The 121,529-nt window shown below is 38.3% G+C and overlaps 17 protein-coding genes across 20 annotated transcripts; 7 read left to right on the forward strand and 10 right to left on the reverse strand.

The window, feature by feature from the left end:
- The first annotated feature begins 8,915 nt into the window (after positions 1 to 8,915).
- Positions 8,916 to 13,777, forward strand: PIF3 (phytochrome interacting factor 3). 2 transcript variants are annotated; one of them, XR_002528759.2, is made up of 9 exons: positions 8,916 to 9,934; positions 10,080 to 11,319; positions 11,408 to 11,509; positions 11,628 to 11,693; positions 12,048 to 12,113; positions 12,216 to 12,734; positions 13,155 to 13,284; positions 13,398 to 13,488; positions 13,567 to 13,777. XR_002528759.2 is itself a non-coding variant. In XM_021974755.2 (8 exons), the coding sequence occupies exons 1-8, from the start codon at positions 9,876 to 9,878 to the stop codon at positions 13,400 to 13,402; spliced, it is 2,187 nt and encodes a 728-aa protein (XP_021830447.2). In that variant the 5' UTR covers positions 8,916 to 9,875; the 3' UTR covers positions 13,403 to 13,777. The 2 variants fall into 2 exon arrangements, 1 of the variants encoding a protein (XP_021830447.2); XM_021974755.2 differs by having other exon boundaries at positions 13,398 to 13,777.
- Positions 13,778 to 14,023: 246 nt separating this feature from the next.
- Positions 14,024 to 18,270, reverse strand: LOC110770587 (uncharacterized). The gene is made up of 2 exons (XM_021974753.2): positions 17,955 to 18,270; positions 14,024 to 17,024 (listed from the first exon to the last, which is right to left on the reverse strand). The coding sequence occupies exons 1-2, from the start codon at positions 18,003 to 18,005 to the stop codon at positions 14,373 to 14,375; spliced, it is 2,703 nt and encodes a 900-aa protein (XP_021830445.2). The 5' UTR covers positions 18,006 to 18,270; the 3' UTR covers positions 14,024 to 14,372.
- Positions 18,271 to 25,465: 7,195 nt separating this feature from the next.
- On the forward strand, positions 25,466 to 27,558 carry LOC110770604 (transcription factor MYB61). Its single transcript, XM_021974778.2, has 3 exons — positions 25,466 to 25,831; positions 25,922 to 26,051; positions 26,140 to 27,558. The coding sequence occupies exons 1-3, from the start codon at positions 25,699 to 25,701 to the stop codon at positions 27,269 to 27,271; spliced, it is 1,395 nt and encodes a 464-aa protein (XP_021830470.1). The 5' UTR covers positions 25,466 to 25,698; the 3' UTR covers positions 27,272 to 27,558.
- A 4,764-nt stretch (positions 27,559 to 32,322) lies between these two features.
- On the reverse strand, positions 32,323 to 35,313 carry LOC110770556 (pectin acetylesterase 12-like). Its single transcript, XM_021974707.2, has 12 exons — positions 34,970 to 35,313; positions 34,750 to 34,832; positions 34,428 to 34,557; positions 34,260 to 34,333; positions 33,847 to 33,933; positions 33,648 to 33,772; positions 33,474 to 33,534; positions 33,294 to 33,347; positions 33,090 to 33,167; positions 32,880 to 32,985; positions 32,624 to 32,766; positions 32,323 to 32,531 (listed from the first exon to the last, which is right to left on the reverse strand). The coding sequence occupies exons 1-12, from the start codon at positions 35,205 to 35,207 to the stop codon at positions 32,433 to 32,435; spliced, it is 1,278 nt and encodes a 425-aa protein (XP_021830399.1). The 5' UTR covers positions 35,208 to 35,313; the 3' UTR covers positions 32,323 to 32,432.
- Positions 35,314 to 35,881: 568 nt separating this feature from the next.
- Positions 35,882 to 39,910, reverse strand: LOC110770596 (pectin acetylesterase 12). The gene is made up of 12 exons (XM_021974769.2): positions 39,370 to 39,910; positions 38,834 to 38,916; positions 38,476 to 38,605; positions 38,300 to 38,373; positions 37,815 to 37,901; positions 37,609 to 37,733; positions 37,440 to 37,500; positions 37,209 to 37,262; positions 36,976 to 37,053; positions 36,750 to 36,855; positions 36,493 to 36,638; positions 35,882 to 36,381 (listed from the first exon to the last, which is right to left on the reverse strand). Exons 1-12 carry the CDS (start codon positions 39,554 to 39,556, stop codon positions 36,265 to 36,267), a joined length of 1,248 nt encoding a protein of 415 aa, XP_021830461.1. The 5' UTR covers positions 39,557 to 39,910; the 3' UTR covers positions 35,882 to 36,264.
- A 3,702-nt stretch (positions 39,911 to 43,612) lies between these two features.
- LOC110770558 (protein NRT1/ PTR FAMILY 4.5-like) lies at positions 43,613 to 46,855 on the reverse strand. The gene is made up of 6 exons (XM_021974708.2): positions 46,617 to 46,855; positions 46,436 to 46,523; positions 46,117 to 46,334; positions 45,615 to 46,031; positions 45,378 to 45,502; positions 43,613 to 44,931 (listed from the first exon to the last, which is right to left on the reverse strand). The coding sequence occupies exons 1-6, from the start codon at positions 46,617 to 46,619 to the stop codon at positions 44,046 to 44,048; spliced, it is 1,737 nt and encodes a 578-aa protein (XP_021830400.2). The 5' UTR covers positions 46,620 to 46,855; the 3' UTR covers positions 43,613 to 44,045.
- Positions 46,856 to 49,135: 2,280 nt separating this feature from the next.
- LOC110770551 (5'-3' exonuclease family protein) lies at positions 49,136 to 53,481 on the forward strand. 3 transcript variants are annotated; one of them, XM_088253990.1, is made up of 18 exons: positions 49,136 to 49,331; positions 49,418 to 49,534; positions 49,615 to 49,722; positions 49,847 to 49,906; positions 50,023 to 50,076; positions 50,166 to 50,214; positions 50,312 to 50,359; positions 50,477 to 50,542; positions 50,642 to 50,692; positions 50,935 to 51,054; positions 51,128 to 51,212; positions 51,327 to 51,408; positions 51,518 to 51,632; positions 51,732 to 51,788; positions 51,880 to 51,926; positions 52,014 to 52,068; positions 52,638 to 52,825; positions 53,180 to 53,481. In XM_088253990.1, exons 4-17 carry the CDS (start codon positions 49,860 to 49,862, stop codon positions 52,809 to 52,811), a joined length of 1,050 nt encoding a protein of 349 aa, XP_088110116.1. In that variant the 5' UTR covers positions 49,136 to 49,331; positions 49,418 to 49,534; positions 49,615 to 49,722; positions 49,847 to 49,859; the 3' UTR covers positions 52,812 to 52,825; positions 53,180 to 53,481. The 3 variants fall into 3 exon arrangements, with proteins under 3 accessions (XP_088110116.1, XP_088110114.1, XP_088110115.1); XM_088253988.1 differs by having other exon boundaries at positions 49,150 to 49,331; positions 49,615 to 49,673; XM_088253989.1 differs by lacking the exon at positions 52,638 to 52,825 and having other exon boundaries at positions 49,170 to 49,331; positions 49,615 to 49,673.
- Positions 53,482 to 54,656: 1,175 nt separating this feature from the next.
- LOC110770560 (Pentatricopeptide repeat (PPR) superfamily protein) lies at positions 54,657 to 57,083 on the forward strand. Its single transcript, XM_021974709.2, has one exon. The coding sequence runs from the start codon at positions 55,190 to 55,192 to the stop codon at positions 56,993 to 56,995; it is 1,806 nt and encodes a 601-aa protein (XP_021830401.2). The 5' UTR covers positions 54,657 to 55,189; the 3' UTR covers positions 56,996 to 57,083.
- A 2,045-nt stretch (positions 57,084 to 59,128) lies between these two features.
- On the forward strand, positions 59,129 to 60,599 carry LOC110770552 (germin-like protein subfamily 2 member 1). Its single transcript, XM_021974700.2, has 2 exons — positions 59,129 to 59,326; positions 59,838 to 60,599. The coding sequence occupies exons 1-2, from the start codon at positions 59,218 to 59,220 to the stop codon at positions 60,380 to 60,382; spliced, it is 654 nt and encodes a 217-aa protein (XP_021830392.1). The 5' UTR covers positions 59,129 to 59,217; the 3' UTR covers positions 60,383 to 60,599.
- An 881-nt stretch (positions 60,600 to 61,480) lies between these two features.
- LOC110770581 (Glutamyl/glutaminyl-tRNA synthetase, class Ic) lies at positions 61,481 to 66,386 on the reverse strand. The gene is made up of 5 exons (XM_021974745.2): positions 66,066 to 66,386; positions 65,726 to 65,967; positions 62,883 to 64,003; positions 62,219 to 62,683; positions 61,481 to 61,923 (listed from the first exon to the last, which is right to left on the reverse strand). Exons 1-5 carry the CDS (start codon positions 66,203 to 66,205, stop codon positions 61,705 to 61,707), a joined length of 2,187 nt encoding a protein of 728 aa, XP_021830437.2. The 5' UTR covers positions 66,206 to 66,386; the 3' UTR covers positions 61,481 to 61,704.
- Positions 66,387 to 67,233: 847 nt separating this feature from the next.
- Positions 67,234 to 72,613, reverse strand: PHYA (phytochrome A). Its single transcript, XM_021974732.2, has 5 exons — positions 71,870 to 72,613; positions 69,191 to 71,281; positions 68,219 to 69,035; positions 67,805 to 68,095; positions 67,234 to 67,630 (listed from the first exon to the last, which is right to left on the reverse strand). Exons 2-5 carry the CDS (start codon positions 71,244 to 71,246, stop codon positions 67,420 to 67,422), a joined length of 3,375 nt encoding a protein of 1,124 aa, XP_021830424.2. The 5' UTR covers positions 71,247 to 71,281; positions 71,870 to 72,613; the 3' UTR covers positions 67,234 to 67,419.
- Positions 72,614 to 79,885: 7,272 nt separating this feature from the next.
- LOC110770555 (ubiquitin carboxyl-terminal hydrolase-like protein) lies at positions 79,886 to 80,881 on the reverse strand. The gene has a single exon (XM_021974706.2). The coding sequence runs from the start codon at positions 80,570 to 80,572 to the stop codon at positions 80,042 to 80,044; it is 531 nt and encodes a 176-aa protein (XP_021830398.1). The 5' UTR covers positions 80,573 to 80,881; the 3' UTR covers positions 79,886 to 80,041.
- Positions 80,882 to 87,226: 6,345 nt separating this feature from the next.
- LOC110770594 (uncharacterized) lies at positions 87,227 to 88,118 on the reverse strand. Its single transcript, XM_021974767.2, has one exon. It carries the CDS (start codon positions 87,774 to 87,776, stop codon positions 87,378 to 87,380), a length of 399 nt encoding a protein of 132 aa, XP_021830459.1. The 5' UTR covers positions 87,777 to 88,118; the 3' UTR covers positions 87,227 to 87,377.
- Positions 88,119 to 89,475: 1,357 nt separating this feature from the next.
- Positions 89,476 to 93,446, reverse strand: LOC110770595 (uncharacterized). The gene is made up of 7 exons (XM_021974768.2): positions 93,044 to 93,446; positions 92,536 to 92,880; positions 91,904 to 91,977; positions 91,410 to 91,559; positions 90,766 to 91,051; positions 90,320 to 90,553; positions 89,476 to 90,216 (listed from the first exon to the last, which is right to left on the reverse strand). Exons 2-7 carry the CDS (start codon positions 92,689 to 92,691, stop codon positions 89,851 to 89,853), a joined length of 1,266 nt encoding a protein of 421 aa, XP_021830460.1. The 5' UTR covers positions 92,692 to 92,880; positions 93,044 to 93,446; the 3' UTR covers positions 89,476 to 89,850.
- Positions 93,447 to 94,112: 666 nt separating this feature from the next.
- LOC110767622 (uncharacterized) lies at positions 94,113 to 95,400 on the forward strand. Its single transcript, XM_088254029.1, has 2 exons — positions 94,113 to 94,472; positions 94,792 to 95,400. Exons 1-2 carry the CDS (start codon positions 94,185 to 94,187, stop codon positions 95,353 to 95,355), a joined length of 852 nt encoding a protein of 283 aa, XP_088110155.1. The 5' UTR covers positions 94,113 to 94,184; the 3' UTR covers positions 95,356 to 95,400.
- A 2,801-nt stretch (positions 95,401 to 98,201) lies between these two features.
- On the forward strand, positions 98,202 to 103,417 carry EMB1138 (DEAD box RNA helicase (RH3)). The gene is made up of 10 exons (XM_021974720.2): positions 98,202 to 98,921; positions 99,326 to 99,462; positions 99,550 to 99,964; positions 100,184 to 100,282; positions 100,712 to 100,936; positions 101,111 to 101,488; positions 101,640 to 101,783; positions 101,871 to 101,966; positions 102,066 to 102,367; positions 102,907 to 103,417. The coding sequence occupies exons 1-10, from the start codon at positions 98,496 to 98,498 to the stop codon at positions 102,989 to 102,991; spliced, it is 2,307 nt and encodes a 768-aa protein (XP_021830412.1). The 5' UTR covers positions 98,202 to 98,495; the 3' UTR covers positions 102,992 to 103,417.
- On the reverse strand, positions 103,396 to 104,546 carry LOC110770569 (uncharacterized). Its single transcript, XM_021974723.2, has one exon. It carries the CDS (start codon positions 104,459 to 104,461, stop codon positions 103,487 to 103,489), a length of 975 nt encoding a protein of 324 aa, XP_021830415.2. The 5' UTR covers positions 104,462 to 104,546; the 3' UTR covers positions 103,396 to 103,486.
- Positions 104,547 to 121,529: the final 16,983 nt, after the last annotated feature.

Raw genomic sequence — 121,529 nt, forward strand, 5'->3', positions numbered from 1 at the left:
TGTCCCCGCCAGTACAACATCCCATTGTGAGCAACACCAGCATCAGCAGACAAACCATTCAAACAAAAACTTTGTGGGCTTAATGCAACTGCCTCTGTCCATTTACCACTCTCAGAACAGAACATTTGCAAGTTGAACTGAAAGGAAAAAGGCATTGCATAATTAACCATAGGAATTATTATTTGCACAATCTTGTACCTGTACCTGTAGGATTCTTGTTTTCGATCTCCAATATCAATGTCATCATCATCATTTTGGTGCTTAGGATTGCATATGAATCCGGCTCGTACTACCTCGTGACATTGAGGGGTAGGAGGAAGAGCAACCCACTGCTTAGTGTAGGGATTACAGATGTAGTAGTCACGTTGATTGGACCAAGTTGCGCAGCAACAAACTAGATCCTTATAGGTCCCAACCACAAGTGGTTCTCTTGCTGTGGCTCCATAGCAAGGGAGGAAACTGAAAGAGAACTTCCGTCTGTGTTTGCTGTGTAGTCCCAACTGCTCCTCTATTGAAAAAAAATCCGTCTTCCGATCTGTATTATCCGAGAAGATGAGGGTATGTTTAATGGGGTTTTGCCGTTCATGTTGAATACATAGAAAACGACGAAAGAAATAAGGATCAGAGATGAGAAGATACCAATTTTTGGATACGCACTTGTATTGAGAAGTGGATTTCTGTGGGAGTCGGCAAAGAATTTCAACCAATATGTGGTCAGGCAGGTCATCAATACTCGTGAATTTTGATGAGGATATTGGCAATTTTTTGGATCTTTTAAAGTCAGACTGATGATCATGATCATGACAGGAGGACGAGGGTAGGTATTGTGATATTCTTGCTCTATAGCTTCTTTTTGTACACATGGACCTGGTGCCGCCACCTCTCATACACATGGTGCCAGAAACTTAAGAAGAACGCCAAAGAAACCAATGGAGATTTGCGATTGCAGGTGACGTACCTTATAAGTAGAAGCGTACGTAGAAGGCTAAGCTGTACAAAAACTAGGTCACTTTACTTTCTATATATAGAGAGAGAGAGAGGTGTTTGTTTCAATATGCATATGTGCGATAGGATAGGAAATAAATACAAGAAAAATAAGGATTAAGAAATCAACAATTAATAATCAACTTTTATTTAAATTATTCTATTGGACCGATAGTGTTATAAGTAAATTATTCAATTGGGTTGCCCTCAAAAGACTGTTTCCATGGTGTGTGACTCTCTTGAAGAAGCTATCGGAGCTGCATCTCCTCTCGCTTGAAAAATCATTATAAGTGCTTGAAATTACCCCTTTGCTCAAAGGGTGTACAGATTACCTTATTTCCATTTTCAATATTTAAGTAAATGTCTTTGTCAACAAGGGGATTCGAACCCCTCTCTTTGCCAACAAAGGGATTCGAACCCCTCTCTTTCCCATACATTCATTGGGCCTTACCAAACACGCTGAGACTGAGTTTGTTAATAAAGCTACGAAGTGTAATATTTATATGGTCTTTAAAATTTATGCAAGCTAATATTATTAAGGATAAATTTCCATTAAAAAAAAAATCCCTAATGATAAATTTAGGCATATGTTTAAAGTTATTTATTATTTTATTATGGAGTTGTATTTTTTTTTTTTTTTTTGGTTATATATTATGGAGTTGTATTATTATTCACTATTGAGTTTTAATATTGTTCATTAATGTGATACTAAGTTTTAACTTTAATAGGAATTCTTTCTATGTGGTACTAAGTTACTCTTTTTTTTTTTTTTTGGTCAAACTCATATATCTTATCATATGTAATATATTGTAGTAAATTATTATAACTAAAAAATTATGGTGTGTTTAATTTTCTTTCACTAATTACTACATATTTTCTAAAGATACAATGTTTGTCAGGTCGTTACATAATCAACTTAAATCACTCAAACCCACCATGCCATGCATTTTATTCCAATTTTTTGTGATAAAATAATAGATAATTGACTAAATAAACATCCTCTAAAGTTTCAATAAAAATTTCCAAGTTTTTCTCATAATTTCCGTGAATTTTATTCAATTTTTATCGATATCGATATTTCCTCGATATTTCCATCGAAATATTCATGTTTTTGAACCACCGATATTTCCGAAACTCTTGATATTTTAGACCTTGGGTATCACAAATGTGAAAAAACGTTTTCCAGGACAAACAATAGCTATGGTATTTGGTTCGACACCTGGATTTAGAGTTTTGGAGGCTAAAATCCATTCTTAGAATACTAAAATAATTTTCTAGGATATTTAAATAATTGAAACTATTTTTAAAATAATTTTAAATTTCACAAAATTATTTAAGATAATTAAATATAATTAATTTATTAAATTAATTAAAATATTTAAATATTAATTCTTCTCTAAATAAATAATAATTAAAATATGATATATTTACAGCGTATAGCCGAGCGGCTATACCTTTTTAATATTCGAATATATTCACAGAGTACAGCCGCGCTGCTATACCTTCTAAATATTCTAATATATTTGGAGTATAGCCGCGCAGCTATACGGTTCAAATATTCAAATATATTTACAGCGTATAGCCGCCCGGCTATACCGTTTAAATATTCGAATATATTAACAGAGTATAGCCATGCGGCTATACGGTTTAAATATTCTAGTATAGCCGCCCGGCTATACGTTTTAAATATTTCTTAAATACGCTTGAGAATGGAAAGGTCTAAAACCTAAAACGGTTCTTACCCTTCTTTTCCTGATGCTCTGTAATTTTGAAATCCTTTGTATCCTTCTTTTATCTAATTTTTGTTCTCTGCAAATAGTATATTACTTTTTATGTTTTTGACAAAAGGATATTTCAAACTATGGCAGGGGGATTCGAACTTAGGTGCAAGAAGGTGGACACACTTCCGTCCAACTGCTAAATTATCAAGTTTTTTTCAACTGCTAAATTATCAAGTTTTTTTCAACTGCCAAATTATCAAGTTTGTTATCCTCCTTTTTCTCTAATTTTTTTTCCCTCTGTAATTACTTCTTGAGTTTTATTTATGTAATAAAAAAATGGAGCAAAAAAATGGGGCATAAGTCTTCCAGTTGTTCCTCATAGAAAGGCAAAGATGTTCTTATTTTCTTTCTCACCATAGAGTTGGGTTAAGTGACGGTAACATTCCAATATATATAACTTTTCTGTTCTAAATGCTTAAAAGCTATATATATGTACATGCATGGAGCTAGTATACTTTTCTCCATTTTGCATAATTTTCTTCTCCTCTAGTGGATGTTCTCCAGCTAATTTCTGCAGCACTATTTTGCAATGTAATAATCTGATTGATGGCAAGCCAACTGTCAATGTATATATATATATATATATATATATAGAGAGAGAGAGAGAGAGAGAGAGAGAGAGAGAGAGAGAGAGAGAGAGGAATTGCAATGCAGTATGGGCACTATCACTATTATATAATAAGTTGTCATTGGAATTTGATTCTTGGTAAATGCATCTTTTGAGAAGGAAGTCAATAACTACTACTGCCGAATATTTTTTTTGGACAACTCTGCTGCTGAATTTGATTACCAAAATACATACAAGAAAGGCTGCTTAGACTGATACTAGTTCAAGAAAAAGCACTGATAATCTGTAAAAGGATTCCTTCCTTTTAATAATTCATGTTAAAATACTCCATTAGTCTGACCAAAAAAAAATGCAGTGCAATCAAATCTTTTAAACATGCAGTCTGATATCACTATAAATCTCTTATTAAGCTCATTATGACTCAAATTAGGACCTAATTACTTTTTCTGTCTTCTACAAATAGTAGTGCACGTCTATTTCAGAGGTTTTCTGCAATGTCCTGTGCTGATTGTAATGGAATCTTCTTCACAATGCTGCCTCACTAAATTCCATTTTGTCCTTCACATCATTCCTTCTGGATATGGGGCCATTGGTGCCAGATTGCTAAAGAATCACTCTGCTTCAAGGACCCATTGTCTTTTGTTGAAGACAAGATGCACAAATTAGGAGGTAAACTTAGTATCTGATGTTAACAATTGCTAGGCTACTGAGACTTGTGAAGATGAATTACACATTGTAAACTTTTCTTCTTCTTTTTTTCACTATTTTTCTGTTTTGTCCACCTAGCTTAGTCTCCGTCACATCACAATTACTTTAATACCCTACTTAGTAATAAGTATAATTTACAAGGATCGGCTTTCTTTTTTAAATTCTTAAGCATGTATATGCATTCTGCATGTCTTGCTCAATTAATCTATTCAATCATGAAAAAAAATATGGTGAAAGCAGCAAGTTGCATAGGCAAATGTGGAGCAGTTTGAGATTTGATGCTCAATTGATCTGCTTTGGATCTGCCATTGCATCATCTGATCAAGTTGCATTGCAAGAACAATATTTTAGCATATCTGCTAAGATTTTAACCCTATCTCATCTACTCTATCATCCTTGTCTCATGCTATGTCATAAAGCAGTAAACAAATTGGTCTTTTCACCCCAATACAATTCTACCACAAACACCTTCATTAGTCTTTTACTGAGACAACAATGGGTGGAAGTTCCAAACTTGCAATCATATAAAACTTGAAGAGTTGGAAAAGCAATGTCCCTACCAAACCCAAAGAGATCAATGGATCATAATTTCTCATCACTTGGTTTCTGCAAATGACTCAAGTTGTCATTTATCTTCTGCTTCAATATTGTCCTCTGACTTTGTTCCTCCCACACACTTGTTGGTATTTTACAGTTGTCCCCCCTACCCCTAGCTAGGATATCTGATTTCTGTTTATTTTACTTTTATCCTGAACATCACAATAAACGTGGGCGGAGGAGAAATATGGGCTGATCAGCTAATATATTAGAAAAAGATATATGGGGCCCTACACAAACCTGAAAAATGATTGCTCTCATCACATTATTATAAAAAAGGAAAACAAAAAGGCTGCCCTCTTCCTTGTTCTCTACTTAAAGTGGTTTGGAATACATATGCCATGTTTGTACACACTCCAAATTCTTTGTTTTTTTACCAAATATTTGAGTATTATTTATCTTTATTGTAGTTAATAGATAATAAATTTTTTGGACTAACATGTTTACAGGTCGAAGAACCAAATAATGCTACTAACCAAGCTGTCATTAGGAGCTTAGATATACAGAGAACAAGGTATGCATAGTAGTCTCAGAGTTATATTCTTTCATAATATTAGTAAGTGATTGTACATGTCTTCTTATTAAAGGGAATTGTAGGATAAAAGTATTCTTATTAAAGGGAATTGTAGAATAAAGGTAGAATAGGAAAGAGAAAGAAAAAAAAGAACAAACTTAATTTAAAAAATATTAAAAAATAAAAAAGAGTGCAAATGAAAAAAAAAAATTGGAAAAATCACCTCTCGCTTGATTATTTTATCAGCACAGTGAACAACATAATTGGAACCATGCTTTTAAAAATATTATTTTAGCTCTGCACATGCTATGTAAAGGCCCTTTTTTGATAAGACTATCAGAAGCAATTTGCATGAATCTCAGATAACGGTGAAACCAGAAAACAAGAGAAAAAATAAAAGCAGGCAGCTGGTTGTTGTTTTCAACAGCACCCTGCAGGCACTGAGCTTCTGCATTTCCTTAAATTCATTCATTCATAGCAATCAAATATTTCAGTCACAATAAAAATAAAACACACACACACACACACACATATATATTTATATATTTATATCTCTGCAGATTATATAGATGGGTCTGGTGGTCATGTGCAGATTGCAGGGGAGGCACAGACAATGGCCAGCAGAAACTGCTAGTGTTGATAAAGCATGATCCATGTTTTGGGTCCATCTAAAATCTTGGCTCCACAGCCAAGAAGGCATGCATTTTAATTTATTTAGAGGTCAGTGGTTTCTTCCATAATCCCATGAAGCCTCATCATTTTCATTTTCTTATATTATCCTCTGGTTTCCCGCATCTTTGCACCCTGTACCACGCTGTATATATTTTCTTTACAATCTTAGTACCATCTGTGTCTCTTTCTCTCATAATTTTCTTACTTGGGATCTTCATGCATGCCATTTCCAACATGTTTAGGCAAACCCAATTTGTCAATTTCTTCCCAAGAATCTCTGTCCACATATCTAAGTACTGTTTTAATTTTTGTAACCATGTGCTTTAAATTAAAGAAGATAATTAGATGTAAATTAAACTAACTTAAATCCATGCTCATAAAATGGATATGTGGCTCCCATTACTGCAATATCAATCATGGGTTCCATTCCTTATAAGAAATACTTCTCTATTTCCGCTTCATTGTCCCGCTCTTTATTTGCTCTCATTCTTTGATAAGTCACAGGAGGAGAAATAGAAAAAATAGGACAATGAAAGGGTCCACGGAGGTAGGGAAGTTGAGAAATAATTTGTGGGTTTTGTCACCTTGGTTGGCTGAACACGTGGAAGAAAACCAGAGACCCTATCATGCAATGTCATGCAAATTACAGACCCAGTGGGCTCATGTTACCATTGACATGGAAACAGTGTCACGTGAAGGTCATACATGCACGTGAATTTCCACACCCTCCAAATCTCTTTCCTGCTCTCCAAGTCAATTTCCACCTTCAAAACCTCCAGCGTCCAGCCAACTCTCTCTGATCAGTCAATTTTAGGACCTCAAATCTTTTAATCTCTGGAAAGTTAATAGAAAAAAAAAACCATATCACAATCTCATTTCTGATTAATAATGGTGCTTGCACCGATAAGGGGATGAGAGAAAAGATGCTCCACAAAATTGGGTCCACCATGGAAGGTGCCAAATCCAATTGTTGGGTCAGGAAAGGGTCCACGTGGACAAAACCCAGTAAGGTTCCGCGGACATTGCCCATATCACCCATGCTTGGGGCCCAGTGTGGTGGTCCACATGGAATCACAAACCCTAATTTTGTGAATTTCTCAAATTTCTATTTCTATTGTAAATGTAAATGTAATGGTAGCAAGCAAGCACATGTTGGATGAACATTTTCTTGTCATATGAAGCAAAAGCAAAAATTAAAGCACAAATCGTATTCTTCATTGAAGACATCTAAACCCATCCAATCAATTGGCTCACTTTTTTTAAGAAATTCAACGATTGCATTCATAATTCAGCTAAAAAAACCATTAGGTACAAGGGACCAACACAAACTACATATTTTATTACTTTATTTTCTTTATCTTTCGCGTAAAACATCATATCTTATCACTTTTTTCCTTTTTCTTTTTTATTGAACATTTTAAAGGATACAGTCCATTTCAAAATTTGGCTTAGATTCAGTTTTTAATAGATTTTACTAACTTTATTTCCAGATTGTCTTATCACTTTGTTGAACTTGTATTATATGTTTTTTACTTTACAATTTGGTGGGGATCCTGCCTATAATCAAAGAGTATAAAGTTTGGGATTTTGGTGTCCCCTAATTGCTGGCTTTATGATACATCCTACATCAATTGGAAAAGGCAATCATGTCCTTGATATAAATTTTTATGCTTTGGTGGATTAAGGGGCAAGTGTGGCATTTTGTTTACCTTAATCAAGGGATTGCACAATAAGACTCAATTATTCAATGAGACTGGATCATGATTTTCAAAAGCAATTGCGACTAATTGTTTTGGATAAGATGATGTTATAAAGCTCAATCCTTCTTTTATCTTAACCTTTTTATTAATTTTTTTAAATATTTATTTGGAACAATGATTTACATGTTTTGTTTGACCTAAACACAGACACTCACGTGACGATTATGAACCGTAGATTTTTGAGGTCCTTCAATATGGTGTCGACTTCATAAACAAGTATTATTCTAGTTAATTCATATTAGGAGGACTAAAACAAAAAAAAAATCTAAAATATTCTGTTCAAGTAAACTTCAATTAATCATCTAAAACTTTAGATCATTACAGCACCACCGCGAATGCCACATCCCAGCACTAAATATATACCAAAAAAAAAAAAAAAGTCTCTCCCAAAATGAAGGGGAGGCAGATTTTAAAAACCCATTGTGGGCAAGTCAAAGACTTATTTATTAAGCCTTAAACCATAGTTATTAATGTAATTTTATATGTTGAAACTTGAAAAGGAAAAGTAGGGTCACCAGCCAAACAAAATTTATAACTATGGATGTATCATGTACGTATGATAACGATGTTGTTGTTGTATTAAAAGTCCACAACTACAAATCCAATTTCGATAAGATAACATATAGAAATACCAAAAGGATAATATGCTCCCTATTCTATTCGAGTACAGAGAACAAAGACACCAAATGCACCTATCTTGCTACAGAAACAAACCTACCAGCTGTGGGCCTTTCTTCCATGACCAAATCACATCAGGAAATCAATTCAGAGGATAGGGAAGAAGGGCTCACCACACCAAGTACATACAAATAATTCAAGTGTAATCTACAACAGAGTCAAAATAACTTGATTTTATCTCTTGTTCCCCCATTTTAGTTTTATTATAAATGTGTCTATCTTTAAGTTAACAAAAGAGGGTTTGTAAAATTATGATCATCAGTCATGGCAGCACCATGTTTTAGGTAGCAAGTAGCAAAGATTGTGATCAGATTTGGTAATGACAGGTTGACAAGACTATGGCTTAGTGGTGGCAGTTATCATCACCTATATCTACTATGACCAAAAAAGGAAGAAACTTGAGGTTAGAATTTGAGTTTCGTTTGGATGGGTGTATTGAGTAATATGATTTTCTCAAACCTAATTAGTAATATGTAATGAGTTTGTAGTTGAAGTAATTTAGAGTGTTTATCGTTTAACAAGAGGTTTGATTTTTACATTCCTCAATATAATATTACTTGTATATATATATAATTTTTCAAAGATTAGTACCGGAAACAAAATTCAAAGGTAAATAGGTTATAACATGATAGGAAGTTTGACCATGGTTAACATCACAAATGGCGTCAGCTAAACTTTGGTAGTTGAAAGTTGAAACTTTGTACCTCTCTCCCCCACTCTATCTCTCTCTCAATCTCTCTCTCTCTCTGCATTGGTCCCCCTGCAAGTCTGCAAGCCTTTCGCCGTCTTCTACGTCCACCGTCCACTTGGATTCTCTCTCTCTCTCTCTCTCTCTCTGTGAAATCATGGGTTCTCTTTGTTCGAGCTCAGTTTTACTAACTCTTAAGAGCTTTTTCTGATTTACCATGTGGATTGGTGTAATTTGACTAGTTCGAGGAACTCTGATTTCCCCAAAATCAAGTTTCTTGTATCCCTTTTGTTAATGCCCTGTGTGTATATGATTATATTTCTAGCTGGGTATTATTGGGTATTATTGGGTTGTGCAGATTTTCGGGTGTTCTTCAAGTTTAGATTGTTGGGTAGTTGGGGTTTTGCTTAAGATTGTTGATTAATTTAAGGAGATGTAATCTCTTTTCTGGGTTTTTCGTTTAATTACTAAAAAAAGTGAAAAGAACTAATTTTTAACTCAAAGGAGCTCAAATTAGAGGTTTTTTAGGGATCTTTGGCAGCCATTAAAGAATTAATTTGACTGCTCACTTTTATGTTTATAAAACTAAGTTGTATATTTTATTTTACTTACTGATAGAGACTTTAGTATTTAAAGAAAGATTTTATTCTGTAAATTATAACTGCAAGGAATATAATTTCTTTTCTTTTTTTCCACTATAAGTTGAACTGGGACTGTCTTATAGTGGGGTTTTGGTTGGGAGTTTACGTCTTCAAACACTCTTGCCTCTTGGCATTCTATATATATATACATACTATATACTTATTTATGGTGCTTTGAACTCGACACCTAGATCAAGCCTACTGTGTAGAAGCTACCAATAATGGCTATGTTCTTGAAGCTTTGTGGAAATTCAGAATAACACAGTGCTTTACAGCTCTTCACCATGCCTTTGTCCGAGCTTTATCGGATGGCCGGGAGGGTTGATTCAAGTCAAGATTTTGAGTAAGTTCTGTTCCACATTTTTACCATCTTTGCACTCTTACATCTTTTTATTTGTGTCATTGAGTTGTGTTCTGTTTTCCCATTTAACATTTGCGGAAAATTTTCTTCTTTTCCCCACTTTTCCACCTTGTGGGATTTAATGCAGACCTGTAAATGACTTTGTTGAGCTAGTATGGGAAAATGGTCAAATTATGATGCAAGGCCAGTCTAGTAGAACTAGAAAGAGTCCAACTTGTAATAATAGCTTACCTTCTTACAACCCCAAGAATCGAGATAAAGATGTAGGAAATGGCAACATTGCGAAGACAGGGAAGTTTGGATCGGTGGAGTCTGTATTGGATGAAATTCCGTTGTCGGTGCCATCTTCCGAAATGGGTTTGAGTGAAGATGATGAAATGTTGCCTTGGTTGAATTATTCCATTGATGAACCTTTACATCATGAATACTGTCATGAATTTTTGCCTGAATTATCCACTGTCACTGCAAATGAGATTTCCAGCAATAGCAATCTTGCCTCAATGGATAAAAGGAGTAGTTCTAGTCAGGTATATAGGGACTCCAATACCAACTCTGCACATGAAGGTGCTTATTTGGAGCAAAGGAATGCGCCAAAGGTTACTTCAATAGATGGTGCTGATGTTAGCAGACCTAGAACTGGTACCAGTCAATTGTACCCATTATCATCACAGCAATCCCAATCATTATTTCCATCTTTCAGATCAAGGGTTTCGGATATTGTTGGTGATAATACGGGTAGTGCCACCCATCCTACTGTTTGCAAGAATTCAACTCAGGTTTCATCCGCAGGTGTTTTTCCTGGCATAAAAATGCAGAGGCAAGATCCAGTAATGCCTAGTAATAATAATTCATCCGTAGTGAACTTTTCCCATTTCTCACGACCAGCTGCTCTTGTGAAATCTAATCTTCAGAGCATTGGTGCGGTGGCTGGCTCGGGTTTATCAAGCATGGAAAGGATTGGAACTAAGGGCAAGGTTTCAGCTGCAACTAGTAACAATCCTCCTGAGACAACTCTAATCGATTCAAGCAGCGGTTTACCAAAGGAGTCAAATTCACAATGCCAACATATTACAGGGACATCCAATGTTGAATTGAAACCAACAGAAGCTAAGCCTCTTGAGGAATCATGTGCTGCTAAACAGTCTGAGGCGGCATGCCAAGAGGATACCTCTAAGAATGACACAAACACCAATCATATTCCTTGTGAAAGTGCAAATAGGGTACTTCGGGATGGTGAAAAAACTTTGGAGCCTGTCGTTGCTTCTTCTGTTTGCTCAGGCAATAGTGTGGAGAGAGCTTCAGATGACCCAACACATGCTTTGAAGAGAAAATCTCGTGATACTGACGAGTCTGAATGCCATAGTGACGTAAGTTGAAAGTTGGTAGTCAATATTTCTTGGAGTTCCTTACTGTTTCCTTTCCCTCCATAAACCAAGAAAACCTCCTCATGTGCAGGATGTGGAGGAAGAATCTGTGGGGGTGAAAAAAATAGCTCATGCTCGGGGCATGGGTTCGAAGAGAAGCAGAGCAGCAGAAGTGCATAATTTATCAGAAAGGGTGAGCAAAACCAATCATCAATAGCATTCATGACAGAGAACATGTTAGCTCTTTCCATTGTGCTGTTTGTAAACTCTAAGATTATTTAATTGTACTCGTTCTGGATTTCTGTGAACAGAGGCGAAGGGATAGAATCAATGAGAAGATGCGTGCTCTACAAGAACTCATACCCAATTGCAATAAGGTTGGATTTTTTTCCCTTAAGTTTTGTTTTTTAGTCTTGCCAGACATTTGCTTGTGATGTTTGATGGACTTTAGAAGTTTACAGTTTTGGTGTTAATCAATGACCTAATTTGAACACTTTTGGAAGTGAAAACGATTTTTAAAATAGTATCCATGTCTAGGGAAGTCTATCAATTAAAATCTGAAATGTACGTCCAGAGTCTTTCAAACTTTTTTTTCTTTCTTTCTGAAACGTTGTTAGTTGTTTGTTATAATGAATGTTACTGATAGTCATGGAAGTTTAAGCATAACCTGTTTTTTGTTAATATCTTCTTCTGTAATTTGGTTATGCTGACATTTCTTTATGGAAAATAAGGTGGACAAAGCTTCAATGCTTGACGAGGCTATTGAATATTTGAAGACACTTCAGCTCCAAGTACAGGTAAACTTATTCTCTCACTCCTTAGTTTATTCATCTTCCATGTTAATGTCTAAGAAATTGGATATTCAAGTATAACATGGTATTATTTCAATCTCGTTGCAGATTATGTCAATGGGAGCTGGTTTGTATATGCCACCAATGATGTTTCCAGCAGGAATGCAACACATGCATGCACCCCGTATGGCTCATTTCTCGCCCATGGGTCTTGGAATGGGAATGGGGATGGGATTAGGCATGGGTTTTGGGATGGGTATGCCCGACATGAATGGTGGATCTTCTGGTTACCCTATGCTTCAGGTGCCCCCCATGCAAGGAGCACATTTCCCTAATTCACCTATGGCAGGGCATGCCTTCAATGGGATGATAGGATCTAACCTTCAGATGTTTGGGCTTCCTGGTCAAGGAGTTCCCATGCCGATGCAACGGCCGCCCTTAGTTCCTTCATCAGGAGGTCCCTTTATGAAGTCATCTGTAGGACTAAATGCATGTGGTGCAGGAGGCCCTATGGAAAATGCGGAATCAGCTCCAGTTTCTGGTTCAAAGGATTCAGTTCAGAACATGAACTCTCAAGTCGTGCAAAACACCAATGCCAATAGCTCTATGAATCAGACATCTAGTCAGGTTTGTGCATTTACTATGAACTAAACTTTTTTTTGTAAAAATATATGATAATGACTGAGAGTTTGGTTGTTTAATTGATGCTGCATGTTTATTGGGGGGATTCTTTGCACTTACACAGGAGCATCCAATCCAAATAAATTAACAATGGGTGAAAAGACCCCAAGATTTTTTATACTGAGATGCAGGTTTTGAAATTCCTAATGTTGGATTCTATATTCTCAACATGCCCCTCTTGACATATGACCATATTGAGCCAAACAATCTCCTGCTTTGACACAATGTTAAAGTTGGAGCATCTAATCCAAAAACAATTGGTAATAGGTGGACAAGTCCCTAGGATTTATATAATTGTCTAGACCTTTGGAGTTTGTGTTCTTTCCATGCCTAAATCAAGTTTTTATTGTTCTTTGTTGTTGCCAGTGCCAAGCAACTAATGAGGGCTTTGTACAGCCTGCTTTGGTGCGTAATAATGTTCAAGCGGCCGATGTTGATAACAACAGAGCTAACAGATCTTCTAACGGAAATGACGTTGTGCTTAGTAGAACAGCTAGTGAGTGTACAAGGGCATTCTCGTATACACAAATTTTTATATTCGCATACACAACACAGTAATACTTCATTTTCTTGGACGAAATATGAACTTATCTCCACTTGTACATTCAGGTTAAGCAGTTCTACTTCTATCTGTGGTTGGAGGAGAGAAATCGATGATGCAGCATCTTGAGATTGGATCTTTTGCTTGTTTCAGATCCGGGTAGATACAATTTAAAGTACAAAGCACCTCTGAGTCGATCTTGAACCTTTGCAATAACCATCTGAATTATAATTTCAGGAGAGCACAATTACATGTTGCACAGATTTTGGTACCTTGAGAAGACTTGAAGTCCCTTCTAGCGTTTGTACATTCACTTTGTAGCCGGTGAGGTAATGCAGCAAAGTATAAGAGTTGAATATACCGGAAATATATGTATCAAATGTGTGTTTTTGGACATATTATAACAATTCTTTGAATTAATGACAATGAGAGTAATGTCTTAATAATACATATGTTGTACTCTCTCTTTCTCTGAAGCCATTTAGGTGAAATATGGTACAATCTTTAACAAGGATGTTGGCTATTCAGATGGTTCCATGTTCATTTTGCTTGTTCCTAGTTGTTGCTAGCAAACGTCGTGTTTCCCAAGTTCGACCAATTCTTCATAGATCTTGACTGGGCTTGCAATCTTATTTTCTTTTCAACTGAAATGCACAACTAATGGCTAAAGTAAATGGTATTTTGATTAAAATGATGATTGAAACTTGAACATAAATCCACATTCCATTTTTCACAATATTAAACTTCTTTCTTGGCGATAACTAACAACAATCAAGCACCAAAACACAGACAGTAATTACAATCTACAACTCAAATCAACAGTGTCAAGAGGGGAAGATACTAACAATATACACACCACTTTACGCTACTGAGTCTGGCAGGAGCCTATATGTTCTATATGCACGCATCCTTTTACCATCAAAACACAAGCCATGATCTGAGAGTGAGCAGCAACACCAAGGGGGGGAACCACAATCATATAAACATCACAAGAATGAGGGAAGATACAATATGTGATATATGCAAACTAATATTCCATCTCATTATTTGACTTTAATATCATCCTTGGTTCCAGAGGCAGGGTTTTTTGAGCTTGGAGATTTCCCAATGATTGCCTTCTTTGCCTTCACCAGTGACTGCTTTACCTTCGACAAAATGGTATTTGACTGTTTCTGAGAGGGCTTAGCTGGAGCTTCCTTTGGCAGGTCCTGGGAGGGTTTTGTTTGATCACCATCCTTGGTGGGAGGAGGCTCTATATTCTGTTTAGATTTTGCTACATCGTCATCGACTTTCTCCAATTTACCAGCATCTGTTTCATCCTGTTTTTCCTCCAGTTTATCCTCTCCTTTTACTTCTGACTCAGATTGCTTGGAATCTTTAAGTGGTTCATCAGCTCTAGTAACTTCATCTTGCTTTTCCTCCACACTCTCATCTTTCTTGGTTTCAACTTTAGCTGGAGTCTCATCTTTTATCTGTTCTGCTCTTTCATTTTCCACTGCAGGTTCAACATATTTCTCAGCTCCCTCAAATGATTTTTCTGTAACTTCAGCGGGAGAAATAGAGCTGTTGACCTCCTCTTCAAGTGGTTGTGTTGAAACCTCATTAATCACATTTCTGTTTTCGTTTTCTTCAAGTTTCACATTCTTTGTTTCATTCTCTTCTCCAGACTTTTCTATTTCCACCACTGCCTCTTCTGCTAGCTTCTCAACCACATCAACCCCACTTAATTCTTTCTTTAGGTCCTCTTGAATTGGTTGAGTTGAATCCTCAGTTATCACATTTATCTTTTCATTCTCTTCAATTCCATCATTCTTTTCCACCTTCTCTTCCCCTACATTTTCCAACTTCACTGCTGCCACTTCTGCTAGCTTCTCAACCACACCAAACCCACCTACTTCTTTCTTTTGTTCCTCTTCAATTGGTTGACTTGAATCCTCACTTATAACATTCTCTACATTTTCCAACTTCACTGCTGCCACTGCTGCTAGCTTCTCAACCACACCAACCCCACCTACTTCTTTCTTTTGTTCCTCTTCAATTGGTTGACTTGAATCCTCACTTATAACATTCTCTACATTTTCCAACTTCACTGCTGCCACTTCTGCTAGCTTCTCAACCACACCAACCCCACCTACTTCTTTCTTTTGCTCCTCTTCAATTGGTTGACTTGAATCCTCACTTATAACATTCTCTACATTTTCCAACTTCACTGCTGCCACTTCTGCTAGCTTCTCAACCACATCAACCCCACCAACTTCTTTCTTTTGCTTCTCTTCAATCGGTTTAGCTGAATCCTCACTTATAACATTCCTCTTTTCATTATCTTCAGTTTCAACATTCTTTGCCACATTCTCTTCTTCAACTTTTTCGAACTTCACCTCTGCCTCTTCTGTTTGCTTGTCAATTACATCAGCCCCATTTAATTCTTTCTTTTCATCCTCTATAGTTTCCTTTACATCCTCTTCAGTCTCCACCTCCTTTTCTCCAACCGTGTCCAGTTCCACTGCCTTTTCCGCTAGCTTCTCAACCACATCAAACCCACTTATTTCCTTCTTTCTGTCTTCTTTAATTGGTTGAGTTGTATCTTCAGTTTCCACATTCTCCCTTTCAACGTTTCCAGTCTCCACATTCTCTTCTCCAAACTTTTCAGTCTCCACTGCTGCCTCTTCTGCTAGCTTCTCAACCACATCAACCCCACTTGATTCTTTCTTTTGGTCCTCAGTAGTGATCTTTTCTGTGACTTCAGGTAGAGAAGAATCCCCTTCATCTTGTAGCTTGATTTGAGCTTCCCGACTAAGTGAAGCCTCTTCTGGAGTTTCGATTAGACTAGGCTTGTCGTCTCTATCAGTTTTCCCTTCTTCCAGGAATGTGGGCTCCTCAACCTTACCAAATGAAGATCCGTCATCTTTTACTCCTCCATCCTCCACACTTTTCTCAGGCTCAACTTCATCATATTTCTTCTCTTCTGCTGTAAGTTTAGGTTGTTCTGGTTCTTCCTCCACTGCTAGACTAGGTGTATCGACTGTTTCAATTTTCCCTTGCTCCAAGAATGTGATATGCTCAACCTTGTCAGCTACAGACCCTTCATCTTTCACCGTTTCATCCTGCAGGCGCTCTTCAGGCTCCTCATCGTGTTTTTTCTCTACTCGAGAAAATTCAGATTGGTCTTTTGGTTTTTCCTCCACTTTTGCAATAGCAAGCTCTGGCTCTGAGTCTTTAATCTCTTTTAGGACTGTTGCTACTGACTCCTTTGGTTTCTCAATGGCTTCAACTGATGATTGAGGAGCATCAACTATCTTTGGTTGCTCCACTTGGCCTATTTCAATGATACCTATTGATGGTTCTTTTGGTGCTTCTCCTACTACAGACTCGATGTTTGTCTTAACCTCTATTGGGCTCTCAGCAGCATCAGCCACTTGCTTTGGAATAGCGGGTGTTTGTGAATCAGCAATGGATTCATTTTCCACCTTCGTTTCGACTCCCACTGGAACATCTGGCACAGGAGCACCATTAGTCTTCTCAGCCTCGACTACAGGAGGCTCAATGTTCTTATGATCAACACCTTCAGACTCAGCTGGTGTTGCTAAACTTGTTGCATCCTCAGTTTTGGTTATTTCTTCTCCACTTCCTTGGGGTAAAGAAACACTTTCTTTTTCAGAAGCCTTTTCTTCTTCACTCACCTTCTTTTCAACTTGCTGCAGTGATTAAAAGATGATCAGCAGTAAAATAAATAAATCCATTGAGGAAGAGGGCTTCGCATAGAAATAAACAACCTAGCCAAGTATTGCTAGCTGCATAGGTATTAATCAAACATACACAAAAGAGATAAAGTAAAGAAACTGGCAACAAGAGCACTACAAGCATTGCTTTTAATCTCTTTGGGCATCTATAATTTCATCCAAAAATAAATTTGATAAGAACTAGTTACTGAGATCTCTGTGTCCACTTCAAATAAGAAAGCCAACCACATATGTGTAGAACTTGAAAACAACCAATATCAAGCCTATCTGCATCTGGCCAAGGGAAACTTTATTGTTTAATAAAAAGCTCTGCATCATATGAAGAAGACATCTGTGGCATCCTCTGCTAAACAGAAGATGGTGCCCTTTATGTGTTATTCATATCTCTACTTGTTTTGAATTATTTTCATGGTAAAATATTCAAAATATCACTTGTTGAAAATATAAAACACATATCATCTATCTTCTTCATCAGGATGTTCATGATATGGATAGATTTTAAAACCCCTACTTTGAAAGTTGCAAACCTATATATTCTTTTATATATATATATATATATATATATATATATATACATATATATCCAATATGGATATAAGTAAAAAGCAGGACACCTCCAAATCACAAACCATGAAAAAGACAAGGTTACTTGCATGATGCTTCAAGTTGGTGTTGAGGGAAAAAATACATAATCATTCATGAAAAATATCAATTAATACCCAATAACATGAAAAATATAACAAATTAAAGCATAATCTTAACTGGGTTTTGATAGATTATAGTTCACAAAACATAAGACAATACAACACATAAAATCAACTCTGGATCATATGAACTTTGAAATCCCTGAAAGGAGGATCATACTTGATCACTGAATGAACTAACCTCATCATCAGTGGTAGGAACATGATGTGATGCAGCAGTTTCTGTAGCCATGAGAGGATCAAGAGCAAGCTTAACACTTGTACCAAGCAGCAGGAATTAAGATGTTCAAGTGAAAAGCAGAGGCAATAAAAAAAGAAGAGAAAAGGGAGAGGAAAGGAGGAACAAGACTGTTGGCAACGAACAACCCGAAAAAAGCCAAGTGAAGTTATGGGAAGTAGAAGAAGATGAAGAGCTACCACACACAAATGAAAAACAGGTTGTCAATTGGCAGGCCACATCACATGGTCCTGGCAACACTGGCAATGATTAGGCTTAAAGAACTAATTACTTTTTGTTTATCAACAGAAATAAAAAAAAAAAAATATATATATATATATATATATATATATATATATATATATAAATGGAGCGAGTGACAGCTACAGTTGGGCGTGGACGGCACCAGAGCCTCCTGCGTTTTAACGGTCTGAAAATTATTTTTGGGTCAAGAACAAGTTTTGCGTCCATGTTGGGCCATGGCGGCCATGCACAGCACCAATCAATCCCTTGAAGCTGGGATCCACTACGTGTAATTTATGCGTATTTTTTAGTCTACGGAGAACTAGTTGAAGAAATACAGATTTTTTATTATTATCAGAAATGTAGTTTTCAAATATTGGTAGCGAGGACTAGGAAGACTTATAAACTCGATCGCAGGTATTTTTCACATATTTTTATTGAAGTTTTGACTTGAGGATCTCTTGATTGCGATTATGAAAATGCATTTAGACGAAATTTTTGCTTCTTATGTATCTTGTGATTTAATCTCTATCTATACGTTGTTTTTCTAATTTGAATTTTCTTTTATGTTATGGTCGAATCTAAAGAAAATTATAAGCACCAATCACATGTTATTAGACTTTGTTGGTAAACTTTTTATTAACCTTTCATATGCAAAAGAATAAAAGAGAGAGAAAAAGAAGAAAAAAGGAAAAAAGTGAAGCATGTGGCTAACAACTGAGCCCACCAAATTTAAAAAGAAAAAGAACTGTGGGCCTCAGATGCAAAAGCTTCTTGTTGATGAGCCTTTGCCTTTTGATTTCAAAAGAAGTATGAGCCTCGTAGACCAAAAGCCCAAAAGTTGTTTGATGGCATGGCAAGCTTCATAGCCATGAGGCTTTTCTTCCTTCTGCAAGTCTAAGATTGTTAGGAATTTGGGTTTGGGCCTTTTTGTTTTCATCTGGATTTTTGCGTTTGAGAGACTTTATATCCATAATGTTTTTTTTTCTTCTCTTTTTCTTTTTCTTTTTGTGTAAACCAAGATGCAGACCAAGACTCCAAGAAGAGAACCGATTGATATCACCATGGAGTAATTTTTAGGTGTTCCGGATACACCATTAGGGTAGAATTCTATAGTGAGGGCCTTAGATGAGGTCCTCACCACCATTAGATGGTTTGTTTCAAAGTTCAAACAGTCCATTGATTCCATTATCTTTGAACTTAGAAAACCTTTCAAAATGGAATTTCATAACCTATATAGAGACTAAAATTGCATGCTGGATAACAAGATTCAAACGCTAGCCCTGAATCTGCTTAACAATGGGTTTTCTACTGACACCAAGTGTAACTTTAAGCATAGTTGCAAAAATGCTGGTGCTTCTTCTAGAGTGTAAACCAAAGCCAAAAAAGTGAGGAAGCCCTAACCAAGTGTCAGTTTCTAAGTAGGCTGTGCTAATGAAAGGGTCATGCCATGTTGGGCAAATGGTACATGTGAAGGGTGGTCAAGGGAAAATAATCATATTGAGGCACTCATGCGTGTGTGTGAATGATTGTCAACCGTTCATATGCATTTATAGTAGAATTCATGTATACTAACGGCTAGCCGCCACCCACTATAGCTATCAAATGTTTGCCAATGAGATATAGGAAGGGATGGATTTACCAATTAGGTCCTAGTACTGTGATGGATTAGATTTTGAACAATCTGTCATGGACCTCCTGTTTCTCCTTTATTTTTTTTTATCATAATAAATTTGATTAGACACCTTTAATCAAAATCTGTTAAGGAAAGCACCAATGAGAGTATGCCATCAGTTCTCAAAAGCACACTGATTGAGAAGGCTCAATTTCTCATAGCATTCCCATTAGAATCTCAAACAGTTCATTAAGGGCAGAGGCTCTCCCCCAAAATTAGAAGTAATGATGTAACTGAGGCAAGAAAGTTGACTATCATTTCCCACTATAAAGCAAAAGCAAAGATGTAATTATTCAAGGATGGGGTACAAAGGGGAGCATTTCAACCAGACAAAGCTTTTTGATAATTGATGGGATTAATTAAATGGCTTTCAAACACACTTCTTATAATGTTGCCTTCTTGTTAAAGTCAATTGCCCAATGTACTCTGTAATTTAACTTGACACAAATCAAGGGCTACATCCCTTTTCTGCATGATTAAGTGTTGCTAATAAGCTATTTAAAAAAACTAATACACGGGGATTAATTTGAAAGAACAGTGGTTTTACTTAATCATGATTGTTTTTGAGATCTTAAGCTTCCCTATATGGCAATCAAGAAAACGTCATGGCTCATGATGCTGATGCTCATGTTTCTATCATCATCATCACACTCTCTGACAAGATAATTAAGTTTAGTTGTGATTTAACTAAATCTCATGAGATAGCCATGTGCTTATGTTTCCAACTGGCGCTAATGGGCCAATTGAGTAGATACATTAAGGTCATCTCAAATGTAACCTTTCAAGGCTCTATTAGATCCATTTGCCCAGCAACACAATGTGGAGTGTTTCCCCACATTTTCTTTTTCCCTTCTCACCTGTGTTTTCCATGTTGTACCAATTTCTAGCCATAAAATTTGAGCAATGGCTAAAAAGATATGTCCTCACTCACAATCTTAACGCACAAACATGCATAATCACAAAAATCCCAAGAATCCTCACATTTTTCGGCTGCTGTCCTGGTTTTGCCAACTTTAGGAGAGAAAATGTGGGCAGAAGATTGGCTGCTGCCTGCCTTAATTTGAGTGGATGGAAATAAACATCTGTTGTTTAAAAGAATTCATTTAGCAATATAAGGTGTCATTCTGTGGTATATGGAGCAAGGGTTGCTCTTCTTGACTGTCAATTGTTGTCTGTTTTTGAATTAAGCTTATGAAAAGATGGCTTTCGAGATAATGCAAAAGAGGGCATCTCCATCTTTCAAGGGCGTATGGATTGTGTCTCCCTCCATTTCAATGACTTTCTTTTCTAATTATGATCTTCCAAATCTTTCTTTCCATGAATTTCATTTACAAATTTCCCATCAACCAGGCCTTTTGCATCAGTGCCTTTTCTTTACTTAATTAGATGGTATAATTTACACTTGCTTAAATGATGAATTTGTTAAAGTAGTACTAATAGTTATCAAAACCTGCCCACTTGATGACTCACACTTTGTCTAAGATACAGAGAACTAAATTTGATAAGACTAGCCAATCTTCTTTCCACAGAATATATGTGCCTCAAGTAGTCTGAATTCTGGAAAACCCTTGAGTGGAAGATTTCTGTAAAGTGAGCTCACACGAATCAACTGGTGCAAAAGGGCTTCTTCATCTTTTACAGAATGAAGAAAATAATGAGAGTAGATAAACCAACTACATATATGTTAAGTTGTTAACGTTTTTACATATCACTTTTCTGTCTAGCTAGATCACAAAAACTAGTTGCGTGACTCCGCATAACGGATTTAGGCCTCCTCTGATACCGTTTGTCACAAGCCGGGGGCTTGTCATTCGACCCGAAAGACTAGCATGTTAGGTGATGCTTCCGGCCTACACCATCATTACCACAAGATCAAACTCATTCTTACCTGATGTGAAACTTAACTTGTGACACAATGCTGATGTACCAAAAACTGTTCACTGATCTTTTTCACTTGGTCGAAATTATGACTCAATGCTAATGACTTCAAATCAACAGAGAAACCATGACACACTTATAGAGGGTAATTTCATTAATACAGATTTAGAAACATGCAAAAAGATGAGAAAACAAAGAAAAAAGAAAGAGAAAAATGCATTGAGTTGAAGGGAAAGCTCTCAGCACAATGATGGTGTTGTGATGACTGTTGAATAAACGAATTCACTGTCTCCCCCTATAAAAAAAAAAATTATAAATTATAAATAATAAATTATTGATTTTACATCACATCACCACACAACTCTCTCTGCTGCAAAAGGCTTGCAGATTAGGCCTTCTTCTACTCAACGGTTCTCTTTCTCTCCTTTATGGCATAGTACACTGTGGACCAATATAATAAGCTAAGATTAATTAAAGGGTAGAAATATTGATTAGCAAAGCCCCACAAAAACCCTTTTTCTTAATGCAAGTTCAATTTTGATGTGTTCTTCCTTGCAACTGCTAAACTTGGGGGACCAATGTTTTCCCTTCATATGGTTAAGTTCTCGAGTATATTCATTCAATTCAACCTTCTCTAGCCAAAATCCAGCTCAGCAACTTGTAATTTACAAATGCACATTAATTTCTCGAAGCGATTTCAGATTAGATCTGTCCCAAGCTTTGTCTGGCCATGATTACTTAAAGTGCTTAAGAGACACCCCTTAATATGCACCTCTTGTTCTTGGTGACGACTGCACAGTAATGTAAACACTATCTTCACCAATATCAACTTGAATAAGTCTGTTCACCTGATTTTGCGGTGTTATAGTTTCATCGAAAAATTACTCCGTTAACAGACCGCTGTTTTCATCAATGTCAACATGAATAAACTTGTTTACAAGATTTTGTGGTGTTACGGTCACATTGAAAAATTACTCCCTTAACGGACCAAGGTAAACGAACACTAGTTACCCCTACAGTTGCCTCATTAATTTAACCAAGATGAAAGAAGTTACATGTACAGGGGGCTATGAAATTTTTAAAACCTGCCAATCATTTGAGGACAGAAGACAGAGATTTTCATTCCCTAGAATGGAGGGTCAAAAAGATAAAAATTATTATACGTTAGGAAGTAAACACACAGATAAAACCAGTTTCAATATGCAGATAATTAATTGATTAAATAAAAGTGAAAGCATAGAAATGACAGCAAAGCCGACAGATTAATAAACATATGATATATCAAGCAAAAAGAACAAGGGAATAAACATGTAACAATAGTTGACTTCATAAGAACAGCTCATATGGTTCATGATGAGGCATGGAGATTACAAGCATCTTCTCATTGGGTCTGTGAACCATTTTTAATAAACAATTCACAGCAGGATGTTCTGAATTCAGACATTGCTAAGGTCAAGGGAAGCTTCATAATACAAGAACAACTTGACAGGCTATCACAGAAAAGAAAAAAGTTATTATTATTATTATTATTATTATTATTATTAGATTAAACCTCTTTCTAAAAATTTGGAATGTGTTTAAGGAAATTGTTAATTTATTTGGGAAAATTATTTATTATTCACCAGTTTGGATGTTTGTATGCCATGCATACTCTGCACATAGAATATTCTGTCATCCAGAACTATAAAAGGAGATAAATTCATACTTTAGTCGTCACCTTATTTTGGCTTTTGCTTTTTTCTCTTTCTGGTTTTTACATTAATTTAGCTTATCTGTACTATTATAAAGAAGATTAATTTAATTTAATTTAATTTGATCATATACCATTTTAAGGTCCTAGCATACAACATTTGCCACTGTATATTTTGCTTCAACATTTGCCACTGTATATTTTGCTTCACTTCAATAATGCAACTGTATGCTAGTGGGATAACTCAGTTGGTTGAGCTCTTTCACCTCCATCCATGTGGGCAGAGGTTCGAAACCCAGAGGCACCCCTCGGCCAATCGCTTATACGAAAGAAAAATAATGCAACTGTATCATTCATAATATCAGTATTGTCCAATAGAAGCCTCTGCCAACAAAAGTTTAGGTCTTTTTCTTATGTTTTTGCCCATATAGACAAACTCATACAGAATGGTAAAAACAAATTGTCTTAAATGAACTGATATATTGTTGTGAGAGCTCATCTGATGCAAATAATTTTAATAATTCAACCAATTTGTCTTCATTCAGATTTCAAAATACTTAATCAACCAAAAAAAGGACAGCTATGCCTTTGTCATTATTTATTGTCATTTTCAATATAAAAAGAATGTGCCCGTAATTAGTAGTTACTTCTTTCATACTTGGATACCCTTAATTGGCATTACACATAGTAATACAAGTTGCTAAAGAGGTCAGAAGACTGAATGAAATGCAAAGAAAATTCTGAGGTAAATTGGAAAACAAGTGATGCATGACAGAGGAGTTGGCAGGATTTGAGTGATTTTCTAGGAAAGCATAAATAGACCCCAATTTCTTTGCTATATCTTGGAAATATTTCATTCTTTTGCAATCAATTATGAAACTTTTCAAAGTAATCATGATTTGGGGAAATTACCCAAAAAGCCAATAGAAAAAAAAAGGAGGTCAATAAAATACGAGAAGTATCTCACAGAAAAGTTAGTCAATAAAGGGGTGTGTAGCAATGGAGTATTCTACTTTTAATAATACATATAATTAAAAAAATATTTATCATACAAATCTTATGATAAATAAGGATTAAATCATGCGCAAAAAATTTATTTCATCAACCGTTCAGATTAACAATCTAACAACATAACATGTGAAACGGTTTACAAGCGTAGAAAACGTTTCTAAATAACGGATACATTGAGCCTTAGTTATCAATGATTTATTACACTAGCCTATATTAGCAAAGGATACTAGTCATGGAGATTTCTTTTCAAGAGAAATTTTCCCTTTTCCAATTCACGTGTCTGTTTTTGTGTCAAGAATCTTTGGATAGAGTTTTGATGAAGTAGGGTATTGCTTAAAATTCAATACGAACTAAAGAGTTGTCATTTTCCATTTTTACCAAATATGTTTTGTAGACCGGTTCATTTTCATCACCTAAAACCTTAAATAACACGCGCTTCTAGGACTTTTTTTTTAGCTAGTCCAAGCTTTTCCATGGATGGATTATATATCTTTCAACAAATGCTCAAGAAGTGAAGCCAAATTCTGAAATTCTAAAACCTTGACGAGACTAATCAAAGTCAAATAATTGGAGCTCCATCTCACTCTTATGATCCTATCCATCAACTAGGCACTTTCAGTTGCAATCTGGACCGTCGGATAGCGGTGGAGCCCACCATGTGTAGGTCAAGAAGCTGACTTGGACCCTGCAGTAGAAAGTAGAGGAACCCAACTCGAGAAAAATGAAATGTTAATTCAAAGGGGTTTGTGCTAAAATAGCCCTTTTATTACAACTTTTATTCTATAATAGCCTTGCCACATACCGTGCCTCTTTGTCGTCCCTATAGTGCCTCTTTAATGCAAGGGAGGCTATTTTAGAATAGAAATTGTGAAGAAAAAAAAAAGAAGAGAGAGGCTATTTTAGCCAATTTCACTAATTTTCAAACTACAATCTCCAATCACCCTCATGAATGTGACTTCTCTCTTTGAGGCTCCTCCTATTAAATTGATTCCCTACCAGGCTGCCATTTCATTTTCTTAACTCCTTATCATCTCTTTCTCTCTCTGTCCTCTCTCTCTCTGTTCTCAAATTCCACCACTTCACTTCCTAGAAAGCATACATATCAAAGCCCCCTCTCCTGTTGCTGACAAATTCACATCAGGGTCTCTATAAAAAAAACTTAGCCACTTTTATAAAGTTTCTGCCAGCATTGCAGGTGTCTTGGACTCCACATGGGGAGGCACTCTTGTTGCTACAAGCAGAAGCTAAGGAAAGGCCTCTGGTCTCCTGAGGAGGATGATAAGCTTCTCAATTACATCACCAAGCATGGTCATGGCTGCTGGAGCTCAGTGCCTAAGCTAGCAGGTACTCTAATTTGTCTTTTAATTTGCAAATTAAGGGAACAAAATTACAGGTCTTTCTCTTTATGTGACATGTGGTATGATATATTGGCAGGTCTACAAAGGTGTGGGAAGAGTTGCAGGTTAAGGTGGATAAATTACCTGAGGCCTGATTTGAAGAGAGGGCCATTCTCACAGCAAGAAGAGAATTTGATAATAGAACTTCATGCAGTTCTTGGAAACAGGTAATTTATGTTAACTTGGTTTTTCTTTTTCCTTCTTCAATTCATCTTCTGGGCAATTAATAAAATCAATTCTGCTGCTACATGTCAGATGGTCTCAGATTGCTGCTCAGTTACCTGGAAGGACAGATAATGAGATAAAGAATTTATGGAATTCCTGCATTAAGAAGAAGCTGAGACAAAGAGGCATTGATCCCAACACTCACAAACCACTCTCAGAGGTACTTGATCAAGATGACAAAGAGATTAGCAAGCTCTCCCCAACCTACAAAAGCAATGAGAAAGCCTCTGTGGGATCAAATGAACTCAATCTTGCTGAGGCAGTGAATTCAAAGCCACCTGCAGTCCCTGAAAACCGGTACCCGGTTGAGGTTTCTTCCAGCTCCAAGGTCCTCAACAACAACAGTAACAATGGAAGCAGCAGCAGCAGCAAGAATTTGACTGCTGTTAATCCATCCACCCAAGAGTTCTTCCTGGACAGAGCTTGTACTACCTCACATGAAGGCTCCACCAGCAGTTGCAGGCCCTATGATTTGGTGGGGTATTTCTCTTTTCATCAAAACCAATCCAATTATGGATCAGATATGGGGCTAGCAGTAAATCCAAATACCACTTTCAGCTTCCTCAATCAAAATCCAAGGTCTTCTGAGATGCTACCGGTAGACTTCAGTTCTAGCATGACACCAAGTCTTCTTCCAACCATGTCATCAAGCTCATCAATCTTCACAACTCCCCCCACACGTGTGAAGCCTTCCATCAGCCTCCCCTCTGATAATTCGTCCACTTGGGATTCAAACACCTTCAGCAACAATGGCAACAGAAGCAGCAGCAGCAACATGGAACTCCAAAGCAACAACAACAACAACAACAACAGCAGCAACAGCTTCTTTGACAGCAGCGCTGCAGCTTTTTCTTGGGGCCTGCCAGAGCCTGTAAAATCTGACGATGCAGAAGAGATAAAATGGTCTGAATATCTCCACAGTCCATTTCTGATGGGAACAACAGCAACCGCTATACAAAACCATCATCAAGCCTTTCAACATAATAATACATACACTCATGATCAGGTCAAACCAGAAACGTCACAGTTTTTGTCAAACAGTTCAAGTGCAACAACTACAACTTCAACTTGGCACCATCAGAACCAACAAGCTTTTCAAGCTTCAGAGATGTGTACAAAGGATCTTCAGAGACTTGCTGTAGCTTTTGGACAGACCCTTTAGTTTGTATTATCATTCAAAATCATCAGGTGCAGGACAACCTACTCTATCTAGCTAACTTTGAGAACAAAAAATTTCAACATCATCATCAGAAGTTGTCAGTTTGAGAGAGAGAGAGAGAGAGTGAGAGAGAGGGCTTGGAAGTAAGACTTCTTCTGGTTTTACAATTTACAGGTGTGTGCTTATAGAATTTTCTTTTTATTTTTTTTGTAAATGTGTCCAATACCAAATTTATCAGCCTTTATATTTTCATTGTTAATCACCATATATATTGTGATATCTTCATCTGAGGCTTATGTTCATCCAAATCCTTAGGTTTGTGCATGAAATAAATATTTCATGTTCTTCATCCAATTATTGCAGATTTAATTGAAAACATCAAAAAACATTTATTGGGGTTCAATGTGTGGTGGATGAAAATTGAATAGTGGTTGTATATGCTTTTTTTCTCGAAGAAATATTCTACTGACGTGGAATGTCATGTGATTCTTGTCACACCAGCATAGGTCATACAGTACAAGAATTATGTAAGTAATAAAATTAAGTTTTTCCAAATATACTCAGTTTCAACCACAACCAGTATCATTACTTTCACTTTCGCCTTCACCTTTTCAAATCTGAAGTCCAGAGGTGATTGTGACTCCATCTGCAAGATAACCAAATATATTTGGTTTCCTGGGATCCATTTTATTTATTTATATTTAGACGTTATATATATTATTTATATATACACATCACTTTCTTTCCTGATCCTTTTCACATTGAAATAATATAGATAGAGAAAATTATATTTTCCAGTGCAGAAATTCAAGCGGGCATTTTTCTTAAATGGATGTCTATCAATGTCTCCTAGAGATGGAGATGTTTTTCACTTTTCATGTTTTTAACAGTCTTTAAGTCACTTCCTCTCCCTCCAAGACTCAATGGCTGATGAAGACACGAAATAATGGTTGTCTTCCTTTTACTACAAGCTGATAAAGTTCATGGTGTGCCAAGCATAAATAAATGAAAATAATATGGGAGGCAAGGCAAGATTCCCACATCATATATTTATAGAAATCCACCTGCTATAGTACTGGTGAAGGAAAAAATATATATGAGAAATGACTTGCAATGCAACAACGGCCATAAATTCTTGTCTGATTGTTTTTCTTGGGTGGCAAATAGACTAGAGATTATTATCTTCAAGACATGAGAGCTGAAGAAATTTTCCAATTAAGTACAAAAGAAAATTGAGGAGGATATTTAAGTGTACAGTGGCATGGAGGTGGAGGAGGAGGGAGGTGACATATTATGACAAAGCTAGCTATAATTTTTCGTACTATAATATATCACAAGACAAGAGCATACCGTGTGCGGTGTCCCTAGGGTGGGCCTAAACTTTTACTACTTCTGTGAGGAACCACAGAATTGGGTCCCTCCAAGATGCTGAAACTTCAAGAAAAGAAGTAAGGAGAGAGAGAGAGAGAGAGAGAGAGAGAGAGAGAGAGAGAGAGTTTTTAGTGAGATGTGTAGAAAGAAGATAATAGAATAGACTCTGTGCAGTGCAGGCTCATCAGAGGAAAATTCATAACAGTGAGTGAGTGAGTGAGTGAGTGAGTGAGGGTCCAAAAGAAAGAGAGGTGAATTCATCACCAAGCATCTTTCCATTATGGAGCAAGACAAGGGTAAATCTTGCTCTAGGGAATGAAAACAGATAGGGCAAACATATATAAATGTATAGGAATTCATAATTGACAATTCGTGGACAACCCAATGGTACATAGTAGAATTAAAGTTAGTTAAAGAATAAAAACACAGAAACGAGAAACAATGTGCATGCATGCCTGTAAAATCATGATATTACTCTATGTATACATTGACTGTTTCTAGCCTTGGAATTATCTGATAAACTTTGATTTTTTTTTATTTTTTAAATACAAGCCATAGCCCAAATTACGAGGAGAGAGGGTTTCTCACACACACACTATCAAGACCTTTTTCCACAGGACCAGCCCCGTCGGCAAAATTTAAAAACTTTCAATTTGAAAATTTCATACCAAAAAGAGAAAAAAGAGAGATGACAATAGAGCATGGGTTGGGTTTGGGGTATATTTCAAGGAAAGCCTATTCAAGTAAAAAGGCCACGCCTTTTCTTCTCTCAAATACACGACAGGCACCATTTTGTTTGTCCATGCACACAGACATCATTGTACAGTTTCCCTCGTGGAATATGTCTAAGTCTTTTTTATTTTTTATTTTTTATAATTCGAATATATTTTTTTCTTTATTTCAGGGCAATATATAAATGTTATATGTATGGTTTATATATATACATGCATGTGAACCAAATTATTGGGTCTATCTGTTGGGGCCCTACAAATTAAAGAGTGTTGGTAAAGAACAAAAAGCATTGCAAATATTGGCCAGACCGAGAGAGGAGAAGATGGGATTACAGTAATGCAGTTGCCAAATTTGATTTCTTTGGTATTTTTAAAATCTTAAAACACCAAGATAACCCTATGTTTTAATTTAATTTAATTTAATTGGAATCTTTACTTTTCTTTTTTCTAATATATTAAGGCTTAATACTTTCTATCAACTGATGAGATGAATGTGTTTATAATCATTAACCCAATGATGAGTTCTGCTCTGTGGAGGAGATGATGATTTTATGTAAAATATTATTTGTCAGAAGATTTTGTTCTGCTGCAAAGATTTATATATATCTCAAAGCTACCACATATAATCCATATATGCACAGAGAAATCAAGATGAAGAAGAATTCAGGCACAAGTCAGGAAAAAAAAGGACTTGAAATCAGTAGGGGAATTGTGGTTTCTTAAACTCTGCAAGTTGACAAAAACATAATAAACAAAGTTAAATATGTTTCTTGTATTAGAATCAACTTTCATGGAATGTTCTTCACCTAAACACTTTGAGGTTCAGAAGGAGATTAAAAAAGATTAAAAATAATTGGCTGTTCTTTGTTGGCAGAGATTCGATCGAAGAATCTGCAGCACAGAAAAACCAGCATCTTGTCTCTCATTTTGACAATATGCAAGCGCATGGCCTAAACATCAATGCCAATGAAATGCATAAATCTTTGATTTAAGAACACGACTGTTAACTACTAGAAAAGCTCTATATAAGCCACGGATACATTCAAAATACTTGTTAGAATGAGCCCATTTTAGGCAAATTGGCTCATTTCTTGTAGCTTGTACCCTAAGTTGATTTGGGTCCCTATAGTTTTCAAAGAATTATTGATGAACCATCTAATAAATGTTCTTTTGTGGCCATCTATTTTTTGTTCTGGTAACAATTTATTCTTATAAAGACAACGGTTTAACAGTGGAACTATGAGCCCCACTGGTAGCAGAAATCTCATGGCAAGTACAAGCCTGCACAAAGTCATCTATTTATTTATATATGTGCCTTGTGAACATGGGAGAACGACACACACACACACATATATAATTATAATATATTAACCCCCATGACTTTGAGGTGTTGTTAATATAGTTCCTTACCAACTGGCAAATTGTTAATACGTTGGTTTGCAGAACTTCTTTTCCTACAAGAAAAATATATTTAACTATCATGGGAAGTACTTTTTTTTTTAAGTACTTGATATTACTTTGATTTTTAAATTAAAGCTAAGTATTATTTAAACCACCACCTTCAATGTATAGATTATTTTATATGGATTAGAACTTGAAAGCATAAGAAAACACCAAAAAAACTTTGGCCCCAGAGAGCAATACAATATAGACTTACATTATTCATGAGCTTTTGTTCATCCCTGCAGACAATCAAGGGGTTAATGATAAGGAATCTTAAAATTGATCATAATCCCAATAATTCGAGAGAAAGTCTCAAATCTTGGCACAATCATTGATGATTGTTAATTTTCAACTCTCCAAAATATGAACTGAGGCAATTTGATTCCTACACACAAGACCTTCCTCTAGCTTAAATTAATTATAATATGCTGCAAATTATGAAGGGTAACATGGCATTAGGATCATTAATGCAACATATATCACAAATTAAATCAACTCTCTTTGTCTGGTTTCGAACCATGTATATTTTAATCATCAGAACACAGAACAGAGAAGCAGTTAAAGCAAATAGGATATAACAAAGCAGAGAAGACTTATATTTTTATATATATGTAGAGAGAGAGAGAGAGAGAGAGAGAGAGAGAGAGAATAAAAGGATACATACAAAGAGAAGTCTCTGAGTCTTGGTTGTTGTTCAAGAAAGATACCAATTGATCCCTACTACTTTGTCAAACGGAGGAAGATTAAAACTATTTATCTCAGAGTTCATAGGCTAGCTTTGCAGGGTTGATGATGTTCTTTGTAAAATACAAATCACAACGGGTTGTACGGCGCAATTTGCAGTGATTTTTTTTCTTCTTTTTGCTTTTGATATAGTGAAAAGGGTAGAATTGTTTAATCTGTATGGAGTAGTTCAATGTTCTACTCTCACAAAATACTGTAACCACAGTAACCCGACATGGATATGCTAAATTTCCGTTTAGGTTAATAATCCTACTACATATTGGGCTGGCGACACTGGTTTTTGACATAACATCCGGCTTTAAAATTTTGATTGAGGTCTGAAAAGCCCACATAAGCTTAGATGGGTTTGAATAATACTGGGATTTAGCATTTTGACTAAAGTGTTATAAAGCCCACATATGCAAACATCCAGGTAGTGTTATGCCGTTTTGGTACCCTTTTTTTTTTTTTTTTTTTGGATACAAGCGATATTTTAATATAATCTAAACTATGGGGATTTGAACTTGGGTACAGAGTGGGGAGCACATCGCTCTAGCCAACTTGGCTAAGTCCATGTCTACACCGTTTTGGTACTTTAAAATGAAAATTTATTTGCTCACCACCACCACCCTTATATTGTGACATGTATTGTTGGATGAGTTTGGTTTAATCACAAATTTCAGAAATTAAAATTATCCAACGGCACAAAATGTGGTGTTATATTGGTGGCGAGCAAATCTGTTCTCCTTGAAAACGGTAATGTTCACTGTTAATTTTCAACGTTCATAGTAGAAAGAATTCCATTGATTTCAATTGCATTATAAAGTTGTTTTATTAAGCACAGGGGATAATAACTCAATAATAGGATGACCATGGAAATGAGACAATTGATATAACTATGCTGACACTGGAGGAACCAGATGGCGGCAAGTTTCATCAACAACCTTAACTTCTGCTCGGTCAAAATACCAATCTCCAACTGCTTCTGCAATTGTCTGCAACATCTTGAAACATAACATTAGGATCATGTCTTGAAACTCTATCTATGTATACATGTGTTTGTGTTGGAATGGAAGAATAGGCTCACCTTGTTTCCAACAGCAGGAGAATCAGGAGCAAACCAAGCACCTTGCCCCGTTTGACCGTGCACATAACATGAATTTATGAACATCCCATTTTGATCAGACATTGAGAATTGTTTTAATGCATCCAACATTTGGTTCCTAAATCCTGTTTCAAGAAAAACAATGTCATAATATTTACAGGTTTTAGTTACTTTGTTTCTGAAGCTGCTACAAGTTTTAAGAGCTCAAACAAGTCCTCTTATATGGGATGCCTGTCACCTTGCAGAAATTGCATCTGGGATGGAGAACAACTTGCAAGGTTTAATCTGCAACCGTTCCAGTCGCCGTGGGGATCTGCTGATAAAGGAGCTAAACTGTTTTGTATCTGATTTGAAGTGGGAAAATACAATTCAATCCATTATTTCAGAAAAAGTCCATCCATTAGTAATTCTCAGACAAGAGTAAGACCCTATTAAAATGAACACTTACCTGCCATGAATCATATGCTGCGTTGAGTATAAATAGCGGGGTTGTGATGTTGGCGATTACGTTCTCAGGGAAGAAGCACTGCAATGCTAGAAAGGTTGGAAGTTGCTTCAGTTTAAGAGCAAGAACAAGTGTACAACTTATTTTATTTTTCCACCTATCTTCGAATCAAAAACTGCAAGAGAAGAGAGAGAAAAATTTGATTACCGAAGTAGGATCGAGGTGGCTAGTGCAGTAATGTGGCAGATTTTCTTGCACCCCCTGGGACAACAATCATAGAATTCTCAGTTTATCACTCTGTATGCAGAAGACATAATGTAGGTGTGTCACTGTCATACGAAGAAAATAGGGTTTTGGGGTTGGTTGCAAATCTGGTAAGGTCAATACCTGCAAGCCTACAACACCAGTATATAAATTCCTGAGTGTGCGTCCACCAGAAATATCAACCCTACAATTCCATGCAGGATCGCCAATGAAAATTGAAGTGTTAATAACTAGCTAGAAACATGTCTGCATATAAAAAATGCAGCAAAGAGTAAGAGCATTATTAATAGTACTCACGCGTCAAGAAAAAATCCAGCATCACTCATGCACTTCACTTTTGTAGTCGTGGGAAATAAGCCCCGAAACTCGTCACAGTGCAAAATGGATGCCAGACCGCCAGCAGAGCCACCAGTAAGAAGAGCCTAAAACAATATGTTGCAAGAAGTTCCATAACATAGGAAAAAGAGTAGATCTTGAGCAAGAAGAAATGGTATACCTGATTGGCGTAGCGCATGCCCTTCGACATCAAAGCTTCCATTGCAGACAACCATATACGCTGTCCTCTAAATTGCAGGTTTGCTTCCTAAAACCAGGACCACTATGTTTAGGCATTTGATATACGCATATCAATAGAAATAGTTGAGGTACCTTGTAGCACTAGCAGATTCATGTTGAATTTAGCATTTGATATACTCTTCTCATAGTGTAACTTTGTGCAACTCTAAAATAAAAACTAGAAAGTCCATCTTAATTTCTATAGGAAAGCACCAATGTACTGTCTAAACAACAATATAAAGCTGAGGCAATGCTTGTGAGATCCTAAATATGCATCTTCATTGCTCAAAGCCAAATTATAACCAATACCAACAATTGGGGGGAAAATGTAAAAGGCAAGAACATCCTACTGACCTTGTTTTCACTGTCCCCAGAAAAAGAAGCACCATCGCAATAGCGAAGCATTACTCTATTCCAGTTGAAAAACTCTGCAATCCCATATATGATAAGATAAGGGTCAAGACGGCCAAACCAGGACAAAAAGCAGATGCAGGTATTTAGCATTGAGTTTGAGGGGAAAACCAGGATTGTCTTCAGCTTCATTGCTCAGTATTCCAGTAAATGCTTTCTCTTTTTCCATGAGTGATGAAGATCCATATGCTGAATTTTTGCGGTTAGAACAACTCCGGGTGTCGTTACACCATGCTCCTCCCTGCCACAAGAAGGACTTAGGCTTGTTTGGAGATCAATCAACTAAAAACAAAGATAACTAAAAGGAAACATGTAACTTGTCATCTGATAGTTTCAGTCACATCGTGCTCTGAAATGTAAGTTTCCTGAAACCGTCTTTAAGATATGCTTAACATATGAAAAGATTTCATTGTTTCTGATTTTACTCACAAACCTCCAAGCGAATGAGCCAACTATTTGCACCTGACCCATGTCCAGGATGCAAATGATAAGCGGGTAATGTTCCATCCAAGCAGACTGCAAGAGCCAAATTCACAAGTAGGTAAAATTAGGCCAAAACAAATATAAGTCTGAGCTCAAATAAAAACCATCAATTATCTGAAGTCACTATCATTAAGGAAGAAGAATTAAGACTTGACTTGGAAAATGTATACCTGCTCCTTTAGCACCAGCTCCTTCAATGAGGGTTAACTCTACCATTAATGTGTTATTTGCAGCATTGGAGCCTCCATAGGTCTCCAACAAAGACAGCGCTGTCTCATTACTCTTCTTCAGAAACCCGTCAACCCATTTGCTGAAAACAAGTGCTGTTACAAGACCAAGTACCCACAAGAACTTCATCATGGCTCTCCTCTGCTTCAATCTCTCCGCCACCCAAGTCTTGGAAAACATAGCTATAAAAATGAAACTCAGCTCCTAAACCAAAAAGAATTTCGATTAACGTCACGTGTTTTAATAGGATTAAGCTGTTCACAGCTCCAGACGTACACATTAACAAATTTACCAATTCAGAGAGTTTTTAAATTCTTGCTCACTTCTATATTACACTGAGAAAGCTTTAGATAGGCATCTAAATAACATAGACGTAAAGGAACTGCAACAGAGGAGATAAGATCTTATGGGAGATTACTCAACTAAAGCTGTCCACAAATGGGAAAGATAAGAGGAAATGTCACTGGTGTGGAGACATCAACATTTATTTCCGTGCGTCCAACAACAATTAATGCTTCAACGTTACTTAAATTAGTCTATAAGTCATTGACCCAAAAAAAAACCTTAGTCTATAAGTCATATATATAAGGAACAGCGCTTCCCAAGTCATTTATATCAAATGACTAACACAAAAACCATCAGGATAATCAAATTACTAACACTCTTCAATTTTGATTGATATTTTTCTGGGATGATTCTCTCTGCCCATTACTTGATATAGTGGAAGATTTGATTGTGCCTGCTTGTAGAAGTGGGGCTTAACACCGAACCATGTAACTTCGTGATGAACTTTTATTTAATTTTCTTAATTATGTGTTTGGTTGATTATGTTAGCAGAAATCAAATGGCTATACTTTACATAAAATTCTAAATAGAACCCAGAATCAGAATTTTCACATAAACCTATCAACAAACTCTTGCGAGTGGAGGAAAATAACACCTTAGAAAAGTGACTTTTGTCTACCTCTCCAACTACTAATTTGCTAATACAAGAAAGAGTTTATTGGAACATAATCCAAGATATAAAGAGCTTTCACCAAAACATTACATCAATGCGAAACGCTTGCTGATGACATTTTGCACTTCTCAGCAGCCTTCCGTTTTATTGTCTTCTATTGATTTCAATTGAACCATAAAGCTCTGGACTGAAAATAAAAATGAACTATAAAGCTATTTCATGTAATGTAACAGAAAATTAAGTTGGCTCAAAGGGTTGACCATGTAATGAGCCTATCCATTAATTTGCTCTTTGGAAAACCAGATTGTGGCAAGAATTGTCACAAGGGTAGGGACAATCAACAGCCTTCACACTTGTTCGGTCAAAATACCAATCTCCGACAGCTATTGCAATTGCCTGCATATCGTGGATCACACATAGGATTAGAATTTCAAACTCTTGTTTCATGAGATTTCTTGAGATTAATGTTGTAGGCAAACTTAATAAACTCTGTTGCATCAGGCTCACCTTCTTTCCAATAACTGGAGAATTATCAGCAAACCATGTATCCTGCCTCTCAGTTTGGCAATGCGCAAAACACGAATTAATAAACAACCCATTTTTGTTAGACATAGAGAATCGTTTTACTGCATTCAGCATTTGATTCCTGAATCCTGTTTTAAAGTAACATAAAGTCATAACAAACAGCACAAGTTTAGTTCATTTGCTTCTGAAGCAGCTATAAAATCTTAAGAGTTAAAACAGTTCCTCAAATATGGGATCACCTTGCAAGAAATTGATTTGTGATGGAGTACATTTTGCATGGTTTAATCTGCATTCGTGCCAGAAGCCGGCAGGATCTGCTGATGCTGGAGCTAAGCTGGATTGTATCTGATTTCAAGTGGGGAAACATAATTTAATGCAGTCATTCAATAGAGTACTTCACTTGATGTACAGTATGGGACATCAGGTAGAACCAAAATTTTAGACGTTATAGAAATGAAAAATTACCTGCCATGAATCGTATGCTGCATTGAGTATAAACAATGGAGTTTGGATGTTGGCAATCAAGTTCTGTGGGAAGAAGCACTGAAAGGAAAGATAAAATAAAAGGGGGTGGGGAGAAGCTGTGTCAGTTTTAGGGGGGAGCAGCAGTGCATGTAACTTTTCGATGTTTCCACATATCTTCAAATCAAGGACTACAAACAAAAATGTGTATATAAAAAGGAAAAAGAAATGATTACCGAAGTAGGATCAAGGTGGTTAGTGCAAAACCGTGGCAGATTATGTTGCACTCCCTGGGACAATCATTTTAATACCATAAGCATACATGAAAAACATACATTACCACAGATCTGAGTGAAACAGTATCACTATGCACAAAATATATTGTTGCTTTCATGGAATTCAAGAAAAAGAAAAAGAAAAAACATGGATTGGGAGTGGATTACAAATCTTTAAAATCATGCCAATACCTGCAAGCCAACAACACCATTATATAAATTCCTGAGTGTGCGTCCACCAGAAACGTCAGGCCTGCAGTTCCAACAGGATCACCATTTGAAATTTAAGTGTTAATAAGCTAGAGCATGACTTTATGTGAACAGTGTTGGAAGGGAAAAGTGTGTTAATGTTAGTACTTACGCATCAAGAAACAATCCAGCATCACTCAGGCACTTCACTTTTGTAGTTCTTGGAAATAAGCCCCGGAACTCATCACAGTGCAAAATAGCTGCCAGACCGCCAGCAGAGCAACCTGAAAGAAGAGCCTGAAATATGATTGGTTAATATGCTGCAAGAAGTGCCGTAACATGGGAATGAGAATATACAAAAAGCAAGAAGTATTATACCTGCTTGGCATAGCGCATGCCCTTTGACTTCAAATCTTCCATTGCAGACAACCATATACGCTGTCCTCTAAATTGCAGTTGTCTGGCCTAAAATCAAAATCACTGTATGTTAGCATCTGGTGTGCACGTGAACTACCAGATTTATGTTGAGGTACCATCCAGAACTACCAGATTTATGTTGGATTTATCAGTTTTAAGTCATATAAGATTAGGCATTCTCCTTCTCCAACCTTTTACCACTCTTCGTATGGTGAAACTTTGAGTAACTCTGTAGATATTCTAAAATAGAAAAGTATAATGAGGTCAATTTAAAACCAGATGGGAAAGCACCAATACACTGTCTAAACAACCATATCAAGGTGGAACTGGAGTGGTGTGTGTGAGATCCCAAATTCGTATTTTCATTGCTCAATTTGTTAGCCACCAAATTATAAACATCCAACCATTTGGTGGAAAAATGTAAACGGTGAGAACATCCTACTAACCTTATCTTCACCGTCCCCAGTAAAAGAAGCACCATCACAATACCGAAGCTTTACTCTGTTCCAGTTGAAAAAATCTGCAATCCCATAGATGATAAGATGAGGGTCAACACAGAACCAGAAAAAGGTAGACGCAAGTATAGTCTTTGACAAGTTAGCATTAAGTTTGAGGGAAAAACCAGGATTTTCTTCAGCTTTATTGCTTAGTATTCCAGTAAATGCTATGTTTTTTTCCATGAATCTTGACGATCCCCGCCTGGTTGTTTTTCGGTAAACACAATTTCTAATGCTGTTACACCAACCTCCTCCCTGACACAAGATATTTATTCAAGTCAAGTTCTGAATTAAGCAACTGTCAGTAAAATCCAAGGACTTGATAGGCTTGTTTGGCAATCAATCAACCAAAAGGTAACGTGATAAAAAGCATATATTTTTTTTGTGCAGAAACTATCTTTAAGATTTTGATATGCAAAAATATGCAAGAGAATGGATTGCCAAATGATGTCCTTGTTTTTGGTTTATCTCACAATCACAAACCTCCAATTGAATGAGCCAACTATTTGCTCCTAACCCGTATCCACGATGCAAATGATACCCAGGTAAGGTTCCATCCAAGCAGACTGCAAATGCCAAAAACACAAGTAGGTAAATGAGGCCAAAACAAAACTGAGACAGATCTCAAATAATATAAAAATTCCAGGAATAATGCATAAGGCATGACTTACAAAATTAAATTGAAAACAAAACATGGACAAATACAATGTAAGGGGGGAAAATGGGTAAACAAATCTAACAACAATTACATCAGCCTCATGCAAAATAATATGCTAATAATTCCAGCAGGCACAGATGAGAGAATCTTACTGAGAGTCTCAGGCCCCTTGATTACAATTGGGGAAGGAGAAAAAACAGTGTGACAAGTAACAAACAAGAGTGCAAAGAATGGAGGGGAAAACACGCTAGATTAAGATTGCCTCTAGAAAAAAGGCACCATCTTTATCTAAATCAAGCAATATGCAAAATGTATATCAACTTATCAAGAATGGAGAAAAACATAGGAGTGTAAAGTGTACCAGCTCTTTTGGCTCCAGCTCCTGGAATGAGGGTTAGCCCTACCATGAGATAGTTAGCTCCGACCTTGGATTCTCCATAGGCCTCCAAGAAAGACAGCTCTGTTTCATTAAAGCTGTGCTCTACAAACCCATTAACCCATTTGCTGAAAACAAGTGATATTACAATGCCAACCCACCAGAGCTTCATCTTTGCTCTCCTCTGCTTCAATCCCTCTGCCACCCAAGTCTTGAAAAATGTAATAAAGAAAAAGTAGAAAAGTAGAGAGAGGAAGAAAAATAAAAGGCAAACTTTGATTTGCCCTGATGTTATGTGTATTTGGCCATAGAGTTAGTGACTGGTTTAAGTAACTACAACAACATTTATAGGAGGGAAAGTCTTCAGCTTGAGAGCTAACTATGGAAGGAAATCAAACTCAATAAATCTGAGAGAGAGAGAGAGAGAGAGAGAGAGAGCCTTTTTAAGGTTTTATTACACAGGAGGCACGTTTCGAATCTAAATTACGTAAGATTAGAAGGAAGGGCAAACTACAGTACTAACTGGACAAGCGATATCACAGACCATCTGGACCCTTGATTTGAGAGAGGAGCAAAAGATGGACCCGGTACGGTGACAATATATAACGAAAGTGGGGTCCACGTAGGAGGAGGGAAGAGTAGTGGTTGGTTCTCTGAACTCTGGAGAGAGAGAGAGAGAGAGAGAGAGAGGAGGGTGGTGAATGTGATTAGCGACACACTAGGACCACACTGAGATAGTTAAGACTTTAATTTGAGGGGTTCAATGATTTTCTTCTTCTTTGGGCTACATTTATTGTTTTAACTTCTAAAGTTGTGTGCTTTATGGCCACCGGCGGAATCAACTGGAACCCGTGCTTGTCTGCTTGAGATGCATACAGCCTACAGGTACAGTACAGCTGTGCAGTTTATGTGTTTCTGCACAAAACAATCATTTATCTATCAGAAAATTCCGCCTTGATCAATGGCACATATTAAAGTAGGGGCCACATTTTCATTCTTTTGGTCAGAAAAAGTATAATCTAGGGAGCTACCCTGGTCATGGTTTCAGCTGATCTTTTGCTCTTGATGGTAGTTTTTGGAGTTCAGATCTTTGTGCAGTGTGTTTCGCTGAAAATATAGTGAATCTGTCTGTCCAGTGATTAATGGAAAACAGTACATGTTAATTACTATTATTATGGATCTGTAATTCTGCCAGCTTCCTATTTTCCCCCTGAGTTTCCTCTCAAATAGTATTCTAAGTTGCCCAAATGTGTGCAGATTTCTCCAACTTTGGTAGCATAAGTTTTACTTTTTGTATGAGATTGTTCACCTAACCACCTCTTCAATTTTGTCAATAAAAAACCCGAAATAGTTAAGGATATGTAATATGAAAGCGATATCAAGGATAACGAGATTCAAACACAAGATCTTAGATGTAAGGATGACTGTTAACTTTTCTCTCGACTGTAGAAGTGGAATGTATATTTTTCTTTTTAAAGGAGTTTAACTCAAGTGAGGCTGCCGACAATTATGGGGATAAAAATAAGAGGAAAGCTTGATTCAGTGTGAATGGTTGAAGAGGGTCTTATAAAGTATGCATAGCCAGCTCTCTCAAATGATCAAATCCAACAGAAAAAGCTTGGCATGTTCGAAATGAACAAATTAAACAAGGCCCCTTTGAGGCCTTGATGCCTTCGCATCCACCAGTAAACTTAACTAGCTACCAGCTAGAAACTAATGCTTCCAAATATAGTGAAGACTTCGATGCAATTGATGCTTCCTTCTTCTTGTTGAATTAAGTTATATATCCTTTGCGTTTACGCAACTGTCATGCACACATTAATTCTATAATAATAATGCTCATATCCCTACACACGCACACGTCAAAGCACATACATTCACAGATTTGGTCAAATTATAATCAAGAATATTTTTTAGTGGAGATTTATGTGTGCTGCTGGTGGCGACTGATGTTTTACTTTACTTTTCGTCAAACATGTTTTCTTGCTTGTTATTAGAATGAATTGTGATGGAAGGGACGACTTTCGTTTTGTGTGGCGCCTCTTGCTATAGAAAGGTGGTAATTAGTACACAAAAACCCTGCAAAATTGGACTAACATATCAAGAGGGGAATTGGAAAGACTGAATTTTTGCATGTGATTAGGATAGTTACTGAATTCACGGTATTGTGATTCATATGAAATTTTTGATTGGTTCGATGTCTTTTGTACAATAATATCCAATTTAAATCTTTAATGATATAAAAGTTCGGAGGTATTCAATTTAGATTTTTAAAAAGTTTATAAAAGTTTGGTGGTGTTCAGTTATGACTTTTAAAATGTCTTTAAAAGTTTGGTGGTATCTAAAAAGTTAATGACTTTTAAAAAGCTTATTAAATGAATGACTCTTCCGTACTTTTAAGGCTAATTGTTAAGAACAAAAATCTTACCGATTTACTAATGACTTTTATTAACTCTATGAATGTATTTAAGAATTTATCAACTCTATAAAAGTATTTAAGAATTTATCAACTCTATAAAAGTCACTTACTTAAAAAAAAAGTCTTTATAAGTATGGATTGGAGGATTGGATACAGCAGTGCAAAGGAGAGAATAAAAGATAAAAACTTCATGATTCTTTGTTTCAATTTTGCTCATTGAGAAGCATACACAGACTGGCTTGGTTTGGTTTAAGTAATGGGGATAGCTTTGTTTAGTTTGAGGTGACTTTAATTTTATTCAAGACGCCTTGTTATGCAATTCCTTAAGTAGGAGGGAAGATGTTTGTTCCCCATTGTAATTCTTTAATTTATTAATAAAGATTAAAATATAGAAAGGGCTTTTTTTATAGCACAAGGATCTAATTAAGAAGAATGTTTTCACATTATAGATCTAATAAGGTGATTTGCTTTCCATATGAAAATGGTGAAAGTTATGATGAATATAAAAACAAACAGTGCTGAAATTAAATAAGGTCAGGCATTTTTTGGCAAATTATAAACCATTAAATGTCTCCCAATCACGTGTAAGAGACACAATAATTTATGATGAATCCTAGTTTATATAGAAAGAAGATAAAAACCATCGAATTAATGAAAAGAGAGGCGCCATGTGAGCGTGAGCTCTCTTGGTCCCATAATCACATGATGCATCTTTTGAAGCCTGCTTGATGGCAAAACAGCCCACCAATCTCTGTCTCGCACTACATATTTCTCAACCAAAAAATCTGGGTTTGGTTTCTGCACTCCAAATTTTTTCTTTAGTTAGTATCCTATATTCTATACTAACCACAAAAACAAAACCCATCATCCGAATCTAAGACAAATAAACAACAACTTTCACATACGTGGTTAGGCCAGGCGACCAAGGGAGTGTGTTCAGTCCCTTGTATTGGAGTCTTGGAGTCTGATTCTCCTTTTTATACATTAGAGTAGTTAAAATATCACTTTAGTTTGTATTTTCTTTTATTATTTATCAATAATTCAATGTCAATTATATTAAGGGGAATGAAATGCCTGCAGATTTTTAGCATGTACTTTTGTAGGGCATACAAAACGGGCACTGTCCTTGTCCTACTGTCTTAGTATTTCACTCTCGGAAAGCTTCAATAATGGTCAAGGCCCTACAAAGAAGAAAATAAGAAAAGTTTTGACTATTTTTTTGTCCCCCATCAATAACACAACGACATGTGAAAAAGTTATCCTATGTGTCATTGTGTTATTGGCCGGAGATAGCAAAAAGTGTTATTCGGTTACATGAGACTTTCTAACTTGACCTCAAATTGAGACCTCAAGTTGCTTAATGCTTCCATGTGCCCGTCTCATGCTGACGCATGGTTGACCTAATAAGGCAGAAAGATGGAATTGTGAATTTAAAGTTTGGGTTTGGGTTGGAGAGCTTTTTATATATTGGGCATTTTGGGTCTCAACTTTTAAGGGTGAAGGCATATCTTGTTTGGGCCAAGAAAAGATTGAGCTCAGTTGATTTTGGACCTGACAAATTCAGCTGCAGTGCACCAGCTCAGCCCACTTTCTACCAAATTTTGACCAAATTGGAGCCTAAAACAAAGATGCAAGATTCTTTAATATGAGTTGAGGACGCTCCATTCTTTTTTTCTTTTTTTTAAAGACATTTTATTTTGAGAAGGGTGATAATATACTAAACTTACACACACTATATGGATACTAGGACTTGAATCCAAGACCTTTCTTGAAGTAGTAATTGCTCCAAACCACTACACCAGTGAGTCCTTTGCAAAACGCTTCATTTCTTTATTTATGAAAAGAGAGTAGAAAACTTATTAAAATACATCTGTATTATATGGAGGGATTGATAAAATCCTCACAAGGCCCTTCTCAATCCCAATCCACACATCCTTAAATTCACAGTTCAAAACATGTCGAGCTAGGAGTAGTGAGCAACTCAGAACCTGTAAGAATCCCTACATAATATACCCCACACATTCTCAGTCCCAAACCCAAAAACACACAATTACAAACACACACAAAAATAAGATCAAAGAGAGATGGAACCCAAAAATTTAAAATATCCCATTAATTATCTCTAGTTCTTCTTCAACCTTTTCAGAGCTCAGTACCCTCATCAGCACATTGTTCTTCAGTGAGCTTCCTCCCCTTGGTTACTATATGCTTTCTTTTTTGGGCTTCATAAAGCTGTTACCTTTTATTCATTAGTCTTTATTACACTGTCTTGAGTACTTGGGTCACCATTGATAAGAGGGATCTGGTTCAAAGGCTTCAGCTGAATCTTAGAAGCAGGTTCATCTGTTTTGTACTTGTACCATGAAGCCCAGTAAAGATAGTTTGCAAAGTTGATGCAGCTAAGGATGGCCAAGAACCAGTAAAATAGGTGCACATTGTTTTCGTTGATGTCAATTCCATGCAGCCATCCTTGTTTGCTTGGAGCAATTCTTTTGGTCACAGCATTTATGACATCAACAAAGATGGAGCTCAAGAAATAACCAAATGCAAGTGACAGCCATGTGAATGAAGTGGAGAGAGATTTCATGCCTGCTGGTGCTTCCTTGTAGAAAAACTCTAGCAGTCCAACTAGAGTGAACATGTCAGCAATTCCAAAGATAGCATATTGGAAGGAAAGCCAAAAGAGACTTATTTTCATGTCCTTGTGGACTTGGTTTTTTCTCTTCACTTCAACAATGCCGGCTACAGCCATTGAAATTGCAGATAGGACTAGTCCAACACCGACGCGTTGAAGCTGCGTGATGCCTGCAGGATGGTTTGTGATCTTTCTAGCGAAAGGAACGAAGAAGAACTCGTACATTGGGATGAGAATGGACATGAAAAGGAGAGGGATGACAGGAACTGATGGCGCCGGAACCTCAAAAGAGCCCAAGTAGCGGTTCATGGCGTTCCCCTGTTGGACTGAGAATGTCTGGAGTTGTGCTAAACAAGTGTTCATTATGATGGTGCTGAACAGAATGGGCAACATTCTTGTTAGGACCTTGACTTCTTCCACTTGTGTTACAGTGCAAACCACCCATTGTTGGGGCTTGGTGTCTTTGCCAAGTATGGCTGCTTTGTCTAGAAACCTGGTCAAAATTAATAGGCAGTAATTAATTACCTCATCTCTGTGAAATTTTGTTAAGTACTGTAAGCTACAATGTGACAGGCATTTTCCAAAAGGTGAAGTGATCTGCTTAATTGGTACCCTTTGAAGTCAAAAACTTTGATTAAAAGCTTCAAAAAACTCCACATCATTTTCACCCCTCAAATCAGCAAACATATATCATGGTCAACAAGTCAACTTCAAAAGGGAAACCCTCCCACGTTAACAGAAACTTTGATGTCAACTTGTCATTGTATTATCAAGGTGCTTCTTGATTTTCTGTTTCTTTTTTGTTTGAATGTGAAACATGAAGAATCTTGGCATGCCGTTTGGTGAGTCTTGTTTGAATATATTTGGCAGGCATGCATGAATGTGAGTTTATTGGACACTATTGGTGAACTTTAAGCATGAATTAATGTAATGTCTCACCTGAACTGATCAGTGTGTGCAATTTTTTCTTCAGAGTAATTTGACTCTTTTTCACTGATCTCATACAGTTCTTGAGGGCTCCCTGGCTGTGGCAAACGTCTATTTTTTATCGCAATGACGACAACCTGTGAAATCATTTAGACATCATAGGCGTGTTAGTAATTATTCAAGTGTACTAATTATGTCTGCACACATGTAATTAAGTTTGAGAGAGTTTGATTAGAGAGAAAGAGATACCTGAACGATCCTAATGATGGGACTGTCTCCGGGGATTTGGAGGCGGTAGAAAGGCTTGCCAATAGCGAGCACCCCAAACCCGACAAAAGTTGCAATTGTTGAGATAAAGAAACCCCAATACCAAGCTACATTAGTGCTAACATACACAATGGCTGTGACACCAATAGTTGCTCCAAGTGTACTACTGAGCATGAAACCATTGAAAAATGTTGCAAGTGATTTCGCTTCCTCTTTCCGGTTAAACTGGTCTGCACCAAGTGCCGGCAGCGCTCCCCTCACACCACCTGATCCCAATGCTAGCAAACACAAGGATGCATAGAGCATAAAGGCCATACCGCCTTCCACACAACTTGACATGCAACTAGGTTTTGGGTGCAAATCCTTTGAATAAGCTTGAATTGTCATCAGCACCAAAGCCTATATGTGTAGGAAGTTTGATTAAAATTGGTGCCATAGGTAGAAGTAGAACTAGAAGAAGAATGACCAACTTTATTTTTGTTACCAGTATTTCGACTGCGCCGAAAATCAGACATGTTGTGAACCTGCTCAAGTATGTATCAGAAATGAAGCCGCCGATGAGGGAGAGCAAGAAAGTTGATCCCATGAAGTTTGTGAGAGTGTTGGCAGAGTGTGCCAGATCAAATTTCATCACATACATAAAGTAGAGGACCATGCTCACCATGTTTGCCACAAACCCCATGCTGTCCAATGCCAGCAAGACTACATGAACAAGAAGAAAGAAGCAAAATGTAAGAAAACATGTGAAACGAATATAACAAAACAACCTGATAGTATGCTGTGAATGGTTCATGGTTGCTTACCAAAAATGAAGCTGGAAGCAGTAAATCCTCCCTTCTTTTTGTCCATTGGGCCGAGGGAGCTGTAGCTTGCCTTGGCATTCTCTTCTCCCTGTTGTACACAGCATTATGAAACACATGAACAAGAGTATAACAAAAACAAACGCACACAAGCAGAGAAGATGGATTAAGTGGTTTGACTTACCATGGTTGAAACTTGAAACTTGAGGAGAATAAAGTTGTGAGAATATGTTTTCGGCACAAGAGGCCTTGAACATATAGCCTGAAAAGAAGCCTAGTATTTAACGTTTAAGGCATCAGATTGTTCGCCTTATTGTTCTCAACTTTGTTCTCTCTCTCAGTTCATGTCTCTGTCTCTCTGCCTCTCTGTCTCTTTCTGTCTCTCTCTGTCATAGTGTGTCCCTCAATTGGAGGAATGCAACTTGGAATTTCTACATTTCTTTTTTGTTTGTGAATTTTTGTCCATTTCATTTCAAGAACATGTCATGTTTTAGTAGGTATATTTAAATGTCTAGTTTATCTTCATTTTTAACCATAATTATCATCAGTAGTCAACAAACTGCCAGTGGCATTCATATTTTATGCCAAAATTACTGCTTAGTCAAATACTTTCTGCTAGGATATCTGTCTCTGTTTTCTTCTTTTCTTTCTTATCAAGCACATTTAAATCAAGCAAATTAAAAGCATTCCATTTGCAATTTCATCCATTTTCCCCTAAGAAAGAAGATCTTACTAAAGCAAATATATAAGCAGGAGGAGATGAGGGCCAAAAGTATATTGCAGAAAATCTTAATAAAGCAAATGCATTGAACACATTCCATTATAATAACTTGATGGTGCTTTTGCTTGATCATGATTAGTAATTGGTCAAGTCTGAATGTTGTTGTCACTGCAGCAATCATTTAACAAATAACAAGTCTATTTTGTTAGGGCAATCCCAACCATGTAAAGGAGACTCTGGGACCAAGCTTGAAGCATCTCCTCCCCAGTTGAAAGTTTAAAGGGAGCACATGAAATGAACCCTCTTATCTCATTTTTCCAAATGTACTTTTTGAGTTGACAGAACAGCTCAAAAGGAAATTTCATCATGTTTTCTGGATCCTCATTAATTATTTGGTTTGATTATCTCTCATTAGCATGCCCAAAACTTTATGCAGATCCACTTGCAGATTTCCTTTTCTTAAGTCTTTGCAGTTTCAAAATCAGCCTGATAATAACTATGCATCATTCATCAAATCACAGAAATCATTATCCAATAACAGACTGATATTTGGCATACTTTGGTAATTTCACACTTGCTATGACGGATGAAGCAAGGTTTCAAATTGGTACCATCGATATTAATACTATATGTATTCTAATTGGTACCATAAGATATGATTTATTAGTTATCAAGACAGAAAGATTATCAAAAGCTCATGAAATAAATTATATTTTTCTAATTCTTTCTGGGTCCTGCAGTTCCTGCTCCCATACTTGATACTTCCCACCTGTTTGCTAGAGTTTGAAGAGATGGAAGACTACCAAATGGGCCTCAACACACGTGTAGAAATAGACCTCAACTTGACCAAAAAGCTTAAGCCTTTAGGTCTTGGGTCCATCCATAATATATATTAACTCATCAAAAAGTTCTCTGTTCACTTTTTCATCCAGAAATACTTTAATAAGTTGCTGCCAAGCAAGATGAAAATGCCATTTGATAAAGCACTTAAAAGAGACTTTAGAAGAAATTGATAAAATTCTTTGGGTGGCCATACAACTAACTAGTTATGTTTTGAAGAGGGAAAAAAAGAAAAAATTCAGCTGAATGGATGCATTGTCAAGAAAAAATTCTCTGTTCAATCAATTAGGTGAAGTTCAATCAATTAGAAAAGAAAGGTTGAGTTGAAGTTCAATCCATTAGGACCAAAGAAAGGTTCAATTAATTGATGTCACTTTCAACTTTAGTGGGGCAAAGATTGATTATTAGGCTCCAAACAAGGAAAGGAAAGTTAACTTTAATTGGTGGGCACCTTGAGCATTGAGGCTTGAACTTTGCTTGAAGGAAGTTGCTGAAACAAAAGGCAGTCACAACAAAGATTGCTGATGCTTCCACATCACAAGAACTCTATGCATTGCAATTTGCATTGCATTGTCCATCAATATTCTGTTCCATAATTACAGCTAAGGGCTTGCCCCACCTCCCGTTCCATTTCCATCATCTTTCCTTATCTCCATTCCTCTTCATTTCTATATGCCTTTTTCCAAAGTTGTTTCATGCTCCACCTTCTCCTCTGCCTTCCCTTCTTTTACTTGAAGATTTTACTGTCAGCTGCAGACTGTTCGCCTGCTGCTGCTTTTGGTTGGTTTGGTGCACATTTGTCATTTGTCATGGGCTTATGGAAAGTACATGTTTTGTCAGATTTTATCTGTTAAGGTTCATGTTCTTTTTCACTGCCAAAACAAAGAAAATCATGTCAGACCACAAAAAAAAAAAACAAACAAAGAAAATCATGTTCATTTCGATTGTTTAATTCTGTATTTCATAAATAAGCCTGGGCCCTTGTATGGTTCATGTAAAAGCTCAAAATACAGCCCATGATCCTAAATCAATCTCAAAACAGTTCCAAGTTTCAGGGCCCAAATATTAGTGGCTAACCATGCACACTTTGATAAGCCCAAAAGCCCAAAAAAAAAAAACAGTAATCTTTGTGCGTGTGCGTGTGCACGGTGCACCCACCCTATGGTACACGTGTACGCTGTCCTGTGTGTAAGACAAACACTTCACTTGGGACTTTGGCCTTTGGGAGTAAGGCGGGAAGCAGTTTCATCCCTAACCTCTAGCCAAAAAGCCTTTTCTTTTCTCTCTGCATTTTACTCTTTTTCTCTCTCTCTCTTAGCTACTGTAATGGGTATAAAGGTACAATTTTTTTCAGCACTCTTCTCCAATTTATTCTGGGATTTATTAGCTACTTTTTTTTTAATGATTGTGGATGGGTGTGTTAGGGTTTAACGAAGCTGTTGGCGGACAATGCCCCAAAGGCCATGAAAGAGCAGAAATTCGAGAGCTATTTTGGCCGAAAGATTGCCATTGATGCTAGCATGAGCATCTACCAGTTTCTTGTATGTACCGCCCCTTTATCTGTATGGATTTTGTTTAAAGAAGCTCAATTTTGATGTGGGTTGTGTGTCAAATTGTGCAGATTGTTGTGGGAAGAAGTGGGACTGAGATGCTCACTAATGAAGCTGGTGAAGTTACTAGGTACCCTTTACTAAAGTTCTTCGCTTTCAGTGACATAAGGCACCTTTTCGTGAGTTTGTATTTAGATAAAGTTTGATTATATTTTGTTTTGGTAGTTTTCTTAAGTAGGTTTTGCTAAGAACCTTTTCTTTTTCGAATAATGACATGGATTTTATTTCTTGGGTTCATTGTAGTCATCTGCAAGGCATGTTTTCCCGGACTATTAGGCTTCTGGAAGCTGGAATTAAGCCACTGTAATTTGTTTCTTTACCCTGAGTTTTGTTTTTGTTAGTCTTGACATTGCCCTTCATGTTGAACTATCCAACTCAAAAGCTAGCATAACAAGTGTCTTTCCAAAATTTGTTTTCAGCTATGTTTTTGACGGGAAGCCTCCAGATTTGAAGAAACAAGAGCTGGCAAAACGGTAGCTTTTGTATTTCCTAATTCCATAACCATGGTTACTGATCAATGCATTTGTCAAATAATGCTTGTCATACTGAACTTGTTATGCAGTTACTCAAAGAGAGCAGATGCTACTGAAGATTTGGCAGCAGCAGTAGAGGTATGTGTATCTTGTTTCTGATATTTTGATTGGTAAGTTTAAGAAACTGTAAACTGCATTTCATGCCTGCTTTTTTCTTGTCCTTGATTGCTTGCAGGTTGGAAATAAGGAAGACATTGAGAAGTATAGTAAACGGACGGTAAAGGTGGGTTTATTACCTGTGTTCTTTCATACTATCTGCTATCATAATTACCGTACAGCACTTAATATCTGTTACATGAGAAATAGAAGGTTTGACGTCATGTGCCACTTGTCTTGACAGGTGACAAAGCAGCACAATGACGACTGCAAAAGACTTCTAAGGCTCATGGGTGTGCCTGTAATTGAGGTGGGACTTTATATATTTTAAGTAAGCTGTTGCAGATGTGAATTTCAGTGCGAAAACAGAGATTAATGTTTGTAGTAAATAACGCTTTGATTTTCACAGGCTCCCTCAGAAGCAGAAGCACAGTGCGCTGCACTTTGCAAATCAGGAAAGGCAAGTGATCAGCTCATTATTAGTTTTTAAGGAATCTTACAAGAACGAAATTTATTTTAGAGTTTCATTTCTTATATTTCTACAGAATTTGGGCGGATCCTATTTTTGTAGAAAGGCTTCATTCCAAGGGGGACTTATGCCATCAAATTTTCTTGAACTAATAGGAATAATTTTTTTTTTTTCCATGGCCCGAATATGTTCTTAGCGATATGCACTAATAATTAACCTTTTATGTATTATAGGTTTATGCTGTGGCCTCTGAAGACATGGATTCCCTAACATTTGGAGCTCCTAGGTTTCTTCGTCATTTAATGGATCCTAGCTCAAGAAAAATCCCAGTCATGGAATTCGAAGTTGCCAAGGTTCTTACAACTTTGAAGACTGTCACGAGGGCCTAATATTTAATTCACTGTTCTAAGGATGATCTTGTTTCAGGTTTTGGAGGAGCTAAATCTAACTATGGATCAATTCATTGACTTGTGCATTCTTTCTGGCTGCGATTATTGTGACAGTATCCGAGGTATATTGGATTTTTAAATTCAGTTTGTGAGCTCATTTTCTGTGATATATGATACTCATTTTTGTAGTTGGCTTGAAATTGTAGTACTCAGTACCTTATGAATTTGTCCTACAGGGATTGGAGGACAGACAGCTTTGAAGCTCATCCGTCAACATGGCTCCATAGAGAATATACTGGAGAACATAAACAAAGAGAGGTTTCTCTTTAGGGTTTTCAGATTAAATAGACTCAATTCATTAATATGATTTTGCACTATTAGGAACTTTGTGAAAGAAATTCTATATCTATTTTTTTTTAATCTTCAGGTACCAAATACCAGAGGATTGGCCATATCAAGAGGCTCGGAGGCTTTTTAAGGAACCAGTTGCTTTAAGTGATGAAGAGCAACTTGAGATTAAATGGAGTGCTCCAGATGAAGAAGTAAATACGTTCGAAGTTGAAAATTGTTATATCATATGCATCATCCCTGTTTTGACTCTTTCATGTCAAAGTACTTAAATTGACTTCTCAATTTTACAGGGACTGATTTCCTTTCTGGTGAATGAAAATGGATTCAACAGTGACAGAGTGACAAAGGTGTGCTCCTACTCATCAAGATTACAGGCTTTCCCTAAGATCATGTTGCTTCTATTTCAGTATCTTCTAAGCTTTATTCTCTGTTGATTAGGCAATAGAAAAAATTAAAGCAGCCAAGAACAAGTCGTCACAGGGCAGGTAAGTGATTCTAGGATGAATAGATATGAATTCATGAATTCCTTTCTTTATTGGGCTTTAATGCATTGTTCATGTTATCATTTACAGACTAGAATCCTTTTTCAAACCAACTGCTAATCCATCTGTACCCATTAAACGGAAGGTATGGTTCTATTAAGCATTTTAGCCTTCAATCTTTCTTCTCACTGTGTCTGTATTCGGGATTAGAGGTAGACAACACTCTTCTGCGTTCTTACACTGGTTCTGTTTTATGCGCAAGATTTGACTTCTAGTTATGGCTGCATCAAGATGCTGTAGATTTTTAATTCTTCTTTATCATATCTTGGCCTGCATTAATTGGTTATATCATTTTTCTATAGTGTACTTTTCTTTGTGTTTTATTTGATCCTTAAGAGTTCTTTCTTGGTCTTACTCATCATTACTATGTACTTACAAGTGGTCTTCCCTGGCACATTTTATTGAATTGCTGAAATGGGGAATCTTGTAAGGCTGCAAGCAATTTGCATGTGTTGAAAGTTTTAATAAATTTTTTTATGTCCATCTGATCACTGCTTGTTGGTTTGAATCTTTGAACCCCCTGTGCGCATTACACATTCCCTCTCTTCAATTTTGATACGTATCTCTGTCAGATTGCCTTTTCCTCCCTAACTCATGAAAGGAACAAAAGGGACCCAACAGGTTGTCGTAATTTCTTGCTACATTGAATGACAGGAAACCAAATGTGTGCTTAAATCTCCCAAACCAGAAATCAAGCATAAGATGTTCTCTCTGCAAGATTGTAATTCATTCAGGCCCACTGTCAGTGGCAGTATAAGTCTGACAATTCTTGGTTTAGGCTTGAAGCACTCCACGCCATTAACCAGAGGTGTCTGTTTTGGCGCATGAAGCTGAAAACCTTGGTGAAGCTTCGGAGACAATCTATGCTTATGCCTATCTCCTTTAATTTATATCATATCATCGGTATCATAGGAAAATGAATTGTTGCTATCAAGTTTTTCCACAACTAAAAATGCCTAACTTTATGAAAACAAAGCTTCTACATTGAATATTTCAGTTTTGCTTTGCCTTAGATGGTTCTTTGTCACAAATGCACTGGACATGTCCAACAAAAACCCATAGACTATTAGAAAAGGTGGTGTGTTGGTTGAGGTTGAGAACTGTAAAGCTTTCATCTTAAACTGTGTAGCAAGAAACTATTCAATCTGAGCATTTATAGTTTTGTTTTTCTAATATTCCGTTTATCCTTGTGACAGGAAACACCACAGAACACTGCCAAAGAACCTGCTAACAAAAAGCCAAAAGCTGGTGGTGGTAGAAAGAAGAAATAGTCAAATTTGCATTATAACTTCAAACCAGATGAGTTGAGCGAATTGCATTTTGATCAGTTGAACTGACTCACGACGGATTAGCACAGTTCCGGTTTCTTATGTTAGGATTGCAAGATTTTAGGTTGATTTCTGGAGCATGTTTGATGTGAAATTTTGGGCATATGCTTCTATTCAAACTACTTACTGTTTAAATTCAATTTTCAAATGAAAGGAAAATGTTTGACTCAGTCTACTCTACTTGAAGTATTGTTATATATGGCTTTGCTTCCTGGATAACAAGTTAATGACAAATTTGGAATGTCCATGTAATTAGAACTGTCTTTTTAAGTGGTAGCTGCTGGTAACCAGTCGAGTATGGCTGGAAAGCCATTAAAGTAGGCTCTTTTCTTCATATTTTTAGTTGAAATGCAACATAAAATAGACGTCAAATGCTCTTTTCTTCAAACCAGTTTATCAAGCCGTAAACACGTACTGTAACCAAGGATCTTCACTCTCTGAGTCTCACTCTTGTTAACCAGAAAGTAGGGGTGGGCATCAAAACCGGAATACCGAAACCATCCCGAAATCGTGCCAAACCGTGCCAATTTCGTGCCATCCCGTTTGGTGTTGACGTGTAAACGGGATGATACCGTGTCATCCCGTTACTGTTTGGCATGACATCGGTTTCACATTTGTGATCCCGGTTGGTGTCATACCGTACCGAACAGTAAATTAGTTTTATTAATTCCTAATTTAATTTAAGTTCTAACCCTATCTGAGTCCACAGAGATTTTGTGTTGTCGACTGCCTCTTTTCTTTCTTTCTCTGCGTTTTTTCCTCCTTTCCTTTCCTCTGTCTGATTCTTCTCTTCTCTTCTCCTTTCTCAACCAAATTGAATCTGTTTCCAACTCCTCCAACATCAATCGATCTCACCTCATCTTCTTCTCCTCCTCTCTCTCTCTCTCTCTCTCTCTCTCTCTCTCTCTCTCTCTCTCTCTTTGTTCTTCTCCAAAACCAAAAAACCAGTGGAAAAGGAAAGCCCCAACCCAAAGTCTCTCCGAATTTCTGTGGGATCTTCTTCTTCAAGCCCGTTACCCTCTGCCTCTGCTACCAATTTCAGTCCGATCTCAGATTCTCGGGTATTCATGGAAACTTGTTTTGGTTTGAAATTATTTGTTTTCAAATTTGAGAAATTGTTTTGATTTTGGGAAGACATGAATTGGTTCTGTAAGCATGCGTGGGAAGACATGAATCTATTAATTCCATATGGTATAAATTCTCTTATTATTTAGGATGGATTGGTTTTGATTTTGGGAAGACATGAATTATTGACATGCATATGGGCTAGGCTACTGTCAGTTTATGTATATATATATATCTGATACTTCTGTAAGTTCTGTTCTTAAAGAAGTTGTATGGAAGCTGTATTGAAAATTCATGCAGTTGAGAAGTGATTAGATGTGTGTAATTTGTTGTACTCTAGTATTAGTAGCTGTGTATGTTCGAGATGAATGTCAAATTTTTCTCCAGGCTAAGTTGTAAAAAAAAAGAGAAAGGTTGAGCATATGGTCTTAACAACATTTGATTTTCTCCAGGCTAGTATTAACAGCCATTTGATTTTCAGATTTGATTGAACTTGAAAATTTACAGATTTTTTACGGTATCAACATTGATACCGAATCATACCGATCCCATTTGGGTCCGGTATGATTTGAACGTGTTTTCAAAAACCCTCATCCCGTGTCATCCCATACCGATTCCTCTATTCGGGATTGACACCGGGATGACCTCCATCCCGTGTCATCTCATACCGTGCCCACCCCTACCAGAAAGGCTCTGATAAGCATGCGAGCTCAAAAAATTAAAAGCTCTGATAAAAAAAAAAAAGAAGCAAAATACAACTGTTCTTAAAACATTAAACACTCACACCCAAACCCAAAACTGAGTCAATTGACAATGTGCAATGCCATGCTACCATCACAGCCTTTACCAAACGACGTTTTCCAAGCATCAAAAACCAAAGCCATCCTTGCCCTCTTGCAAGGATGCAACAGCCTCATAAGGCTCAAAAAAATCCATGCCCACGTCATCACCAACGGTCTTCACCACCAACCCGCCATTTCAAACAAACTGCTCAACTTCTGTGCTGTTTCAGTCTCGGGCTGCTTAGCCTACGCTCAGCTTCTCTTCCATCATCACATACAAAACCCACAAACCCAAGACTGGAATTCCATGATCAGAGGCTTTTCCCAAAGCCCATCTCCTCTTCAAGCCATTTTTTACTACAATCACATGCTTTCCTCTGCTTCTGATTCTTGTCCTGACACCTTCACTTTCTCGTTTGTGCTCAAGGCTTGCGAGAAAGTTAAGGCCCAGACCAAGTGCAAAGAGGTTCATGGAGCTGTGGTTCGCAACGGTTATGAGAACGACGTTGTTGTTTGCACCAATCTTATAAGATCATATGCTTGTAATGGTTCGATTGATACTGCACAGAGGGTTTTCGACAATATGCCTGAAAGAGACTTAGTTTCTTGGAACTCTATGATTTCATGTTACTCTCAAAAGGGTCTTCACCACGAGGCCTTGAGAACGTATAATCTTATGAGAAAAGAAAATGTGGGTCTTGATGGTTTTACTCTTGTTGGCTTGCTCTCTTCTTGTGCTCACTTGGGTGCATTGAATACCGGAGTTACAGTGCATAGAATAGCTCGTGAAAAGGGGCTTGTGGGAAATGTTTATGTTGGGAATGCACTTATAGATATGTATGCCAAATGTGGCAACTTGGATAGTGCTCTTAGTGTCTTTGAGAGGATGCAGAATCGTGATGTTTTTACATGGAACTCCATGATTGTTGGGTATGGAGTACATGGTCGTGGGGACGAATCAATCTCTTTTTTTGGGCAGATGCTGATGGCAGGAGTGCAGCCAAATTCCATCACATTTCTTGGTTTGTTATGTGGATGCAGTCACCAAGGCTTGGTAGAGAAGGGTGTTGAGTACTTCAATGTGATGAGCTCCAAGTTCAATATTAAACCTGGAATTAAGCATTATGGGTGCCTGGTGGATCTTTTTGGCAGAGCTGGGATGCTCGAAAAGGCGCTTCAAGTTATTAGGACTTCGCGTGCTCAGGACGATCCAGTCCTATGGCGGACTCTGCTTGGCTCTTGCAAGATTCATAAAAATGTAGAAATAGGAGAAATTGCTATGAGGAATCTAATCCAGCTAGGGTCATCAAATGCAGGGGACTACGTACTTCTTGCTACGATTTATTTTAGAGAAAAAGATGCAGATGGTGTTGCAAGGATGAGAAAATTGATTAAAACCCAGGGAGTGAAAACCACTCCTGGTTGGAGCTGGATTGAAGTTGGTGATCAGCTTCACAAGTTTGTTGTGGATGACAAGTCACATCCAGATGCTAATGAAATTTATCAAAAGGTGAGGGTTGTTGTTCATCAAGCTGCTCTGCATGGTTATGTGCAAGAGGGATCTCTTATCACAGTGTCTGAATTTACCTCCACAGACACAGATTGCTTTGAAACTTCCAGTTCATGTCACAGTGAGAAGCTGGCAATTGCTTTTGGCCTGGCAAGAACTCCAAAAGGAACATGTTTACGAATAGTAAAGAACCTCAGAGTTTGTAGAGATTGCCATTCATTCACAAAATTCGTTTCCCAAGCATTCAATAGAGAAATAGTTGTCAGGGATCGAGTTCGGTTTCATCACTTCAAGGGTGGATTATGTTCATGTAAAGATTATTGGTGACTTATGCTCCAAGTGATTTGAATAAAAACAACTGAGCACTATAAATCCAGTCTTCAAGTTTTAGATTTCAAGCAAGTGGAAGTTAACACATCAATGCCTATTTCTTTTTAATGAACAAGTAAAAGATGCCTTTCGTGTTTCTTCCTGAAGAAGGGCTCCAATCCTCAACCTTATTCTATTGAGTGTTGGATTGTCAACTCTTTCAGAATAGCAATGGCAATTAACTATTGACTTGCATATTTAAATTCCATTTTTTTTAAAATTAAAACAGAATGGCTCACAATATCAAATGCAGCATGCAACATGGTTGTCCTCTTCGTGACTTTTCAACATGGTGTTTGGTTCTGGATTTCCTCTGTCTCAGCCTGCCATTTTATGCATTTGGAAATTTCCAATATTCCATCACATTATGTTGGTCGCTTTCAAGAAACCCAACCAATTATTCTTAAAGCCAATGACATCTAGCAATTTACCAGACACATAAGTTCCAATAAATAGTACAAAGCATTAGTTGCAGTCCACATGGTCCTTGAGAATATGATTGTTGAACTTTGGAGACGGAGACCCTCCAACCATGGGGAGCTGGTTGCAGATATGAACCTATTTCAAACAGTTTACGTAGCAGATGACAGAAAAGCCATTGTGGGAAGCAACCTCCAAAAGAGGACAACAAGTGAGAAGAAATAAATAGAGAAGGGCTAAAAGAAGGGAGTCTAATTAAGGGAGTTTGTGTGACCCCACTGAGTAGGTCAATTGGGTTGGAGGATGGATAGAGTCAGCCTTAGCTTTTGCATACGTTCTAACAACTCAACCAAACAACAATGGCAACCTTTCACATGAAAGGAATTTGTTTATTTTGTAACTTTTCTTTAAAATAAAAAGGGTTGGTGAATTATGGACCATATTCGTGATTCCCCTATGCATGTTTTTTCCTTTGCATCCTCAGGGTATTTCCAAAACTTGCTATTATCATAATGTGTTTTTAATTGTAACAACTTATATTGGTAAGCAGTTGTTAAATTTAAGAAGTACTGACGAGAAAAATTAATGAGCTTTTAACTTAAAAATATGAATGATTGATTGAACGTAGTTTCAGAGTTTGATATATGCTGTTTGAAAATTGAAAGAAGTTGATGAATGTAACTATCATGTATATTAGAAGCCAACATGAAGAGAATGACTATCCAATCCAATTATATGAAGTAATTAACGAAAGTAATTTACTTCTTTGTAAATTATACAATGAGTATGACTATCCGGATTGCTCGATTTGCTTTACATATTGGTACTTTTGTCACTTGATTTGAAGAGCCACCAGATTTTATTTTAGATGGTTTTTTTTAGGATTGTAACATATAGTTTTTACAGGTATGATCATAGGGGTACGGGATTGCTCTATCGGAGGCAAGATTCCTTCTTCCTTTCGCGGTTGAGAGAGTAGGCTACAATGTAGTCCGACAACTATACGTCCATTTGGTGTAGAGTACTCACCTAATCCTCTAGGAGATAGTCTAATTTTGATGCTTGTTTTCACTCCTCATCAATAAAATTACCATCGCCTTTGTCTCAAAACAAAAAACAAAAGAATAGTACAACCTAATCACAACTCATGAAGAATAAAACTATCCAATTACCAATAAACCATTGAACACATTTTTTGTTTAACAAACAGGAATGTGAAAGTGAGTGATGCTTCTCACGGGGTCCAAAATCCCATCCCATATAGAAAACAGAATGCATAGAGACAGACAGAGCCATAGAATTGGACAATCGTGTTGGGAAGAATCGTACCTAGCATTCATTTTAAATTACAATTAATTAAGCGTTAAAATGAGATTAATCATAAACAAAAATCAAGATAAAATAAAGTAAGAAATCCATATGGGGCAGATCCGTGGACGCGCAAATTGCCGCAAATGAGGACAACGCTCCCAAAACAGAGAGAGAAGGGTCAAGCAAAGCCAAGAGGAGGAATGTGTGTGGCGATGACTTTGCTTTGGGTGTAAAGAAAAGAAGGCATGCCCCATGCTTTAATTTCACTCACAAAACACACAACAAATATTTTTACCAGCAAAACAAGAATATTACCCATCAAGCTTTCAACCTTCAACTACCCTTTTCTATAAATACTCAGCCTACCTCTTCCTTCCTATTCATTCACACACCATTTTCTATACATTTGGTCCTCTTGACTAGTTTGCCTTTCCTTCTAAGCAGCAACAATGGCGGCTCTCTTGGCACTGTTTGTTGTGGCTTTTGCCATGGTCTTTGGCAACTCTGCTGCTGATCCTGACTTGCTTCAAGACATTTGTGTCGCCGACCTCGCTGCTGGTACACTTCTTCTTCTTCGACCCTCATCTTTGTTTCAAATATTTCAGTGTTATAGTGCTAAAAGTGAACACCAAAAACCATGGAAAAAGGATTGAGCATCCCACTTTTTTTTTCTTTTTCTCCTCTATTATTAGAAGTTGACCCTGTTCATCCTTTTTCTTTTCCCTTTAGTAACTGTTTGTGGAGCTTCAAGTTGAATGATTTGCGGAAGGGTTGTTTGATGTCCCTTTAGATTATAATTGCTGCAACTTGCAGCTGTGTCAATATTCTAGCTGGCTATGCTTACCCTTTGTTTAATTAAATTTTGTTGTTTTAGCTTACTTTTCTCTTTTCACTTTAATGTTTTTAAGCTTAGTAATCATGAGCTTATTTGACCCCAGGAATTAGGCACATTGAGCCAATAAAACACCTGAAACTGATTAAGAAAACCCAATTCATGTTTTCTAGAAATTAAGTAGAAATTTTAGTGGAAGTTTTGCTTGATCCAAAGTGAATTGTGATGAATAAACAGGGGTGAAAGTCAATGGGTTCGTCTGTAAGAACGAAGCAAATGCAACAGCAGAGGACTTCTTCACCGCTGGGCTAGCCAAACCAGGCCTCACCAACAACACCTTTGGCTCACTGGTGACTGCAGCCAATGTGCTCAAAGTCCCAGGCCTCAACACCCTCGGCGTCTCACTGGCTCGAATCGACTATGCCCCCGGTGGCATCAACCCACCTCACACTCACCCCAGAGCCACAGAAATAGTGTATGTGCTTGAAGGTGAATTGGATGTTGGGTTCATAACCACAGCAAACAAGCTCATCTCCAAGAGCATTAAAAAAGGTGAAATCTTTGTGTTCCCAAAAGGGTTGGTTCACTTCCAGAAGAACAATGGGAAAGTGCCTGCTGCTGTGATAGCTGGATTTAACTCTCAGCTGCAGGGCACCGTGAACATTGCTCTCACATTGTTCGCCGCCACACCGGACGTGCCCGATCACGTCTTGACCCAGACATTCCAGGTGGGCACCAAGGAGGTTAAGAAAATCAAGTCAAGGCTTGCTCCCAAGACCTAGAGGCTTTTAATTTCTATGTGTTTTGTGTTTGTTTTACAATTTGATGGGAATGTGCCATAGTTCATATCCATAAGAAGGCATTGTATTTTCTTTCTTTCATAGTCCAAATTTGTTTGCATGGTTTAGTTGATCCGGTGTTTCCTGCAAAATTGTTTACATGTTGTAATTGTGTTTTTGTTCTTCTGGTGGTTCCTAATAATACACGTGTCTTTAAACAGCTGCACTGACTAGCTACCTAACCAGAAATTCACCAACCTTTTTGTGGAATTTTTCGAAGTTCTGTTCAGTTCTTATTCTTCTAGCATGCAAACACTAGTCCTCTCCGTAAAAAATTAACTTTTTTGGAAAATGAAATTATGCAAAAATAATTGTTACTTCTTAAGGATCCAAGCACCAAGCTAATGAGAAATTTTTGTATCTTCCGGGTAAGACGCACCCACCAACTCCAAAAATTATTGAAAAGCCCATCCAGTTCAAAATCTTTTAAGGACACGTGCAGTAATGGGGAGAATAATTAGCGGAGTTGGGAGACATTAGGTGGAGAAAATGTTTTGTTTAAGGCAAAATGACACGCACAAAGAGGACCACTCTCAATTCTCATATGAAAGAACAAGATGATTCAATATGTTAACAGTCTTTGTATATGACTAAAAAATATATCCTAAACATATTATTGTATGTTAAAATCATGATTAGCTGTTCCTAATGACACTAGCTATTGTTTAATATGATTGCTTGCTTGGAAACTAGTAAATACAATGCCATCTTATGTAACCCAACGTTTCAGCCAAATGATTATGAAACAAGAAAGAAAAGAAAACATGTTGCTTCTGCTCTGCTACTCGGCTTTCTTTTCCACTTGAATAGACCAGAAATCCGACCGTGAAGCATGGGCATATTTATTTTGCATTAACGTTTAAATCACGGTATTGTACAAAGTAAACAATATTCGCATTCATCTTTATCCAAGTCCCTGTCCTTTGGAAGAACATCAAAATCACTGCATCGTGGTTGCCAATTCAAACACAAAATATAAAACAAGTTGGGGCTTATCCATCAATGTTTTGCATCCATACACACCTTAAGATCCAGTATGAGTGGCAGAAGTCTCGTTTCATATAACAATTACAAAACATAATAAATACAAGACTAGTATAACTCAAAGGCCAAAAGCCCTGTTTCGATTCGTCAAAGTTTTAGATTAAAGCTCTATCATTCCATAATAATATGAAGTTTTCAATCAAAAATGAAATCAACAATCAGTAATGCAGTTAAACATGTCTGAAATGAGGAGTAGAAACACACTAAAACACAGAAAGATTTCACTTGAATCCGGTCTGTTGCCTGCCGTCGGGGATTGCGAATAGAACAATTGGCTTTGAAGACCTGATGTAGGGAACATCACATCTGTAATAACCTTTCCTCTCAAGCTGCAATACATCCCCTCGCTTGAGATTTCGCATGTTGGAATCCCCAAGGGCTGCAGTCTCCTTTTCTGTACAGGGGTTAAGTACATCAAGGAAATCTTCTCCTTCCTCAACCTGCAATCACAAGTCACAAAACACAAACAGTAACAACAGAATCAGCTCACCATGGATAGGCAACAAATCATTTTACACACAACTATCACATTTGCATGAATCAAGGTTCATATGGTTGTTAGTCGAGATATTTTGCTAACCCCAACCCCACAAGTTCCCTATCCATCCTTATGAAAAGAAAATCCAAGGTATTCTACAATCCACAGATTAATCACTTCCAATAAATTTTTGATTCATACATTAATATGTAAAATGCTAAAATATGATAATTTTACAGTCGTTGTGTGGAACATACCTTCTTCTTTGTGATCAGGTAGTCAAAGTCCATCAAACACAGCTTAACTAGTTCATCTGTTTGGGGTAGCCACGTAAGCTTCAATTTTGTTGTCTTGACGGACCCCTCAAGATTCAAAACCCCTGTGAGTTTGAGGTTTCCATCTTGGTCTTTCTCAATCCCTTTGACAATGGCATTCCCCCAATCCATTAAGGTCACTTCCTCATCTACCTTGATGGACTCTGCATCAGCAGACTCTAGCCATATTGTCCTTGTGTATGTTGTCGCCTTCTCTCCAGCACCTTCGTACTTCTTGTGCCTGGGAATGATGCGAACAAAAGGTTTCTCAGGGCCATTAATCAGCGTCAACAACACTCGACGCTCTTCAACAATCGCAGTATGTCTTGGACATACTGGATCAATTATCTTCTTATTAATGGTCCAGAGTTTGTCCCATTCCATGAGATTGAGATTCTTTGAAGCTCCCTAAAACATAAAGAGTATAAAAATCAGTTATGAAATTAAAACATTCAAAAGAGTGGACATTGTAAACAAATAAACTAGTACCCGGTAAGGAAAAACAATTGGTGTAAGGACATAAGAAGCAGCAGGAAGGCATTATATGTTATTAGGCATAGATCATAACTGCTTTTGTGCATCGTACTAAAACAGACTAGTGTCTTACCTGCTCAAGAATGAATTGTATTAAAGCTTCAACTTTAAGACCTCTGCGCACAATTCCTTGAACAGTTGGAAAACGAGGATCATCCCATCCATTAACCTTCTCATTTTGAACGAACCACAAAAGCTTGCGCTTGCTGAGAAGTGTATAAACCATGTTCAACCTACTAAATTCATATATATGCACTTTTCGCAGTCCCATATCCTCTTGAATTCGATAGTACTGAGCATTGCGGTCGTGATACTCACTAGATCGAAGTGCATGGGTAATACCTTCTATAGAATCAACAAAGGGACATGCAAAATCATAAGTTGGGTATATCTTGTACTTGGATCCAATCCTATGATGTGGCATTGGATTGCAACGATAATAAACTGGATCCCGAAGAGATTTGTTTGGATCCTGCATATCCAGCTTCCCACGGACACAGCACTGCAGACCCCTATCAGAACCAGCAATCATTTCCTTCCATAGTTTTAGATTCTCCTCTACACTGTTGTTTCTGCATTTTGATTCAATGCCATCCATCCTTTCCTTCTGCATCTCCTCACGTGGTGTGTCATCAACATATGCTTTACCCTGGCGAATCAAATTCTCAGCCATTTCCATCAACTGAGGGAAGTAATCTGAAGTATAGGTAACCGTTTCATACTTGATACCCAAAGTCTCAATATCCTTGAGAAGATTGTCCACAAACTCATTGCTCTCTTTCGCAGGATTTGTATCATCAAATCGCACAATAAGCTGACCCTGATACCTTTGAGCAAAATACTGATTCAACAAAGCTGCTTTTGAGTGCCCAATGTGAAGAAAGCCACTGGGTTCGGGTGCAAATCTCAGTCGAACCTTTCCCATCTCAGCTTCTGGGAGATCTACTTCAAATGTTGGTCTGCTTCCTGCTTTACCTTTCTCAGATACATCTCCATTTACACTCTTTGATTCCTGACTGGCTTGAGTGCCTTTTGATTTAGTTGCTGTTGGCTTTCCCAAGCCTCTCTTGCCAACGAAGGTAGCTGTGACTTCATTCAGGGCATCACCATGTTCCGCTAATAGTGAATTGAACCACCGAGAAAGGTTTTGGTACTTTTTTGACTTCCTCAAACTTTCCCATCTTTGCCCAGTTCCTGCAAAGCATAGAGTGTTCATTAAGCATATCCAAACAACACTTCCATTTATGTCATATGAATGTTTACATAAAGAAATCCCAGTAATCCATCGTTTGAGACCTATCCTTTTTTTGGAAAAGAAACAATATTATTCAATAAAGAATAAAACACCAACAGAACACGAGATGGCCAAGGAGGCCACCACGCAAACGAAAGGGTAAAAAACTCTACACTACAAAGCTACGGCTTTCCAATCTAGATGGATGAGCTGAAAACTAATCTCCATAAACTCTGCTGTAACAGACGCCCAAAGTGAGGTCCAGACTTGGATACGATCCCAAAGCTGCTCTACCTCGTCCCCAATCACATCCTCAAAGATTCTCCTATTCCTTTCCCCCCATATTACCCAAAAAACTGCCATCATGGCACAATTTCCCAACACTGAACCCTTCCTCTTACCACCAAAGAAGTTCAATCTAGCTTCAAGCACTGCACTACACGATGTGAAGCTACCCCACATTAGTCCTGCCACCTGAAACAACTTAGCCCACAGGGAAGAGGCAATAGGACAAAACAAAAACAGATGATCCACAGTCTCGCTGTCTTTTTTGCATAGAACATGCCAGTTAGGAGAAAAATACCAGCCGGGCCTTTTCCTTTGAACCAAATCAGAGGTATTAATTCTGCCATGAGCAATTAACCAAACTAATAATCTTACCTTAGGAGGGCTTTAGCTTTCCAAAGTACAGAAGGAGAGAAGAGAGATGAGTGGGGATTAACCTGTCAAATAAAGACCATCAGGTGCCTAGAAGGATTTGCAGGAGAATACTCCTGAGGAATCCAACTTCCATGATCTAGTGTCACTTCTGCTTTGAATCAACACAACATGTTCCAATCTTGAGAGCAACTCAGATAATTCTTCAATTTCCTGATCCCTTAAATTCCTGCGAAACCCAAAATCCCAACTCAGAGGGAGGGAATTCATGTCTGTGCAAATATCAGCAATTTTGGCGTTCTGTTTGCGAGAGATTCGAAGAAGGCATGGAAACCTCTCACCCGAAGCTATATCTCCCAGCCACACATCTTCCCAAAATCCTATTCTCTCACCATTTCCCACCTTGAGACGACAGCAAGCAACAAAAGACCCCAACCCTTTAAATATTTCTGTCCAAGGGCAGCAGCTGGACCCATTTGATTTTATTTTAGAATCCCAACCATTCAAATACAACCTGTACTTACTCTTAATCACATCATACCAAAGGGTGTTGGTTTCAGTTTGGAATCTCCATAGCCACTTCCCAAGTAAGGCCTTATTACATTTCCTTTGGTTTCCTAGCCCAAGCCCCCATTTTTCCTTTGGTAAGGACACTACCTCCCACTTCACCAAATGATCCTTCCTGCCTTCCTCCACACCCTCCCACAGGAAGTTCCTCATTAGCTTCTCCAAATGCTTTGCCACACTAGCAGGAATTCGAAACAAAGATAAATAGTAAATTGGTAGGCTACTCAGCACTGCTTGAACTAATGTCAGTCTTCCCCCTCTGGATAACAAAGCCTTGCTCCATCCTTCTAACCTTCGTTCCACTCTCTCGATTACTGGGACCCAAAATGGTAAGCTCCTTGGTTTTTCCCCGAGTGGTAATCTAAGATAAATCCTTCAATTTCTAATTCTTCACACAACCATGGCAAACAAATATAAAAATTAAAGAGGTAAAGAGAGTGAGAGAAGCAAAGCTATACCTGCAAGACCTGACCAGATTGCTATATCGGCAATGGAAAAAGAGTGATCAACGAAAAAACTTCGGCTCCCCAAATAGTCATCCAAATGTTTCAATGCATTCTCAAACGCAGAACCCTGTGAAAGCACAGGCGCGTACTCAAGCCACTCATCAATCTGGGCAGCTTGGATTGCATTCTCCCCATACAAGTTAGCAATTCGACCGATATATCGCAGAAGCACAAAAGTTCCATGCAATTTCAACCTAAAACGAAGGACGAAGAAATACATTCAACCAAGCTTGAAAACGGAGAATAGTACAAACAAATCAATAGCACAGTAGAAATAGGTATTAGGGTTTACCCATCGGAGAAGTGCAAAAGATGAGGAGAATCAGCGGATAGAGAGTTGTCGGTGGAGAGAGAAATTCCGGCTAGCTTGGCCGCCACGAGCACCGAGAGCGGAGGGTTCTCGGCGGCGAACGAAAGCACCTTAATCTCCATCAAAATCAAAAGCTTCAGATTTTGCTCTTTGGATTTGTTGTTGCTGTGCTTCTTGTTTGTCAGAATCGAAAGCGGAGGGTTCTCTTGATTTGTTGTTGCTTTGCTTCTTGTTTGTCAAAATCGAAAGCGGAGGTTCTCTTGATTTGCTGTTGCTTTGCTTCTTGAGCTTGGCCGCCGCGACCTAAAGCTGAACTTAAAACAGAAGTATGGGCCTAGCCGATTGGATCGGTTGCTTCACGGCCCAACTTGTTATTTTTTCATGCTTGCCATTTTTCTCCTGTCTCAAAAAGGAAAATTGTAAAATCAAATTCTTTCCACTTCTCTCAGTTGAATTCGTATAGCGACTTTTTCACAATCCTAATTTTTTTTATAGACCAAATACTCACAAGTGTATTCGACCAAAAATAAAAATACTCGAAAGTGTACAAATTTATAGAAGACAGAAGTTATAAGCAAGAGGTCGAACACAGCAATTGTAGACAAAAAGATAAAAAAAACTAGCTGAACCTAAACAGATTTAGCTCTAATTGATTGTATGAGAAAATTAAACTAAAAATTTAATCCATAATATTAATTTGAAATGATTTACCACAATGATCTGAATGATTATTTTACAAAGAATATGTACTTGTAGTATTATATTGTATTAACGAGCCTTAACATGTAAGACACGCTATAATGGTTTCTTCAATGAAATACTCTTTTTGCACGGATTGTGTTTTTAGGGTTTAGATTTTCTTTGTTGGTCCCTCATATAATAGGTAAGCTTCAAGGATCATAATGTATTTGTATTGTATTGAAAAATATAAAAATTGTAAGTTCGGAAAAAAAAAAATCATTACATTTTAAGCTAACATAACTAGTCCACCTAACAAAAAATTCATGGTTTCGCGCCAAATGGCTTCCATGGAAGAATAGACGGCTTTAAAGGTCAATATAATGTTGCCAAATCTTTTTTACCATTCCTTTTTCTAGTCTTCTTCACATATTTCTCTAGAGTTGTGCAAATTCATCACAAGGTAAGACCATTTAAAGAACAAGACTGAGACAGGCGTGCATATTTACAAGTTAAAGCGATAATGAATGTTCCAAAGAAAAAAGTACGTTAATTGAAATTATAAGGCATATCAAAGATGCAAACCCTCAACTATCAATCCTTATATAGGCTGTACACTTGAGAATCTGTGTTGTTTTCCGTCGAAAATTGTCTTGGATTAGGACCTCAACTTGTGTGCAGCAGCGAGTTCCACGGATATGATGAAGGTTGCCTTGCCTGCTTCCCTGAGATACCTTACGTCTCCGTTCATGAGCTTCACCAGTCTACTGCTCACGAGCAGGCCAATGCCCTCCTCAGATATGGCTATGTCGTTTCCAAACATCTGGTTCAGCAATCCTTCCGGAATCCCACCACCCGCATGTGTTATCCTGATCCAGAAATGTTATTCAGCATCTCATACTAATCGCTCAACTTGTAATACAAGCAACCCACTTGTACACGAGACCAATAGTAGAGATCAGAAGACCGTTTGTTTGTACAAGATACATGTTAAGACATAGTTCAGACACATCAATGTTGTGAATTTATTTGTGAAGCTTTACCTGAGCTCCAAATGCACAAGATGAACGGATTGTCCTAACTGATCTTTGGTCAAATTGGCTGCAATAGTAAGCTGGCCTCCGTTTGGCATAAAATAAATTGAAACGGCTAAGAAATCAGCTAAGACTTGTTGAAGCCTAAGACTATCCCCATACAAGGTCTCATTCATGATCTCTTCTGCTGCGTCATGGACAATCCGGATACTCTTGGCATTGCTCTTAATCATGACTTGACTGACTGAGGCGAGCAGTACTTCATGCAAAGTGAACTCCACCATTTCCAGTTCCAAGTAGCTGTCAAGGGATCAGAAAACAGAGAATTATTAAGACAACCAAGAATATCATGAAGTAGTTGTGTTAATGTGAGGTTAAAATAGAAAAAAAAAAATTCTCGTCAATGACTGGAATTTATCTTACCCGTCAATGATGGTATCAAGATCCGAGTCATCTAGTATTTTGTTGAGCTGGTGCTGGCACTGGGCACTAGTATGCAGAAGCTGTTTCTGCTCTGTTCCCAACTCAGTACCCTCCATCATTTTCCAAGAAAACATCATACCAGCTAAAGGATTCCGGATCTGCCTTTTAATATAAGACAATTCTTTCGATCTCTTCACAGCAGTTTGTTCTGACAAGCGCTGGACATGGAGTGCTTGTTGCAGCTCTGGGCTAGCCAGCTGCAAGAAGCAAAACACCCCAGTGACTGAGCCCTCACTGTCCAATTTCTTGCTCACACACAACAGGCATTCTATGTGCTTTCCACTGCGAGCACAGAAACCAAAAGGAACCTTTTCGGATACCTGACCTGTCATGGCATGGTTAAGTACAATACCAAGATTTACGAAAGCTTCTTGACTCTTCAGAGGACAACAGGCCATGTTGATCCCAAAAACCTCCCCCAACAGCATTTTATCTATTACCTCCTCTCGTTTCCACCCAGTTAACTTCGTCATCGCTGGATTCCACTCAGAACACCAGCCAAATTCATCAGTACCAAATATTGGGGGGATCAACGGGTTTGGGTTCTGTACAATTGCTTTGTAATCACCTTCAATCCGGGTGAACTTGTCCATCACAGTCTTCTGACCAGTGATATCCTGGGCCACAAAACAAACCCCCACAACATTTTCACGAATGTCTCTGCTGGCACAAGCATTCACAACTAAGCTGATGGGACCAAGGTCACTCCTAGAGCCATGTGTTTTTATCTCAAATTGGATGTTTTGTTCCTCTTTGCCTGATCAAAAGAAAAGGAAAAGGATGAACTTAATACAAATAGAAGACTGCAATTGGAAAAAAGATAAACTCACATAAGAATCCAAACATGCATATGTGCTAGTAATATTTGACAATCTAAAAATGCCTAAAGTGTCAAATAGGGTTAAGACATACCATGCAACGCCAAGTCCAACATCCTTTTCACCATTTTAGTTGAAGAATCTTCTACGAGCGTGAGCAAATGCTTTCCAATTGCTTTATCAACAGGAAGACCAGTTAACTCAGAAATTTTTGTATTCCACCCATTAACCAGCCCATCAACATCAACCGCCAAAATTGGAACTGTGGCTGTTTCAATCAAACGGACCATCTCGCTTGTCACTGCTTCCAGTTCTTGCATGCCTTCAATTTTTAGGTCACTAAGCTTTACATGGATTGCGTTGGGGTTTACATCCACAGTTTCAACATCTTTGAATGCATTCCTCAGAATAAGCTGCAAAGAATGAATTGCATCCATTTCAAAGTCCTTCCAAGGTAAGCTCCTTGACTTGACAACTTCAAGGAAAGCCTTGAATGATGATCTAGGGTGCATTTTCCAACCATCATCCTTCTCACCAGATTCATGTTTTGCACCACCCCATCGAATTTCTGCCGCAGCGTGGGATCGAAACCAGAAGAGCATGTCCTTGGCAGTTATCCGCACAGCTGCCATTCCACATACTACATCACCAAGAGCAAGAGCCCCTGGGAACCCTGCGTCATACAAACTATCCGTACTCAAACCTGTGGAATCCATATGGTACTCAGCGAGCCACGAGGCTATGTCATGAAGCTGGAAGTCACTTGGAGTTATACCAAGTCTCCATAACTTGCTCTTGTATAATAGGGCAGCTCCATCACATTTCACTAGATCCATAATATTAGGGCTCTGTGACACAATACCCAAGGGTGCATCTCGTAACAACATATCACACAACAGCGTTTGGGTGCGCAGGATGTTCTTCTCAACCATCTGATCTTCCAACTCTATTTCCTTATTGACATGGATGGCAAATACTTGAGCTAGAAACTCACAGGCATACCTAAGAGGGAAAGGAACAAATCTTGGACTTGTATTATGACATACTACCAAACCCCAAAGTCTCTTTCTTTTTTGAGGCTGAACAGAATCAGGACTGGCTACCTCATCATCCCCCTCGTTAACCACTACTGCCATAACAAGAGATGCAATAGACTCCATATTCTTCATATATTGTAAATGGCAACTATGTGGGGCTCTTAGGGTTGAACCGCACAATGTGAGATCAAATGGAAGCTTCTCATCTTGAAGCACCTTCACCTGTTTTGCACAACAGTCAACAATCATTCGGACCTTATTCTTCATAAATAGGAACCGTGAAGCCTGAGGTATGTCAGTGGATGGATAATGCAAACCCAGATATGGTTCCAGGCCAGGCTTCGTAATCTCAGAGACCACTTCCCCATGATCATCATCATGAAATTTATAGGCCATCACCCTGTCATAACCGGTGAGTTCAAAAACCTCTTGGACCATTGTATCACAAAGCCTCTCCATGCTCCCACTAGGCAAAGACTGCAATCGGGCAATAGCTTTAGCTGCCAGCTTGTATGACTGCAGGGCCCCAGCAGCAGTCATAGGGACTTCATAAGGCTTCACCGGCTCGAAGTCAATGATCAAACTGCCCGTTACTCGATGGGTTATTGCATAAAAAGGCTTGCCAGAGGTCTTGCAATGGACTAAGATGGGATTCAAGAGAGAAACCTCTCCGAATCCAAGGGCCTTATGCAATGCAGAGGCACTAGGGGCAGTGAAAATTGTTCTTATATCTGTTCCTACGCCAAGAACAGGGTAGTCCCCAACGCTTGGGACTGCATGACTGACCATAGTCAGCATTTCAGGGGCATTCTCACTGTATGCAATGACCTTGAAAGTTTTCTCATCCAAGGCTAGCAAGCATCCGAATGGCTGGATCAGCTTGCCTTTCTGTATGTGATGGAGATAAGCAGTGGTCACTTTGTCTGACCTAGGTTGTTGATCCCCTCCAACTGAACCACTAACGCGCACCGAGTTCGAGTAGTCAAAGGAACTACCTGACTCCTCAAAATCAGCATGCAGCTTGGCATCAACAGTTGTCTGAGCAATAATTCTAGCACTGTGTCTAGACCGCCCTGAATTGGTGGATGAGTCGCTGGGTCTTGAAGAAGACATTCTCACATAAACTGAGAACGGAAAAGCACAATTACCTGGAAAGATATAAGAGGCATAACAATATGAACCCCTTTTAAAGATACTGCTAGTATTGATTCCATAAAATAGTTAAGCTGATTCTACTTATGATTGATTTAATCTTCATCACAGCCATCACCATGAGGATCATTGTAATACTAAAAGTAAGAATCAGGCTAACATACTTACAAGACTACATCTACTTTTGAACAGCCTGTTATTATGCGATTCGATACACAATCCTCTTTCTTCCCAAAACATTAGAAAACAAAGGTCTTTGTCCCATTTGCCACAACTGACACAAACAAATGAAACAATACTAACAGAAACCTTACTGAAAGCGAACAATTACTTAAGTCTACGTTGCTTTGGTTGCTTAAACAAAAAATTTAGAACCAATTAGTTCATTAATGGAAACCCAAATGAGAAAAGGTCAAAACAACTAGTAATTAAAGAAGCCAAATTAAATTTATACAGATTATGAGTAAACAACAGTTATAGCATCAAAAAGGAAAAACACCAACGTCCTATAAATAATCAGAACCACATAGCTGCTATTAAACAGAAATAAAGATAGACGAGCAAAGGAATGAAAACAGCCTAACCTTTTTATCTGCAGTCTGCTGAATTCAGTTAGTCTCAGCTGCAAACTGAGTCAAGTGACCCAACTTATACAGAAAACCAAATTGACAGAGAAAAACTTGGGATTGGTAGAAAATGTTAAGATAATATCCCCTGAAGTCTCGAACTTCAATCCCACTAATCTCGATCACAGCCTCCTCTGTCTCCGGACACCAAACCCAGTAGCCAGTAGCAGCACTTAACAGTTAAAGGAGTCGCCTTTAATATAAAAAATTCAAAAGATATACTATTTTAGAAAGCAAAATCCTCAAATGGGTCCACTCTGATACACAAAACGTTGCCCAAGAAATGGATCCAAGAGAGAGCTGTAGCTGGAAAGCTAGCAAGTTCTATAGGGAGGGGTGGGAATGGTTTAGTTCGGTTTCCTTTCCAAAAGGGTAAACAGAGGTGGTTGATGACAACCCATAAATAGATATCATCTCATTTTAATATTCTTGCTGATCCGAACAAGTTTCCCATTCAGAAAATCAGGCGGTTCCCAACTGAAAATTGGAAAGAGAAACCAACCCATTGGCCAGTATATATAGAATATATCAATGGCGTGGTTAAGCATGATGATATTATTTCACTGTGATGAATAAACTAATAAGAAATTAGGCTGGGTCACAGCAGAGTGGTGGAGGAGAGAGAGAAAGAAGGAAAGAGAGAGAGAGAGAGAGTTGGGATAAGAAAACAAAATAAAAAGGCATGGCCTTTTTTAAACTCGAATAACAACAAAAGAAAGGGTAAGGGGACTTATGGGGGTCACGTGCAGAACCCAATCCTGTTCGCTGTGTTACTTACAGTGTATCAGTGTATTATTATATATCAGATACACGTCTTCTCTCTAGCGTGAGAATACGTATGCCATGTTGCATTGTTGGTTTCGCTCTCAGCTCAGTTATGCGTTGGTCAGTCCCTCTGCACGAGGGTCATCTCTCCTAGCGACCGGCACTCGGCGCAAACCACTAGATTTGGCCCATGCGTGGACGCAGTTGGTGTGTGGGGTCCATCTGTTTGCCTTCTTCCTTATCCTTTTATGGTCGCGTTTGATGGGTGGGGTTACTCCGCTGGTTTGTAGGTAATCAAGTTGGGGACAATATTTATAGGTAGTTAAGTTGGTCTCGTAAATAAAGTGTGGAGCTCTTGCAGAATGTGTGTGTGAAATATTAATGGGTTGGGTCCAAATTAGAAATGGATTTTGATCACACTGAGGCCCATCTTTGTTAAGAGTCTCAAAGATATTATTTGATGACTGAAAGTCTCAAAGATACAGTTTTCAGTTTTCAGCATGAACCTTTCCACCGGCCAAAAAAAAGAAAAAGGGAGCCAACCTTTTCCCTTTTTTGCACTCCATATTCTTAAGAATCTTATAGCAATGAACATTTCTGGATAAACATTTGAACATGATAACTTTTGTCGTTGTTCCCCTCTTCTTTTTTGACAGTGGAGAATTATTTGGTATATACATTTTTGTTGAAAATGTGAGTGCAAGGATGTGAAAATCATTTGTACCAATCTTTGAAAAATGTGATCGATAAATGAAAGAGAAATGCTTGGAAGTGAGCAACTTTTCTTCCCGTCACCATCATGTCTTGGAAAGAGACCAATTTATGCATCATTCATCCATTTTGTACAGGTCGCATCATCATGAGCTCCTACATGTCACCTGTAGTACATTGGAATATAGAAAAATATTATGTCTTCCACATATCACACAGGTAGTTTCTTGATACCATTTACTCAGCATTCTGAACTTGTTTTTGCAACAAACCCGATCGATTTGACATTGTTATGAAAAAACTTGTTGGCTTTGCATGTTCATTTAACCAGAACCAACTCATTCCTGTGAACTACGAATTGACTTCCAGAAAACACAACTAGTCTTAGCTCTCAAGGATAATTTAGTATTGCATCAAACAATTCATAGTTTTAAACTGCTTCTTTCAGAAAGCAAATACATATCTGACATCAGTCTAGCTTGCATAAATTTAGGCAACAAAACATCCAAGGGGTTAATTTCAGATCCACATACATCCCATTGGGCAAAAAGAATGTCTTTGTTGCTGTTAATGGCTCATACCATCACGTGGCCGTAATAGGCCTAGTCACCTGCATACCGACCCGATTATATATGATATCCTCGGCATCGACAATAAGCTCCTTAGGCAAAATATGACGAAGCAAGGATTAGACCAGTGCTCGGGTGTTCAATCACCGACCTGACCACTATGGCGTCATGCCCAACCAAAGGTGCATTAATGAACAGCCTGGCAAGCAAGAAATGTCAATTAATGCACATCCCATCCTTGACCAGGTGTCGCCTTACCCTTTGATCTTCGGATGAACAAGCTGATGATGGAGAGAGGTCATTTAATATACCTCACATCCTTGTTTGCCTGTCACTTCACCACCTAATCCCTGTCAAGTAGTATGGTGATCAGAAACAGAACATTAAATGTAACTCAGGCTAGGGGGATAAGAGAAAAGATCTCTTCCATAAATATCTTGGCCTCTCCTTCTTCCCCCTATAAATACCCTTCACATATCTCTGGACAAAGGTAATAAATATTCTTACTTGATAAACCCTACATCCATTCTCTCCACCTTACCACCATATCTCACCCATATCTCACTTAACCATCGGAGGGAGCTCAACTGGGATCAACCCCAGTTCACTCCTATTCTGATAACTGTTCAAGGTGTGTAGGTCTCCTACGGAGTACACCTCAACCTAGGAGATCCCGTATAGGCCCCGAGATCAGTCCTAATATAGGCTATACATCATACAAGGAGGATACGCAGTTTATAGTTGCAAAAAGGGTGTGCCTTTACAAACATGCTCAAAGTTATTGACCTTGTGCTCTTCCAGCATCCTCCAAAATATCTTGAAAACCAAAGAGATTGAATTGCATCAGCTTAGTGTTTCCAAGAAGTAATAAGGAGCACTGCTAATAAAATTGGTTTTGTAAATTGTAATTGATTAAAAGGCTTAATCCTGCTATAATACTCAAAACCAAACTACAACATGCTTGAAGAGATTAAGTAAGGTGAACTTTTTAGGGAGGAGCTTCACTAATATACTCAAAATAGGGGCTGAAATTATAAATATAAATATAAATAAATAAATAAACCCCCATATGGAATGCACTTTAGAAATACACCCAAACCCATTTACTGCATAAGAAATTGGTGTTGAAGTTCCTATAAATTACGTGACTACCACTGATCAACTTAAAAGAAGCCCAACACAAAAAACTTAAAAAGCACCCGAAACAAGCCCAGCACAATTTTATAAATAAAAACAAACAAACAATTCATTACAAACAAAACGTCTCGAAAACCATAGCTTCATTAATGTATCATGTTGATAATGGCTGTAATGTTCTACACCTTTACTGTCATGTTCATTAATGGTTGTAATGTTCTAGTCTGGGGTAATAACATTGCTAGTTTCCTATGACATCCTATTTCTAATGTATGTCTACCCTTGTAATGTTCTAGTCTAGGGTAATAGCACTGCTAGTTCTTATGACATCCTATTTCAAATGCATGTCTACCCCTGCAATGTTCCAGTCTAAGATAATAACACTGCTAGTTTACTGTCATGTTGATTAATGCATGTCACGTTGCTATTTCTAATGCATGTTGTTAAGACCCAAAAATCCAAGGCTGGGCCCAGGCTTATTTCTAGCCCAGCACAATATTTAACTAAGAGAGGAGCCCAACTGGGACATGCGAGAATTTGTCGGACGCGCCTACACGAGTTGTGGGCCACACGCCACGCCAAGCAAACACACGAACCCGTCACGCAGAAGGGTCAAAACGAGCTTGTAAAACGTACCGGCTCTGTGAACCCCACACTCACTGACCTGTTAAGTGCTATTTGGCACGATCATAGCCTATTACAGCACAGTATAACTCGAGCATGAACATGCTAAATAAACACACGATGCCTGTTGCGTCTACCCAAGTGCAAGTAGTCACACGTAGTAATAATCTTGGAAGTCCAAGTATCGTATCCTCAAGGAGCATGTAGGCAAATGTCTGCACACAAAGAAATCATTAAAAGTACCAAAATAAAAGTGACAAGCAAAATGGACAAGTAATTTGATTTGATTGTTGTAGAGATTGAGTTTAAAAATGAAATATCAATAATGGAAATGCTAAGGCATCAAGGTTCAATTCTTTAAGCAAAATATGTTTCATGCTATTTAATCCAAATTAAACTCGATTAAAATTATCATTGAGAAACTTTAACCGGAAGATAAAGATATTAAAACCAATTTACTTTTTCAATGTTATCTTTTATTAATGATTGTTCAGAAAATGAAGTTGCTTAATATCTAATCTTTTAATTTAAAAGCAAGCTAAGTCAGTTCTTAACAATGAGAAAAATATAATTGAACTCATGAAAAGATAGTAGCACTTAACATCAATCAAAATAAAAGGATATGAAAATATTGAACAACCAAAAAAGCAAAAATAAAAGAATTTAGCAATTCATACCGTATATTGGATTAAAGAACAATTCACAACCTTACTCAAAGGACATTCCCTTTAGCCTTAGCTAGAGTTCTAGCAACTCATTACAAAGGAAAACATAACTAAATTTTGAATGAAATGGATAAAGAAATCTGTCGTCAAGATGCCTTGCCAAATAAGTTGATGGGTGATTTATAGTAGTCAATGAGGTGAGTGGGAAGTTAATACATTTGTGGTAGGTAATGAAAGGTCTAAGTGAGAGATTCATTGGATTAAACATGTGATGATGGTGGAGAGTTGGTGGAAAAGAAATAACGGTGAGGTAGTGGGCGTTAAATGGCTATGAATGACATGAAATAGGCTCTTTAGCTTCAATGGTTTTGTCTTCTCTTTTCCTTTTTTATAATCATAATAATCCCACAATCAATTCTTCAATAAAATCCACCAACAATTCTCTTCACACCTGGCTTGAACTTGGACAAATGTATGTTCATCTTTTGGCTTTCCAACTTCCTACAAAAGATAAATTTACCTAATAAGTTCACCAAATTAATATAGAAAATTCATAAATCCAGTTGGTGAGAATAAAATGTAACAACAAGTGAAATTATGTTTATTAAGCCAAAATTATATCATAAAGTCTCCAAAATAATATTAAAAAGATGTAATTTGAGACTCTCATCAATGCCAGGCCAAAAACCGCTATTCTAACATCAAGTCACGCTACAAGCTCAAGTGGGCCCAAGCCACATGAATACTTGGGGCTTGCTGAGAAGGTTGTGGTATGGATGGGTATGAGCACCCACGAGGCCCATTAAGGGTTCAAGGGATGAAAGTTTTCGGCTACTTGGGAGCACCAAAACTCAAGCTCATTTCTTGGGCCCAAACACATGGATAAGTAATAGAAAGAGAGAGAGAAGGTGGCCCAATGCCTTAGGAGAATATATAATGGTCTGCAACTCTTTGGAAATCCCCACATCAGCTAAAGCATCCAGCACCTCGTCAAAAGTAGAGCAAATAAGCTACTTCCAACAGCTTGACGAAAGTATAGAAGACTTAGCTGACTACTGGAAATAAGATGCCAATAACCCAATGCCTTAGGAAAAAGCCCTGCCCAACGCCTTATAAAAATCTATCATCGTATCCAGCCATTAGAACCAAGTCAAACAGAAGCCATTACAAAGACTAAAGGAAATTCATAGGGCAGGAGCAATACCCATTGGACTAACGCCCCTACCCTTGTTTCTTTCTTCTCCAAGCTCTAATAGGAAAACCAAAGGGAAAAGTGGATGGCGCTTGACCCACATGAAGAGACCCACCTACGTGAAGTCCTTAGAACCCCAAAAAGCTTCACACCTATGGGCTCAGGCTGGGGAAGTTTCACCAAAAAGGGTTAAATGGAAGAAAGTGAAGAAAAGGGGGAGGGAGGCTTAATAAAACTGAGGGTTCCAACATTTATAAAATGAGGCTGTTTCTACCCAGCAAAGACACCATCATCCAGAGTGCAGCCAAACTTTGTCAAGCAACTTGAAATTTACTCAAGACACCCCATTCTCTCCTCCCATCTCTTTCTCTCTTCTTTAGTCAAAATCTCCCTAGCTCTCTTTCTCCCCTACTCTGAACCTTTGTTTATGTAAGAAATTCAAGCTTTTTCTCTCAATTGCTAAACTCGTGAAGGCTTAGCTCCCATGCCACAAGCTTCTCAAGCCAAGCCATATTGTTAATCTGTCACATTCATCTAGTTTAATGGTGAAGGGAATCCAGGGTGTTTTCTAAGGTTCTCACGAACTTTTCAAAGCTCTCTTGGAGCCTGGTTCTTGAACTCAGATATAGGGGCAACTTTATCTGTCTTTTCTTTACGGCATCCCAAGCCCATTCGTCAGGTTGCTGGAATAAAAAGACCATTACACATGTCTACCAAAGAAAGGATGAAGAAAGAACAAACCAGACCAACTCAAAACAAGCCGAGCCTAGATTGTTAATACTACTATGTCATAGAAGTACATTGTTAATACTCTGTCATAGAAGTACATTGTTAAACAAAAATGAGATCCATAACTGAAATAGTAACAAAAGATAAATCGATCATCAAGGCTTAAAATATATTCCGAAAATCAACTAAAATCCGAAGATAAACAAATAATTGAAGCAAAAGATCAAAAATCTCAGATCCAAACCAAACGATGACGACGACATGGCAAAAGAGGAGTAGAGCTCAAAGATGAGGAGTAGAGCTAGGAGCATCTGATTGAGGTTTGTTCGAGGTTCTGAACAATTTGAAAAAAAAAATGAATAGAAGCACGATTTTAGAACAAGAAATCGAAGGTGAAATATTGAAAATTGTAGATCGGGGATGAAGAATATAGTTGAACTGGAGACTGAGCTTCAATGGAAGCTCTTCTTGCTCCAACACCGAGAAAGCACCAGTGAGAAAGGAGAAAATGAATCTGATTTGGTTTTTTAGCAGATCTGATTTTTCTCTCTCAAATCCATAGTACAAGGGCAATATAGGTATTTTACACACACAAATAAACTAAAAAATAGCAATTAAATTGACCGCTGTCTATTTTTGGATTTTTTTTTTTTTGGGTGTGTTTATAGTTTTTAAATGATATAGGGTTTCTTTATAAGACTATGTCTAAGAACTAAATTTGTAAACTTTTTATGGCCCTCTTCCAAAGATTTTAGAAATCAAAATCCTTTTGTGAGAAAATCCTTGTCAGAGCAAAATTAAGAGTACCAATCTAAGGATTAGTTAAAATGTGTATCTTTTTGACAATTTTCAATATAGAATCGATGACCTAGAAGTTGATCAAGGGGCAAAAGCAGAGACTATACTGCCTGATTCAATTTTAGGCTGAAAAACAATTTAGGTATTTGGAGAAGCTTATTCAAAATTAATGCATGATATTCCTAAACATCTGGCTCACCACCTCAACATTGCACCATAAAAGAGATTCTCAAAACCGAATCCATGAAGTCCACTCAGATGACCAAAGTTCACTCAAAACAGAATAAAGGTAGAAAAAGACATACCGCAGATGCTTAATTAGGACGACCGCAAAATCTTTTCTAAGAAGCCTATCAATGAGGCACCCCTGGGCTCATCATTCATTGGATTGAGAAAGTTTTAAATTTTACAGTCTACAAAATATCAGAAAACAACAATACCACCTAAAACAAAAGGTATGAATGAATTTACAAACTGAAAGAATTCAAACATAAAATAAAAGCTTCAATTTCTTAAGGAAACAATGTAGGACGCATGCGGTTTCCCCAAATTCCCCTAGATGTGATAGGCATTTGTGAACCAAGCAAAACAACAAGAATAAATTCTTGAAACTAAATCAAGCCTGGTTTCTGCATCTGCTGTCTTAGAGCCGCCCTAGCATATATTCTTTGAAACTAATAGGCACTGAATATCTATTATCACATTCTGACACCACATATCAAACTGTCAAAATGCCCCAAAACCATCTATAATCCATCCATAAGGTACACCTACTATCATGAAAGAGAGAACAACAAAGCTTTTAAATTAAAAAAAAATCCAATCAGCCTTGTCATCAGTATGAAAGTTCCACAACCTCTTCAATTCATTTGACAAAATTCTCAACAATCACTTCCACACAACAACAACAAAAAATTAGTGTAGGAAGATAAAATGTCCTTCAATCCATAGTATTTGGGGAGACATCAATATCCAAGTGGGGATTGCACTCTTTAGAAAAGAAATCGTTCTTCTCCATAAAAGCTCTCAACATCCCAAAAGTGAAATTTGGGTGCTCTGGGTCGCTGGTCTGAGACCCAATTGGTGAACCCAGAGTTGAGGGTTGCGTGAAACAAAAGTAACAACCTTTATTGCCACCGCCATTAACACCAGCTCCAAACCTCTTACCTGAAGAAAAAGCACAAGAAGACACAAAACTAGAAGATGCAGAAGAAGCCCTCGTCTTGTTTTTTCTGGGTAATTGCTTCTTGGATCTTGTGAAGGGATGCAGGACCACCTGCTTGGCCTTTCCAAAATTTCTTGAGAACCCACTACCCCTAAACCCTCTCTGCTTCTTTGTATGCTCATCACCGCATTTGCATCTACCAGGGGACCCACCACCTTCTTCATCATCATCGTCGTCACCATCATCGCCCACAGAGTCTCCACCACTGCCACCAACGCTTGCTATCTCCTTATCAAACAAAGACATCAATTTTATATAATCTATCTCAATATTTTTACCGCTAAACGCAAACTCCAAAAAGGACCAATAATATATGGATCATTAAAGTTATGAACTTGATAAAAAAAAGGTTGGACTAAAGGAGGAAATGGAGGTGACCCAGATGAGAATTCGACTTGAATTTTCGTTTTTTCCTGAAAAACGGACAGAAATTAGAGATTTCAGATGAGGGGAAGCTCGATTTCTCCGCCAATGTTGTAGGAGGCTCAAGGAGTTGCAACTCCGTTGGGTTATAAATTTTCGACCCACGAAACTGTAGACCGAATTTAAATTTTAAACCTTTCCACATAAGAAAAAGAAAAAAAAAAAAAAAACTTTCCTTATGTATGATTCAAAATTGGCCGCTTAATCATAGAGATGAGAGGACACGTGGTGGTTTTTTGATGGTTTAAATGGCCTGGTCGCGTTACTTTTAGACTTTGTGACTAGCTGATTAATTAAAAAAGGGGCAATCTTCTACGTGTCCTTCTGCAAGCCACATAGAGGCAGGGACGGACGGTTCTGATCTTCTTAATTGTTTGATGATTCATGAGAACATTTCTCATGCTAAGATTTTATTAATTAGTTTGCCAAAATTTGTCAAATAACAATTACGTGCGGTTTATTATGAAATTCGCATCAATCAACGATTGAATTCATCCAAGAAATACATGCTCTTAGCAGAGCCATTAGGAGACTGGCACCAGAAACCATGAGATGAGAGAGTAGGAGATTCCTAGGACCATGGAACACCAAGACTGAGAATATGCAGTGGTGGTCTAGTAGATTCACACGTTAGCAAAGTAGTTCACTTCAAACTCCAATTTTCAACTTCAAAAAGAAGCAAGAAGAACAGAAATAATGACAAGTTTGGCACATGTAAGTAAATTGCAAGATTTTCTGGTATAAAGTAAAGGTTTGGTAAGGTATGACAGTTGGACAATTTAAATCAGTGCTTTGATTTTGTATGTCCTGAATAACATGATGTATTAACAGGCTGGAAGATTGGCATAAAAAATTTGGTGTGGTTTCTGAAATCTCTTCTAATAAACAATTTGGAATGGAATCAAATGATATGGTTTTGAACTTGCTGATCACCAATGTGTTCCCTACCACCATCATTTGCTTTCCTCAAGTCTTTATCACTATTATTTCCAAGGGGTCACATCTGGTTCTTTGCGTTTCAGTTTCATAATTCTGCAGAAGACTTTTGTAGACATAAGGCTTTAGCTTTCCAGGAACTGAGTGTCATCCATGAAATTTGTAGCAGACATGTCTTTCCTTGTTCAAGATATGCATACTACTTCAAAACTAGAAAACGGATTTCATGATGTATCCAATAGAATAAAAGGTTTGGTTGGTTTTATAAAGGTTAACGAACAAAAGCTGATCATTATGATTGAACCATCGCTGTAAAGGAGCAAAGGTTGTGGCTTTTGGTCCCTCCTCTTTCCATTTTCTAGCCAACTAATACAACCCTAACCCACTTTCCTCAACCCTCCCTCTTCTCACGCCCTATCTCTCTCTCTTTATATATAGGCAAGGAGAAGAGCATTACTAGTGTGATCATGACCACTTTCTGCTAAAGACCTAGTTTGTCCAAGAAGAACTCGACTTGAAAGCAGATGAGGAGGGCATACCGAAAAATGTGGCGGGTGGTGCCTTGCATGAGCAGAAAGAATTTCCGGACTGACTCCTGGAAAGACATAGAGGAAATACTCAAGAGTAAGCTAGCAACTATCAAAGAAGAGCCAGAGACATGTGAGGAAAGCCTTACACCGCCGCCAAGACTATGGCGCTTGGCAAAGAAGGGACAGAAGATGGGATCAAAGGACATTACAAGGCACTTTCTCATGCCAAACTTCAGCCTCAAAGACTCTTATTTGCTATTCATGACTGGCTTTGCGTCTAAAAGGTAGCTTTGGTAGGGGGAAATGCTGATTTTATTGTGCATTAGGTTATCTCCATCAGGAAAACCACCTAAACGTGTGCTTGTAATAACTACAAGGAAGGGATCACATAGGGGGCTCCTGTCATAATCAAATTCCACCTTGCCTTGCCTGTGTTCAACTTCTTTAACATTGTGTATAGTCTGCTCCTGTCATAATCAAATTCCACCTTGCCTTTACATGTAATTGTCATATTAGCACTTTTTTTTTCTTTCTATTTTTTTTTTTAAAATGGTGTAATTCTTATGAAAATATGTGTTGGCATGAATATCATTATCATCACCATCATCCTTGCCTTTACCCCAACCTTATGGTCGGCCATATGAATTATCTTCTTCGATTCTCTATGCCGGAAAATAATTATCTCAGCTGTAGCAAATCTTAACTAATTCCTTCACAGTAACTGATCAAATAGAATTACCATGTCTAGTCCACTAATATAAAAATTCCTCCATAACTGTTTCCCTTATATTAAAATGGTGAATTGATAAATTATGAGAAATCTAATGGAGTCATTTGTAGGACAACTATGCAATATGCTCCATTTGTTTCATGAACTGTAAATTCTGTCTACTTAATTGGACCATAAAAACTAGTTCCGAGTGAAAGCAAATAAGAAAAGCAATTATATGATTTGAAACAGAGAAATGTACAATAACAATCAAAGTATCACGCTATTTGATACAGTTCCTAATTGGTACAATATTGGGACTGCATTTGATGCTTCAGCCCCTGACAGATGAATGAGACAGAACTGGAAGCCCCCATTGAGTGGAGAAGATAATACTGGGATATGCTCCATCAACTTTCATTCTGTTCACAATGTCACGGCATATCCTTGCAAACCTGCTTGACCATACAACTGCAGAAAAAATCTTCAAAGTAAGCTTCCGAGAGCGCGATAACCGAAGACCCTTCAGTCTTCCATTCATTTTCTTCACCCAATGCCTTCCAGGCCTTCCCACCTTTTCATTCCTTTTGGTTAGCTTCTCATATTGACATCCCAACCTTCCCCCCTGGAAAACCATCTGCTGCACTGAGGACCAAGAAGATAGGAGATGCAGAGAGGAGGTGAGATTGTAGGACTTTTGGTATTGTTGTGTGTTATAGATATATAAAGGGGGAGAGCTAGTGGGGGCTAAATGGAGGCAATGGATGAAGATTCTGGTTTTAATGTTCATTCAAACACATAACAGTAACAGAAAGAGACTGATATTACATACATTGTAACATTAAGATTCCCTATGACACATGGCTGCCTTCATATTTTAGCTCAATATACTCTGCATTGAGAAAGAGAGATGGATACATTGATATAATGCCTTGTATATCTGCTTTTTAACACATGGCTACCACCACATACATAACCACCTCTGTGATTGTAAGCAGCTCTCTTGCTCTCTTGAGTTTATTAAAATGAGATGGAGGAATTGTTATATGATTAGAGGAATATTACTGGCATGTGCAATGATTGATGTCCATGTTAGGGTCGAAAATCAGAGCCAATCATTTGCTAAAGAAAGTGAAGTTTGCAGTTGTGATCTTTAGCCAAAAGCTGATTTACTTGATTCTTTACTAATCTGATACTAATGAGTCCATAATCAAGTCAAGATTATGATCTGTTGGTCTAATTTGTCCTTCATTGAAGAAAATAGTGGTTGGGCATTGGCAATTGTTTAATTAAGGGGCCATGTTGGTTTTTTGTGCACCCTATTTTGGTCTGACTAAGAAAACTGCACCATATTGGTTGGGCCTTCATCAGTTCTGTGGGATCAAATTTGAAAGGCCACAGTAGTTGACCTAATTTAAGGGAAGAAGCCCAAGAACTAAATTATCTGAAATTTTCACAATATAGTCCAAAAGAAGGCCTAGAAATAGAGCACTAATGGAAAGGTATAATGACATGTTTACTAATCCGGAATTGAATAAGGGGGAATTGAATTGAGGATGAATTGAATTGAGGAGGAGTTGGATTTAGGATAATTAGATTCCGGATTCCTAATGAAGTTGTTTACTAAACCATAGGGATTGAGGGGAGTTAGATTCCGAATTCCTATTGAAGTTGTTTACTAAATCATAAGGAATTGGGGTATAAGTGGGACTAATTATTAAAATGTCCTCATTTTTTGGTTAAAGTAGATGGTGTATTTGGAAATTTGAAAATTGTGTGAGGATATAATGGGTAAAAAAGATGAATTCCTAATTGGTGAATTCTCCAGGAATTAGAATACCACCTCCCATTCAGTAATTGAATTCCTCCAAAATCAGGAATTCAATTCCTAATTTTGTGTGGGCCCCGCTTACTTTTTCAATTCCTTATGTGAAGTAAACGCAGGAATTCTCTATAGGCGGAATTCAATTCCTGATGAGAATTCCAATTCCTAATTAGTAAACATGCCATAAGTTCTGTGTCATCGCAAAGGACTTATAAGTGTAGTGATTTGAAGTATTTTATTTCTTCAGATAAGGTCCCTGGTTCGAGTCCTAGTATCTATGTAGTGTGTGTGAGTTTAGTGTGCTGCCCCTCTCAATGAGAAATGTCTTTAAAAAAAAAATAAAAAAAAGTTATGTGTCACCATCTAATCAGGATGCATAAAAAAACCCTCCCTCTCTCAACTTTTTGTTATGTAAAGTTTAGCAGACCAAACAATTAGCCACTTGGTGTCTTTCACGATACCAATTGTTAACCTGGTCTCTCTCATATCATGCCGTCAAGTGCCAAACCTAAACTGTAGTCATCCAAAATTGAAAGCTTTCTATCATGTTTTAGCTTTAAGGTTGCACGGGAGAGGGGATTCGAACTTAGAACCTTTTTCAATATTAAGAAGAAAAGTACCACTAAATTATGAGCCCGTAGGTTATGTTGATAGGCTAAATACCTCGTATTTTAATCTTCAACCTTATGGTATATACTCTGGAGCCAAACCCAATTGTTAATTAATTGCAGAGATTAAGGAAATACATCTGTCTCTACCCTCAAGATTAATTGACAAGTTAAATATCCTCCCATATGAATTAATATTGGGAACATAACTCGAGGAATATTAGTACTGCTGGAACAAGGAAATGTAGGTGCCTCATGGCTCATGCCATCTTAATTTTCCAGCTAGATAATTAAGCTTCCTGTTGCAGTCTCTGCAGAGCCTTCTTGTCAGATCTATTTAGAGTCAAACGAATATATAAAGAGCTTTCCACATCTCATTTTTCTTAGCAGGTATGTTACCGTTGCCATGCAGTCAGTTTATAAATCTGGTTGACTTTGTCGCCAAAGATTAATATATGTTCTATATGTTCTAAGAAACCCTATTTTTCTTGATGATAAGCAAACACATATCCTTTTCTTGCGCAAGTTTTTTTCTTTTTTCCACTGAGTGAATTGTCAACTGAGCAGTGAGCACATTCATCTTGATGATGAGTTGTCCATGAAAACAATGTTGTATTAATTCCATTAATTTTTATCTCATTTTCTCAAAAATAATTATATCCCTCCTAAAAATTGCATCCCAACTCAACTTGTTTATGGGATCTGTCTTTATCAGCATCTGAAATGAAAGATTCTGCAAACCCAGCCAACCCATAAAGATGAAAGATGAGCACTTTGTAGAAAAAATCCTTTTATGCATCTGTCATGCTGCTGCGGAATGTAAAAAAATATTGATTAATCTAGCCCATTCATTTTATTAATTCATATATTCCACCAATATCTGACGTTGATCTGCAATGAAGCCATGCCGTGATAATATATTTATATGAAGAGCAGAGCATGCTCAACCATGCCACTTTCTTCTGCCAGTAATAAAAAATGTACTAAAAAGATTAGATCTTTATGCGTAATCTTGACAGTAAAACACTTTTTAATCAGGAATATAATGATTAAGAAAAAGGGTTAACTCAGATGGGCTGGAATTTAATAAGATAAGCAGTCTAGCTTATAGAACACTTAAAGCTGAGTCACAGAGTCTGGTTGGCTCTTATTAATTTATCCTGCATAAAATTAGTGACGGAAATACCAATCAACCTCAACCTCACTTTGCCCTAATAATCTGAATGTGTAGCAAGCAACAGTGGAGATGGCAATACCAGTGGATCACTAGGAAAAAAGGGTTTTCACCAAAAAAGCAAAAGAAAAAGGGGCAAAGTGTACACAGAATATGAAGGGTAAAAGCTATTGCTTTTGTGATCAATTTCAACACCGACTTTAAACAGTCTAAGGAGCAGCATGCAATGCAAGGTGCAAAAGTCACAGTTCCCCAACAATGACTTTTTTGCTTCATCTTTCATTCAAACTTGGATCCTTGAGCTGCTGCTTGACCTTTTTGGGTTTTGCCCTCCCTTGAGAGTTCAGACTTTCAACTTGATTGAATGCACAAATTTTGTTCCCATTTGCCTCTTTGCAAAGGTCAACAGCTGCCTTATTCCAAGCCGAAAATGGACCTCAAACTTTGTGTAACCCAGAAACCAAACCCTTAGAAGGTGGTATCCATTCCATTCTACTTTGAGATTCTCAATCTCATCATACATAAACTAAGATTTTATTATTTTGGGATTCTCACACCAATTATATATAAATGAGTAAATAAATTATCCAAAATTACTAAAAAAAACTAACCATTTTTCTAAATTCCTCCTACCCCTACCCTTAAAATAGAAATAAAAAATAGCATAACATTAACAACTAGCATCACCGAATAAATAGAATGGAAAACATCATGTATATAACAGGTTAACTCGTGGAAACAACGCCAAATTTTGGCACTTTTTTTCTTCAAAAAAAGAAAAAGAAAATAAAGAAAAGAAAAAAACAAGGAAAAGAATTAGAAATTACACGAGTACCGGTACTTCTTCTACCAGAAACAGTAGGAGTTTTTGCATTTGCGTGTATGGTGGTAATTGTTTAGCAGACGGCAGAGTCTTCTTCTCCGGTAGGCAAGGCCATATCTGAGTCTAAAGCAGACCAACTTCCTAAGCTTCCGAGCTGAACGCAGCCTCAACCATATGACCTTCTTGGCTTTGCAAAAAGACCCTTTGATCCTCTCTGTCAGGCTCTTCTTCCTGCTGAACTGGTAGCTTCTAAGAAAAAGCTGCCTCTTCTCCATCATCGTGTAGTTGTTGCTGCTCAGCTCCATGTAGCTGTTGTAATAGCACCCACTGCCGCTGCTGCTGCTGCTATTCAGTGAGTTACTTCTACTGATTGATGGGTTTGGGCCCACATGGTGAATGCTCTGTCCCCACAGGCCGGCCATTGAAGAACTTAGCCAGAGGGAGAAACAGAGAAAACAGAGAGACAGAGACAGAAACACAGAGAGAGAGAGAGGACTTAGTTGTCTTTTCCTTTGGATGTGTGAGAGGAGTTATGAGATGGAGGTTGAAGAAGAGGGTGGGGGGTTTAAAGAGAAATATAAAGGGATGGTTTAAGAGTCTGGAAGTGTATAAATTCTACGAACCTGTGTTGGTTAAGTCATAAGTTGGGCAAGCGAGCAGTGGGCCGCCACAGGAGCTAGCTAGCCAGGACTGCTTGGCGTGCTTGCTGCCTCATTGCTTTTTCTTCTCTTCTAAATTAGCATCCCTCTCTCTCTCTCTCTCTCTCTCTCCAATCCTATATAGTAATGTTTTTGCTTTAACACGTGGTTAGTCGGATAAGCTCATGGTCTTTTTAGATGGACGGTCACGTGCCTTTTGTGTTTTGGCTTTCCCTTTTTCTTCTTGGACTTTCTTTTCTTTCCTTCACTCTTGCTGTTGCATGAGAGAAATGGGATGGTTAGGTTCTATGATGCTATGATGCCATCATCCTGTAACTTTTTTTGTTTTCACCAACTTCATCATCTTTTCAGGTTATTCTAATCAGCACCCGGGATATGAGAAAAAACTTCTCTGTCACCGGTTCTATACAACGTTGTGTCTATCTCTCTCATCACGTTGCAACTACACACAATTATGAGAGAAATAAACACATCGTTATATACAACCGATTACACTTAATTATTATTATTTTTTTAGGAAAACAACCCTATAATAGCCTAAAAAGTGGATTCTACATAGCTAGGTTTCACTTCATTAGGAGTGTTTATGTAGATGATAGGACTAGTTTATGCAATTTGAGCATTAATCCCCAACTAAGTTGAGTTCTAACTTCAATACTTTAAAAAATGCCATTATAAAACTAGCTTTGAGTTGTTTGAAGAAGCAGCAACAGAGTAAGACAGATAAGCCAAGGCTGCTGGGTGACTTGCGTGAGATGAGAAAATTGTCCAACGATTATTATACAAAGGTCAATACCAAAAAGAGAGAATAGATTAACTCCCAAATGGTTATTAAAAAGTTAGTCAATACCAATTTGAGAAGAGATTAATGCATGTAAGTCTTAACCAACCCATACATTTTGCATGTTCTACCTTTACAAGTTTACTATTTATGAATTATAAGTAGGTCATGCAATTTATATAGTCGCTCTTTCAACTCCCGTGCTCATGACAACATCTCAAGTTTCAAACCAGATGCACCAAGAGTCATAGGAGGACTTAGCGTCTAAGGCTCTTTAAGGAATTTCTGCTCCACCTCAGCAAACTAAACAAAATTCTAAGCTAATTCAGCAAACACAAAAATTAATAGTCAATCATATCCAGAAGCCTATCGCTTTCGTTCGTGACGAAAAGCCCGATAGTCATGGTTGCCAGACTACCATTTTAGCACTGTAAGTCTGCATCATCCTTGCCTCATCAAATATATGAATCAGAACCTCAATCAATCATTTCAATAACAAAGGATAGTCAAACCTACACAATCACATAATAGAAGTATATCAAAACATCTTTGATCGCACTGCCATGCAACTGGTAAAATCACTATTGGTAACTACAGTAAAAACTGCTCTCTCATCTCCTTGATTGTTTGGCAAGAAAATAGATAGGGAACAACAAGACGAACCATGTACCAAGGCCCAACTCAGAAAAAAAAAAAAATCGATATCAAGTCAATGAAATCCAATAAGCAACAGAACTCTTCATTGGGCAACTAAAAAAGGAGGGAAAAAAAACAAAATCAATTTCATGTTTCCTATTGTGATCTAGCACGTATGACAATTAGATTTTCTGTATCTACAATGCACACTGAACTAACAAGCCATTGAAAACAATTTCACTGGGAAGCCTGACGTTTGTGATGACAGAGCATCAAACTGAAGCGAGGTAGACGGAGTATACCAACACCAATATCACCATACAATTAAGCAAATGAAGCTTCACCGAAGACCCCATAACCCTTTTAATACTTCTTTCCCGGTAAGAACATTCTTCATAACTGCCTACCAGTCTGTTCTTGTCACCTAGTACCACCTTCATTTGCTGAAGGAACCTTTGAGGGGTAGCTGGTCAGGTCCAAGTCAATAAGTGACATGTCATATGGCACTGACGAAGCATTTGAGGTATCAACAAGCAGGGAAGACTTCATTGCATCTGAATTTGCAGAATCAGGGATTGGGCCAGAGTTATTGGGAGTGCTTGAACTAGAAGATGAGAGACTGGAAAGCTGTATGTCATCTAGCTTGTTCCCAAACAGGTGCTTGTTTCTTCTGACAGCATCCATCTCTGGGCCAGTCGGCACAAAGGTGCGTGACCGATACTTCCTCTTTCCCTCATCACCCTCACTATGGTTGTAGAGCACATAATCATGATAGGTAGGGGCAAACTGCACAGTTACATATACTCATCAGAAAGGTTGAGCCAAGCTAAAAGAAAAAGAAAACCATCTCTGCTAGGCCATGGTAGAAATAACAATTTGAAAGGCTCACCTGGTGGACTGTATCATGGTAAAAGTCATTCAATTTTAAGGCATGTGCAAGGCTTCCAGTCAGACCTCGAGGCTCGCCAATATTTGCACCAGCATACTCCTTGTAGGGAAATGCATATAGATGACCAACAGCAGCAATTAGCATCTCAACACATATTATGAAATTTTGATATTGAGCAGCATCCTCTGCATTCTTTATTAATCCAGATTTGGCAGCAAGGAAAACCAACACACCCTAAAAGGTAAACAATAAGAGTCAGAAACGTACCGAATAAGTTTGCAACATGGGCCTCCCTATCAACAGGAAACAAAACATTCTATATCTTTTTCTCTTAATGCATAAGCATGCGATCCACAACTAATTGCAAATTGCTAACACACAAAGACACCAAACAAAGTTTGCATCTTTAAAAATTTTGCCACTAATAAAGTGAGACATATGTTTACCTGCCAATAAGTGAGGAAAACAACAGATTTGATTATAATAAACTTTGGAACTGGATTGAATGGCTGAAGCAGATCTCTGCAAGCCACATAAAACAATGCCAAAGCATAAAGAGCCATCGTGTATGAGATTGTATAGATAATAGTGAGATACAGGTACGACTGATTTGGACTGAAATTTCCATCTGAATATTTCCCTTTTGCATAAAGTATGAGTGTAACAGCAACTAATACGGGCTTCAGTATAACAAACTGCAAACAGCCTTGCTTGCACCTACGTATGAAACGCCTGCATTAACAGTTTTAATCGTATGAGTTCATCAAACAATCCTCTAATAAATACAACATTATGACATATTGTTATATAAGAAACCTCCATATTTTCCAGAGATCTCCTTAGTTATGCAGTGCTCTGCCTATTATGTAGAGATTCCTGATTTTATCTATGTAAATAAAAACAAGGCTATTTACAACTTACAAGTAATACATGAAAGACCAAGAGCACTGCTAACATTTGAAAATAGTACACAGATATTTTAACTAGAGAAAAAAAAAATCCCACGTAATAATAGAATTCTGTGATTTTTCTTGCCCCAGAAATTCCTGGCTTGCAGATATGGCAAATAAAGCATAGATTGTGAACTCACCCATCAAGAGGTATGGGAGGGAGGCAACATGTCATCAGAACCCACGAAGGCTTTAGAATCCTACCAGTTAAACTCAGGACAACAGATCCTGGGCCACCAACCCATGCCAAGCACAGCGACAGAAAATTATAAATGACCCACGCTTCATAACTGAAACAGAACGAAAATAGCAATAGCATGAGGATAAAAGATACAGCTTGTAATTGCCTACAAATTATTCAGAGAAACAGATACTTAAGCCCCAGCTTGTAATAAACAGGTTAGAGAGAGAGAAAGGTAGTAAATGGGAGGGGAAAATTTGCCCTTGGGTTCACAAAACCCTTTCCACAAGAGGTCACCCTCATAGCCAGATGTTAAGGGCAAAACGGTGAAATACTCCTCACCTTATTTTCTCCCCTTTTTACGTTCTTATTTAAACAAGGGAAACGAAGGAACATAATATTTAGTAATTACATGTATAGTGGCAGCTTCATGCAAATGAAAGAAATACTTACACTTCCCTGATGGAATTAAAGTAGATTGAACTCGCAGGTAAAACAAGGGATAAGAAAGACATCAATGCATATACCTGTCAAGGAAAATAAAGTTCACATTGGTTACGTAAGTAAAAATTCAACAGAAACAAGCATTTCCAAGGCGTGACCTCTAAAATATCTTGAAACCAAGACGAACAAAGGAAACCAAAAAAAATTCTACTCAATTTTTGGTGGGGAAGTGGTAGAACCAACAGGAACTACAAGGTCCTGGAGCACTCTATTGCAACACACCCTCTTGTTCATTTATCCCTTCAATTATGCTGGAAATTTTCTTAAAAGCTCATGCATAAACAATCTATACATAGCATATGCAAGCAGCAAACCTCAAGAGAAAACAACACAAGGAAATTGAAAACAGTACCAGAAGATAATCATCACTCCACGATTAACATTGACATGCTGACAACTCAGTAAATGACAAAGCAGAAATTTATTCAGCTAACTTCACACAAAAGTCGAATGAAATAATGTAACCGCAGCTCTAAAAAGCTATGCAACGAAACTGATAAGAAAATTTGGGTATGATAAAATCGAAATGATACAAATGATTAACATTTCAAAGTGGGGTTTTCTTCGAATTAAATACTCACTGGGACCATAAAGATAATGCGGACAATGTATCTCTGATAAGTAGGTTCTGTGTAATTCATGAGGTGCCTGTAGATGTGCAAAATGGCCAAAGCTATGGCTCCGACTGTGCAGAAAAAAGCGACAATGCTCAGGTAGATTGGGACCGATGCCGCCATTTTGAAAACCTCTAATCAAACCAAGCCCCTTTGAGCTAATCAATGATCAAAACCTGAGCAGAAGTGTTTATCAATATCTCTACGCAATATTTTCGCTTGTTAGAAGTCGAAGAATTCCATCAAAGTGAGGGAAGGGTGGGGAATTCGTAAACCCTAACCCTCACACTCTATTTGAATTCCTTGAAATGCCTGCAACCGTTGAAAATAAATTCATCAAAAAAAAAAAGAAAAAAAAGAGTGAAATCGAGAACGGGTAAACATCTCCGTTTAATTGGCTGCGAAAAAACAAAGGGTTTTGACTGAATTTAATTGGGAAGATAAATTGAAGGCGAAAGCTTGAAGGCAACTTTACCTTTGAAGCGTTTGAAGAACTAAAAATTAGGTAGTCAAGGCGTGAAGGTAAATTTGGAGATCTGCGAATGAGATGTGAAACCGTCGCCTGCGATAAGATCAAAGGAAGAAGAAGAAGGAGGAGGAGGAGGAAGAAGCAAAGGCCTCACAGGAAATGCTTTACTGGCTGGAACCCTTCCAGTCCCGCTGTACAACTAATCAACAAAATACACCATGAAAATTATGAAAATAGCTCCAACCTTTTTTTAAACTTTTTATTTTAACGTTTCCTAATAATCCCCCTTATTTAATGAATTAAATATATATTAATTTTTCCCTTAAACATAAATAGTGTGAGTCAGTCCAGAATTGGTTGGCAATCGAACTCCAACTGACCCCAGATATAGAATTATAAAATTATAGAATTGCAGTATCCTTCAATGTATTCCTCAAATATTTTATGCGATGGACATCTTGTGACGTCTATTCTTATTTTAATTATCAAAATCGTTTATTTTTTAAGTATTCAATTATAGGTCATCCCTAAATTTTTTTTAAGGTGTATCTGGAATGCTTTTAGAGCTCCTCCAGCCATGCACCAAAACCGGGCAAAAGGCCCCTCGGGCTAGCCCATTGCAGCTCCAGCGGAAGAAATGAAGCCTGGGCAAGTGGTGGGTCCTACGTACCTGGGCAAGCCCACGGGCAGATCTTGCCTGGGCTGAAGCCCGAAGGCGCTGACGTCATGCGTGACGTCACGCTGACGTCAGCCCTCACCAATTCAAATTTTTTTTACCGTTGGCGCGTGAATTTCACGCGCCAACAGTAAAAAAATTTCACTTCCGCTCGCTGACGTCAGTGTGACGTCAGCGCCTACAGGTCCCAACGGGCAGAAGCCACGTGGCGATTCCCCAGCTCTCCGATCATTTTTTTTGCAGAAATCCGACGATCCTCATTTTTTCCGCCAAAAAAATTGCAAAAAAAATCGAAAAAAATTCAAATTTTTTTTTAAAAAATACCAAAAAATTATGTATTTTTTCCCTATAAATACCTATCAATTTAACTTACCTTCCACACCAAATCTTCATACCAACTCTTCTCCTTGCAATATTTTTTCCATTCCACTCACATTTTTCTACAAGTTTCCATTTGTATCAAAAAAACAAATGGCCTCTTCTGTCGAAGCCCGAGGCTCTTGGAGTACTGTTGAAGATGTTGTGTTGTGTGAGTGTTGGGTGAAAGTTAGTCATTGCCCTATATCCGGCAATGAGATGAAGTTTTCTCAAATGTGGAAAAAAATTCATGAAGAATTTGTTGAAAGATTTGGTTCGGGGCGCACGGAAATGGCCTTAGCCTCCAGGTGGAAAATTTTGAATAAAGAGTTAGGCAAATGGAGGGATGCCTTGGCAAAAGCTAGGGAGAACCATAGAAGCGGTCAAAATCTTACCGATGAGGTAAAATATTTATAATTATCGTTTTATTTAATTTAATGTATCAATTTTTTTTCTTGCATATTATAATTTTTTTTTCTTGCATTTCTAATTTATTTATATTTTGTTGCATAATAATTTTTTTGCTTGCATTTGTAAATGCTTTATATTTTCTTACATATTTATTGTTTTGTTGTATAATCATTTTATTTATTGCATTTATAAAATGTTTATAATTTGTTGCATAATCAATTATTTTCTTGCATTTCCAAATTATTTATATTTTCTTCTATATTCATTTTTTTTTGTTGCATTTGCAACTATTTATTTTTAATAGATCGTACAAGCACAAATGTGGTTCGGAGCGACGGGGCAAGGCAAAAAAACTTTCCATAGTCACGAATGTTGGGAAATTGTGAAGAATTGTTCGAGATTCAAAATCATTTGCACTACTCCGCCGGTTATGTTGAATGAGACGCCGCTTCACGATTCGTCGACAACCGATTCGCCATTGGACTCCCCAATGGATCAAGACTCACCACTCCCACGTGCGCCAAGACCTATTGGGAGAAAGGCGGCAAAGGCAAAGAGAGGGAGCACTTCGAACAATGAATGTGCACAATTTTTGGAGCAAATGGCTAAGAATAGTGCACTGAGACTTGAGAGAGAGTTGAAACGAGAAGAAATGGACAAGGCACGACAAGAAGCATTTTCAATTCAAAGGGCGAAGGCAGAAGAACAAGACATGGAGGATAGAGAGATGAAAATCATGTCCATGGATACCACCCATATGTCTCCTGACACAAAGTCATACTGGAAAATAAAACGAAGGGATGTGATGAGAAGAAAACTTTTCCAAGACGACGGACCTAGCAATACGGATTGGTTAAATGATGAAAACCATTAGGTTGTATTGAAACACCTTTGCCATATGTTGTATTGTTGTATTGTTGTATTGTTGGATTATCCTTTAATTTGTTGTATTGTTGTATTATCCTTTAATTTGTTGTATTGTTGTATTATCCTTTAATTTGTTGTATTGTTTCCTTTTTATTCAATAAACAAAGCATTAAATAATATTACTATTTATTAAAAACCTTTGAGCATCAACACAAAGATTAATTAAAAACACACCTTAATTTATTGGAAACAACACACAAAACAAACCATACATAAAAGCATAATAATTAAAACAAGCATAATTCCAAAACACACCACACACAAAATAAAGCATAATTAAAAACAAAGCATAATTCCAAACAAAGCACTAATCTTGTCTTCATCCATTGTGATTGCCTTTCATCTCCCACAAGTGCTCGATCAAGTCAATATGACGCCTCTCATGAACATACGAAGATTGCATTGCTTGGTAACGATCAATCATGGGGTTGTTGAATCGACCATCTCGAACTAACGGTTCGTGCTCCAATGGATGTCCATTTGGTCCCATCGGCCTTTCATAAATTCTTGTCAAGGCCGTGTTCATGGGATCCGGTTCGTGCTCCTCTGGAGCTTCATAATCATACTCATCCTCCACAATCATGTTATGGAGGATGATGCAAGTCATCATAATGCTTCGCAGCACCTCTTCATCATACATCCGAGCAGCGCCCCTAATAATAGCCCAACGAGCTTGCAAGATACCGAAACACCTTTCCACGTCTTTCCTGTAACCTTCTTGAAAAGCAGCAAAGCTTTTTTCCTTCTGGGATTGAGGATTCGGAATTGTTTTCACGAATGTCGTCCACCTAGGATAAATTCCGTCGGCAAGGTAGTACGCACCAGAGTATACAATGTTGTTGATTTGGTACGTGATCTGGGGAGAATGACCTCGCAATACATCATTAAACACTGGAGATTGACCAAGCACATTGAGGTCATTTTGAGATCCGGCCACTCCGAAGAAGGCATGCCAAACCCAAGTGTCGAATGAAGCTACGGCCTCCAGAATTATACTTTTTTGGCCCTTTCGATTCCCATAATCTCCTTGCCAAGCTGTTGGGCAATTCTTCCACTGCCAATGCATGCAATCGATGCTTCCAATCATTCCTGGGAAACCTCGAGTCTCAGCTTTTTGTAGAAGCCTTTGGAGGTCCCTTGGAGAAGGTCTGCGAAGGTACTCCCTTGTGTAGAGATTTTCTACTGCATCACAAAATCTCACCAAGCACTCTAGGATAGTTGATTTTCCCATCCTTGCAATCTCATCCACCTGCTCTGCAGATGCCCCATAAGCAAGCATCCGCAAAGCAGCTGTAAGTTTTTGCTCCGGGAGAAGACCCAAAACTCCACAAGCATCATTCTTTTGAATGAAGTATGTGTCGTAATTACAAATATCATGCATGATTTTTTGGAACAAATGTGGCTGCATTCTATATCTCTCTCGAAACTTAGAAACAGGATATAAGGAATTTGGGATAAAGTAATCTTCCATGAGATTCTTACCCCGAGATTGCCTGCGTCTATCCACATTATGGGCACGACGACGGTGGTGTTGCCTTGATTCATTAAGCATAGCGAAGGCTACAAGCATTTCGTCCTCTTCTTCATCGGCCTCCTGATCTTCCTCAGCACGTCTCCGCCGGATTTCTTCCTCTTCTCTCTCTTGCCTCTCCAACAACCTCCTCAAGTTTGACATTGAGAGTAAAATATGTATTGTAAAATCTGAGAATTGAAGGAAAAGAGAAGATGTGGTGTGAGATGTATGAGTTGATGATGTAGTTATATAGAAGGATTGAGAAGATAGAGATGACACGTGGCGCAATTTTATAGGATGGAAATCTTATCTGAAATATGACATTATGATTTTTTTAAAAAAATTTGAAAACCTTATCTGACATGGGACACGTGGCGCAATTTTAGAGGGTGAAAATCTATCTAAAATATGAGATTATAATTTTTTAAATAAATTTGAAAATCTTATCTGACATGGGACACATGGCGTAATTTTATAGGGTCAAAATCTCATCTGAAATATGAGATTATAATCTTTAAAAAAAAAACTTAAAATCTTATCTGACATGGACACGTGGCAACCAAATATATTATCCGAAAATTTTATCTAAAAATGTTATCTGAAATTTGAGGTGATAATTTTATAATAAATAGTGACACGTGGCAACCGAAAATATTATCTGACAAAATTAATTAATGGTTTAAAGTATTAAAAAATTGAAAATAAAGTACAATGAATAGTATTTGCCCTTGCCCTAGCCTTCAATGGGTGGAACCAACTAAGGCAAGGCTGACACTATTCACATGAATAGTGGCAGCCCTTGCCTTGCCTTAGCCTTGCCTTTGCCTTCATGGGTGGACTTGCTCTTAAAAGGATTAAAAATGCTTCATAGGGCTTCTAAATAGTGTTCGAGAGAAAAACTTATAAATGCTTGTGGATAAAAAATGTTGACGTTTCTCTAATAAAGCGATTCTAAAAACACGTTTATGAATAGAAATGTTTTCTATAGAAGCATTCTCAAATGAGCCCTTAAATAAATTAAAAACTATTAAAACTTTGAGTGGTTGAATGATTTTAAATTTATGTGCAATACCTAAAAGAACGGTTCGAATCATCGTAATACAATGCAGCGTGGGCTAGAAATGTTGGATTCAGAAAAAGAAAAAAAAGATATTAATAATTGTAACTACCGGCACCGGGTGGAAGAAAGCCCGGCGTTTTCGGGTCAAGTGGCAATTTGAATTTGGACCCGAGAAGAAATATCCGAGGCTCTGCGAAATATTAACCGAGGTGGAGGTTTGGGAGGCCATACATTCGCAAAGGGTGTAGTGTGGCCTTATCTCCCTCTCACTCTCACTCCTCTCTCTCGCTCTATATTAAACCTACAGAGGCCGCCCCCTTCATCACTCTCATTTCTCCAGACCTAAATTATCTTTGAGCCTCTCTGCCTCTCTCATTATCCTCTATCTTCTTCTTCTTCTTCTTGTTTTTCTCTTGGGACTTTCAACGAGCACGTTGGGGTCAAAGAGATAAGAGAAGAAAGAAGGGCGAGTTAGAGCGAACGGAGCAAAGCCGCTTCTGCTATAGTTGCAGAAATGACTTCTATTATAGGCGTTTCTTCTATCTATCCCCAGACTCCATGTAGTGAGCTTTACAGAAGAGCAGCAGCTTCAACGACAACAACAACAGCTACAACTAGCAGCCCTTCTCTTTCTCTTGCGTTTCCAGAGAGGCCTCACTTTAACAGTGTTTTGAGAGCCAAGAGTGGCCTGGTCAGGCAGTCTAGTCTTGTTGCTTCAGCTATTGCAACGCCCAATTCGGTGCTCAGTGAAGAGGCGTTCAAAGGGCTCGGTGGCTTCTCTAAAGACTCTCTGGACTCGGACTCGGAATATGACTCCGAAACTGAGCCAGCTTCTTCTGCCAGTGATGATGATGAGCTCGCTCTTTCCAAGTTGGGTTTGCCCCAGCGCCTCGTCGACAGCCTTGAGAAACGTGGCATTTCAAGCCTTTTCCCTATTCAGGTACTTTGTTCCTCTCTCTGGTTTTGCTTTTCTTATCTTATTATTTTAAAATTTATGTTTTTTTTTCTGTAATGATGAACTTACTCTAATTTAGTTTTTGTCACAACCCTTTTGAGCATCATCCTTTAGATTGCGTGTTTGTATGGCAGTATGTAAGCTTTCTGCAGATTAAACCATTTTGTAGCCATTTTGGTGGCCTTCATAACATTATCCATTATCTACCTGCATTTTCTTTGTTCATACCCATGTTGCGTTGTTTGTCTAATTGGCGCGTAAATATTTTAATCTCATCACACAGTGACCTTTTCTTGTCAAATTTAACATTTTTATATTTATGTATCCAAATATGTTTATCTAGGTATGCGTATAATGATTTTACTTACTTTTTTCTTTAAAATTTTTAGAGGGCTGTGCTAGTACCTGCATTGGAAGGTCGAGATATCATTGCTCGTGCAAAGACTGGGACTGGAAAGACACTAGCCTTCGGAATTCCAATACTGAAGCGCCTCACAGAGGATGATGAACAGAGAAGTTCTCATAGGTACCGTTTATTTTTCACACATTAGAACTAAAGACTATTCTTTTTTGAAAATCTTTTGATGAATTTCTCTATTTTCTCCTTTTATAGGCGGACTGGTTATCTTCCTAGAGTTCTGGTCCTTGCACCTACTCGGGAGTTAGCGAAACAAGTGGAAAAGGAGATTAAAGAATCTGCACCTTATCTAAACACTGTTTGTGTGTATGGGGGGGTTTCGTACATAACACAACAAAGTGCTCTCTCACGTGGAGTTGATGTGGTGGTTGGAACTCCTGGTCGAATTATTGACCTGATAAATGGTAACAGCCTCAAACTGGGCGAAGTTCAATATTTGGTACTCGATGAAGCTGATTCAATGCTTGCTGTTGGATTTGAGGAGGATGTGGAAGTAATTTTACAAAAGCTTCCAACTCAGAGGCAAAGCATGCTGTTTTCTGCAACTATGCCTGCTTGGGTGAAAAAACTAGCACGGAAATACTTGGACAACCCATTGACGATTGATTTGGTAAATGTTAATTCTTTAGGTTTCTTTCTTTTCTTTGTTTATAATCTTGTGCAATTAGAATATGGCTTATGTTTACTGGATTTTAAAGCCAATGGAAGTTGTAGTTGTTTAAACTTTAAAGTAATGTCAAAGTCCTAATTCTGCATTTCTTATGTTTATATTGTCAAGTGGAAAATAAATCTTAAAACTTTTCCTTTTCTACTTTCTTATTTTCCAAAGGTTGGTGACCAAGAGGAGAAGCTTGCAGAAGGGATCAAACTTTATGCTTTATCAACCACTGGATCTTCAAAGCGGACCATTCTTAGTGACCTTATAACGGTAAGAGTTGGAACTCTTTATTTTTCTCTTGTTTTGGCTAAATTTGAACAAGATAGTGAAATATTGTAACTTCTGATGTGTTAAAAATCTCAGCCAGCCAAGTCCACTATTTGAAAAGGAGAGATGTTTCATATGCATGCCTTTCTGATAGAACTTAATCATTGTCATGATATCTCAGAACTGACATCATATGAAAAAAAAAGAAAAAGAACTTTCTTGCCTCATGGTATCTAATTTTCTCATAACTGCAGATGGTGATGTTGATTATATCTATTTGAAATGACAGATGTTTCATATGCATGGCTTTCTGATAGAACTTAACTATTGCCATGATATCTCATAACTGTCATAAGATGGATCTGCATAGTTGTACATTATTTCAAAAAGGGAACATTTATCGCATAGTACTGAAGAATGTCATATCTTCAGGTTTATGCAAAGGGTGGGAAGACCATTGTTTTTACACAAACAAAACGAGATGCTGATGAAGTCTCAATGTCATTAACAACTAGCATAGCTTCTGAGGCATTGCATGGAGATATATCGCAGCATCAAAGAGAGAGAACATTAAATGGTTTTCGGCAAGGGAAATTCACTGTGCTTGTTGCCACTGATGTTGCATCCCGTGGACTTGATATTCCCAATGTTGATTTGGTAAGCTCCAGGAATTACCTATGATTCCTAATCAAATTTTAATTATACTTCTTTTGGTCCTAGTACACATTTATATGAAACTATTACCACTCTGTAAGTCTTTACCAGAGTTCAGTTGCCAACACCTTGATAAGCCTGTGGCCTCAATAAATTTTTTTCCTTTTATTTTTCCAGGTGATCCACTATGAACTTCCCAATGATTCAGAGACATTTGTGCATCGTTCTGGGCGTACTGGACGTGCAGGGAAACAAGGTACTGCCGTTCTGATGTTTACTAACAACCAGAGGAGAACAGTTAGAACTCTTGAGCGTGATGTGGGGTGCAAGTTTGAGTTTGTTAGTCCACCAACTATTGAAGAAGTTTTGGAGTCTTCTGCTCAGCACGTGGTTGCTACTCTCAGTGGAGTTCATCCTGAATCTGTACAATTTTTCACACCAACTGCACAGAAATTGATTGATGAACAGGGAACAAATGCCCTTGCTGCTGCACTAGCACAGTTGAGTGGATTTTCTCGACCTCCATCATCCCGGTCCCTTATCACTCACGAGCAGGTAATTATTGAAGTCAATTTACGCTTAATTTTCTGTTTAGGTTGTTTATTTTCTTGGTGGAGTGAGATTTAGGGTTTAGGGTGTGCGTGTGTGTTTTGGAGCCTTCCTCTGGTATTTTGTTATATTATTTGAACTGGAAAATTATATGCAGGGATGGACGACATTGCAAATTATTAGAGATCCAGCTTTTGCCAGAGGGTTCCTGTCCGCTAGATCTGTCACTGGGTTTCTTTCAGATGTTTATTCTGCAGCTGCTGATGAAGTTGGAAAAATACATATAATTGCAGACGAAAGGGTTTGTATTTACAACATCCCATGCTTATTTTGATCCAGTGCTTTAATACATTTCACTTGAAACAAATTTTGATGGTGATAATATCAGGTTCAAGGAGCAGTTTTTGATCTTCCAGAAGAGATTGCAAAAGAGTTACTAAACAGACAAATACCTCCTGGAAACACTATTTCCAAGATAACCAAGGTCTACTTTTGCTTTTGGTCACTTTCTCATAATAGCAGTTTTGCGTGAAAAAACTACTAACAGAGATGTTTATGTGCATGTATTATTCTGTGTTGTCAGTTGCCAGCTCTGCAAGATGATGGGCCAGTGAATGACTACTATGGCAGATTTTCAGGCAGAGATCGGAATAGTCGACGGGGAGGTTCTAGGGATCGTCAAGGATCATCAGGTTTTAGAAGTTCCAGGGGTTGGGGTTCTAGTGATGGTGCCGATGATTCATTTAGGAGTGGTGGTAGAGGTGGTGGTAGAGGTGGTGGTCGAAGTTATGGAAATAGCAACAGCCAATCTCGGACTTCAAGAAGCACAGATGATGATTGGCTTATTGGAGGTAGACCATCAAGCAGGTCATCATCCCGAGACAGGTAGATTATCAACACATTTCAAGTTTCTCATTCTTTCTTGAGTTAACATTGAAAGAAGAATAACCGTTATGCTAGCAAATTAAAAACATCTAATAGTGTAGTGATCTTTTAGTCTTAAGTAGAAGAATGTGCTCACTTGGTAAAATATATACGCAGTCTGAACTTGTTATGAACTTATGAGCCAGCAACGATTGTTCTTAGTGGGGACATTGTTGACGAGTTTGGGAATTATTTTTTTTTGTTTTTAACATCTCTCCTCTTTCAAAATTTTCCCTCCCTACTCTCATGCTAATAATCAATTGCCTTCTCTGAAATGAGACTTGGGTCTAAACCGGAGTTATGTGTTAGTCAGGGCTCAACTAACTGAGATGGAAAGAGATTGCATTCCTGGCATAATGAGCTTCTAATTTACCCGAATACCTTACTGTTTGATATTGAAATCAATAAGGTTTTCTAAACTTATGGTCCCATATGTTTGTGGTTGCTCCTTGATTGATATTCAAATTTGCACAAAACTGAAATTAAATCTGCATTTGCAGTTCCAGAAGCTTTGGAGGTTCCTGTTTCAATTGTGGGAGGTCTGGCCACAGGGCATCAGAATGCCCTACCAAGCAAGGATATTAGATGTGCATCCATAAACATCAGTTTTGCAGAACCATTGGTGGGTTACATGCATCCTTAAACATCAGTTTTCCAGCACCATGGTGGGTTAGACGCTGCTGCTGCCGCCACTATTTTGTGTTTGTGGGGTGTCCGTGGTCAATGAGATTGGGAGATGCTGCTACTCCAGCGTGTTTACAAGAATCAAATTGAACGATACTTCTAAAAGAGCTATAGGACTTAATTTTGAACTGCTCTCTCCTTCTCACATGTGTATTTTGTTTGACATTATAATCAGTGAATGTAGGTGTGTTTTTAAATTTACGTAGGTGTTAAACATTTCTTGAAGAGAAAGTTATGTCTCATGTCCTAAAGTTTGAATTGTTTTGAAGAGCAATATTTCCTCTGTTTCTCCCCAGTCATCAGAGATTTTACTTTGAATTGGTTGAATTGGCATTTCATTTCAAGTTCCAAACTTCATAACAAAAACGAAAACATAGAACAATGAGCAAAATCTATCTACTTGCCAAAGAGAATGTTGGTTACGCTTCTAATCACAGGTCCTCTCTTGCTCTTAAGAACCTCCCTCACAGCTTTCTCGTCCGGCACAAATCCCTTACCTTTCATTTCCACCAGCAACTCCCTCCCCTCCTCTGCCTTCTCCTCCTGCCTCGCAAACCCCTCGAACACCGCTGTGTAGGTGCCGGCATTGGGCCGCATTCCCTTGCCCATCATCTCCAGCAAGTACTTCTTGGCATCCCCAAGGAACTTACCGCTGGGGTCGGCAGCCAGCGTCTTGATGAGAACAGTGTAAGTGTAGGCGTTCGGGGCGACCCCAGAGGCTAACATGCGCAGGTACACCTTGAGAGCCTCCTTGGTCTTGCCGGCATTGGCGTAGGCCTCTATGACGGCAGTGTGTGAAACGACGTCGGGCATATGACCCTTGTCCTTGATTTGAGCAAAGAGCTCCAGGGCCTCGTGGGTTAAGCCGTCTTTGGACAATGCGGCGAACATCATGACTGCATTGTTGGTGAGGCCATCGGTGCGCATCTTGTGGAAGACTTCTTGCAGGTCTTTTGGGTCTTCTGGGTCCTCGATGGCGGGCTTCTTGTTGAAAGGGTCGTACGGGGGAGGGAGCTTCGACTTGTCGATCTCTTTGGTGGCGGTTTTCGTCGTCGTTTCGTCATCGTCTTCGTCGTCTGAAGGGAGAGAGAAGTTAACCTTGGTATTGACTTTGGTGCTGGGTTCGGAGGAGCTGAAGAACCTAACACTATTGAAGGTACGAAAAGGAGATAGCGATAATGGGAGAAGCAACCTCCTGTGGTGGTTTTCTGTGAGTGAAGAAGAAGAAGAAGCAAAAGAGATGGTTTTGTTGGAGTGGTTGGCTGCAGCTATGGCTATGAGACGCTTACTGAGAACAAAGGGGAAAGGATTGGACTTGTAGTTAGAGGCGGTAAGAAGAAGGAAGGCCCGAGATACTAACGTCCCTGCCATTGTTCTCTCTTCTTCGAGGTATCAGTTTGCGTCTTCCAGGAGTCTGGGCTTTGAGTTTCTAGCTTCTACTTCCAGTTTCCTAAGGTTCCAGTTGAGGTTTAGTGGGTCATGTGGGCCCATTTATGATCCTAATATACTTCAAGGGTATAGCCGCGCGGCTATACTACGTTTTTTTTAATGTAAAAAGGGTCATTATATAATAGGCCCTTGCAACTCTAATAGTCTATACAAAAATTCATCTACATATTTACTTCCAACCAAAACCCAATTTTGAAAACGGATGCCATGAAGGATAAAAGTTGCCCATTTCTTATTACTTATTTACAAAACCCTGCCATTTTTGTTATCCAGTGATTTTTCCTAAACAATCCCTAATATCTAGCCTTTCCATTATTATGGTGTTGCTGGACTCAACAAATCAAAACATTCTCATAATACATATAATATATGTTCGTTCATAAATAATATATATATATAGCTATACATATAAACCATAATTACATATAATGTAGGTATATTAAAATTAATGTAGGTATATTAGATGTCATATCATGTAGGTAATTTACCTACACATATTTTCGTAGTAGGTATATTATTCAAATGGTAGGTATATTGGATGACATATAATACCTAAATCCTAATCGTAAGTACATTAAAATTAATGTAGGTATATTGGAACAGCTAATTATGTACACTTTTTATAAATTAAAAACAGGTACTGTAAGACCCGTGTCTTGGGGAAACAAGAACGGTGAGCAATCCCACATCGCTCGGGGAGGGAAAGGTAAAGTGCTTAAATGTGTGGGCACTTCTCTTCCTAGCACGAGGCCTTTTGGGAGCTCACTGGCTTCGGATTCTTAGGAAATCCGGAGTTAAGCGAGTTGGGGGCCAGAGCAATCCCAGGATGGGTGACCCATTGGGAAGTTGCTCGTGAGCTCCCAGAAACAAAACCGTGAGGGCAGAGAGGGGGGCCCAAAGCGGACAATATCGTGCTAGGGGAGTCGGGTCGTGACAAAATGGTATCAGAGATGGACCCCGACCGGAAGTGTGCCAGCGAGGACGCTGGGCCCCAAGGGGGGTGGATTGTACGACCCGTGTCTTGGGGAAACAAGAACGGTGAGCAATCCCACATTGCTCGGGGAGGGAAAGGTGAAGTGTTTAAATGTGTGGACACTTCTCTTCCTAGCACGAGGCCTTTTGGGAGCTCACTGGCTTCGGATTCTTAGGAACTTCGGAGTTAAGCGAGTTGGGGGTCAGAGCAATCCCAGGATGGGTGACCCACTGAGAAGTTGCTCGTGAGCTCCCAGAAACAAAACCATGAGGGCAGAGAGGGGGGCCCAAAGCGGACAATATCGTGCTAGGGGAGTCGGGTCGTGACAGGTACACTATTCATACTAGGTAAATTATCTTTTCATAAAACAAACAATAAAAAGATTATTAGTTATTTTTCATAGAACAAGTAATCGGTACATTATTTTTCAACATAATTAGTATGTACAGTATTATTCATAAACAATTATAAAGTAGATTATTAGTCATATATAATTCATAAAAAGAAAATAACGTAAACATTTTTATTAAACAAACCGATTACCTAAATCTTTATTTATTGTTAAATTTAAAAAAAATGTTTCCAAATTAATTTCTACATCCATTACAACTATTTGGAGATCTTTCCAAATTCAACGTCTGTCATTATATACAATCCAATTAAAAACTGTTTCCATATTTATTGCTACATTAATATACAAATTGCAATAATGGCTTAGTTGGGGGTATTTTTGGAATCTGAAAAGTACAATAAATCAGATTTTATGCTTAATTAGGTAACTTGCTGAGTTAGATCCTAGTCATGGGTTTTTACTTATACAATTTGGGTATTATTTATAGGAACAAAAAGTAAAGGGTTGTAGGTACTACAAATTGAATTTGAAGGATGTAAGCCAAATTTACTATATAAAAAATAGTCTAGCCCCCGGCTATACTTTTTTGACACGTGGCGAGCGGGCGCTAAGCCCCAGACGGGTCCCCTTATTTAAATAAATAGTATAGCCGCGCGGCTATACTCGGGGTTTTATTATGAAAGAGTATAGCCGGCCGGCAATACTGTTTTTAACGTGGCGAAGTTATATGAAAATAGTATAGCCGAGCGGCTCTGCTATTTTTGACACATGACAAAGCAGGAGCAACGCCATGCGGGTTTTTTTTTTATAAAAATAAATAGTATAGCCGTCCGGCTATACTCGGGGTTCTTTTTAATAAAAAATGTATGGCCGCCCGGCTATACTGCGGTTTTTTATTATAAAAAAATAGTATAGCCGCACGGCTGTACTGTTTTTGACACGTGGGCACTGAATCGCAAGGCTTTAGGCAGTCCTTTTTTGTTTTTTTTTTTTTAATAAATAGTGTAGCTGCGCGGCAATACTTGGGAATTTTTTATATATAAAAAAAAGCGTATAGCTGCGCGGCTGTACTGTGGTCTTTTTTTTTAAAAAAAAGTTTTTTTATATTTATGATTAGTATAGCTGAGCGGCTATACTCTTTACATAGACACTGCTGTCGATGAATGCAATCATAAAAAAATATTAGAATTATTGGAAAACACAAAATTAGTTATGTGTTGTTAAGTTGACTACCAATGTCAAATGAATGAGAATGTTAAGGTTGGGAAGATTTTGATCCCAAGCCTATTATTTTGGGATGAAAGTTAGAAACTTGAATGAAATTTTATGCTGCAATTAGGAGAAGGGTTCAACTAGTAGCTCAACTGAGGGAGAAGTGTTTCTGTGCGATGAGATATCATCTCAAACTAATGATGCAATATTATGTCGAAAAGTTAAAACAGATGGCAATGTGTTATTGGTTGGAAATTCCGCCGTAGTGACATCAGGTTTTCTCCAACGGAGGGATTTTAGAGTCTTTGAAGTCTAAACACATAAATTCAAATGTGTAAGGAGAACATGAAGCATCTGTCACATAAACTAGCTAGCTCTCACCATCATTGAATCAATCAAACCAATTATTCACTAAATGTGGCTGATTGGTTGAAGATAACCAAATTTAATTTCCAAGAGGTAGATAAGGTTTCTTGAAGCTTCTGTTTGTACCAATTCAATGGAAATTTGGAATGTGCGGGCAGGCGGTGGAGACGGTAAAATCACTAGACAGTTCACATTGTTTATATAAAATGAATCGACTAAAGCGGCTTCCTTGTTTAGAAAGAAAAGCATTGTTAATTAAATTACTGGGAAGGGAACTTTGTTTTTGCCAATGCCGCATGCAACTGAGTCCTCATTCAGTAGAAGTCAAAAAATTCAAGGGCTGCACCCTGCAGTTGTTATATACATAGAAGAAGAAGGGTGAAGAGAAAGAAACCAAGTCTTTGCTGAGTGCCTTTGACATCCTGACCATGGCAACCATGCGAATGCTTCTTGACAACCTTATATGGTGATATAAGAACGAGGTCGGCCCCACAACCCTGGGCATTAGATGAGCCATCCACATATAAGGTCCACAAGGGCTGGGTTAGGTCGAGGGTGCCATTGCTGGCGACGTGGACCAGGTTCGAGGGGAGAGTGGGTTCAATAATGATCTGGGTGACAGCCGAAGCTTGGGGTCCTGTAAATTTCGGAGATGAAGTCGGCAACATCTTGTCCCTTTGTAGCTAGGCGGGGTTTAAAGTGAATATCAAATTCGCCGAGCTCAATGGCCCACTTAACCAACCGGCTAGAAGTCTCTAGCTTCTGCAGTACCTACCTTAGCGGTTGGTTAGTTAGAACATGGATGGTATACGCTTGGAAGTATGGTTTGAGGCGTCTAGCCGAAACTACCAGGGCGAAGGCCAGCTTCTCGATATCTGGGTACCGAACCTCGGCATCCTACAATGCCTTGCTGACGTAGTGCATTGGATGTTCGGCACCTTCATGAGGTCGGATGAGCACTAAGCTAACTGCCGTGGCCGAGGCGGATAGGTAAATCCTGAGGATGTCTCTAGGCTCGGGGGTTAACAATAAAGGGGCTCGGCTCATGTACTCCTTGAGCTCACTAAAAGCCTTGTCGCACTCTGGGGTCCATGTGATGTTCAGCTTAGTGCCCTTGAGGGCCTTGAAGAAGGGGGGGCAACGATCAGTAGCCTTGGAGATAAACCTGGTGAGGGTTGCGACGCTTCCGGTTAGGCTCTGGATGTCCTTGACTGTCTTCGGTATCGTCATGTCTAAGATGGCCTGAATCTTCTCTGGATTAGCTTCGATGCTCCGCTGGCTGATCATGAAGCCAAGGAATTTGCCTGAAGCCAAGCCGAAGGCGCACTTCGTGGGGTTGAGCCTCATTCTGTACTGCTTCAGGATGGCGAACATGGCTGAGAGATTTGGAATGTGCAGGTCAGCGGTGCGACTCTTGACTAGCATGTCATCGACTTAAACCTCCATAGTGTTGCTAATTAGTGGGGCAAAGAGGCTGTTCACAAGGCGCTGATAAGTGGCTCCAGCATTTTTGAGGCTGAAGGGCATTACCTTGTAACAATAGAGGCCATGATCCGTAATGAAGGAGGTGTGGGCTTGGTCATCAGGTTGCATGAAGATCTGGTTGTACCCAGAATAGGCATCAATGAAGCTAAGAAGGGCTTGGCCTACTGTGGCGTCCACGAGTTGGTCGATTCTAGGTAGAGGGAAGCTATCCTTCGGACAAGCCCGATTGAGGTTGGTGTAGTCCACACACATGCGCCAGCCTTTCTTCGGTGTGCGGACCATCACTACATTAGCTAGCCAAGTGGGATAGTCCACCTCCTTGATGAATCCTATGCTGCTCAGCTTGTCCACCTTCGCCTTCATGGCTTCGTACCTCTCAGGGTCATAGGCACGACGCTTCTGCCGAACGGGTCGGACGACAGGATTAATGCTGAGCTGATGAGAAATGACATCAGGCGATATCCCAGGCATGTTGTTGTAGGACCAGGCGAAGACCTCGGAGTTAAGGCGAAGGAAGGCGACGAGGTCAGAGCGAAGCTCCTGTGAGAGGGAGGTACCGATTCGGACTTGCCGATCCGGGATGTCATCATGGAGGCTAACAAGTTCGAGGTCTTCCACAGGTTCGGCCTATTGGGTGACGGATTCCTCCCTAGGGTCCCCAAGTCGCTCGGCCCCAGCTCGGGAAGGGGCTGGGGCCTTGGTTACTATAAGGGCCTCACCCTTGAGTTGGCAGTTGGTTGATTTGACTGCTGAAGCATAGCAGCTTCGGGCGCCTAGTTGATCACTGCGAACCGTGCCTGTGCCATGGGTGGTGGGGAACTTCAATAGCAGCATGTGCGAGGATGACATTGTAGGCTGTGGGACAGTCAACGATAAGGAAGGGAGTTGTGATTGTTGTTCGCTGGGGTGCTGAACCAATAGAGATAGGGAGGTGGATGCTTCCAATAGGCTGGACAGCATCGCCAGAGAAGCTCACAAGGAGTGTGATGCTTCGGTCCAGCAAGTGAGTAGGGGACTGGAGTTCGTTGAAAGCATCAGCAAACATCACACTGACCAAGCTGCCAGTGTCCACCAGGATATGCCCAACGTCGAAGTTAGAGATGTCCGCACGGATAATGAGTGGGTTGTCATGAGGGAGAATGACACCACGCTCCTCTTCCTCGTTGAAGGTAATGGGGGCCCAGACTGACCTTTACGTCTTCGGCAGGCATCCTTGCTCAGTGCTGAAGACCTGGTGCATGTAGGAAGAGTGAACATAATGTTTGATGGGGTTGTTGGAGGTTCTGGCTAATGTAGGACCACCATTGATGGTGGAGATCATGTTGATCTGCCGTTGGTGAGGGTTAGGTGGGGGTGGGAGATTGTGCACATTTTTATCCAGTTTCCCCTCACAGATGAGTCCTTCAATGATGTTGCGCAAGGTAACACAAGATTCAGTGTCATGGCCACTGAACTGATGGAAACGGCAGAAGACGCCTGTGTGTGGCATAGGCCTGTTGGTCGGTCTCCAGGGGGGAGGCTTGGGTATGATAGGTGCCTCATGCACTAGGACATTCTCATAGGTGGTGTTCAGGGTGGTGAACACTTCGAACCTAGGCTTGGGCGCGAAAAGGAGTGGAGCACGATCAGCTGTCCTTGGAGGGTTACTTCCGCCGGACTGGTGATGGTTGCCATGGTTGCCGTGTCGGCCACGCTTCCCATTGCTGAAGGTGTGCTGGTAGCCATCCTTCCTCTTAGGGTGTGATCGGTTCATAATTGTATATCATTTTGTACCCTTCTAGCTTATGATTTGGTTATGTTTTTGAGTTAAACTTGTGCTTTTAATCCTTTTTGTGTTTATCTTTCAGTTCATTGAGCTTTAGGTAATAATGAGGGCTTTGGATAGTAAATGATGCAATCCATGCATGTTAGGGCCTAATTTGGATGAATGGATGAAGAGCTTAAAGACAAACTCAATTTTGGCTACAGCCCCCTGCCAGTCCAGTTTCGTAGGTCATATTGCAAGCTTTGTTTCAGCAACCTACATAGCTCGGATGATGCAACATTCTTCATGAAAGTTGTTCCAATGGGTGTGTACTATAACATATCCAAAATTCAGCCCCATTGGATAAATATGGAGTCTGTTACCTAGCAAACACAGTGCCATGCTCAGGATGGATTTTATCAGCGCGCAAAATGAGTTAGCAATTTGTTTTGGCCTTAACTTCCTCCTCCGACCTTGGATTGGCCCAAATGATATATGGCTGGAAAGAAGACATTCTGAACTTCAATTTCGAGTGCTTAAAGTCCTAATTTGATTAAGAGAAGCCCAAGTTGTAAGCCCTTGAAGTTGCTGGTCATGCTGACCTCAGCATGTGCTGGTTGGATGCTTGGTCATGGTGAGCTAGGTATGAGCTATCATTTCTGGTTGGAAGCTTGGTCATGGTGACATGAAGATGAGCTAGGGCTGTTGGTGGGATTTATTAGTGAAGTGCATCAACCATTTCAGATTTTATAATGGAAGTGTTGTATGCATTAGTGAAGTGCATCAACCATTTCAGATTTTATAAAACAAGTGTTGTATGCATTAGCCATACTTAATTCAGATTTTCAGCTTCCTTAGGCCTATATATAGTGAGGTTTCCCAAGCTTGTAAACACACCCCAAGGGGGGGAGCTCTCAAACACTTCTCTAGAGCTCCCTTCCCTTCTCTCCCTCAAATTCTCTTAGTTTTGCTTTCTAGTTCTCAATTCTAGCTTTCTTTAATGTTTTCTTAGTTGTAATTTATTTTTCTTGTAATGTACATTCTTTTCTTTAGTTTCAAGTTTGATTAGTTTCCAAGTTTCAATTATGGTTTTTGTTCTTATTCATTATGCTTATAAGTTAATATGCTAGTTTGAATGATTGATCACCATTTAGGCTTGCATGTTAGCTATCTTGGTTTGAATTAAGAGTAGACACCATGCTTTAATTCGAATTGAACTATGAATAGGAAGAGTATGTATGGACATTCGACAACATGGATTAGATACATGCTTGGTTGTTTAAATTGTTCTTCTATGCTTAATGGGTTCCTAATGCTTAATTTTAGGTTAGACAACAAATGATCAAATTAGGGAATTAGGAACACAAGGTTATGACCAAACACCATGGCTTAATCATACTTTAGCTAGAATCAATCCATTAATCTAATTGAACTTGGGAACTTATCTGCTTGAGTTAGTTATTTCTTTCTTCCTTGTTTTATTTATTTCCTTTCTTTTTCATTTCTGTTTTGTGTAGGAAAAATGAATTGGATCATTCAATCACCAATCCTCGTGGGATCGACCTCGCACTTACATATGCTATACTACCAAACGGCTCGTGCACTTGCGAGTATCACAAGTTGAGGATGCAACTGAATCCATTTTGGTGCAGCTGTATCTACACAACAAGTTTTTGGCGCCGTTGCCGGGGATTGGCAACATAGTTTGGTTCTATTTCTTTTCCCTACTTGTTTTATTTTTATTTTTCATTTTCATGTTTTTCTAGACAATTTCAAGTTTTAAAGTTAATGACGTTAATGGACAAGTTGTGTTTGTAGTCCAACAGAAAAGGACAATTGCCCAACAAGCAAGAGAACTGGGTTTAAGTCCCAGCTTACACAAACCATTGGTGCTTGTTGCTTTGAAGCATGGAATTGGATGTGTGTTAATTTTCCTTTTCATTTTAGTTTTTATTTCCTAATCCTTTTAATTCCATTTCAAGTTTGTGTGTTTGTTTTAGCAATTTATGATAGCTTAATAAAAATGGAGAGAGATGGCAACCTCAATCATAAGAATGGGAAGTGTGGAGCAATGGGAGAAGTCGCGACCTCCAAGTGCATCACATTCGACCTAATCGCTTCAAGGGGGAGCATTTCAATCCTTTCTCTTCTTTGAATTATGTTTATTTACGTCATTGTTTTTACCTTTTGGTTTGCGTTGAGTTCTTTGTTTTTCTGTGCTGAATCCAACCATATAAAGAACGTGAAATTTGGACTTACGGTTGGAAAGTTATAGCCTAAAAACTGAACACAGGTCGAAGCTGAAAAACAGAGAAACGAATCTGTCCAAATGGTGATAAACGGGTGATAGAAAGTGCTGTTTGTGTTTTTCTTTGGTTTATTGGTTTGTTTCTTTTAGTACAACAATTTATGTTGTTTGTTTGAATTTGTTTAGAGTACTTAGTTCATTTTCATTTATGGTTTGTTGTTCCATTTTATCTTAATTTGTTTTTGTTTCTTATCTTAAAAATTTTAAAAAGATTTTTCATATGAGCTGACTTATGGTAACTCCAGTGAGCACTTCCGTCAATACAGTGTCTAGGAGTTCTATAGGCGACACCTTCGGTGTCTAAGAAGTTTGGGTTTTAAGCGGGACCATTGTGACCCCTCCAACCTTTCCGGATCCCCTGGCTGTGTTTTCTGAGGCCCTTAACTGGTCATCCGTGAGTTGCTTGTATATTCGTGTGTTTTTAAATTAAGTTTATTTTTATTTTCTTTGTTTTCTTTTCTGTTGAGTCTTTGTTTTTGATTTGTTTTTGTTTTTGTTTCGTTAAGTTAGTTTATGTTTTTATTTACGTGGTTTGGTTGGTTAGTTTATTTCTGAGTGTTAAAACACATTTTTATTTCAAACATTGCATAAAAAAAAAAACAACAAAAAAAAAACAACAAAACAACAAAAACAAAATAAAAACAAAAACAATAAAATAAAAAAACAAAACAAAACAAAAAAAAGAAATATTCTTCATCTTCTTCATCATCATGGCTTGCCTCTATTTTCTCGCACTTGTAGAATCTGCAGCAGCTCCACATGGTCCTCATTTTTTCTTTGCAGTGCTTCCACGTGCTGATTGGCACAGTAGAGCCGCTTCTGCAAGTCTGCCACCATAGCCTTCAAGGAAGCTATTTCCTCGCTCATCGCGGCACACTCCCTTGTCCTCGCTAGTAGGCGCATGCCCAAATTGGTAGCGGAGACCGCGTGGAGCACAGTTAAATTGTGGGACTCCTCTACCGCTGCCTTGTCAGACCTCTGTGCCACATGCAGATGATCTGTCGGAGTGAGCTTGCTGCTAATCATGCCTCCTAGCAGCACTGCTCTGTTCGGCAGTGCCTCAGAAAAGTTCGGTATTGCCTCAGCAAAGTTTGAGGCCGTACCGTGATGATATATGGAGTTTGGGAAGACACGGTTTGGAGGAGCCCTTATCTGGGCATTCGGAGGTGCAAGGGACAGCTCAAGGTCGAGATCATCAAGGTGAGTGCATGAGGATGCCATTTTTTTGTTTCTGGATTTTTTGATGTTTTTCCTTGAGTTTGCAGGAAGAAATGCTGGGTATCATCCGCTTGTAGAGGCGTGCTTTAAATAGACATATGCTGATGAAGGTGCCAACACCATTTCGGATTTCCCGGGCATGCTCGACCTAATCGCTTCAAGGGGGAGCACCTTTACTTTCACTTTACTTTTCTTTTTTCCGTGTTTTCTGGTGTTTTATTGTTTTGCCCGTTACTTTCATTTTCTAGAGCTTTGTGTTTTTGCCTTTCCCTTTCGGCTATCATCTTTATTTTATTTTAGTTAGGGAACTGTGCTTCCATTTCCGTTTGTCGTCTTCGTTTAATTTAAGTTTGGAAAGTGTGCTTTCTTTTCCGTTTTCTTTTTCCTTCTGCAAATTTACTCTTTTATTTCCAAAACAAAATAAAGACAAAAACAACCAAAAAAAATAAAATAAATTAAAATAAAAACATCAATAATGCAGTAGAAGTCATTTCTTCACAGTGCTCGGTGTCTCGACCATTGGAGCTTTGAGTTTGGCCCTCTGGCTGTCCTCTTCCTGGGCTTCATGCACAGCCTCTTGGGGCTCACCACTTGAGCTCCCAAAGATCGCAATCTTAGCTTGAGCGTAACTACTCTCACGATCTGCTTGCTTGCGTTTACCCGGTCGGTCTAGGTCTTCCAGTTGTTTTCGCATGTCGCGAGAGTACAACTCTACCATCTTTGATAGGTTTCTATTCTCGTCCCGCAATACTTCTAGCTGATGTCGATTCACCTCCACTATCCTTGACCTCTCCCTTTTCAAGCTTTTTATAGCAGTCTGACACTCTTCAACCATACTTCGCTCCGCCGCCAACTGAGCTTTAAGCACCTCTACCTCATGGGACTTCGCAAGTAGGCGATGACCCAAACTTGCGACACATGCTGTACTCTGCACGCTCAGTGCCAGGGCATCACTCGTGACCTGGTTGTCATCCCTTGTCCTGAACACATGTATATCTTTGGGAGTCACTAAATTTCTGCCAACTCCAATGGCAACATCGTTGTCCAGGAGTATTGAGTCATTGACAGTCACATGCCCCCGTGAGGAGGCAAAGTAGGGCATCCATACTGGTGCTGCTGCTTGGCCACGTGTTTGAGTCGGTGGAGCTAGGTTGAGATCCAACGAAAAGGGGTAGGAAGAGGCCATTTGATTTCTCACTTCTTATCTTCTTTCTTTCTTTTCTCTTTTGTGTGTTTCTGAGTTTGTATTTTTTACCCTTTCTTTTTTTTACCTTTTATAGACTTAGTTTTTGCTAACCCTAGCCATTGCGGTTCTGAGTTCTGTGCGGCCCTTACGGCTTATCTCTATATGTCGCCGCACCCGTTTCCCAACCCCCTTAATTGCATTTTCACCTTTCACCACCTTCAAGTGAAAAAGTCGTTGCGCCTTCCTACGAGTCTAATAATTCTAGCTTGGGGGATGTGAAAAGCGGCCTCTGCACGCCGACACGTCCCTCACCTATTTTCCCCGTGACTTCCCAGGAACCAAGGCATCAAGGACCACACTTTTTCTGTTTCGTAAATACCCGCCTTCGCACTCCCAATTCACGTTTCATTAAATTAAAATAAATTAATAATAACATGTGGGCTTCGGACTTCATTGTGGGCTTCGGGTTTTCACCGTTGTTAGGTTTCAAAGTGTGTTAACTTCTTTTGGGTTGGGCTTTCAATCATTTGGGTTTTGGTTTGTGTAAGACTGTTTGTTTTCTGTTTCGAGTGTTTTACTGTTTCGTTATTTTTATTTTTATTTTTTTTGTTTGTTTGTAATTTTTATTTTGTAATTATTTTATTTCAATTCTTGTGTGTTTTGTGATTTTATATTTACTTTAGTACCTTTCATTTCTTGTTATGACATTGCTTGTTCCTAATTTTTAAACATTGAGGACAATGTTCATATCTAGGTTTGGGGGTATTGGAGTTTACCAAGTAAATTTAGTTTCTCTTATTTAAAAAAATATATATATTTCTTGCTTGTTTTTTTTTTTCTTTTTCTATATTTTGAGTCTTGTTTTGTTTTGAGTCACTTTCCGAACACATTTGATGAGATTGTGATAAATGTTTGCATGACTTAAATGAAAATTGAATTTTATTTATTTATTATTATTATTATTATTATTATTTTTTTGTTCCTTGTAAATTCTTCTTGTAAAATAAAAAAAATAAAATAATTAATTAATTAATTAATTTGGCATCGTTCTAGCATGATATGTTCGAAACCTTCTTTGCACTTGCCATTTGTTTCATAATTTTCCAATTAAAGGATTTGCATGACCCAAAGAATTGTATCAAGCATAAATTAGACTTATATAACCATATAATGTGAGCTTTTGAGCCTTGTGCTTCATTTCATGAGTGTTATACACATACTCTTATTTTCTTGTCATCAAAGTTGTTGTTTGATCTCATTATTCATTGATTTGGTTGAACACTTAAAAGTCATTCATTCTTATGCAATTTGATTTCATGACATTTAAAGAAATGATATTAAGGCCTTCTTTGGATCGTTTGTGCCTTTCAAGCTAACCTTATGCATGCTTAAGCATGATTTTCCATTGTTAACCATTTTGAGCCTACATGTAAACCTTTTCTTTCATTTTACCAATTATATTTCCTCGCCTTAGCCCGAAAAATAAATATTTACCTTTCTAAGGAACTCATGAGCTCTAATTCGGATGTGTTTTTCATGCTAAGTTTGGGAAGGGATATTACATAGAAGAAAAAAAAAAAAAAAAAAAAAAAAAGAAAATCACACAATTGGTGAAAGAAAAGAAAAGAAAAAAGTTATGATTAAATGGTAGTTGAATGAAATTTTGTTTTTGGGTTTCATTGGTGTTTGGAAAGGAGTTTAAATCATTGTAAATGAAGGTATAAGGAGTTTTGATCATGTAAAAGAAAAAAAATCTAATCGTGATGATTCGAAGTCTTCTAAACAATTTTTTTTATGCTCTTACATTGTGAGTTCCTTGGACTTTGTATTATCCATACCTTTCATTTCTCACTCACCTTACACCCTTGGCCCCATTACAACCTATAATAAAGACCTAAATTGATCTTAAATGTCATGTGGTTGAATTGCATTCATTTTTCTACTTTTAAGTGTTTGGCCTCCTTCTTGAGATCATATTAATGCAAGTTCTTCATCTTCCTATTTTTGAGTTAAGTACCTTATGATTTAACTCTAATCCCATGTCTATAACTGAGTGTTGCATTGTAGCCCTCTTCTGAGTGATTCATTTGTGAGAGGACAACTTTGGTGAGATTTGAAGTTGCATTTGTGCTTGGTATGGTTTTTGAAATTGTGTGGAAACTAAGATTGGGGAATTTGTTGCATTTGGCTATCACACTACTACACTTTGAGCATATTATGTTTTGAACTTTGCCGCTTTGTGAATAATGTCTAAAATTGAGCTTTTATTGTCAAAACGTTTAAGTCATGTGCATGAGTCATTTCTCTTCACAAAATGTTCGGAAAGATTGTTTTGAGTTTTTATTTTGATTTTGTTTTTTTTGTGTTTTGTGTTTTGTTTTTATTTTTATGTTTGTTTTTGGTTTTGGTTTTGCTTAAGAACTAACAAATCTAATAAGTTTTCTAACCATTTTGTTTTGTAGAGTTAGAAAAACGTTTGTGGGTATCGTAACTGTTAAACCCTCAGGAGACACAACTCCTCCTACTAGGGATGCCTAGAGGTTTAAAGGCTTGTTGCATTCGCTCAATGCAATCGAGTTACCTACGAAAGTGGTCTAGTTAACTTCTTGTTTTGTTTTTAACTTTGTTTTGTGTTGTTTTGCTCGAGGACTAGCAAAATCTAGGTTTGGGGGTATTTGATCGGTTCATAATTGTATATCATTTTGTACCCTTCTAGCTTATGATTTGGTTATGTTTTTGAGTTAAACTTGTGCTTTTAATCCTTTTTGTGTTTATCTTTCAGTTCATTGAGCTTTAGGTAATAATGAGGGCTTTGGATAGTAAATGATGCAATCCATGCATGTTAGGGCCTAATTTGGATGAATGGATGAAGAGCTTAAAGACAAACTCAATTTTGGCTACAGCCCCCTGCCAGTCCAGTTTCGTAGGTCATATTGCAAGCTTTGTTTCAGCAACCTACATAGCTCGGATGATGCAACATTCTTCATGAAAGTTGTTCCAATGGGTGTGTACTATAACATATCCAAACTTCAGCCCCATTGGATAAATATGGAGTCTGTTACCTAGCAAACACAGTGCCATGCTCAGGATGGATTTTATCAGCGCGCAAAATGAGTTAGCAATTTGTTTTGGCCTTAACTTCCTCCTCCGACCTTGGATTGGCCCAAATGATATATGGCTGGAAAGAAGACATTCTGAACTTCAATTTCGAGTGCTTAAAGTCCTAATTTGATTAAGAGAAGCCCAAGTTGTAAGCCCTTGAAGTTGCTGGTCATGCTGACCTCAGCATGTGCTGGTTGGATGCTTGGTCATGGTGAGCTAGGTATGAGCTATCATTTCTGGTTGGAAGCTTGGTCATGGTGACATGAAGATGAGCTAGGGCTGTTGGTGGGATTTATTAGTGAAGTGCATCAACCATTTCAGATTTTATAATGGAAGTGTTGTATGCATTAGTGAAGTGCATCAACCATTTCAGATTTTATAAAACAAGTGTTGTATGCATTAGCCATACTTAATTCAGATTTTCAGCTTCCTTAGGCCTATATATAGTGAGGTTTCCCAAGCTTGTAAACACACCCCAAGGGGGGGAGCTCTCAAACACTTCTCTAGAGCTCCCTTCCCTTCTCTCCCTCAAATTCTCTTAGTTTTGCTTTCTAGTTCTCAATTCTAGCTTTCTTTAATGTTTTCTTAGTTGTAATTTATTTTTCTTGTAATGTACATTCTTTTCTTTAGTTTCAAGTTTGATTAGTTTCCAAGTTTCAATTATGGTTTTTGTTCTTATTCATTATGCTTATAAGTTAATATGCTAGTTTGAATGATTGATCACCATTTAGGCTTGCATGTTAGCTATCTTGGTTTGAATTAAGAGTAGACACCATGCTTTAATTCGAATTGAACTATGAATAGGAAGAGTATGTATGGACATTCGACAACAGGGATTAGATACATGCTTGGTTGTTTAAATTGTTCTTCTATGCTTAATGGGTTCCTAATGCTTAATTTTAGGTTAGACAACAAATGATCAAATTAGGGAATTAGGAACACAAGGTTATGACCAAACACCATGGCTTAATCATACTTTAGCTAGAATCAATCCATTAATCTAATTGAACTTGGGAACTTATCTGCTTGAGTTAGTTATTTCTTTCTTCCTTGTTTTATTTATTTCCTTTCTTTTTCATTTCTGTTTTGTGTAGGAAAAATGAATTGGATCATTCAATCACCAATCCTCGTGGGATCGACCTCGCACTTACATATGCTATACTACCAAACGGCTCGTGCACTTGCGAGTATCACAAGTTGAGGATGCAACTGAATCCATTTTGGTGCAGCTGTATCTACACAACAGGGTGCTGGGTACCCTGATTGTTAGGAATGGGAGCTGAATGGTGAGGTTTGGATGGGGTGGGTGCCAAAGCGGATGGGGGATCGCTGAAGGTGCTCTTTGGCTGGTTGGCTAGGCCACATTTGGTGTTAAAGTACTCGGCCTTGGCGTGAATGGTTGCCTGCTTCACCAGCTTCGCATATGTGTTCCATGGGTTGTTGTGGACTAGGTAGCGGAAGTTGGATTCTCGAAGGCCACTTTTGAAAGCGCTGAAGGCAGCTCAATCATTTGTGTCTGGGCAACGAGAGTACTCGTAGCTGAAGCGGGCGACATATTCCCGAAGGGGTTCGTCCTCACCCTGCCGAAGCATGTAGAGGTCATCCGCGGAGTACAAGCGATCAGTCTGGATCATGAAATGGTCGAGGAAGGTTTGCTTCAAGCTATCAAAGGAGTTGATAGTCTGGGGGTTCAACCGGTAGAACCAATTCAGGGCAGCACCACTGAGGGTAGAAGGGAAAAAGAGACACATTCCTTCATCACTAAGACCCTTGCAACCCAGGGCTAACTGGAAGGAATGGATATGGGTCAGGGTATTCTCCGTGCCTGTGTAAAAGGCAATACAAAGTGGTTGAATGTCCTTCTCCTGATGATAGTTGAGGATACGTGCAGTGAAAGGGCCAGGTTGTGGCTTCGCCCAGAGGGTATCATGGCTGCGGTGTTGCTCATTCTCAAGGCGTCAGACTTTCTCGAAGAGGAGGCGCATGGTCGGGTCGGCATGTGGGAGAGCATCGGGTGCCGAAGGCTTGTGGTGTGAGGTGGGTTTGGGTGGGTAATCTTTCCACTTCTCGAAGTCTTCGAAATTGTATGGCTCCCAATCTTCGGGGTTGTAAGGTTCCCAATCATCTGAGTCCCCAACTTCTTCCTGGGTAGGCACGCAGGTTGGCTTCGGCAGGGGGCCGAGGTGTGCCACTCGCGGGTCACTAAGGTCGACGTTAATAGGGATAGGCTTTTGCCGCATCTCTAAGATACGATCCCGGCAATCTTTGTAGATTTTGGTTGGAACATGGGGCCGATCCTTTGGTGGGGAGACGTGGAAGAGCCATGACTTGGTTGTCCCTGGGTGAAAATGGCCTTTGCCGTTGTCAGGCCTAGATTGAATGGGGGCGCTATGACGGGAGATGATAGGTTGGTTCAGCTGGGTGTGCTCAACATCCTGAGTGAGGTCTTGCTGAACCAACTGGTGACGAGTGTTCTCCCAGTTACGCTTCAGCTCGACATTCTTGGTACATAGGTGTTCGTAGTTCTCCGACATCTTGGCGACACTGGCACGGAGGCGCTCCACCTCTGCCAAAGGTTTCTTTCGGGAGGAATCCCCACGGGGGGTGTGGCGCTGGGTATCATGGCTGGCCTCGCTCGGCATAGCAGAATGTGGGGTGAAGAAGAGGCGACGAGGCTTGATAGGGGAAGGAGCCAGCGAAGCTGGTAGAGGGAGTTGGGATTCAAAAGTCGATTCCTACAAACGGCGCCGAATAGTTGATGCTCTTTTTGGGAGGTCAACTTAGATAGAGAGATTTTAGGTCTTCAGCAGGGAAGAAGGTGTGGACCTTCGGTAACTGTGTAACCTGCAGAAGACAAAGTGGAAGAAGGAGTCGTTGAGCTTTGGACATCGGTGTGGTGCCTGCCGAAGGCTCTCCGATGCTTAAGTCAGCTATAAGTGGTAATTTTGGCAGAGTAACAGTAAATGTGAGAAAATAATTACCCCTTTCGTCTTGGGTACTGTTCCCTATTTATAGGGAGGTGAAAATGGAAGGCTTGCACAAAG

This window comes from Prunus avium, chromosome 6 (genome assembly GCF_965620075.1).
Source record: "Prunus avium chromosome 6, drPruAviu1.hap1.1, whole genome shotgun sequence".
Lineage (NCBI taxonomy): Eukaryota > Viridiplantae > Streptophyta > Magnoliopsida > Rosales > Rosaceae > Prunus > Prunus avium.

Bases quoted from the DNA above. Each gene is read 5' to 3' on its own strand.
- LOC110770551 (XM_088253988.1), top strand. From the start codon at position 49,155: ATGGTACACGTGTACGCTGTCCTGTGTGTAAGACAAACACTTCACTTG. The intron at 50,077-50,165 runs GTAGCTTTTGTA...CTTGTTATGCAG, and splicing joins AAACAAGAGCTGGCAAAACG to TTACTCAAAGAGAGCAGATG. The intron at 51,927-52,013 runs GTAAGTGATTCT...TATCATTTACAG, and splicing joins AACAAGTCGTCACAGGGCAG to ACTAGAATCCTTTTTCAAAC.
- PIF3 (XM_021974755.2), top strand. From the start codon at position 9,876: ATGCCTTTGTCCGAGCTTTATCGGATGGCCGGGAGGGTTGATTCAAGT. The intron at 12,114-12,215 runs GTAAACTTATTC...ATCTCGTTGCAG, and splicing joins CACTTCAGCTCCAAGTACAG to ATTATGTCAATGGGAGCTGG. The intron at 12,735-13,154 runs GTTTGTGCATTT...TGTTGTTGCCAG, and splicing joins TGAATCAGACATCTAGTCAG to TGCCAAGCAACTAATGAGGG.
- LOC110767622 (XM_088254029.1), top strand. From the start codon at position 94,185: ATGGCCTCTTCTGTCGAAGCCCGAGGCTCTTGGAGTACTGTTGAAGAT. The intron at 94,473-94,791 runs GTAAAATATTTA...TAATAGATCGTA, and splicing joins GTCAAAATCTTACCGATGAG to CAAGCACAAATGTGGTTCGG.
- LOC110770558 (XM_021974708.2), bottom strand. The intron at 46,032-46,116 runs GTAACAAAAATA...CTACACATATAG, and splicing joins TCGGCGCAGTCGAAATACTG to GCTTTGGTGCTGATGACAAT. The intron at 45,503-45,614 runs GTATCTCTTTCT...ATGATTTCACAG, and splicing joins CCATCATTAGGATCGTTCAG to GTTGTCGTCATTGCGATAAA.
- LOC110770560 (XM_021974709.2), top strand. From the start codon at position 55,190: ATGTGCAATGCCATGCTACCATCACAGCCTTTACCAAACGACGTTTTC.
- EMB1138 (XM_021974720.2), top strand. From the start codon at position 98,496: ATGACTTCTATTATAGGCGTTTCTTCTATCTATCCCCAGACTCCATGT. The intron at 99,463-99,549 runs GTACCGTTTATT...CTCCTTTTATAG, and splicing joins GAACAGAGAAGTTCTCATAG to GCGGACTGGTTATCTTCCTA. The intron at 100,937-101,110 runs GTAAGCTCCAGG...TTATTTTTCCAG, and splicing joins ATATTCCCAATGTTGATTTG to GTGATCCACTATGAACTTCC.
- LOC110770595 (XM_021974768.2), bottom strand. From the start codon at position 92,691: ATGGCGGCATCGGTCCCAATCTACCTGAGCATTGTCGCTTTTTTCTGC. The intron at 90,554-90,765 runs GTAAACATATGT...TTTACCTTTTAG, and splicing joins TTTTCCTCACTTATTGGCAG to GGTGTGTTGGTTTTCCTTGC. The intron at 90,217-90,319 runs GTGAGCCTTTCA...GTAACTGTGCAG, and splicing joins ACCATGATACAGTCCACCAG to TTTGCCCCTACCTATCATGA.
- PHYA (XM_021974732.2), bottom strand. From the start codon at position 71,246: ATGTCTTCTTCAAGACCCAGCGACTCATCCACCAATTCAGGGCGGTCT. The intron at 69,036-69,190 runs GTATGTCTTAAC...TCTTTTGATCAG, and splicing joins GTTGGACTTGGCGTTGCATG to GCAAAGAGGAACAAAACATC. The intron at 68,096-68,218 runs GTAAGATAAATT...ATCCCTTGACAG, and splicing joins CTTGATACCATCATTGACGG to CTACTTGGAACTGGAAATGG.
- LOC110770556 (XM_021974707.2), bottom strand. From the start codon at position 35,207: ATGTTTTCCAAGACTTGGGTGGCGGAGAGATTGAAGCAGAGGAGAGCC. The intron at 33,934-34,259 runs GTCAGTAGGATG...TCCTGGTTTTAG, and splicing joins CTGGGGACAGTGAAAACAAG to GAAGCAAACCTGCAATTTAG. The intron at 33,348-33,473 runs GTATTGACCTTA...TTGTTGTCCCAG, and splicing joins CTGGTGTTGTAGGCTTGCAG to GGGGTGCAAGAAAATCTGCC.
- LOC110770604 (XM_021974778.2), top strand. From the start codon at position 25,699: ATGGGGAGGCACTCTTGTTGCTACAAGCAGAAGCTAAGGAAAGGCCTC. The intron at 25,832-25,921 runs GTACTCTAATTT...ATATATTGGCAG, and splicing joins CTCAGTGCCTAAGCTAGCAG to GTCTACAAAGGTGTGGGAAG. The intron at 26,052-26,139 runs GTAATTTATGTT...GCTACATGTCAG, and splicing joins CATGCAGTTCTTGGAAACAG to ATGGTCTCAGATTGCTGCTC.
- LOC110770552 (XM_021974700.2), top strand. From the start codon at position 59,218: ATGGCGGCTCTCTTGGCACTGTTTGTTGTGGCTTTTGCCATGGTCTTT. The intron at 59,327-59,837 runs GTACACTTCTTC...ATGAATAAACAG, and splicing joins TGTCGCCGACCTCGCTGCTG to GGGTGAAAGTCAATGGGTTC.
- LOC110770555 (XM_021974706.2), bottom strand. From the start codon at position 80,572: ATGTCTTTGTTTGATAAGGAGATAGCAAGCGTTGGTGGCAGTGGTGGA.
- LOC110770587 (XM_021974753.2), bottom strand. From the start codon at position 18,005: ATGGCTACAGAAACTGCTGCATCACATCATGTTCCTACCACTGATGAT. The intron at 17,025-17,954 runs GTTAGTTCATTC...TAATCACTGCAG, and splicing joins TTCCTACCACTGATGATGAG to CAAGTTGAAAAGAAGGTGAG.
- LOC110770594 (XM_021974767.2), bottom strand. From the start codon at position 87,776: ATGGCCGGCCTGTGGGGACAGAGCATTCACCATGTGGGCCCAAACCCA.
- LOC110770596 (XM_021974769.2), bottom strand. From the start codon at position 39,556: ATGAAGCTCTGGTGGGTTGGCATTGTAATATCACTTGTTTTCAGCAAA. The intron at 38,374-38,475 runs GTTTTTCCCTCA...ATGGGATTGCAG, and splicing joins TAAAGCTGAAGAAAATCCTG to ATTTTTTCAACTGGAACAGA. The intron at 36,856-36,975 runs GTAATTTTTCAT...ACTTGAAATCAG, and splicing joins CAGCATACGATTCATGGCAG to ATACAATCCAGCTTAGCTCC.
- LOC110770569 (XM_021974723.2), bottom strand. From the start codon at position 104,461: ATGGCAGGGACGTTAGTATCTCGGGCCTTCCTTCTTCTTACCGCCTCT.
- LOC110770581 (XM_021974745.2), bottom strand. From the start codon at position 66,205: ATGGAGATTAAGGTGCTTTCGTTCGCCGCCGAGAACCCTCCGCTCTCG. The intron at 64,004-65,725 runs GTATAGCTTTGC...TATGCTTTGCAG, and splicing joins AATCTGGTCAGGTCTTGCAG to GAACTGGGCAAAGATGGGAA. The intron at 62,684-62,882 runs GTAAGACACTAG...TTTATGTTTTAG, and splicing joins TACAATTCATTCTTGAGCAG to GGAGCTTCAAAGAATCTCAA.